Raw genomic sequence first — 124020 nt, 5'->3', positions numbered from 1 at the left:
CAAACCAGATCTAAAGTTGACCAAAACTGATTTGTAACCCTTTTGGTATTCATGTTGGAAAGTGAGAGGTCCCTGGTCAAAAAAAAAAAAAAAAAAAAAAAAAAAAACGTTGGGAACCTGTGCCCTAGACCATCTAGGGGCAATCCCTTAAAGCTGAGTCTGATTGCCTTTCAAGGGTACAGGCAGTCCCCAAGTTACACACAAGATACATTCTGGAGGGTTGTTCTTAAGTTGAATTTGTATGCAAGTTGGAAGAGAGACATTTCTAAGTCAAAAGTATGTATGTGCGCATGTGTGTATATGTATGTATATGTATATAAGCTATGGATCACATAGGGAAGGGTGCACACCCCTGCATGACTTCCTTTGCTGCCTGTGTCTCTGTTCAGAAGATACCACCAGGACTGTGGTGCAGCTGGCTGGGAGTCAGCTGCATTAAGATCACTACTGACCGAGAGGTCATGAGTTCGAAGCCAGCCCGGGTCGGAGTGAGCTTCTGACCAATTTGTGTAGCTTGCTGTCGACTTTTGCAGCCCGAGACAGTTGCATCTGTCAAGTAGGAAATTTAGGTACTGCGTATGCGGGGAGGCTAATTTAACCAATTTACGAAGCCATAAACATCCCCATGCAAAAAATGAGGAAGTACTTCATCAGTGTCACAAATGGACGGTGAAGCGACAGCTCCCCTGGTGGCCAGAATACCCTCATGAAAAAGCTGGAATGTTAAGTAGCCTCTGTGTGTCTGTCTATACATGTTGTGTGTCTATGGCATTGAATGTTTGCCATGCATATGTACATTGTAATCCGCCCTGAGTCCCCTGCGGGGTGAGAAGGGCAGAATATAAATACTGTAAATAAATAAATAAATTTCTGTCCCTTTGATAACTGGATTATGTTGTTGGTGATACAACTTCAATGGACACTGCCCCCGCCCCAATAATAACCTTTCCAGGAGTGGATTCTCCTTCTTTCCTTCCAAGGGGGACCGACTTCTCTCACATCCTGTTGTCTCACAGCCCCATTGTTCTTAACTAGGAGTCATTTGTAAATCGCATGTTTGTACACTCGGGGGCTGCCTGTAGAGTCTTGGCAATGGGTCTGCAAATGACCATAGAAGCCTATTTTGAAACCACGTGGCCTTTCTTTCGCAAGGACATACTTTTCTAGGTGGGAGGCGGTCCCAACAAGGGTTTACTTGATGTGCCTTCTCCCTCTTGGCATGTTTCTCCCTCTATTCGCCCTCCATGTGTGGCTCTTCAAAATCTGCAACACTGTTGGAAAAGTGAATGTTCCCTCTCACCTCAACTGGAGGGGGAAGAAAAGCCATCTGTTGAAAACAGCTGCCTTTTAAAAAAATGAACAGAAATGTTTGTGCTGGTGTACAACAACTTATATCCCCATACCAAAAAAGGGAAATGAGAAAGACTGCTCAAACTTCCGTACAGTGGCCCTTATTTCTCATGCCAGTAAGGTAATGCTCAAGATCCTGCAAGGAAGACTCCAGCAATACATGGAGCGAGAGTTGCCAGATGTTCAAGCTGGGTTTAGAAAAGGAAGAGGAACGAGAGACCAGATTGCCAATATCCGCTGGATAATGGAGAAAGGCAGGGAGTTTCAGAAAAACATCTATTTCTGCTTCATTGACTATTCTAAAGCCTTTGACTGTGTGGATCATATCATAATAAATTGTGGCAAGTTCTTGGTGGGATGGGCATACCAAGCCACCTTGTCTCTCTCCTGAGGAATCTGTACAAGGTACAACAAGTGGCAACAGTAAGAACTGACCACGGAACAACAGACTGGTTCAAGATTGGGAAAGGCGTACGGCAAGGCTGCATACTCTCACCCAACCTCTTTAACTTGTATGCAGAACACATCATGCGATGTGCGGGGCTTGAGGAATGCAAAGCTGGGGTGAAAATTGCTGGAAGAAACATTAACAACCTCAGATATGCAGATGACACCACTCTGATGGCCGAAAGCGAGGAGGAGCTGAGGAGCCTTCTAATCAAGGTGAAAGAAGAAAGCGCAAAAGCTGGGTTGCAGCTAAACATAAAAAAAACCAAGATTATGGCAACAAGAATGATTGACAACTGGAAAATAGAGGGAGAAAATGTGGAGGCCGTGACAGACTTTGTATTTCTAGGCGCAAAGATTACTGCAGATGTAGACTGTGGCCAGGAAATCAGAAGACGCTTACTTCTTGGGAGGAGAGCAATGTCCAGTCTCGATAAAATAGTAAAGAGGAGAGACATCAGACTGGCAACAAAGATCCGCCTAGTCAAAGCCATGGTATTCCTTGTAGTAACCTACGGATGTGAGAGCTGGACCTTAGGGAAGGCTGAGCGAAGGAAGATCGATGCTTTTGAACTGTGGTGTTGGAGGAAAGTTCTGAGAGTGCCTTGGACTGCGAGAAGATCCAACCAGTCCATCCTCCAGGAAATAAAGCCTGGCTGCTCATTGGAGGGAAGGATACTAGAGACAAAGTTGAAGTACTTTGGCCACATCATGAGGAGACAGTAAAGCCTAGAGAAGACAATTATGCTGGGGAAAGTGGAAGGCAAAAGAAAGAGGGGCCAACCAAGGGCAAGATGGATGGATGGCATCCTTGAAGTGACTGGACTGACCTTGAAGGAGCTGGGGGTGGTGACGGCCGACAGGGAGCTCTGGCGTGGGCTGGTCCATGAGGTCACGAAGAGTCGGAGACGACTGAACGAATGAACAACAACACAACAAGGGGCAGAAAAGGGAAGCCTGCAGCCTTTGTCTCTACTCAAGACATAGACTGTGTTTTGAGTCATGAGTAAATAAGAGCACATAATATTGGAATTGTATTGCCTATGCTTGCGATGCTTACCAATTCTGTCAATTTGAATATAGTAGCTTCTATATTCTCTCCTTTTCATAAGAGCACCCCCATCTTCTGTGTTGATTTAATGTTGTGGCAACAAAAAACACATGCAAGAGGAAATCCTGTTTGCACAGTTTTTGCAAGATATTTTATTCTCTCAGTATAAAAATGACCAAACAACCTCATGAAAAATATAAAATACTAACAACAACTCAAAATTGAATTTTTAACAAAGGCAAAACTATTACGTCTCTTCCAAGCCCTAAAGGATTCTGGACTGTTAGCCTTTTTTAATCGTCTGCATACATGGCCACATTTCAAGAAGGGTTTAAGTAAAACACAGTAGGTTGAGATTTAATTCTTCATAGAGAAATAGTAATGTCGCAGTACAAATACATAGAAATGGGTCAGAGCCATTCTGTAGTAACCCTCTCAGCCATCTTCTGTTTCTCTTCACTGGATTTCTCCCATATATAGTCTTTTGTCACTAGAGGCAGAAAGGACTGGTGGGAATAAAACAAGGGTTATTTGTTAAAAAAATATTAACGGATTTGTTTTAGTCACATTATCTTTTTGAACATGTTTTCAAAAATAACCTCACAAGTATGTCTCTTGCTATGATTTCAACCAAGGCTCCATGTTTTTTGCCATAGTAATAGTAATACCAACTATTTTAATATGAAAAATATTTGTCCAAAAATTGAGTGAACTCCCACCTGACTCCTGGGGCTAAGGGGTATTACCCTGCCATGTTTGGGTCCCTCTGGGCCTTTTTATGAAATGTTATACTATTTTATTTATTTATTTGAAACAGTTATATTCCGCCATTCTCACCCCGACTCAGGGGACTCAAGGCGGAGCACAACATATATATGGCAAACATTCAGTGTTTGCTGTATATATGCATAAAACCATAAATACACACAAATGCATAAAACCATAAATATACACAAACATTAAAATCGCTTATGTCCACTTTAAAATCAGTTGCTTAAAAACCATCTCAGGTTACCATTCTATTATTGCCCTCATTGCACTGCCCCAAAGGCTTGGACCCACAGCTAGGTCTCACCATTTTTCTGAAGGACATTTTTCTATGGAACTCCCAGAAGGGAGTTCCGTAGTCAGGGGGCAATCACTGAGAAGGCCCTCTCTTTCCCTCATCCCTGCCAATTGCGCCTGTGACGGTGGCAGGACCGAGAGCAGGGCCTCCCCAGAAGATCTTAGTCTTCGTGGTGGTTCGTAAAGGGAGATCTGTTTGGACATTTTCTCAAAAAATAGGACGTGACCAGAAATCACTACTAGTTTGGGGGGAAAGGCTTCCTCATTTTCAACACTTCAGACACAAAACACTTACTAATGGGTTCATCTGGATGGAAAGTTATTTCATTTATTGAACCAGCGTGGCCGGGAAGCTTGTACAAGATTCTTCTCGATGTAGTATCCCACACATAAACAAACCTGCAGAGTGAAAACATATATATACACATGGGATCAGGCCTTCGGACAGTAGATGTTTGTAGAGTTTAAAGGACATGGACTAGAATGACAATACGACTGGCGAGACTGTTTTTATTATTTATTGTTTTAATGATTGCTTATGTACTGTCTAATTATGATTTATGTTTAATTGTGGTTTTATTATTGTGGTTGTTATGGTTTGGCATCACGTCAGTGTCCAATGTATGGCATTGAAGTTTTGTCAGTTATGTGTAAACCGCTTTGAGTCCCCCTAGGGGTGAGAAAAGCGGTATAGAAATACTGTAAATAAATAAATAAATAAAGGCATCCCAAAAGAATGAGGATACAACATAAGCATATCCATGATTTAGAACATTCTGAGAGTGCAGGAGGTACGGTTTAGTACAGGCATGGGCAAACTTAGGCTCTCCTTTCAGGTGTTTTGTACTTCAACTCCCAACATTCCTCACAGCCTTTTCTCCCTCAGCCACTTAAGCAGAAAGGAAGGGGAAAAGGAAAAGGCCCGAGGCTGTCAGGAATGGTGGGAGTTGAAGTGCAAAACAGCTGGAGGGAGGGAGGGCCTAAGTTTGCCCACGCCTGGTTTAGTATCAAACAATTCAAATGAAACAGGCACATCTATAACCACTTTATGTATGGTGGCCAATCTTGTAAGATGAATTCTACCTTAAGAGGTTGGTATTTCAGATTTGAACTATGCTTTAGTATCTTATGGTCTTTATCCAGGGCCAATGTTTAACTTCCTTAGAGTTCTGATAAATTGCTTTCGACAATACTTCCCAGGCAGTCTTTGGCTACATCACAAGTGTTGCTTCCAACAGACATTTAACTTTAATAGTTTTAGAAGGCTCTGTAATTTCTGTCGTTCTATCTTTTCTCATTCTGGCAAGGGCCAACATAGTTCTCTGCCCTGCAGCTTGCATTTCACACAGCAGCAGGCAAGAGCAGGTGTTCAAGGGACCCACTTTGAAAATTAATGAAAGTTTGTCAGAAATATTGAAAATTAACAATGTATTTTTTCATTACAAAAATATTGGTCAAGCACTAAAAGGGTTAAAATTGGTGTAATGACTAAGTAAAACCAGTACGGTGATATAAGCAGGTGTGCCCCTGTGTGTGATCACCCCTGTGTGAAAAGAAGCTGAAAACTGTGTTGGGCCTACATGGAGGTGCTGTGTAAGTCCTTTGAGGAGTTTCTGTGTTTCTCTCCTGTGTAAGGTAAAGGCTCTGGATGAATGAAGCTGAAGATGCCTACCTGCATGCAAGAGAAGCCCAGCGTAGGAGCAAAGAAGATAAGAGCAAGGAAGCAAAGAAGGAAGTGCAATGAACTTTGTATCACAAGAAACTATTTTGTAAGTGCTGCAACTATGTTATTTTTGCTACAAGGAAAAAGCCTCCAAAGGAAGCAAGAAATGGGTTTGTGTATTCTTGTTTGTTTGATCATTCTGTGGCTGCTGGGTCATACCGCCGCAAGTAAACTACTCTATTATATATTAATGGGGAGGATCTCTTGTAAATAGGCCCACTTGCCCAACAATAAAAGCACTAAATACATTTTTCTTCTTGTAGCAGCTGAGTAACAAGGCTATTATATCAGCATTTGCTTTAAAACCAGAGAAAGCAATGACAGCCAAAGTTTAGCGCAAATCCTTCTCAAGTTCAAATGTCCTTATTTTTCCTTTAGATTACCGCATATAAGACAACTGGGTGTATAAGACGACCCCCAACTTTTCCAGTTAAAATATGGAGTTTGGGATATACTCGCCGTATAAGACTACCCCTCTTCCAACGCACACCAAATAAAAAAATTAAAAGCATTAAATTTGATTTAAATATGGTAATTTTCCTATTACTGCACCTCCGTTTCTGCCTCTCAGATCTCGCACATGCGCAGCTGCACCACTTCACTGGAGACTTCAGGAGCGAGATCTGAGCGGCAGAGGAGGAGGTACTGTAATAAGATACAAGGGCGGGCCAGACAGGTAAAAGAGGTGTGTTTTTCTGGTCCCAGAGCCACTCTATCTTTTTTCCATACCCCGGGCACCTCGGACGCCTGCAGCTTGCTCCGCCCTTTACTTACACCTTCCCAGTGAGGCGCCCCTTCACCTCACCATTGGGACCACATTAAGTCCACGAAACCTGATGAATGGATTTTCTTCTATCATACTTGTACACCGTTGCCCTTACTGCTTTCACATAGTCACTGCATATGGCAGGGACGCAGCCACTGCCATTTTTGAGCTCCCCCCACAATATGCAGCAACCACAGATTCTCCAATCTGGATTGGAAGTTTCAGTACCTGCTCTATAAGACGACCCCCGGCGTATAAGACTACTCCCATGCATAAGACGACTCCCGCATATAAGACGACCCCTGACTTTTGAGAAGATTTTCTTGGGTTAAAAAGTAGTGTTATATGCCAGAATATACGGTAATCCAACCTTTCTCTACTTTTTCAATCAAGACAGCTAAATATAGTTTGAAGCATTATTTGAAATAAAGTATTATTGAAAAGAGAAATTAAGATTCAAGATAGATGGAAAACTTATACTAATATGCTAGTGGTAGAAAATTTGCAATGTAGAATGAAAATGATGGAAGAATTCACAAAAGAATTGTCACTGTATAGGCCAGCACTTCTTAAACTTTTTTCCACTCATGCTCCCTGTAAAGTTGTATAAAATTGCATTGAAAATTGAAGTGGGATATGAACTCATTGCCTCCATATATTAGAGCAATGTCGGAGTTGCGAACTTTTGTAAAAACGCTCAAGACTTGGCTGTTTGGTTGTGCATTTAAGTAAAGTGATCAGATCTAATTTGCCAAAAAGTCACTGTTGGATGTTTTTATGTTGAATGTTTTTATATTTTGAAATGCTATTTTAAACTGTAAGTCGCTCGGAGAATCTTGGTGGAGAGCGACTAATTAAGAAATAAAGTGAAATGAAGTGAACAAATGAAAGGGTGTATGATTCACTCAAAATACAGGCCATAACATTTTAGCGAGTACAGAACAATTAAACACCTAAACATTGTAAAAATACCACAAATACACATATCAAAATGTATTTCTATAAAAAGATACATATTACAATGTATTTCTATAAAACAGATATTAAAATATACAAATCAGAGATTAAACGTCACTGTTATTTTCCTCAGGGAAGGTGGGGCCCTTTACCAACATCACAACCACATTTCAGGGCAAATACGAAGTTTAGTTAGCCATGTTCAAGTGTTGTGATGCAATTTCCTTCCAATTCACAGGGAGAGCTTCCATGGCAGCTCTCCACTTTTGGAAGTCACTTTCTAGAAGTGAGGATTGGTGCAACCAGCTCAATCATGCTTATCTCTGCTTCTCACATAGATTGAATAAATGTTGAAACTACTGAACATTGCTTGTATGTGTTTTAAAATTACAGAAGGATTTAAGGTGAAGGTAACATACTGAAAAGAAATGGGTTACCTGTCTGCAGATCCAGCAGCTATTTTACTCCCATCTGGTGACCAAGAACAGCGCAGAAGATTCTAATGAGCAAGAAAAGAACATGCCACAATGCCAAATACATCTTCATCTCCCCATTTCTATTTGGAAAAAAACTCACCCCACTTCAGATAATTAAAATAGGGGAGAAAAACACTTAATCTGCTGTTATGTATTTATTTGTTTGTTTGTTTACAGAATTTATATCCCCGTCCTTCTCCCCCCGAGGGGGACTTACAAAAGACAACAATTTGATGCCATGTCAACACCTAATATAAAATAAACATATACGCTAAAACATAAATTTAAAACCATATAGGGATTTAAACACATTGTTAAAACTACGCAATCCAAGATTATAGTCATGTTTGATTTCCATAAATAATAGTTATCTGATGTGAAGTAGATTGCGAATGATAATGTACAGAGCTGTGATCATGGAAAGAGGGGGGTGTTATGGAGGGAGCTTTGTTTGCAATTGCACCTGGACCTATTAATCTTAGTCACAATCCTTGTTAAAAAGTTTGAGGTAATTTGGAATTTTGAAAGCCCCCCACTTAAGAATTACCGTATATACTCGAGTATAAGCTGACCCGAATATAAATCGAGGCACCTAATTTTACCACAAAAAACTGGGAAAATGTATTGACTCGAGTATAAGCCGAGGGTGGAAATGCAGCATTTACGGGTCAATTTCAAAATAAAAATAGATACCAATAAAATTATATTAATTTAGGCATCAGTAGGTTAAATGTTTTTGAATATTTACATAAAACTGTAATTCAAGATAAAACTGTCCAACTCTGATTAAACCATTATTCTAACCTTCTTCAATGTAAATATGCTTACATGTCCTCCAATAATAATAAATAGAGTAAAATAATAATAATAGAGTAAAATAATAAACGTAATAACAATACAGTAAAAAAATAAATGTAACAATAACAATAATAGAGTAAAATAACAAATGTAATAATAATAACAACAATAAAATAATAAATCTAATAATAATAATAATAATAATAACAACAACAAATTAAAATAATAAATAATATTGACTCGAGTATAAGCCAGAGGAGACTTTTTCAACCTAAAAAAGGACTGAAAAACTAGGCTTATACTCGAGTATATACAGTAGCTGCCAGCCATAAACTATTCACATTTCAAATAGTAACTCACCTTCTCAAAATTGTGCACATTCCCTTGGAGTATTTTCACACATCTCTCTTTAGGCGCAAAAGGTCGAACGTCCCATATGCGAACTAGAACAAAGTCCACAGGAGCCGTTAAGAGATACACATTTACTGTATGAATATCGTGAGCAGTTGTGCGGCTAAAAATGGCTGGAAATACTTAAAAGAACTCAAAGAGTTGAGAGTTCCAGAACTTGGAAAGCTACCCAAGGACTTTCATTTCATATATGCCATAGCACAATATGGGCAACTGCAAAGAAAAAAACCAACAACTTGACTAGCTGTTTTTGCATGATAGGAGAAGAATTAAAGGAGGATGTTGTCTTTGTAACAACACTGTACTTTTTGAAATGTGTTTTCAAGAACTGAATAATGAAGACCAATCATTTGGCATTGCATTTATTACAGTCATGTTATCAATAAATATTGCACAACTGGATGTATAGACACACAGGTGTATTTGATAATGTTTATGATCAGCTTCGGCTGAAATACCAGCTGCACCCCCTTCCCAAGATGATATTGCACACTTGGAACCTCAAAGTTTTAATTTCTGCCGTATGCTGTACATTGGGCTACCTTTGCACCAAGTTGGGAAATTCCAATTAGTGCAAAATATGGCAACCAGATTGGTTACTGCTACACCATATTTCCACTGATTATCAATCAGATTTTGGGCAAAATACGAAATGTTCTCTCTCCCCGTCTGTTTGAAGGCCTGTCCCCACTACTCCGTCTCCTATGAGCTTCTCCCATACAAATATTTCTTTTTCACTTCTATCTCATCCTGAATTTTATCATTTTATCTCACACATGTGGCCCGCCCTTTGGGACTGCTTTTGCATTGTATTATTTTGTATTGTTTTATTGTATTCTTGTGTTTTTATTTATTTAATTGTGATGCTTGTTCTGTTGCTCTGGTTTTATTTTGTTGTAATATGCTGTTGGGCTTGGCCTCATGTAAGCCGCCCCAAGTCCCCTTTGGGGAGATGGTGGTGGGGTATAAATAAAGATGATGATGATGATGATGATTAGCTGTTCCAGATTTCCTTCAGGATTGCCTTCTCTGTGCAATCTGCTCCATAAAGTCAGGTCCTCTGAGGGACATTTACTTCAATCAACCAGGATTAGTCTGGAAACTGTCCCCAAGAGAGCCTTTTTGTTGACTGCCTACAGACTATGGAATGACATGCAATAAGAGATTCAACAGCTAAACATGCTGTCTGGATTTTACAAAGCATTAAACCTATGTTTTCCAGCAATTCATTTTAAACTATGAATTTTTAATTCACATTTTTGCATATATGGATGATTTAAGGCAGGCGCGGGCAAACTTGGGCCCTTCGATGTGTTCGGACTCCAACTCCCACCATCCCTAACAGCTTCAGGCTATTTGCTTTCCCCCCTCAGCCGCTTAAGTGGAAAAGTAAAGGGAAAAAAGAAAAGGAAGGGGACTCAGGCTGTTAGGAATTGTGGGAGCTGAAGTCCAAAACACCCAGAGGGATGAAGTTTGCCCATGCCTGATTTAAGGTATAACAGTTTGTTTTTTAAGCTAATGTTTATGTGCTTCTAAGAACTTCCTGACTGTGAGAGCCGTTCAGCAGTGGAACTCTCTGCCCCGGAGTGTGGAGAAGGCTCCTTCTTTGGAAGCTTTTAAGCAGAGGCTGGATGGCCATCTGTCAGGGGTGCTTTGAATGCAATACTCCTACTTCTTGGCAGGGGGTTGGACTGGATGGCCCATGAGGTCTCTTCCACCTCTATGATTCTATGCTTTTAGTCTATGTGCTTTAACTGGTTTGATGTGATGAGCAGACTCTCAGTTAACCAGAACTCTCAAGCAACTGGTAAAACATCAAATATATTTTACATAATAACTGAAATACACGTGCAGTATAGTAAAACCGTGTTACATTACGTTTGTCTGTAATTACTATATTTCAATATTAGTATCAAATGAATACAGAGTTGATGCTATGGTACACAAAAGGGTACAGTATTAGACCTATTTTAATAATAACTTACAAGCAGTCAGAACCTACATTTATCCAGCATCTACCAATCCCCATGGGTCCTGGTTAACTGAAAGTCTACTCTCTGTGTGTGTCACAATGTCCACCCCATGTGCATACACACAAACATATATTATTTATGGAAAAGCTTTTGGGTCCACAGTTCTGGGGGATTCTGAGAGAAGTGGTCCTCTTAATGTCAAGCAAAGTCCAATTGTAATGCAGCCTGAGTCTCTTTTGGGAGAGGGGGCAGGATATAAATAAACCTTTATTATTATTACTATTACATATTGTATTCTAATCAACCCTAGGTACAACATAGATTAGATGTGGGTGAGCTATTGCTTCTTTTGGGAAAAAAATCAAAGGCAGAATAAATCTAGGAATAAGAAGTCACCTGTATTGTCCATTGCATTGGAAAGCAAGTAAGACCCTTCTGAGCTGAGGCTGAGACCTGTGACAGAATCTGTATGTCCTCTCATTGTATACATCAACTTGTTTTGACGAAGGTCCCATACCTTAAAACATATGTGAATCTGGTGAGATACACTTTTATAGAAATCAATAACGTAGAAAGCAAGTAATTGTGGCAGTAATAGAAATATTGAATCTCCCATAAGAAAACTAGACCAGCACACCTCAAAGTTCTGATGTGAGAGGACTGGCAATGTGCCAGAGACTGGAATCAAAGTTATGCATTTTCACTATACTGTTTCTTTCTTTGCTGAAAAATTCCCACAGACCATTATTGATGAATGAATGGTTTATTGTACCGGCCATAGGCCATGACATCGCATAATACGCCACCTTTAAAAGTACAATAAGCACTTTCCAATATAAACATTAACACTTATTCCATAGACTGGCTCTTTAAAATTATAGTAGCAGTGACATGATAACAATAACAAATGTCTGAATTGTATCATCCCAAACTATCTCCTTTTCCATTTCTAGCCTCTGCTGTGGACTTTACTAAGTTAGCTTGGATTTTTTGGGCTGCGATAGGAGGTTATCAGCAAATTATTACTTCACTTAAACCTTATTTGATCCATGCAGAACCTACTAAAGCCTACAAGCCTGGTAAGGGAAGCTGATTTGATGCAGAATGTAGGAACTTAAACAAGGTCATATCCCTGTCTATTTTTGGTCGTGTCAGGAGCGACTTGAGAAACTGCAAGTCGCTTCTGGTGTGAGAGAATTGGCCGTCTGCAAGGACGTTGCCCAGGGGACGCCTGGATGAATTGATGTTTTTATCATCCTTGTGGGGGGCTTCTCTCATGTCCCCGCATGAGGAGCTGGAGCTGATAGAGGGCGCTCATCCGCCTCTCCCTGGATTCGAACCTGTGACCTGTCAGTCTTCAGTCCTGCCGGCACAGGGGTTTAACCCACTGCGCCACCGGGGGCTCCATCCCTGTCTACATATTTGTATATATATATTATATATTATAAATTTGTTCAGTCTCATTTTTGTTAGCATCCCTGTCTATCAGAGAAGCTAACAAAAATGAGACTGAACAAATTTATAAAAGCTTGAGTGAAACACATTCACAATATAAGGCCCTCTTAAAAAGGAAGAAACGTGAATATAACAGGCAAAATTGGATAAAGCTGGCTCTGGCAGTTAGGCAAAGGGATGACGTTAAATTCTGGAATGTGGTGCATTCAAGGCTAAGATCACTGCAACCTCATTTGGACTCCCAAATCTTAGCTCTTACATGACAGACCATTACTGAATATCATTGGCTTAGATTACTTCTTTATTCATATATGTATATGAATATGTGTGTGTGTGTGTGTGTATATATATATATATATACACACACACACATACATAAGGTTTGTAATACTGCTAGAATCCTGTTTCTGCTTCATACTAATGTTCATTACCTTAGAGTGGTGTATTTTTTTTGTGCAAAGAGGCAGAAGGACAGACTGGGAGAGTTGCCATGAGCAGAAGAAAAATCTGCCCACTTTCAGCAGGCCAGTAAGCTCTCCCTCTTGACAGAAGCACTAGCCAACTTCTGGAAGTTAAGAGATTGCAATGTTTTTCCCCAAAAGACCTTGGTGGGTTGCACTCTTCCATGTGTCCCTGCTCCACCCACCAAACAAACAGAACTTAAATATCAGCTTTAAAGCATACAAACTATGTGTGACGACTGAAAAAACAAGTCAGCTTACCTTGATGTCATTGTCTATGCCTCCAGATATTATTTGATCACTTGTATCATTGAAAGTCACTGCTAAAACTTGATAGGTGTTTTGAAATGTTTGAATAGCAGCCTTTTTTCTGATGTCCCACAACTGAAAAGGGTCAAAAAAGAGAAGTCGTTTTATGTTGCAGTTTAAAATCCTGCAAATATAACTCCAAAGCACCAACCAGGAGAGCCATAGCAAAATACTTTCAAGAGGCTCCTGCCCAGTGGGGTGCCACAGGGTCGTATACCAGACCTGGTGCTATTCAACATCTTTTGTCCATGACTTGGGCAATGAAATAGAAAACATGCTTATCAAATTTGTCAAAGACACCAAATTGAGAATAGCCCAAAGGACAGGACCAGAATCCAAAATGACCTTGTCTGATTAGCGAGCTGGACCAAAACTAACACAACGATTTTCGATAGGGAGAAATATATTGGACCATAAGCTGAACATGAGTTCATACCGTGTACACTGTTGGGTGCCAGAACTCAAGAAGGAAATTGACAAGCTGAAAGTTGTCTAGAGAAGGGCAACGGAAATGATCAAAGGTTTGAAAGGTAAACCCGATGAGAAATGGCTGAGGGAGCTGTATGTTTTGCTTGGAGAAAAGACGGAAGAAAGGGGATGTGATAATAATAATAATAATAATAATAATAATAATAATAATCTTTATTTGTACCCCGCTACCATCTCCCCAAGGGACTCAGTGCGGCTTACATGAGGCCAAGCCCACAATACATCAATAAACAAAACATCAAATAAAACAATACAATACAATACAAATCATATAAATCACATAAACAAAAATAAGCAATAAACAACCAACAGTGACATACAAGCATTTAAAAACCAATGGCCGGGCCAAATGTAATAGATTAAAATAAAAATAATGCTGACGTGACATAAACATTTTCAGAGAGAAGTGAGGGAATGCAGTCAGTCCTAACTCAATGGTAAAGTGCATTTTGAGGGCATATTGCTGAGAGTTTTCCTTATTCTGGGAAGGCACACTGGAACAACCACGTTTTCAGGCTCCTCCTAAAGACTGCCAGAGTTGGGGCATGTCTGATATCCCTGGGAAGTGAGTTCCAGAGTCGGGGGGCCACCACCAAGAAGGCCCTCTCCCTCGTCCCCACCAATCGTGCCTGCGAAGGAGGTGGGAGCGTGAACAGGGCCTCTCTAGATGATCGAAGAGATCGTGTGGGTTCGTACACAGAAATGCGGTCACGCAGATAGGTGGGTCCCAAACCATTCAGGGCTTTGTAGGTCAGAACCTACACCATGAATTGGGACCGGAAAATGAACAGCAGCCAGTGGAGCTCCTTAAACAGGAGGGCTGACCGCTCTCTGTAAGAAGCACCAGTTAGTAACTTGGCAGCCCGTTGGACCAACTGAAATTTCCGGGCCGTTTTCAAGGGCAGCCCCACGTAGAGCGCATTACAGTATTCCAATCTGGAGGTGACTAAGGCATGGACCACCTTGGCCAGATCCGACTTCACGAGGTACGGTCACAGCTGTCGCACGAGTCTTAGTTGTGCAAAAGCCCTCCTGGCCACTGCCGACGCCCGAGCTTCAAGCGTAAGTGATGAGTCCAGGAGGACACCCAGACTGCGGATCTGTGACTTCAGGGGGAGTGCAACCCCGTCCAGCACAGGTTGCCACCCTAATCCCCGATCCGGCTTACGATCGACCAGGAGGACCTCTGTCTTGTCGGGATTGATCTTCAGCTTGTTCCTCCTCATCCAGACAGCCACAGCAGCCAGACACTCGTCCAGCACCCGAGGAGCTTCCTTGGAATTAGGTGGAAAAGAGTAGTAGAGTTGCGTGTCATCTTCATAGAGGTGGCACCCAACTTCAAAACTCCAGATGACCTCTTCCAGAGGTTTCATGTAGATATTGAAAAGCATGGGAGAATGGAACCTTGCGGGACCCCACAGGTCAAAAGGCCAGGGGTCCGAGGAGGTGTCTCCCAGCTTCACCATCTGGGAACGACCCTCCAGGAAGGACCGGAGCCACGAAAGGGCTGTGCCTCCAAGGCCCATCCCGGAGAGTCCTCCCAGTAGAATACCATGATCAATGGTATCGAAAGCCGCTGAGATAGCCAAGAGAACCAGCAGAGTCACACTCCCCCTGTCCAGCTCCCTGCGGAGGTCATCCACCAAGGCGACCAAAGCCGTCTCAGTACCGTGACCAGGCCTGAAGCCAAACTGTGACTGGTCCAGATAGTTGATGTCATCAAGGAAACCCTGGAGCTGAGACGCAACCACCCGCTCCAGCACCTTACCCAAAAACGGGAGGTTGGAGATTGGTCTGTAGTTACTCACGACCGTGGAGTCAAGGGAGGCTTTTTTCAGGAGTGGTCTAACCACAGCCTGTTTTAGTCCAGATGGAAAAATCCCTTGCTCCAACGATGCATTAATGATCAACACAAACCAATCAATCAATCCACCTCTGGCCGATTTAATTAGCCAAGAAGGACAAGGGTCCAGAGCCGACATCGTCGCCCTCACAGCCCCAAGGATCCTCTCCATGTCCTCAGGATGAGCAAGCTGGAAGGAATCCCACAAAACCGGACAAGCAGATGCCTCAGTCACCTCCTCTGGCACTGTGTTTAAGCTGGTGTCTAACTCGAGGCGTATCTGAGTGACTTTATCTGCAAAATGGTGCGCAAATTCGCAGCACCGAGTTGTCGGGTCGTCAGGGGCCTCCTCCACCTCGGGGTGGGGGGTGGGTGAAAGAGCTCCCCCATTACCTGGAACAGCTCCGAAGATCTATTAGATGCAGACGCTATGCGGCCAGTCAAGAAGGTCTCCCTGGCTACCCGTATAGCCATGGTATAGACTCTAAGTGAGGCTCTAGCCCGTGTTCGGTCAGAGACACCCCAAGATTTTCTCCAGATGCACCCTAGTCTCCTTCTCATGCGCTTCATCACAGTCAACTCCCCAGTGAACCAAGGAGATGGTGTGTCTCTGCACTACGAGAGGGGACGTTCAGGAGCGATCGTATCTATCACCCTGGCCATCTCGCTGTTATAGCAATCGACCAGAGCATCAACAGGATCACCAGGCTCCATGACAGGAAGAGCCCCAAGATTCCTCAGGAATCCATCTGGATCCATCAGTCTCCTGGGGAGGACCATCTTAATTGGTCCTCCACCCCTGTGGAGGCTAGAGGTCACAGCAAGCCTAAGACTGATCAGATGGTGGTCAGACCATGACAGTGGGATAATATTTTGCTCTTCCACTCTGACTGTTCCACTGTCCGCAATAAAAACCAGGTCGAGGGTATATGCAGCCTGATGGGTGGGTCCAGATATAATTTGTGATAGCCCCATGGTCATCATGGCGACCATGAAATCCTGAGCCACTCCTGTTAAAGTGGTCTCTGCATGAATGTTAAAGTCTCCCAGCACAATCAGATGCTGGGAGACCAAAGCCGAATTAGAGACCACATCTGCTAGCTCAGGCAGGGAAACTGCTGAGTCACGGAGTGGGCAGTACACCAGCAGAATCCCCAAGCTATCACGTTTCCCACCTTCAGATGAACACACTCAAACCCAGAAGATTGCGGTACAGCGCATCTGACCACGGCGATGGACTACTACGACCCCTCCTCCCCGCTCCCCAGACCTAGCCTGCTAATGCACCCCGAAACCAGGTGGGCATAGCTGGGTGAGATTTACCCCACCTAGCTCATCCAACCAGGTCTCAGTGATGCAGTGATGTGATGACCACATTTAAATATTTGAAAGCATGAACACTGAATAGTAGGGGGCAAGCTTACTTTCTGGCACTCTAGAGCAAGAGATTCAAATTTCAGGGTGGTAGGAGCTGTTTAGCAGCCGAGTCTATTTCTCAGGAGTGCATTAGATGCTGGATCCCCACATACTGAATGTGGATGTGAGAGAAAGAGAAGAAATGTTTGAAAACTTCCACAGAAGCTTGAATTCTGTCCACATGCAATATGGATGCCTGGGAGGAGGAAGCTGCACAACTTTTGAACAGCCAGACAGCTTCATGGGTCTTTTCTGTGGAATCCCTCTCCATTTAGTTAAGAAACTAAAAGGATTTTTATGATGCTTTTCAAACCACACTGTTAAGGAATTCTGTAGCATTACAGGGTTATATTAAGGAAAAAGTCACTATTTGATTGACAGTCATTTTGCAAGAGATTCTTTTAAACAAGGGCAAACAACCTCCAAGGAACCCCAACCCAAAATATATTAATATAGTGGGATGCTGTGTGGTTTTTGGGCCGCATGGCTGTGGTCTAGCAGCATTTTCCTGACCAAGCTCTTGCCTTTCACCATTCAGGGAATGAGATGGTTCCTTTTCTGATGAGAATTAAGGTACAGTTATCACATTGACCTGTAGACAAGATGACCCAGTTTTCTAGGTTTATTATCGACTAAGATTTTTAGTTTTCTACATGAATATACAGGGTGTACAAATATTTAGACACACAAACTCTTTCCACACAAACCTAAGACATTTACAGTGTCAATTCCACCCTGGTCATGCCCCCTGGAGAGAAGAAAAGGAGGGAATTTGCTTCCCAGCTGTGCTGAGGGGACGATATTCCAAAAAAGGTTTCTTAAGTGAGAAGGTAAACGTCTTCAAAGTCCAATGATGGACAAGTAAAGCACCTGGTCCTACGCTGATACAAACACTAACCTTTACTGTTCCATCATCACTTCCTGTACAAACCAACTGAGGTCCACGTCTTGCTGGGTAACAGGAGTTCACAAATGATGTGTGTCCTTTGAGTCTTTTCACTCTCTCTCCCGTTTCACTATCCCATACGGCTACTGTTTTATCCGTGGAAGCAGAGAATAGCATGCTAGGACAAAATAAAATGTTTAGAAGTTAGAATTTCACAAGTATTAAAGGTATTCTGGGAAAAAACACTGGACAATTAGTATGTCATTACAGTAGAACACTAAGAATGACAGGCATTGACTATCAAAATATTGATCAAGGCTAAAGTGATGGAGTAGAAGAAGAGTGCTAGAGTGAAGCTTTAAGTGTTTCACAAACTCTGCTCCTCCTTAAAGGCACCTTCTAGAAATCCCGGCCAGCTTACCAGCTGTTAGGAATTGTGGGAGCTGAAATCCAAAACATATGGAGGAGCAGAGTTTGAGAAACACTGTTTTAATCCATTGACCTGAAATTATGCCCATCCAGCGCTGTGACTTTTTAGTAAAATAGATGGCACATAGAGTATGGAACCTAAAAAGCATTGGAAGCTTTTAGAATACTGATGCTTTGAGTCTCTTGCAGGAGAGATAAAGTGGGGTATAAATAATAATAATAATAATAATAATAATAATAATAATAATAATAATAAGCTATCCACACACACCATAGCCAAGGGCCAACAGCTAGGCTTTGGGATAAATAGCAGGAGTGGAAATCAAGCGGCTCATCAAATGTTGTAGGACAATAAGTCCATGTTGCTCAAAACAACACAACCAATGTGGGAGAATGGAGGGAGATGTAGTTTAAGTAGATATAAAAGGCCATGTGAGCTTTACCCCAATCTAAATGCTTCTGTTTGGTTGCCTTAATTTCCCAAATGCAGGGACAGAAAGTGTTATTCAAGGCCATCTTTAGAAACACCACTTGATATAAACCCCTCTACAAATCCCTAACTAATGTATGAATAATTCTTAGGGATAACTGCTGCTTTCCTATCATAACAAGTCTGTACAGTCCAATTCCTACTAAGGTTGTTGTACTGTTACCAAGACTAACTCCCCACGAACAGTGAAAAAGTAACACACAGAGTTATGATACACAGTCACACTTCCAGTCTTGTTCCAAATGTATTTCACTATTACAATAAAATTTCAAAATGTGTATTTTGACACATTTATAAAAAAGGTAAGACACCAAGACAGAAAAGTGACAATAACAAAAATGTCCACTCTATATTCTCAGCAACCATAATACAGCTACCATTGTTAGACAAAGAATATTTTTAAGAATACTGACCTGCCATCAGTGTTGTAATGTATTTCCATAACTGCTCCACTATGTCCTTTCAGAGTGGCATAATTATCACAATCGCCATATACATTCCATAGCACTGGAATCAAATGAAATTATAAATAAATACCAGGAGCACCATTGCATTTTCATTGATTATACCCTTTCCATACCCAACGAAATGCATTTAACTGACCTGTCTCTACATCTCGTTGTGACAGTGAAAAACCTGTTCATAATCCTGTGGCATGACCCCTCCACCCACTTCCATAATTTATCAGGCAACACCACGTAAGGGAGACAAAATCACAAACAAGAAAACCTTTAGCTCCTTTCAAGTAGGTTCCCTTTATACATTTTTAAAAGCAGAAAAAATATTTGTTTGTTCACTCTAGATGTATTCACAGGACATAGGAAAATCTATAATCTGCATCCCCAAGTCTGTGCTCAACTTGTACATGTGGTTGATTTATATACAAATATATATGTTAAAGTCTTGTCAGCCATTCATCCCACTGTGACTAGATGATAAGCAGACTTGTTTACTTATCATGACAAATATGACATTAACACTGATTTGGGTCCAGACTACATTAGTTCATTTGGAGTGTCACTGAAATCAGTGAGACTTTGCTCAGGGTTAATAGGGTTATTGTTGTGGAAATAAGAGCAGTTCCCTCCTTCATATGAATAATAATAATAGTAATAATAATAACAACAACAACAATATAATGATGCCCAAATCTGAATTCAATTCAGAGCCTTGTACTAGGACGCCAGTCTGTATTAAATTAAGGTAATCAACAAACAGGAAAATTGTTCAGAAAAAGCCACCATTGGGAAGTGTGGGCCTGCTTTTGACTGATGAGATAGGATTGTTGTTGTTGTTGTTGTTGTGTGCTTTCAAGTAATTTCAGACTTAGGTTGACCCTGAGCGAGGGCCGGTTAAATGACCTTGGAGGGCCGTATTCGGCCCCCGGGCCTTAGTTTGAGGACCCATGATCTAGAATTTTGTATTATTATTTAAACAATGGTTGCAAAGTTTAAATGTTTAATTTGATAAAAAGGTTTTAGCAAAGTAAAAAGCATCCCAATCAGTACATGCTTTAAAATGTTATCTGTTTTCAATATACTAAACTATTAAAAGCTACAGCCAACATGTATAATCTTAAGAAACACCATGCCCTTTCACTTTCATCAAGCAGAAAATGCCTCTTTCTGGAAATAACAATTGTTTTGGTAAATGAAAACCTCATTAATATATTTAATTCTTCAAAGACAGGTTTTTAGACATGTGCAAATGTATACAGACTTAACTAAATGGAATAAATTTCTTAATATCAGGAAGAACACTATGTTTTTATGAGTTAATAGTGCAGACTTACAGATCAACCTGTCAAATCCTGCTGATGCCAAAGTTGCTCCGTTAGGATGAAACTTACAACAGTAAACCTCTCCTTCATGCCCTGAAAGCAGCATTATGGGTGCCTGGAGAGAGGAACATCTTGGAGGGCCCTAAAGTAGGAAAGTGTAACACATTCAAGTCTCTATGGCAACAAGAAGATAGACATCTATTAAATTAAAAGAATAGTATAGGCACTTCACTTCTAATATCCGGTAACTTCTTATCTTAGAGGAAAAGTTAAGCATTATAACCAGTCTAAATCTTTTAATTACATGAATTATCTCAACAGGAGACCCAAGATAAGCACTGGCTGCCCTCTTTCTCCACTCTTTGGAAGGACTTTATAGGTCCCGTTGCCTTAATAAAGCTCAGAGCATTCTTGGGGATCCATCTTACCCAGCATATTATTCTACAGAATTATTACCATCTAGCAGACGGTACAGGGTGACAAAGACAAGTTCAAACAGACTGAGAGGTTTTATCCTATAGCTCTGGCTATGTTGAACCCCACAGCTTCGCATTGATATGGCATTGAGGGCTGCGCCATAGCTATTAGAATGTGGAGAGATGGGTGTTTTGTGTTGTGTGTCGGAGAAGACATTTAATTTCATTGTGCAGTAGTACAATAAATAATAATAATAATAATAATAATAATAATAATAAACTTTATTAATATAATATAATAAAACCTCGCCACCATCTCCCTGATGGGGACTCGGGACGGCTTACATGAGGCCAAGCCCAAACAACAAATTACAGCAAAATAAAACAAAAACAATAAACAACATCATAATTACATAAAACATATGAATGCATAACGATATAAAATTACAGTAAACACAATCACAGTGACAATGGGCAGGCTACATGTAATGATTAAAAGAAAAAGAAAAGAAAAACTAATTAAAAACTGATTAAAATAAAGCTATTCTATTCTATTTGATGTATTAGTGTATATACCCAGTGTTGCTCAAGCGTCATTGGGACCACTGTCTGTTTACTTTATCCCTTCTCTGGTTCTGAGAAGGCCTTTCTTACGTTGTGAATCCAGCAAAGACTGAGATCCTATGGCTGGGTAAACCAGGCAGTGGGGATATCCAGCTGCCTACCCTGGATGGCGAGGCGCTATGCCCATCATCATTGGTAAAGAGTCTGGGAGTCCTTTTGGACCCTCTGCTGACGATGGAGGCCCAGGTCTCAGCTGTTAGCAGAACTGCCTTTTTTCATCTGCGGCAGGCTAGACGGCTGGCCCCCTACCTGTCCAGGGGCAACCTAGCTACGGTGATCCAGGCCACGGTCATCTCAAGACTGGACTACTGTAATGCCCTCTACATTGGCCTTCCTCTGTCGGTGATCCGGAAGCTCAAGTTGGTACAAAATGCAGCTGCTCGGCTTCTTGCGGGAATTCCGATGAGATGTCACATAACCCCAATCTTACTGCAGCTGCATTGGTTACCCATTGAGCACCGGATCACTTTCAAAGTGATGGTACTCACCTTTAAGGCCTTGCATGGTCTGGGGCCGATGTACCTGAGGGACCGCCTCACCCCCTTCCAACCCCAGAGATCCCTCCGTTCTGAGGACCAAGATCTATTGGAAATTCCCAGTGTCAAGACCTTGCGTCTAACAGCAACCAGGCGCAGAGCCTTCACAGCAGTGGCACCATCACTCTGGAACACTCTGCCACCTGAAGTCCGTGCCTTGCGGGACTTCCCAGCTTTCCGCAGGGCATGTAAGACATACCTGTTTCGATAGGCTTTTAATGTTTGATATTGCTGTTTTTAATTTGTTTTAAATTGCTTTTAAATTGTGTTAGATTTTAGCCATTCTTGTAAGCCGCTCCGAGCCCCAGGGGAGTGGCGGCATATAAGTTTAAATAATAAATAAATAATCCGTCAATCCAAAAAAGAAAAGACTAAATCAGTAGAGTAAGGTTACCTCAATCATGTCATGCATAGACAGTCCAGTAGCTGGGAAAGAAATAAAAGTTAGAGCCATGGAGGCATTACTTTTTGACCCACCCGGGTATATGCCATCTATGGGCCAACATGGGCCTTCCCTCCAGGTGTTTTGGACTCCAACTCCCACCATTCCTAGCAGTTTCAGGTCCTTTCCTTTTCCCCCTCGGCCGCTTAAGCGGAAAAGGAAAGGGAAAAGGAAGGGGCCTACGGCTGTGAGGAACGGTGGGAGTTGCAGTCCAAAACACTGAATGGAGGCAGAGACGGCCCAAGTTGGCCCAGGCCTGGTAAAAGACACTGCCTGCCGACTTCCTCTGCCGTAGAGTCTAACCCGGGAGGCGAGGCCCGAGGCCTGCGGCCTGCCAGTGCACTCACCGCGGGCAGCAGGGCGCCCGGGGGCCCCGAAGGAGGGCCAGCCCCGGCGGCGTCTTGGCGGGGCTTCTTCGCCGCCGCCACCACCAAGGCCAAGTCCGTAGGCGCCTTCCGTTTCTGCGGGTCCAGCATAGCCGCGGAGAGACAGAACAGGCCTCACACCCTACCCGAAAGAGGACTGCGCTCCCTCCTTTCTCATTGGTCGCCTCATACCCAATCGGCAGCTTCTCGGAATATAGAGCACCCCGATTGGACGGGGCTGAGCCCACCCCTTATGTACGCCGTATGCCGATTGGTTGGGAGGAAGAAAGCGCCTCTGTTGGGGTTTCCGGAAAGGCGGACGTGCTGAGTGGCGGAGGACAGCGTCCACAGGCGTCAAACGGCTCTGAAGTAAGTAATCCCCTGGCAGGGAGGGGGCCTTCTCGTTGTTTTTGACTGTCGTCAAGTCATCTTTGCCTTACGAAGAAGTTGGGTTGGAAGAGAACCCATGGCGAATCCAGTCCAACCCCCTCATGCCTTCATGCAAGAAAATCACCACCAAAGCTCCCCCGACAGATGGCCACCCAGCCTCAGTATTAATTAATTAATCTATATAAATAAAAACCACTGGACGAATTGACACCAAATTTGGACACAAGACACCTAACAACCCAATGTATGTCCTTCACTCAAAAAAATTGATTTTGTCATTTGGGAGTTGTAGTTGCTGGGATTTATAGCTCACCTACAATCAAAGAGCATTGTGAACCCCACCAACGAGGGAATTGAACCAAACTTGGCACACAGTTCTCCCATGACCAACAGAAAATACTAGAAGAGTTTCGTGGGCAGTGTCCTTTGGTTTTGGAGTTGTAGTTCATCTACATCCAGAGATCACTGTGGACTCAAACAATGATGGGTCTGGACCAAACTCTACATGAATACTCAATATGCCCAAGTGTGAACACTGGTAGAGTTTGGGGAAAATAGAATCTTGACATTTGGGAGTTGTAGTTGCTGGGACTTATAGTTCACCTACAATCAATGGGCATTCTGAATCCCATTTTCTGTACCCCCCCCCCCAATCCCATTTCCCAAATTTTGGCAAACCTGATTTTAAAAAGCCCTTGACTGGGGAAATACAGGGAAACCTAAAACATAGTCCATTTGTGTTGTTGAAGGCTTTCGTGGCCTGAATCACTGGGTTGCTTGAGTTTTTAGGGCTGTATGGTCATGTTCCAGTAGCATTATTTCCTGACGTTTCACCTGCATCTGTAGACCTATGAAGACGCCAGCCACAGATGCAGGCGAAACGTCAGGAAGGAATGCAACTGGAACATCTACTTCATCACACTAGTGAATCCACTTTAAATCTGGTTTCTGCCTCCTGCAGAATTATGAGGCTTGTAATTTAGTGAAGCTGTTCAAGGCTCTTCTTTAAGCTACAAACCCCAGAATTCTTCAAGAGGTAGCAACCAGATTTAAAGTGGATTCATTCTCTAGTGTGATGAGCTCGATGGTCATATAGCCCAAAAAACTCATAGGAACCAAGTCAATTTGCCCCCTTGATCTCTAGGGCAGTGTTTATCAAACTGTGCTCCTCCAGGTGTTTCAGACTCCCAGAAATTGCAGCCAGCTGTTATAAATTGTGGGAGCTGAAGTCCAAAACATCTGGAGGAGCAGTTTGAGAAACTCTGCTCTAGGGAACATAGCAAGGCCTATTTAACTTTTTAAATACCCAGATTTGGGACACATGCTGGGAAAATGCAATCCTTGGAAGTTCCCATGCCAAGGTAATTCCTCACCTCTCCAGTTGTTCATTTCTAGTATACTGTTGACCCTCCACATTCACATTCTTTTTTTGTAGGTTTCATTATTGGTGACTTTGTAGGTGTAGCTTAACTAGCTTGATCTCTTTGCCTACTTCTTTCAACCTGGCACTATGAGAAGTGGGATTGAATATCTGGTTGATGCAGTATTATTGTACCAAAGTTAGAAAGAGAGTGACAGGTTCACACTGTTGGCAAGAGAGGAGACTCAGGGAGGAGCGGAGTGAGGAAGTGAATCAGCTGCCAGCTGCTTAAATTGGTTTCTGTGTCCTAGGAAGGAGGAGGGGTTTTGAAAATCTGACTGGGGCATCATGGTGCCAAGGTAGGAACAGGAAATATGGACCAGGGATGTTGGTGGGAAAGGAGTCTGTAACACACATGATTTTGTGGGGAGTGGGAAAGACTTCAAAAATTCAAGTTTTTGCTTTCACTGGAATATTGCAGCCCTAAACCATGTGCATGCGGAAGGTGGGCTTTAGTGTTAGTAATTTGAAAAATACTGCTAAAACATTCTTGTGCTGGACGGGGTTGCACTCCCCTTGAAGTCACAGGTCCGCAGTTTGGGAGTCCTCCTGGATTCATCACTTACACTTGAGGCTCAGGCGTTGGAGGTGTCCGGGTGGGTCTTTGTGCAATTGAGACTTGTGCGCCAGCTGCGACCATACCTCGCAAAGGCTGATCTGCCCGGGGTGGTCCATGCCTTGGTCACCTCTAGACTGGACTACTGTAATGTGCTCTACGTAGGGCTGCCCTAGAAAACTGCTCGGAAATTCCAACTAGTCCAACGGGCAGCGGCCAGGATGTTAACTGGGGCTCCTTACAGAGAGAGGTCAACCCTCCTGTTTAAGGAGCTCCATTGGCTGCCGTTTATTTTCCGAGTCCAATTCAAGGTGCAGGTGCTTACCTACAAAGCCCTAAACGGCTTGGGACCTGCCTACCTGCGTGACCGCATCTCCGTTTACGAACCCACGCGCTCCCTTCGTTCATCTGGAGAGGCCCTGCTCGCGATCCCACCTGCATCGCAGGCGCGGTTGGTGGGGACGAGGGACAGGGCCTTTTCTGTGGTGGCCCCCTGACTTTGGAACACCCTCCCTAAAGACATTAGACAGGCCCCCACACTGGCAGTCTTTAGGAAGAATTTGAAGACCTGGCTGTTCCGATGTGCCTTTCCAGAATAGGAAACTCCAGTAAGCACGTTATTAGAGTCCCAGAAGCACTTTACCAGAACTTTAAGATTCTCTGCACACTGCACTTTGCATCGAGTCCTTCGGGAGATGCTAGTGGGGTACAAATAAAGTTTAATAATAATAATAATAATAATTCAGGATGTTGCCTAAATTGTGTAGATAATACCAGTTGCAGTATATTTCATGTCTGTTTTTGTCTCATTCTAAGGAATAACATAAAGCATACAGAAGAAAGGGTAACCAGAAGATTTATGTGATCTCCCAGTAAGCTGCACTAGTTAAGACAATGGAAGTATTTCCAGAACTGTATGACATATTCCAGGGAGAGGTAAGTGTTGTAACTTTGACGTTTTAGAGTGAAACAAGAAGAAACATTATGGAAAACATTGTAACAACTTTAAGAACTGTTGTTGTGTTCTGTAATTTCTAGCATTACAACAGTGAAGTTCTGTAATATATGCTTAGATGTACAGAATGTACCGAATTACTCACTGATTCAGTATCCATGATACCTTTTTCTGGATGTGTTTCTGGGCCTTTCCCAATCCTCCAGTGCAATTCTGCAAAATGCTTTTGGTCCAGGTCAAGTCAAAACAATAGGGTCACTGTTATCTACAGGTTCAGGTATTCACTGCGGGTCTTGCAACATAGCACCCACATTATACTGTGATTGTTTCTGATTAAAATTGCCAGGAAGTGTGTACAAAAATGCAGCATGACAATACAATCCTATGCATATCTGTTCAGAAGTAGGGTCCACTGCATTCATTTGTATGTGCACCCAAGCAATCATGTATAGACAGAGGTCCTCCTGGTCAGTCGCAAGGCCAAACAGGGTATAGGGTCGCAACCTGTGCTGGATGGGGTTACACTCCCCTTGAAGGCACAGGTTCGCAGCTTGGGAATTCTCCTGGATTCATCACTGAGCCTGGAATCCTAGGTTGCAGCGGTGGCCAGGGAGCTTTCACACAATTAAAACTTATGCGCCAGCTGTGCCCATACCTTGGGAAGTCAGATTTGGCCACAGTGGTCCATGCTCTCATTACATCCAGGATAGACTACTGCAACGCACTCTACGTGGGGTTGTATTTGAAGACTGCTTAGAAGCTTCAAATAGTCCAACGAAAGGCAGCCACGTTAATAACTGGGGCGGCATAGTGGGAGCATACAACTCGCATGTTATGCCAGCTCCACTGGCTGCCAGTTTGCTACCGGGCACAATTCAAAGTACTGGCTTTGGTCTATAAAGCCGTAAACGGCCCCGGCCCAAATTACCTGTCCGAACGCATCTCCCTCTATGAACTATCGCGGAGATTAAGATCCTCCGAGGAGGCCCTGCTTTCCATCCCGCCATTGTCACAGGCACGATTGGTGGGGACGAGAGAGAGGGCCTTCTCGGTGATTGCTCCCCGGCTATGGAACTCCCTTCCTGGTGAGATCAGGTCGGCCACCTCCCTCCTATCCTTTAGAAGGATGGTAAAAACTTGGCTGCGGGACCAAGCTTTCGGGACAGGGCAATAAAGTGGCAATAGGAAAGATGACCAGGCCAATTAGACTTGACGCGGATGACAAGGATGGTCTTAAATGGTGTATTTTAATATCTTGATAAATGTTTTTTAATACTTATGTATGTGTATGTGAATTTGTGTCCTGGCATTGAATGTTTGCCGTGTATATGCTGTGCTCCACCCTGAGTCCCCTTCGGGGTGAGAAGAGCGGAATATAAATGTTTTAAATAAATAAATAAATAAATAAATAAATAAATAAATTTGCAGTCTGAGGAAATAGCAAATGGTTCTGGAGATGGTGAAGGGCTACAATTGTACAGGGTGAGGCAGCATAACTTCCTTTTTTAAAATGTGCACCATTCAGTCGGTTGAAGACGTAGCAAAGTGCTAGTGGTCTTGTTCGAGAGGTAGGAGTATAAAGTTTTGTCCTGACACAGTTCAGTTGCCATCATGCGTTGGAACAGCGAGGAGCGTGCTTTTGCCACTGAGGCCTACTTTTCGAGCGGATTTGGAGTGGCCGGCCCGCTCTCTAGATTTGGCCCCTTGTGATTTTTTTCTATGGGTTTTTTTGAAATCCCGTGTTTATGTGAACCGTCCAAGGACCCTACAAGATTTGAAGACCAACATCCAGGAAGAAATTGCCAACATAACGCCTGCTATGCTGGCAAGAGTCATGACAAATGCCAGAAATCGGTTTACTCAGTGTATGGAGGATGGGGGACATCACCTACCTAATTTGATCTTCAAAACTACGTAAAACAAAACTATAGGTATGCACCTACATTATATAAAAAAATTCTAATTCATACAATGTGTTTTATTAAGTTTTGAAAAAAGGAAGTTATGCTGCCTCACCCTGTACATAGATGGTTTTGTGTTCAGTCCGTGATGTATTCACATTTAAAAAGCAGTAGCCTATGATGGCAAAGACCCTGGAATTTTGCTAGTCTAAGCAGATCACATTGGAGCTGGTTGTGAGTTTTCTTTATTATTATATGGAAATAATGCTGCAAGTGTCACTTTCTTTTATCACTAAATTATATTGTTGTTTTTGCAGGTTGCTTCTGTAACAGATTATGGAGCATTCATCAAAATTCCAGGAACAAGTAAACAAGGTTTGAGACTGAGTTAGATTAATTATATTGTGGTTCATAGTGCATTTTTGTCAGCATGGTAAATAAATAGAAAAACTAAATGAAATCAAAAGTGATTACAGCCCCCCCCCCCCCCCCCCGCATTTGTGGGTTTGACATTCACAGTTTTGATTATTCCTGGGTTTGTTGACCCCCTTCCTGAGATCCAAGATTGCTGTATGCACTGTCACAGGGCAGACCTTGGACTCTGGGACGGAAAAACACCAGAAATCCCAACAGCTGCTACCAACCACTTGGGCTGCTGGGCGAACGTGTGCCTAGAGGCCTCGGGCTTTGGGTGGGTAGTGATCCCCTTTGCCAGTCATCTCTGGACTGGCAACTTAATGGGCTTCTGTATGTGGATGATGGGCCATCACTGACCTCTGTGCTCCCTGGGTCTTCAGGGGAGGCGCAGCAACAGCACTCTCACTTGGCATTTGTTTCCAAAAGTTCATGCAATGGCAGGCTTCTGGAGGTGGTTGTCAGGCCATTGCTGTCATTCTGCCTTCCCCAGGTCTTTGGAGAGAGGCAGAGCAACAGCGATCTCCCTTATCAATCTCCTCTGCTGATGCATAGGCTTCAGAAGGAGGTTGGCGATTCCCATTGATGCTGCTTTGCTGTCCCCACTGTTTTGGAATGCCAGGACCACAGCATTGCTCTCCTGAAGGCTGGCACATCTGATTGGGACTTTGGGAGGAGGAAACAGCAGTGACACCACCCACCATCATCCATGGTCCTCAAAGCAGCCAACTTCAGGAGGCCTTCTTCCTCTCAAGGAATGGGTCATCTGCAGGGACTTTTACACAGCGGCCCAGGATTTGGAAATGCAATGGGACTTGTGGTCTTTCACCCACCCCTTTCCCTCAAGATATGGGGCTGCTGGGTGGATGTGCAAGGTGTGGCCCCAGGCTTTGGGAGGAGAGAGGTTGGTTGTGATTGCTTCTCCCTCTTCTTTTTCTTGAGGCTCGGGCTGCCTTGTGAATATGTGGAGACCTGCCTGCTGGCTCCACAATGAAGCCTGGCTGTACTCCTAGAGATATTGGTACTTCTTCCACTTTCACAGGGTTTCTGTGCCCCTCACCCCCACAAATGTGAAGGGCCAACTGTTGTTTCTTTTTAGAGCACAAACTCATAGTAGTATTTCACTTTAGTGTGTGTACCATTTGTACTTTAAATCTTTCCAAGAGGAACAATCTTTTCTGTTGTATCTCTTTTTAGGCCTTGTACACAAAAGTCATATGTCACATTGCCGAGTGGATATTCCCTCAGAGCTGGTGGATGTTGGTGAAAAAGTGTGGGTGAAACTGATTGGAAAAGAGGTAAACTGCTGCTCCATTTTTGAGTGTCTGTTAGCTAGGAAGGGTTTCACAATTAAACCAAAGTACAAGAATGATTTCAAAGTAAAGTTAAATTATCTGTGGATTTTCTGGACTGAAGAGCATCAGATTGAAACTTTAAAGTTTGTTATAGTTATTTTTTTGTATGTATATGTGCCTTCAAGTTGCCTGTAAGGTTACAGTGACCGCATACATGTCACATGTTTTCCCCGTTCATTTTTAATTGTTTCAGTGTTTAATTCTGTTTTGATGTGTGTAGGCTTTTTCTTCGTTCTTCCATTGCTGTTTCCATATATTTTCTAATGGTGCAAATAATACCCTTGGTTGTAATTGGAGTATGTCAGTTGCAAAGAAAATAGTCTAGATCTCTCTATGGTTTATATGGTGAAATTCTACAGCGTAAGGTCTAAAAGTCCTCAGTAAGACATTAGAAACTAAAATAGGTGGCTTAGTCAGATTTGAAGGAGAACATCAGAAATTCACAAATCTGTTTTGGCCTTTTCCTACCAACACGTAGAATAATAGAATCCTAGTGTTGGAAGAGACCTCGTGGGCCATCCAATCCAACCCCCTTCTGCCAAGAAGCAGGAAAATAGCCTTCGACCCCCCCCCCTACAGATGGCCACCCAGCCTCTGCTTAGAAACCTCCAAAGAAGGAGCCTCCACCACACTCCGAGGTAGAGAGAGAGTTCCACTGCTTTTTTTTTTTGTCGTGTCAGGAGCAACTTGAGAAACTGCAAGTTGCTTCTGGTATGAGAGAATTGGCCGTCTGCAAGGACGTTGCCCAGGGGATGCCCGGATGATTTGATGTTTTTATCATCCTTGTGGGAGGCTTCTCTCATGTCCCCGCATGAGGAGCTGGAGTTGATAGATGGAGCTCATCCACCTCTCCCCGGATTTGAACCTGCGACCTATCCGTCTTCAGTCCTGCCGGTACAGGGGTTTAACCCACTGCACCACTGGGAGCTCCACCACACTCCGAGGCAGAGAGAGAGTTCCACTGCTGAACAGCTCTCTCTCATGTCTCCAGGGTAGCAAAGAAACAAGCTTGTTCCCTCCTCCCTATGACTTCCCCTCACATCCTGATCCCTGGCCCTCACCATGTCTCCTCTCAGCTTTCTCTTCTGCAGGGTAAACATGCCCAGCTATTTCAGCCACTGTCTTCTCATAGGGCTTGTTCTCCAGACCCTTGATCCTTAGAGTCGCCCTCCTTTGGACACAGTATTTCAGCTTAGAGTCAACATCTCCCTTCAACTGCGGTGCCCACTGTGATTCCAGGTGTGGTCTGACCAAGGCGGACTAGAGGGGGAACATGACTTCCCTGGATCTAGTCACTAGACTCTTATTTATGCAGGCCAAAATCCCATGTATTCCATGGGCAAACACTGGCTAAGAGTCTGTAACGATACTAAATGGATATCCTCCAGAGTATCATAGACAAATGATGTTGTATTTTAATTTATTGTAATAGTGAAAAAAGAAATGAAAGAATTATTGCTATCCAGGATGTTATTTCCCTTTCTCTCTACAACATCTTGACCTGAGCATCATGGTCCTGCTGTTGGGTTTGAAAACTGCAGAAATCCAAAAGTATATTTTCTTCTTTTTCAGAAGACAGACAACAAGCTGAAATTTTCTCTTTCCATGAAGGTTGTTAATCAAGGAACTGGGAAGGACCTCGACCCCAACAATGTTGCCCTTGAGTAAGTGAAATATGTCCAATTCAAGAAAACAGAATGGATGAACTTCTACATACCATTTGTTCTCCCTCTGCCCTCTTTTTCTAAATTCTTCCTGCTGTATGTTGCTGCTATCATTGTGGGTTGTCAGGATCTGAAGATTTTGATACTTTTATGTTTATGTCGAATGATTTGAGAAATATGGTTTAAATTATTTATTATTTATTTTATTTATTATAGTTACAGGGCATAGAGTTACAGCCTGTGTTGGATGGGGTTACACTCCCCCTGAAGACGCAGATTTGCAGCTTGGGTGTGATCACTTAGCCTGGAACCCCAGGTTTCTGCTGTGACCAGGGGAGCATTTGCACAGTTAAAACTTGTGCGCCAGCTGCGCCCATACCTTGGGAAGTCTGACTTGGCCACGGTAGTCCACGCTCTAGTTACATCCCTTATAGACTAATGCAATGCGCTCTACGTGGGGTTGCCTTCGAAGACTGTCTGGAAGCTTCAACTGGTCCAATGGATGGCAGCCAGGTTGCTAACAGAAGCGGCTCTCGGAGCATACAACCCCACTGCTGTGCCAGCTCCACTGGCTGCCGGTTTGCTACCAGGCACAATTCAGAGAGCTGGCTTTGGACTATAAACCCCTAAACGGTTCTGGCCCAACTTACCTGTCTGAACGCATCTCCCCTTATGAACCATCGACGACTCTACGATCGTCTGGGGAGGCCCTGCTCTCGGCCCCGCCTTCGTCACAAGCATGTCTGGCGGGGACAAGAGACAGGGCCTTCTCGGTGGTGGCCTCTCGGCTATGGAACATCCTCCTCAGGGATATCAGAACAGCTTCTTCCCTTTTAACATTTTGAAAAAACTTAAGACATGGCTTTCGAGCAAGCTTTTGCAAGTACAGAGTAGCAGATATAAGATAATAAAACAAACATTATGGGACTAGACAATGTTTTAGTACAGATTTCCTAATGAAGTATGTTTAATTGCTGTTATTATGATTTTATGTATGTTAATGTTTTTAAATTGTACTTGCTTGTGGCATTGAATTTTGCCTTGTAAACCGCCTCGAGTTGCCTGAGGGCTGAGAGGGGCAGTATATAAATACAGTAAATAAATAATGGCTATGAAAAGCATGTAGCAGAGCTAAGACAACCCAAAACAATGTTCATAGTCCTCTTTCTTCAGCTCAGGAAGAATTAGATGGAACTATAAGAAACATTGCAATATACAATGCAACATAGAAATTATGTCGATAGAAGCCTTAGGAGGCCACTTTTAGTATCTGAATCTTTGAATGACCCTTCTGTCAATGGAACCAGAGTGTCCTCCCCACGGTTCTCCTGTGAGAATGAATACTCTTGTTATTTGTACACAGTCAAGATGCCCGAAGGAAGCAGTCATTCAAGGACTATACGAGCCAGAAAATTACTCTAGAAGCTGTCCTAAACACAGTTTGCAAGAAGTGTGGTTGCCCAGGTATGTTCAGGTCAACTTACTCTCGAACACATGCTTCACCATAGTTATGCTGTGTGGTTTTTGAAAGTAATGTCGGAACTTCTGGCTTGTATCCATAAAAAAGTCATTGGATTGTTTGCCTTGTGTTTGAAGTGCATTGACTAAGTGTTGCAAGTAGACTGGATAACTCTGCGTCTAACCAATATCACAATATTGTTTGGAGAATAAACAGCTTTAAAGGATGAGCGATATAACAAAATATGTGACATTGGGTTTGAAATGCAGGTTAACTATCCCTTCTCCAGAAATCAGATATTTCAAATACTCCAAAATTGTAGTCCGTTCTAAAATTGTCCACATGAGTGGTGGAGATAGTGACACCTTTGCTTTCTGATGGTTCAGTGAACACTATGTTATAATGTTACTTACAGACTATGTGTATGAAGTATTTACGAAACATAAATGAGTGAATAGTAACGACAGGGATAAGTGTAATGAAGCCTGTTTTGTAAATGAAACTGGCACTTTACTGTTTACATTTAATGCGATAATTAATTTCATTGAGTATCTTGTGATAGGAGCCCCCGGTGGCGCAGTGGGTTAAAGCACTGAGCTGCTGAGCTTGTTGATCGAAAGGTCGCAGGTTCGATTCCGGGGAGCGGCTTGAGCTTCCGCTGTCAGCCCTAGCTTCTGCCAACCTAGCAGTTCGAAAACATGCAAATGTGAGTAGATCAATAGGAACCGCTCCGGCAGGAAGGTAACGGCGCTCCATGCAGTCATGCCGGCCACATGACCTTGGAGGTGTCTACGGACAACGTTGGCTCTTCGGCTTAGAAATGGAGATGAGCACGACACCCCAGAGTCAGACATGACTGGACTTAATCTCAGGGGACTACCTTTACCTTTACCTTATCTTGTGATATGTTGTTCAGAAACATGCAAAATATCAGACTTAAGCTGAATCACTGAAGATTTCAGACCTAACATAGCATGCTGAGATGCAACTCTAGGCTCAGTTGGAATATTGAGTATGTAAAAAGCAGAACATAAGCCTATCTCAGGCCCCGCCTATCTCCGTGATCGCATCTCCTTCTAGCTCTAAGATCTTCTGGGAGGCCCTCCTCTCGGTCCCATTACCGTCTCAAGCGTGGTTGGTGGGGACGAGAGAGAGGGCCTTCTCAGTGGTGGCCCCCCGTCTCTAGAACGCCCTTCCAAAGGAAATAAGACAGGCCCCATCCCTCCCCTCCTTTCATAAGAGCTTGAAGACCTGGTGGTTTCAACAAGCCTTTGAAAATGACCAGTTCTAACTCAGCCCCACACATTGTCTAATATGGCCTTATTCTTCCTACCAGTTAACCAGATTCTTTCCTCTAATCAGCCCCGGAATGAACAGCCACAGACCCGGACCTAATATTATTGTTGCCTGCCATAGCATTGCGCTTAATTCCCGGGCCCCTAGAATTTTTGGGCTTGCACAAATCTTGGCCCGGCCTTTAAAAATTTTAATTGCCTTGAACAGGCAGGATTACTTTTAATATATGTGTGTTATGGCGACAATTTTTATGTTTATATTTTGTTTGTTAATCTTATGGTTATGTTGTTTTTACTCTGTATGTTTTGTGATATTACTTGGGAACTCCTCTAAGTCCCCTTGGGGAGATAGAGCGATATATAAATAAAGTATTATTATTATTATTATTATTATTAGTAGTAGTAGTAGTAGTAGTAGTAGTAGTATTGGTAGCTTCTGATCTGGCTATTAAAATGTTCTATCCTCACATCCACTGTGATGCTAAGGAAGATGCTGAGCCTCAGGCATTCACTATGGTACTAGAACTACAGGCAGTCCCCAAGTTTCAAACAAGATAGGTTTTGTAGGTTTATTCTTAAGTTGAATCTGTTTGTAAGATGGAATAGGGACATTTTAGAGAGAGAGAGAGAGAGAGAGAGCAAGTGTGCTAGCTTTGAATAGCCCAAGGAAGGGTTAACATCCCTGTGGCATTTGTTTTGCAGTCTGTGCTCCTGATCAGAAGATCTCACCTCACGTTCTGTCCTGTGTTCATTGGATTTTGAATAAGTTGGCTTGTTTTGGAAACAAAGATTGGAGGCCCTTTCCCCGCTTGATAACAACTCTTCCAGGAGAGGATTTCCCTTCCAAGGGGAAATTTCTCTCATTTCCTGTTGTCTCACACCTGTTCTTAACTATGAGTCATTTGTAAGTTTGATGTTTATATCTCAGGGGCTGCCTGTACTGAAAACTGATACCTGCAGTCTAGTCTTGATGGATAGTGCTATACAGAAGCCTATGCTGCAGTGCTGGGGGCAAATGAGTATCTGGAAGTTTTTTTTTGACTGCCGGAGCTCATGATATCAGGTTGATTCTTGCAGGTAGAAAGAATGAAGATCCTGTTGGGATATTTTAAAGCCTGTGTGGCTGGGCTCTTTAGAATACATTGGTGAACTGCAACTTTCAGCACAACGAATATTAAAGAATTGAAATATTTATCCTGGGGATGTGTGAAATATTGTCTTACTTTAAAATATGCATCTCACATTTAAGGTCATTTCGCAAAAGATTGCTTCATGCAGCCCGGAGGAACCAAATACACTCTTATACCAGAGGAAGAAGAAGCCCTTCCAGAAAACAAAAATGAGGCTCATATATCTGAGAATTCCGTAAAGAAGAAGAAGAAGAAGGTAAAATAAACCTATCTATATATATAAAAATGTTCTGTGCGTAATGAGTACCTTAAAAACAAAAGAACCAATGAACGAAATCACACCAAATTTGGCAACAAAATGTCTCACAACTCAAGGAGTGACCATCACTCAAAAAAAAATGATTTTGTCATTTGGGAGTTGTAGTTGCTGGGATTTATAGTTCACCTACAATCAAAGATCATTTTGAACTCCATCAATGATGGAATTGAACCAAACTTGGCACACAGAACTTCCATGACCAACAGAAAATACTGGAAGGGTTTGGTGGGCATTGACCTTTAGTTTGGGAGTTGTAGTTCACCTACATCCAGAGAACACTGTGGACTTAAATGGATCTGGAGCAAACTTGGCACAAGCACTCGATACGCCCAAATATGAACATAGATGGAGTTTATGGAAAATAGACCTTGACATTTGGGAGTTGTAGTCACTGGGATTCACAGTTCACCTACAATCAAAAAGCTTTCTGAACCCCATGAACAACAGAATCGGGACAAACTTCCCACACAGAACCCCCATGACCAACAGAAAACACTTAAGGCCATCCAATCCAACTCCCTTCATCAGGGCAAGAAAACGTAGTCAAAGTCCTCCTGACAAAGAGCCATCCAGCCATAGATATAGATAGATATGATTCACACACACCGAGATATAGTATCATAGATTTGAAAGGGACCCCTAAAGAAGGAGAATTCTATATTGCATGTTCCAGTGTAGGCAAACCATACAATCTCCACATCAACACTGACAAAGAAACAGCAAGAAATACTGTTTATCCACAAGCAGAAAGACATTACATACATCAGAAACCAACACTTTCTCATTACTTTATTTTCCAGATCACCAGACTGGACCATAGCAACGCGTGGCAGGGGATGGCTAGTTTATTATATGCTTACAGTTGTTTGCTACAGTGTGTTTGGGCCATATTGAATTGTATGGGTTTTACTGTGAATTCTGTTGACCAACAGAAAACACTTAAGGCCATCCAATCCAACTCCCTTCATCAGGGCAAGAAAACGTAGTCAAAGTCCTCCTGACAAAGAGCCATCCAGTCATAGAGATAGATAGATAGATAGATAGATAGATAGATAGATAGATAGATATGATTCACACACACACAGATATAGTATCATAGATTTGAAAGGGACCCTTAAAGAAGGACAATGGTATGTTCCATGTTCCAGGGTGGGCAAACAAGACACTCTCCACATCAACACTGACAAAGAAACAGCAAGAAATACTGTTTACCCACAAGCATAAAGAAATTACATATATTAGAAACCAACACTTTCTCATTACTTTATTTTCCAGATCAACAGACTGGGCCACAGCAACGCGTGGCAGGGGACAGCTAGTACTTATTGAAAAGATGCACGAGACCTGAGAGTTGACAGTGCTAGACATTTGGATAGTTAACCGTTCTGATGGGAAATAAGCTTAATAATATGAATGAGCTGGGTTCTAATTATTCTACCTGCGTGCATTTTTATAACTGATCTATGCTATAAGATAGTTGCAGATATCTATAGCTTTCTGGACCTCCAGAATTCCTCTCTAGGTCAAAGCAGGAGAGATCATTTACCATTTTTGGACACACTTGCTTGGGTCTTTTGGTGAACCCAGAAACTTGTTCATTATTTTTCCAGTTTCATTTCCAGGCAGCACTCAGCCTGCATTTCAAGCTCATGACTCAGGAATCAGTACAAATCAAGGCTAATCTTGGTTTAATCTGTAGATTTGCCTCTCTTTGCTTTATATACTGTATATACTAATTTATATACTAGGTTACAGTTGTATTTTTATAGTTTTCTAGCTTGGGTACCTGGTGTTGCCCGAGTTATTTGAAAATTTCAGCTATTTAATTGTACAAAATGCATACTGTGGTGGGCAAACTACAACTCACATCATGCCAGGTTCACCCCGAGAAACTCCATCAGTCCTTAAAGTTTGTTACGTTGGGCAAGTTTGCTCTAGAGATGCATCATCGGTGGGGTTCAATGTGCTCTCTGGCTGCAGGGTAAACTGCAACTCCCACTATGGTGAGTCAGTCATAGAATCATGGAGTTGGAAGAGACCTCATGGGCCATCCAGTCCAACCCCCTGCCAAGAAGCAGGAAAATTGTATTCAAAGCACACCTGACAGATGGCCATCCAGCCTCTGTTTAAAAGCTTCCAAAGAAGGAACCTCCACCACACTCTGGGGCAGAGAGTTCCACTGCTGAACAGCTCTCACAGTCAGGAAGTTCTTCCTAATGTTCAGATGGAATCTCCTTTATTGTACTTTGAAGCCATTGTTCCGCGTCCTAGTCTCTAGGGCAGCAGAAAACAAGCTTGCTCCCTCCTCCCTATGACTTCCTCTCATATTTATAAAAATGTCTCCTCTCAGCCCTCTCTTCTTCATGCTAAACATGCCCAGCTCTTTAACCTGGGCATTAAAGTCCCCTCAACCCCCTCCAGTAGGTTGAATTAGTCATGGGAGTTCTTTGTGCCAAGTTTGATCCAGGTCCATCATCGGTGGAGGTCACCGTGTCTCTGCTTGTGGGTTAACTACAATTCCCAGAAAAGGAAGTCAGTTCTCCCCTTATCCCTCCAGTAATCAAATGTCAGGATATCGGGGATGTGTGCCGTTTGGTCCAGATCCATCGGTGTTTGAGTTCACAGTGCTGTCTGGATGTAGGTGAACTACAACTCTCCCAAATCAAGGTGAATTTTCCCCAAAGACTTTCAGTATTTTCTTTCTGGGGCCTCTGTACGCCAAGTTTGGCCCAATTCCATCTTTGGTGGCACAATCAAAACACTCCTGAAAGATGGCCATCCATTTCTTCCTTATAGCAACCCTGGGCTATAATATCTACAATAATAATATCTATATATCTAGCATAATAATATCTTTAAGTCAATAATAATAATAATAATAATAATAATAATAATAATAATGATAATGATAATGATAATGATAATAATAAGTATATGATATCTATATCTCTGTAACAATAATATCTACATGTCTATAATAATATCTATATGTCTATAATAATAATGTCTATATGCCTATAATAATATTTATAGGTCTATAAAAATCTCTATATGCCTATAATAATAATATCTGTCTGCTAATAATATCTATACATCTATAATAATAATATCCATATGTCTATAATATCTATGTCTATAATAATAATATCTATATACGTATAATAATATGTATACATCTGTAATAATAACAACTATATAATATCTAAAATAATATCTGTATGCCTATAATAATATCTATAGGTCTGTAATTATATCCATACATCTGTTCCCCTTTTTGCTTGAAAGGTATTTAGCCCTGTGGTTCTATTTTTTATCACTTTTATACTAATTTATGCAATAATTTAGATACAAAATAAATAAATAACATCTATAATAATAATACCTACATGACTTTAATAATATCTATATGTCTATAATAATAGTAACAATAATAATAATACCTATATAATATCTTTGAACTGGGTTATATGGCAGTGTGGACTCAGGTAACCCAGAGCCCTTCCACACATCCATATAACCCTTTGGCCTCGAGGAGACTGAAATGGGGCCTACATAAGGTTGACACTTTGCCACTTCAGTTGTGTATTGATAGCTTAGAAACCAGCTCTTCCTCTTTTCTTTCTTTCCCATTTCTCCACAATGGGTCATAGCAGTGCGTGGCCAGGTACAGCTAGTATTTACATAAAACAGTAATTTAAGATAAGGCTGTCCAACTCTGATTAAACCATTATTCTAATGTTTCAATGTAAATGTGCTTATTTATCCTTCCAATAATAATAGGGTAAAATAATAAATTTAATAATAATAATAATAGAGTAAAATAATAGAAATATAATAATAATAATAGAATAAAACAATGAATATGATAATAGAGTAAAACAATGTAAATATAACAACAACAACAACTAAAATGAATGTGAAATTTCTGCTTCATGGCAGAAAGGGTTGGGACTGGATGGCCCACAAGATCTCTTCCAACTCTAAGATACTAAGATTCTATGAAAATAATAAATAACCTTGACTCAAATATAAGTCGAGGGGGCTTTTTGAGCCTCAAAAAAGGGCTTGGAAATATATGGCACTTTCCATCATTTTGTTGCTGAGGGTGTAGATAAAAGCTGATGCTGTAAAATACAATACAGCTTGGGAGTGATCCTGGACTCATCGCTGAGCCTGGAACCCCAGGTCTCAGCGGTGGCCGGGAGAGCTTTTGCGCAATTAAAACTTGTGCACCAGTTGCGCCCGTACCTCAGGAAATCTGATCTGGCCACGGTGGTCCACGCTCTTGTTACATCCCGAATAGACTACTGCAACGCACTCTACGTGGGGTTGCCCTTGAAGACTGTTCGGAAGACTGAAGGCGAACGGCAGCCAGATTGCTCACCGGAGCGACATACAGGGAGCATACCACCCCCCTGCTGTGCCAGCTCCACTGGCTGCCGGTTCAGTTCCGAGCACAATTCAAGGTGCTGGTTTTGACCTACAAAACCCTGTACGGTTCCGGTCCAGAGTATCTGTCCGAACGTATCTCCCTCTATCTCCCACCCCGGAGTCTGAGATCATCTGGGGAGGCTCTGCTCACGACCCCACCACTGTCACAAGTGAGGCTGGTGGGGACGAGGAGCAGGGCTTTCTCAGTGGTGGCCCCTCACCTGTGGAACTCACTCCCCAGGGAAATCAGGGCATCATCATCCCTCCTCGCCTTTAGGAGGAGGGTGAAGACGTGGTTATGGGACCAGGCCTTTGGGCACTCTGGCAATTAAATTAGACAATCAGGCGAGCAAGACTAACAGGACTGATGAAATGGAACGAAAAATTAGATCTATGAGTTAGCGAACGCTGACCATGTAAGAGGTGAAATTGGGTTTGTATTGGTTTTATTGATTTTATTGATTTTATGGTTATAATGCATGAACTGTGGCTAACTGTGAATTGATGTAATTTTGTGTATGATTGTTTTATGATGTAGGCATTAAATTGTGCCTTGCCTTTGTAAGCTGCCCTGAGTCCCCTTCGGGGTGAAAAGGGCGGGGTAAAAGAACCCCAAATAAATAAATAAATAAATAAATGTAATAAATGAGTGTTAGAGAAACATTTCCTGATACTTTCTTTAACAGGGAAAAAAGAAACACAAGAGCAAAGTCCCTTCTGAACTGGAAGTTTCTGACAGTGATGATTTAGAGGGTGGCAGCCAGTCAGCCAGGAAGAAAAGGAAAGTGGCTGTAAAAGCCCTTAAGAAGAAGAAAAAGAAGCACCATAAGAAGAAGCACAAGGATTGAGAAGCACCGAACGGACAACAGGTCCTCCTAACATAGCATGTATTTCTTGTCCCCATTGGGCTCCCATCATCAGCTGGAAAGAAGAATCGCTGAAGCAGAGAGAACTGCATTTGCAGTCTTTCTGACCATGCTGTCCTTTTCCTCTTGGGTACAAGTATTCCTCAGGTCAAGGATGGGTCCTGGGCCTCACTGTTGTGACCCCTGAATCTACAACTCTTTCAGCATGATCCCCTCCCCCCCATTGTTCTCAAACACATCTGCAGCAAAAAGCAACTTCACCAAACCTGTAAAAACATTTCCAAATACCTTCTTCAAGCCCCAAAGATCTTCAGGCATATTTCAGCCAAACAGCTGTATTCCAACCATGATGATAATGGGAATACATGGCATCTTTTCCATTTACCATTTTGGCAGAGATACTGCCAGTGAGCAGTATGTTATTATTTGGGCTCTGTTGAAGGCAAGGGCTCATGTGCATTTCGTTGGGTGTCAGAGGATCAGAAAAGTGACCTCTTCAGTTGCCAATCCTTGCTTTCCATTACAGCTGTTTATAAATTTGCTTTTATTCCTGAACTGTAACCTGTACAGTAGGTCCGGTATGCAATAATAAATGCAAAACTTTTGATGGAAAAATATTAAAGTGGTATGTGGCTTCCTACCATTTTCACTCTGCCATGAAAATAGATGCTATAACTGTGCTGAGATAACTTGAGATGGGTTCTGAATGCATACTGTAGGGCGTAAATCTTGCTCCAGGGTTGAATCACTGGTTTTGACATTTTCCTAATGATCTGGGTTATTAAAATTGGACACATTGACTGCAGTTGTGTTTAACAGTGGCCAAGGAGGTCTCTCCCCCAGATTACTTCTAACTGGCATTTTTTGTTGCCTTAGAGCGGAGGAACCATCACCCTCATGGTCCTCTGGGTAGATCTTTGCCTTCCCACCACCAAATTGCCATGGAGTGAGAGTTGTTTATGGGGGATCAAAAGAAACTGAATACCTCTGTTTCCAATGGGCAGAAGACAGAATGATGTTTGTATGTCATCAACAGAATTTGGCCCATGGAAAATTGTCATTCAGTGTTTGTAATGGAAAGGCAGGCTCCACCCAGTGATTTGTTCCCAGGGAATTCCATTCTGCTCACTGATGCCAATAATGTAACCCTTCAGGCTGCTTCAGGTAAGAAGTCAACATTTAAATACAGAATCACAATAGTTGACCATCACAGATCTCACCAAAACAAATACAGTTCTAGGGCAGTACGTTGTAATGATATAGCCATCAGTCAAGCCACTCTAGAGTGGTATTCTACTAATGGAGTGGTGCCACTGAGACAGTAATAGTAGTAGTAGTAGTAATAGTAATAATTTTATAATAAATTTTATTTCTTACCTGCCTCTCCTCATGGCATAATCAAAACACAAAGTAATGTAAAAATGCTATGTCTAACGGCATTGAATGTTTGCTGCGTATTTGTTCTATGATCTCCCCTGAGTCCCCTTCAGCCGAATAGAAGTGCTGTAAATAAAGAAATAAATAATTGCGAGGGGAAATTAATTCTGAGTGTTCCCATTCCTGGAGTGCACAGCTACATGAGATCCCTTGTTCTCTTGGAAGTTGGCAGGGATGAACCTAACTGCAATAGCAGCTAGAGCAGTATTGGCAGAAAACGGGTAAGTTTGAACAAACATTTGGAGGCCATCTCTGGCAATGTAGATGGTCCTGTTTCTCTGCTATCTGTCTGTAACCTAGCCAGCCTGGATTGAGTAGTTAGGGTTCTCTTACACCTTGACCCGCAAGAGCTAGCTGTAAAGAAATGGTAAACCCTTTGAAAATCACTCGATCCTTTCTGACTTGAAGGCTGTAGTTAGTCCAGGTCCAGCAGATGTAACCTTAGCTCTTGTTTGTTGTTAATGGCTGTTTGGTACCTTGTGCTGCCCGAGAATGTGAACAGGATCCTTGGAAAGGTGAAAGCCATAATATCCACTAGATGCTTACCCATCTTGGCTTATCAGAAAGGGTGGGTAAAAGGAGTGATCAGTGCCTCCTTTCAGTAAAGAAACCATTTGTAAGAGCCTGTCAAGAATGGTCTCCCTGAATCACATGGCACTGGATAATTGTTGGTCAGTCTCCAATATTCTAGTTTAGGACAAGTCATTGGAGTGTATGGTGACCTGCCAGCTCCAGGTGTTCCTGAATGAAACATAGATCCATTCCAGTGTGGCATCAGGTCTGCTTTTGACCTTAACTGAGGCCTCATTAGATTTTAATTGACCTCTTTTTCTTTTGATGCCATCAGCCATAGTTTCTTCTGAGGATACCTCACGACAGAACACTACTTTACAGTGGTTCCATTTGTTGTTGTTGTTGTTGCAGGAAAAAATGCCCAGAAGGTAGCACTAAGGGATGTCTATTTCCCACATAGTATCTGAAGAATCAGAAGGTCAACCTTGAATGTTTTTTGGAAGATCTGTGTGCAAGATTTTGTTTCTTTCTGGCCATGTGCATGTGGTCTAAAGGGGTGAGGGTTATTACTTGGGGGCACAGTTGACACCCACTAGTTCTGTATAAGAGCTGCCTCTGTCTTTGATACTCGGTCTCTAAGGGCCAGTCATGCCAGTAAGAAGAGATCAACAAAAGCTCCACAAACAGGCAAAGCCATCAGGCATTCTTTTATGGGAGTTTTGAGTGGAGGCCCAGAATTTAGTTTCAGATCACTGAACATGAATGGCATTGTAGTCATCTCCATTAGCTGCGGTTTATCTATGTTTTGGCAGAGGATATGGTTAACTACCCTAGATTAGGAACATATCGGAAGAGAACACAATTTCCTAAAGATGTGAAGTAGACATTTGGATAAGTTTGATACACAGAAGTATCTATTTATTTCGCATATTTGTATCCCATCCTTCTCACCTCTGGAAGGGGACTCAGAGTGGCGTCGCAATAGGTATTCATTCAATGCCAACAACAGTAATAAATGGTGCAAGCAATTAAAACAATTCAAAGTAGAAGGGTTTGGGATTATTCTGTAATTTTGGAGCTACAGAATCAATTTGAAACTCTCCCCCTTATCAGTGATGGCCAATGAACAGCATTAAGAGAAATGTCTCAGTCCTCAGGGAACAGGTGACCTTGGAAGATTCAGCACATGGAATAACCTCTGACAGTTGTCATAGAAGACATGTGCTGGTAGGAGACTCCTTGCTGAGTGGAACACAAGCAGTGGTTTGTGGACCTGATAGAGCAGTGGTTCTCAACTTGTGGGTCCCCAGATGTTTTGGCCTTCAACTCCCAGAAATTCTAACAGCAGGTAAACTGGCTGGGGTTTACTGGGAGTTGTACGCCAAAACACCTGGGAACCCACAGGTTGAGAACCACTGTGATAGAGGTTGCTATTCTCCTGGGGCAAAATACCATCAATACCTGTGATGTCACAAAGAGGCTGACAAAACCCATGAAGCCCACTGACCATCACTTCTTCCTTTTGGTCCACTTTTTTCATGTCAGGAGTGACTTGAGAACTTCAAGTTGCTTCTGGTGTGAGAGAACTGGCCGTCTGCAAGGACGTTGCCCAGGGGACGCCCGGATGTTTTGATGTTTTACCATCCTTGTGGGAGGCTTCACTCATGTCCCCACATGTTCCACATGGAATCCAATGACACGTCAAGGCATAACTTTCAAGAAATCACAAGGCATTACAAGACTCTGGGTTGGAAGCTGAAGGATCCATGTGCACAGGTTGTCATGTGTTTCCCTTCCCAGGTGTAAGCACTTAGAAAAGAATGCAATGCTAACTAAAAATCAACATGGGTTTCTCAAAAAGAAGTCATGCCAGATTGACCTTATCTTTTTTGATAGAGTTCCAAGTTTGGTAGATGAAAGGAACGCTGTGAATGTAGCATATCTCAATTTCAGTAAGGTCTTTGACAAGGTCCCCCATGACATTCTCCAATTCCATGATTCTATGATTATTCAAAATATGATGCTGATTTCATGCACAATAGAATGTAACGTTTGCAACACGGATTATGCTATAGAACTGCGGTCCTTATTTACCAAAGTTTATTGATTAGTCCACTGACCGTATCAACATTAAAAACAAAAACAGAAACGTACACAAATAGACAATAATCACTATCCTAAGAGATACGCAGTTCTCAGCTGCATTGCTTTATGAAGGAAAAGGGCTGTTTGGTGTGTTATCTTAGCATTCTGGCCAGCCATTAAGAATGTAGTTTTAATGTGGGGATCCCAGTGAGTCTTCTGTGTAATGAATGGTCCGAGGTATTGATTTCTCTCTTTGTTGTAGAGAAAACAGTACACGTGTAATATCCTCTACCTCTATCGCACCACAGATACAGAAACATTCATTATATACAACTTGGTTAAACCTTCCATGTTTAACCATTGTATCTGTCTGTTCAAATCTGGTTCTTGTGAATACCCTCCTTAGATGTTTAGGCATTTCTGTCTTTAGGTATTTGGCTGTTTGAAAAGTATGTTTGAAGCGACTTAACCATTTCAGTGAGCCGGCTTTACTAAGGGTGGCAATGTCTTTCTGAGCCTCTATATCCTGTATTCGTTGTGCCACTATTTTTGGATCTAGTTCTTTTAGGAGATTTGGGTATAGAATTGGAAGTCTACAACTCCTGATGTATTTTGTCAGTTGCACTAACCAAGAGGACTGATGTTGGTTTTTGGTCTGCTCTAACAGGTACAATTTTGGTAGCCTATCATTTGCCATGGCATTTAGTTTTATCCAATATTTATATGCCCTAATTTTGGATCAACCATCGACTGTATATACTCCTATTTCTGCTCTCACTGCTGCAGCTGAGGTCCTGTGCTTGAGATTGCTCTAATAATGATCCCTGGTTTAGGCCCCAGACTTCCGCTCCATACAGGAGCATGGGGGTAACCTTGGCCTTATATACTTTAAGAAGCGGGTCTAAGGAACCTGGTTGGCTATGGTTTGTTAATTTTAGCAGTTGGTTTGCCCGTACTCTCGCTCTGGCTGAGCTCCTTTGATGATGTGGGAGCCAAGAACCGGTCTCGGAGAACACAACACCTAGGTATGTAAAAGTGCAAACGTGCTCTATTGGTTCACCATCCAGAAGCTATCTATGTCTATTGGGTCGTTTGCCAAATACCATTATTTTTTACTTTGATTTGTTGATAATTAGGGAGTTCTTATGACAATAGGAATTAAATCTTCTCAGCAACCTATGTAGCCCAACTTGCGAATATGACAGTAATATGTCATCAGCATATAACAGGATGCTAATAGGGGTTTTAAACACCTGGGGCATATGTACCTCTGGGTCCTTCAACTGTTCAGGTAGGTCATTTACATATATATTTACCCTTATTTACCAGTTGCAATCCCAATAAAACATCAATGACAAGCACTTTCAGACACCACCAGGTAACAACTGCTTCACTTTATTACATTCCAAATTGTTTTCACACTTGTCAATAGTTTAAAAGTAGAAAATAAATCTCGGTTACAAGGATAAGAAGCAGCTGAAAAGACCTTGGCAATAGATGGATTCATAAAGGTATAACCAATATACAAAACCACTTGGGGGGGGGGGATCATACCAGTAATTTGGCAATGAGTTTATCATTGGATGACCAGTGTTAGAAATCTATACAGCTTTTTGATAGGTACGAGTGCAGATCACATTGCCCATTGTCAGCGTCTGAAAGGCAAGCAGATATATATGTGTGTAGATAGATAGATAGATAGATAGTAGGTATATACATTTTAAAAACCTTTACCTACAAGAACATTCATCTAAATGCACCTACATACATTTACCAATGGAAGAAAAATCTCATTAAGAAAAAGGTGCATTTCTGGATAAGACCATGCCTGCATTCTGGTTGATGTCTGAGTTATGCTGCTTATGTCACCAATAGCATACCCTCTGTCTAGAAAAGGGAAGTATCAGCAGATGAAAAACATTGAGATTTGAAAAAAAAATCCCAAAAACATATTTGGAGAAAATGGCCAACAGAAAGTAAATCTGCAGGGACATACTGGGAAGTCCGTGTGGGATTTGCAAAGACTATGGTTCCGAGGTACAGGCAGTCCCTGAGTTACAAACATCTGACTTAAAAACACTACTAGTTAAGAATGGGGCTGAGACAACAGGAAGTGAGAGAAATCTCCCCCTCAGAAGAGAAATCCACTCCTGGAAGAGTTATTATCCTGGGGAAAAGGGGTCTCCACTGAAGCTTTCTCTCCAATCTAGCTTGTTGTTTCCACATTAAGTCAGATTTTCCAAAATCCCATTCTTACTGGGACAGAGAGTGAGGGAAAATCTTCTGAACAGAGGCACAGGCAGCAAAGCAAACTCCACAGGGATGCTAACCCTTCTCTATGCAACCTAAATCATTCATTCTCTCTCTCTCTCTCTCGCACACATACACACACATACACGGCTGCAGTTACACTTAAAAATGTACTGTTCTGACTTACAAAACAAATTCAACTGAAGAACAAACCTACAAGAACCCATCTTGTTCATAACTTGGGGTCTGCCTGTGGTTGTTAATGGTGTTCTGGTCTCTGTCCTGTGTGATTAATGAGTATTTCATAGAAATGCTTTGATATGTATCTCTTATGGAGCTGCATTTTAATATGTATGGTTTGTAGAATTCTTATAGTATTTGTGTAGAGGCAGGTAAGAAACACTATTTATTATTATTATTATTATTATTATTATTATTATTATTATTAAAGTGGCAACACTGTCAGGATTGACTGAGATCCTGTATCAGGAGACATATTGTCAAGTTCCATCCAAGCAGAACTATGTCAGTAGCCCACCCCTCCTGCAGGATTCACCTTCATCCTGTGATTTGCCCCATGGCCATTTATTAACAAGGGGAAAATGGTGGGAGGCATCCAAGAAATTCCTGGCTATGTACCTATAACCAGATGCACAATGACAGCTCCATCCTTTGGGACCTCCAAAGGACTCCAAAGGACTCCCAACAGTCAATGATCAGTTCAAGTCCTCCAAAGGACTCCAAATGGCCCAGAAGGATGTGCATCTGATTATGGACACATGGCTAAATGCTCATCCAAATGTACCTTGTGTTCCATGAATGATTGCCTTGCAATGGGTGAAGGCACAAGGCAGGCCCATAGGCAGGATTTCATTGGGGGGGGGGCTAATTTTTTTTCAGGGGGGGTTTCGGGGGGGGGGCTGAGTTTCGGGGGGGGGGGGGGGGCTGAGTCTGAGTGAAAGAGGGTCTAGCCTAGCAAACCTTTTGTATCATTACCCCAATACCCCCATGCATATGGGATATATTCAGTATGGTGATCAGATCATGATATGAATAAACATAACAGTTTAAATAATGCACCAGTAAGGCCTTTTCGTGAACCACCATGAGAATTTCGGGGGGGGGGGGGTGAAGCCCCTCAAGCCCCCTCCCCTCCCCCGGCTACATGCCTGGCACAAGGTAATCTTGCATGAGGCAGACAGTGAAGCTCCCCCTTCCTTTTCAGTTATGACTCTGGATGGCACTAACAGGCTGCCAGCTGGTTGCCTCACTAAAGTTAAAACACTGAAGTTAAGAAAATTGGAGGGTGATGAGGCATGGAAATTCCCTTCAGTTCTAGGATGCAAAAAAACAAAACAAAAAACAAACAAAAACAAAAAAACCCCAAAACAACAAGGCCATGTGTGTTTACAATGTAAGGGCATGCCAAATTCTTTTTCATGGATCTTGGGGGTTCAGAGTAAAAACTTAACTCAGTCTCATAGGCCTAAAGCAGGCCCGTAGCCAGGATTTTGATTCGGGGGGTGCTGAGTTTGATTCGGGGGGGGGGGGGTGCTGAGTTTGATTCAAGAGGGGGTGCTGAGGATCTACCTTAACAAACCTTTTGTATCGTTACCCCAATAGGTAAAGGTAAAGGTAGTCCCCTGACATTAAGTCCAGTCATGTCTGACTCTGGGGTGTGGTGCTCATCTCCATTTCTAAGCCGAAGAGCCAGCGTTGTCCGTAGACACCTCCAAGGTCATGTGGCCGGCATGACTGCATGGAGCGCCGTTACCTTCCCGCCGGAGCGGTACCTATTGATCTACTCCCATTTGCATGTTTTCGAACTGCTAGGTTGGCAGAAGCTAGGGCTGACAGCGGAAGCTCACGCCGCTCCCCTGAATCGAACCTGCGACCTTTCGATCAACAAGCTCAGCAGTTCAGTGCTTTAACCCACTTGCACCACCAGGGGCTCTATCGTTACCCCAATACCTCCATGCATATGGGATATATTGAGCATGGTGATCAGATCATGATATGAATAAACATAACAGTTTAAATAATGTACCAGTAAGGCCTTCTTGCAGACCACCCTGAGAATTTCGGGGGGGGGGGGGGGCTGAAGCCCTTAACCCCCCCCCCCCCAATCTACATGCCTGGCCTAAAGTTTGCGGAGCTTGGAAAGGAAGGGACACCTCCCAAGCCATTTCAATGACCATTGAATGTATTCAGCAATCCTAATAACAGCAAAATCTATTTTTAAAAGAATACAGTCTCTCCAGATATGGTGTGGTTTGACTACGATGGCTAGATTAAATATCTTTTAGAGCAAGCCTGGGCCAACTTGGGCCTTCCAGGTATTTTGGACTTCAACTCCCACAATTCCTAACAGCTGGGGGGTTGAAGTCCAAAACACCTGGAGGGTCCAAGTTGGCCCAGGCCTGTTTTAGAGTGACCTATTTCTTCCTCAGCTTTGTTTGTCTTTCAATTTGCCTATATGTTATACTAGTAACCAGAAATGTACTTTGGCCATCTTACCAAAATTAGTTTTCCATCCTTCAGTTCTCGAACTAGTGAGGTTTCCTTTCCTTCCCATTTCTGCACATGAACAAGTCTTCCACCATCTAGTGTCACAAGGGACTGGAGAAAGAGGAAAAAAAAACCAAGCTCATTCAATTGCACTGGAAATTGGAGAGACATTAAAAACATTAAAATAGCAAAATACAATCATATAATTACAGTGGTCAGTTGTCATCAAAAATCATTATTCGTCGTCATCCATCCATATCACAGGATCATGGCTCATTCGTTGAATGCCAATCCCCAAAACCAAGTTTTCACCTGTTTCCTGAATGTTAAGATAGAAGGGGCAGTTCTGATCTCCAGTGGAAGGGAGTTCCAGAGTCGAGGGGCCACCACCGAGTAGGCCCTGTCTCTCGTCCCCACCAGCCGCGCCTGTGAGGCCGGTGGGATCGAGAGCAGGGCCCCTACAGACGATCTTATCAATCTTGATGGTTCATAGGGGAGGATACGTTCGGACAGGTAAATTGGGCCGGAGTCATTTAGGGCTTTATAGGTTAAGACCAGCACTTTCAATTGTGCTCGGAAGCTGACTGGCAGCCAGTGGAGCTGGCGCAACAGAGGAGTAGTATGCTCCCTGTACCCCACTCCCATTAGTAGTCTGGCTGCCACACGTTGGACTAATTAAAACTTCCGGGCAGTCTTCAGAGGCAACCCCACGTTGGGGTAAAAGTAAGGGAAAATAGAAAATGTAATGCATAAGTAAAGTGACAAAATAGCTAGAAGAAATACTTATGGTTGAGGCCCAAAAGAGAAGAAAAAGCTGAGACAATTGAAAAAGAAAGAAGGTCAATGAGAAAGAAAGACAAATGGGATCAAAATAAGGGAAAAAAACACAATTATTTTTATTTTTTCTAAGCAAAAGACATTTTGAATGGTACTGCTTTAAAAATAGAAATATGTCTAACAAGACCACCCCTCCGTCCTCATTCTTGGATGTACATTAGACTTATGGATAGACCTAGCTTACTAACAAAACTCCATCATCAACTTCTTCTACCTTCCTTGGCCTTCCCCCTCCCACTCACTGTTATGGGGTAAAAGTGTAAAAATGAAATAAAAAATGTATGACTAAAAAGAAAAAAAGCCAAGGCACATCATGCTAATGTATTGCTAACAGGTGGCAGCAACAGAGTAGAGCCTTGGCAAGGAGTGCTGCTAGCCACAGATGACGACATTTCGAAAGTCATGGCATTTTGCCCTATCCTCAGCCAGGCTCCGCTGCTACTGCAGTTCTGAGAACAGCCATCTGCCTCCCTCCACAAAGCTGATAAAGAAAGGCATGAAAAATAAGCTGCCATTCAGTCCTAACAAGAACTTAACACCTAGCCCTGCTGTCTCCCCCTGATGGCTTTTGCATCAATAAGACACGAGTAGTTGTTGAATAAGTGGAACGACCTGCCAGAAGACCTCCAACAGTTATGCCCCTGAATATGGAATTTAAAAACCAGTCTCTTCCACCAGGCCTTTCCAGTCACAGGAAAACATGAATTTTAAACTCATGTCCTGTGTGATTAATGTGTATTTTACAGAATATTAAGTGGACACTGCACCAAGCATGTGGTTTTGCCTTCAGCAGTGCTGGTTTATTTGTCTCTTCCTTCATCTGTTAATATTAGTATATCTACTGTACTTAAATTTTGGTTTTACCACATTGCTACTATTTAATTGTTTTTAATTAGAGTTAACAACATGCAGTGTAAAAGGAATACAAAATAATGAACATTTTACAAACACTTAACCCCACCACCTAGGCTTGAACAAGTATCATTTCCTCTGCCATAAATTTAACACTCTACTTTGTAACAAGATTTTTTTTTGTTAGTGGGGGAAAAGGGGGCCTTCTGTCAGCAGAGTTTGGACTGGTCGTCGCATAGCCCTCTCATGCAAGAGGTCTCTAACCCCCCCCCCCCAACCCTTAAAAAAAAACTTACCTGGCTGCTATTAGCGTAGTGCCAGAGCTCTCCTGGTGCATAGGAATGATGTGTGTTAGAGGAAGTATGCGGGTGGGGGGGGGGGGGGGGGAGGAAAATAGTTCCTGCCCCCGTTTGTCCTGGTATGTCATTCCTCACCACTAAGAGAGCTTTAGCACCATGCTAATGGTGGCCAGGTAAGTTCTTTTATTTTTTTAAAAGGGTTTTTAAAGGGTTTTGGGGAAGGGTTTAGGGTGTCTGGGTGTTCTCCCGGAAGGTTCCAGGAGTGCATCTGGACATCCAGCAGCAAAAGCATGGGCTTTTGGGCCGGTGTGGGGACAGAAGTCTGCCCTGACCTAGGTTTTTTTTTACCCGGTTCGGCGTGGACTTCTTCCCTGTCTGGAACCGCCATACCTCCAGCATGAGATTGATTGCCATCTTCCAATTCCTTGCAATTATAAGTCTCGCCACTGTGAGTAAAATAATCACCAGTTCTTTTTCCCCCCTTTCCAACAAGCTGAATATGAGCCAAGAGTGTGATGCAGCAGCTGGAAAAGCCAATGGGATTTTGGGCTGCACCAAAAGGAGTCTAGTGTCGATCGAGGGAAGTCCTGGTGCCTCTCTATTCGGCTTTGGTTAGACCTCACCTGGTATACTGTATCCAGTTCTGGGCACCACATTTCAAAAGAGAGATTAACTCTAAGCTGGAAGACATCTAGAGGAAGAGGATCAAAGGCCATGAATCCCTCTGAGGAGCATCTTATAGAGCTGGATCTGTTTAGTCTGCAGAAGAGAAGGCTGAGAGGATAAATGAGAGCCATGGATAATATGTGAAATGATATAGAATCATAGAATCAAAGAGTTGGAAGAGACCTCATGGGCCATCCAGTCCAACCCGCTGCCAAGAAGCAGGAATACTGCATTCAAATCACCCCTGACAGATGGCCATCCAGCCTCTGTTTAAAAGCTTCCAAAGAAGGAGCCTCCACCACACTCCGGGGCAGAGAGTTCCACTGCTGAACGGCTCTCACAGTCAGGAAGTTCTTCCTCGTGTTCAGATGGAATCTCCTCCCTTGTAGTTTGAAGCCATTGTTCCGCATTCTAGTCTCCAGGGCAGCAGAAAACAAGCTTCCTCTCACATATTTATACATGGCTATCATATCCCCTCTCAGCCTTCTCTTCTTCAGGCTAAACATGCCCAGCTCCTTAAGCCGCTCCTCATAGGGCTTGTTCTCCAGACCCTTGATCATTTTAGTCGCTCTCCTCTGGACACATTCCAGCTTGTCAATATATCTCTTGAATTGTGGTGCCCAGAATTGGACACAATATTCCAGATGTGGTCTAACCAAAGCAGAATAGAGGGGTAGCATTACTTCCCTGGACCTAGACACTATGCTCCTATTGATGCAGGCCAAAATCCCATTAGCTTTTTTTGCCGCCACATCACATTGTTGGCTCATGTTTAACTTGTTGTCCACGAGGACTCCTAGATCTTTTTCACACATACTGCTCTCAAGCCAGGCATTGTCTCCCATTCTGTATCTTTGCATTTCGTTTTTCCTGCCAAAGTGGAGTATCTTGCATTTGTCATTATTGAACTTCATTTTGTTAGTTTTGGCCCATCTCTCTAATCTGTCAAGATCGTTTTGAATCCTGCTCCTGTCCTCTGGAGTATTGGCTATCCCTCCCAATTTGGTGTCGTCTGCAAACTTAATGATCCTGCCTTCTAACCCTTCATCTAAGTCATTAATAAAGATGTTGAACAGAACCAGGCCCAGGACGGAACCCTGCGGCACTCCGCTCGTCACTTTTTTCCAGGATGAAGAGGAAGCATTGGGGAGAATCACCCTCTGGGTTCGTCCATTTAACCAATTCCAGATCCACCTCACCGTAGTTTTGCCTAGCCCACATTGGACTAGTTTCCTTGCCAGAAGGTCATGGGGGACCTTGTCGAAGGCAGAGGGGGAGGCTTGTGTTCTGCTGCCCTGGAAACTAGGACTTAGTGATGCCATGGCTTCAAATGACAGGGAAGAAGATTCCATTGAACATTAGAACTTCCTGACCGTAAGAAGAGCTGTTCAGCAGTGGAACTCTCTGCTTCGGAGTGTGGTGGAAGGTCCTTCTTTGGATATTTCTAAACAGAGGCAAGTTGGCCATCTCACAGGGGTGCTTTGATTGTGCTTTTCTTGCAGGGCAGGAGGGGGTTAGGCTAGATGGCCCATGTGGTCTCTTCCAACTTTATGATTCTATGATTCTATCCAAGTTCCAGCTCAGCACTCTTAGCTCTTGTACCTAGCTGGCCTTTTCCTGTCCTGAGATGCTCCTCCTTCCAATCTCTAGCCCTCATTCAGGCTAGGCATGTGCTACTCTCACTGTTTGTCCTCTGGATGTCTGCCAGCCCAGCTGATTGACTTTGGAGGTCAAGTGTGCAGCTTGTCAGAATTTTTGCACACACTTACTTTAGATAGGGAGCCAATGAGATATTTCCATGGCCCTCGTGAGGCCTATGACACAACTGTTCCACCACTTAATCACTGGGATTTTATCCAAGGTAAATTACACATAAGCAGTTTTCTTTCTTTCATTTGGGGAAGAAGAGAGCTTTGCAATTTAACCATTGAAAGCTGCAAGTCTGACTTTTCACATTTTTTTCCTTAATCGTTTCTTTTTAGATTAACATGCCAAAACTACATTAAAAAAAAAAAAACCCAAGTTACCTCTTTTAATCCCATCCTTCCAATTAAATAGATTTTGTCTTTATTATTTTAAAGCCTTCTGGCATCATCACACATTTCCCATGCAAGATGAAATAACAAGTTGTGAAGTAGTGACATTATGACAAAGCATAATAATCATTACAGGCTACAATCTGGAAGCATTTAAAAAGGAGGAGGAGAAGGAAAGAAAGTGGTAGAATAGCTTTAAAAGTTTAGAACAGGCCTGGGCCAACTTTGGACCTCCAGGTGTTTTGGACTCCATCTCCCACATTCCTAACAGCCCACCAGCTGTTAGGAATAGTGGGAGTTGGAGTCCAAAACACCTGGAGGGAGGGCCAAACCTGGCCCAGGCCTGGAATATATGATATACAATGCTATAGAATATCTACAGTGGCATAAAGACCAGCAAGGAGCATTGGTTTTCTTGGAGTCAGAGAAGGCATTTGATAATATTTATTGTAGTTTTAAAAATAGGGTGTTAGGAATGGTGGGAGTTGGAGTCCAGAACACCTGGAGGCAGGGACAGAGTTGGCCTAGGCCTGGAATAGATGGTATAGAATGCTATAGAATATATGCAGTGGCATAAAGAACACAAGGAGTGTTGATGTTCTTCGATGCAGAGAAAACATTTGATAACATTCATTGGAGTTTTATAGACAGATGGTTAGGAATGATGGGAGTTGGAGTCCAAAACACCTGGTTGTTGTTCATTCATTCATTCGTCTCCGACTCTTCGTGACCTCATGGACCAGCCCACGCCAGAGCTCCCTGTCGGCCGTCACCACCCCCAGCTCCTTCAAGGTCAGTCCAGTCACTTCAAGGATGCCATCCATCTTGCCCTTGGTCGGCCCCTCTTCCTTTTGCCTTCCACTTTCCTCAGCATAATTGTCTTCTCTAGGCTTTCCTGTCTCCTCATGATGTGCCCGAAGTACTTCAACTTTGTCTCTAGTATCCTTCCCTCCAGTGAGCAGTCGGGCTTTATTTCCTGGAGGATGGACTGGTTGGATCTTCTCGCAGTCCAAGGCACTCTCAGAACTTTCCTCCAGCACCACAGTTCAAAAGCATCGATCTTCCTTCGCTCAGCCTTCCCTAAGGTCCAGCTCTCACATCCGTAGGTGACTACAGGGAATACCATGGCTTTGACTAGGCGGATCTTTGTTGCCAGTCTGGAGTGAGGGCCAAAGTTGGCCCAGGCCTGGTCTATAACATTCAAAACCATGGTAATGGAAACTGCTTGTTTAAGATCTGATAACAAGAGAGGGAACTTTCACGAGCAGGAATTCAGTGCTCCAGATGAGAATTTGGTAGCTTCTGATCAACTAGCATTGGAGCCAAAGCTGATCTCTTTCTTACCTTGACGTGCCTGTCGTCTGCTGTTGTTTCGTCAAATTCCTCTCCCAGTTTGAAACTGATCTCGGTGCTCTTGAAGGTGCTCTGCGTTTTCACAGTGATCTTGTCCCCGTCGACCTCAATAATGGTCGTAGGCTTTGTCATGTTTGCGATCTGCCTTGTGGCAAAGCCCACACCTGCCAGAGACAAAATACAAATATTACTGTCATCACAGGTGTCCTAAAAACAGTCGTGATGAATGATTTATTTTAACTAAATAAAAATAAAATTTGTGAGAGTTGGAGTCCAAAACACTTGGAGGGCTCAAGTTTGCCTATGGTGGCATTATCCCCAGTCTGCATGACGGATCACCAAAAGTAATGGGCGTTGTCATTCAACAACATCCAGGGACATCATCAATAATTAATGGATACAAATTACCTTGGTGGGAGCTTTGGTTTGTTGATTTATTTCCTACATTTTTCTCTCCATAATTATAGGCAAAAAGACTTAATTTGAGAGGAAAGAACAGGAAAAATGTCCGAGCTTGCCTTGCTTAAGAAAACACAATTAAATCCACGGCATCGCTATAGGTTGGCAGGCAACTGGGGGCACATACATGCACCAATAACATGGATGTACACAGGTTGCGGGGCCTCAAATGGGTATATTCGACCTGCTGAATCCAAAATTGACACCTACCCCCCCCCCCCCGGCCATTGGCTTTAGTTTTTGAGATGCAGAACATACAGCATCTACCAGATTGCCCGCTTATTGAAAACCATGACAAGCAGATGCAAGAAACTAGAGCAGATTCAGTCTATTCAATGCAAGGTTGCCAAACTCATTTACATCAAGGTCTGTGTCTCCTTTATGGATGCCTTCAGAGGGTGATCGAATCCATGGAGAAATCTGGGGATATAGAGGGCTACCTATATATATATAGCAACCAGTGTTCTTTAGTTTTTACCCAGTTTGGATCCCTGGATGTTTTTGAATGACAACATCCATTACTTTTAGTGATCCATCATGCAGACTGGGGATAATGCAGCCATGGGCAAACTTGGGCCCTCGAGGTGGTTTGGACTCCAACTCCTACCGGCTGTTAGGAACTGTAGGAGTTGACATCCAAAACACCTTGAGGGCCCAAGTTTGCCTATGTGTGGGATAATAGGAGTTGCAGTCTAGCCTTTGGAAGTAGGTGGCATCAAAGGACCTGACCCAATGGCGTGGTCTGAATCAGTGTCCCAAAGATCCCCAGAAAGAGGCTTCTTAACAAAAGCCCTTTTCACACAGCTGTATCAAATCTGCATTGAATTGGGTTACATGGCAGCGTGGACTCAGACAACCCAGTTCAAAGCAGATATTGTGGATCATCTGCCTTGATATCTTGGGATATATGGCTGTGTGGAAGAGCCCAAAGACACCAAGAAAACACCCTTTTGTTGCTATTGGGTTAGGCTGTGAGACAGAACTGCTCCAAGGTTCAGGTCCAGAACACCTGAACCTGCCTCGACACTGCGATCATCTTTGGGGGAAGCCCTCCTCCCGGTCCCACCTACGGGACCAAGAGGAGAAGCATTCTCTCCTGACGTTTTGCCCACATTTATGGCAGGCATCCTCATAAGTGGAGAGGTTTATTGGAAACCGGGCAAGTGGAGTTTATATCTATCCCTGTTGAATGATGTCCAGGGTGGGAGGAAGAACGCTTGTCTGTTGAAGGCAGGTGTGAAGGTTGCAACTCATCTGTGCTCTGTAGCTTATGGAGAGGTTGATGAGTAATGCCAACCCCCTCTTTCCTGACCAACTGAAGTCCTTGTGAAGGGTTCACCTCATTCATGGCACCACCTTGACATTTATATTTTATCTTTCTAGATTCTATATTGAAACAGTACTTATTGCTATTGCACTTTATGAGGCCTGATTGTTTACCCTCCCTTTAGAGTCTATTTTATACATGCTTTTAATCACAATCTCTTTGTTATTTTTATTGTACTGTGTTTTTTATTATTTATATGGCACTAGCTCTACCTACCATGCGTTGCTGTGGCCAACCTTCCCTCCCTCTTTCTCTTCATACTTTCTCTCCTTCCCTTTTTTTCTTTCCTTCTCTCCTTCCTTCCTTCTCTTCCTCTTCCCTTCCTCCCCCCCTTCTTTCCATTCCTCTTTCCCCCCTTTCTTCCTTCTCTAACTATTCTTGGACTGCAACTCCCAGCAGTCCTCCTGATTGATCTGTCTACCTATCTATCTTTATCTAATCCATCTGGAGGATTGCTGGGAGTTGCAGTCCAGGAATAGGAAATTGGAAATATGCAGGGATTGGGGTGCTCTCAAAGAAATCCAAGAAGAAGAAAGCTTGCACCTTCGAAGCAGTGCATTTGGATAATCCTACTCTCCTAGAGGCCTGGTCTAGGGGATGCTGGGAACTGTAGTCCAAAAGAGTGTGTGTGGATATGCTATTGTGTGTTTTGTTTGCTGGGGGATGGGGGAGTCATTTTTGCGCATGCACTGTAATGTCTTTTTTACTTTTTTTGGGCTTTTTAAATCCCTTCTGCTGTGTTTTTCAGTGTTTTTATGAGTTATAGACACTCCTTGGCTTGATAGGTGTATTGTGTCCAAATTTGGTGTCAATTCGTCCAGTGGTTTTTGAGTTATGTTAATCCCACAAACGAACATTACATTTTTATTTATGTAGATTGAATATTTGCCTTTGTATTTGGAAGCTGCCCTGAGTCCCTTCAGGGAGAGAGGGTGGGTTTGAGATATATTATTATTATTATTATTAATAATAATAATAATAATTGTCCAGCTTGACTAGAATTGAATATCCTTGCAGCTTCAAACCCTGGCTGCTTCCTGCCTGGGGAATCCTTTGTTGGGAGGTGCAACATTCACACTTGCCTCCAACAGATAAGGGTTCTTTCTCCTACCCTGGACATTATTCCCCAGATTATATACTAGCCGTACCCTGCCACGCGTTGCTGTGGCCCAATCTGGTGATCTGGAAAATAAAGTAATGAGAAAGTGTTGGTTTCTAATATATGTGATTTCTTTATGCTTGTGGGTAAACAGTATTTCTTGTTGTTTGTTTGTCAGTGTTGATGTAGGGAGTGTCTGGTTTGCCTACTCTGGAACATGCAACATATCATTGTCCTTTAGTGGTCCCTTTCAAATCTATGGTACTATATCTGTGTGTGTGAATCATATCTATGTATATATATTTATGACTGGATGGCTCTTTGTCAGGAGGGCTCTGATTACATTTTCTTGCCCTGGTGAAGAGAGTTGCACTGGATGGCCTTAAGTATTTTTTGTTGGTCACGGGGGTTCTGTGTGGGAAATTTGCCCCAATTCTGTCGTTTGTGGGATTCAGAATGCTCTTTGATTGTAGGTGAACTATAAATCTCAGTAACTACAAATCCCAAATGTCAAGGTGTATTTCCCTCAAACTCCATCTGTGCCAAGTTTGGTCCAGATCCATCATTGTTTGAGTCCACAGTGCTCTCTGGATGTAGGTGAACTACAACTCCCAAACTCAAGGTCAATGCCGAGGAAACCCTTCTAGTGTTTTCTGTTGGTCATGGGAGTCTTGTATGCCACGTTTGGTTCAATGCCATAATTGGTGGAGTTCAGAATGCTCTTTGATTGTAGGTGAACTACAAATCCCAGCAACTACAACTCCCAAATGACAAAATCATTTTTTTTTGAGTGAAGGGCATACATTGGGTTGTTAGGTGTATGCTGTCCAAATTTGGTGCCAATTCGTCCAGTGGTTTTTGAGTTCTGTTAATCCCACAAACGAACATTACATTTTTATTTATATAGAAGATAGATAGTCCAACAGTTCCAACAGACCTCTATACAGATACCCTCACTGATTGACTGTGCAGCTGCAAGGCCATTCAATACTAATCAAGTTGGCCCACTGCAACATTCACACTTGCCTCAAGCAGACTAGAGTTCTTCCTCCCACCATGGACATCATTCCACAGGGATATAGATAAATCCCACTTGCCTAGTTTCCAGACGTTCCCTCAACCTCTAAGGATGCCTGCCATAGCTGCGGGTGAAACGTCAGGAGACAGGCATGTAGCCGGGGGGGGGGGGGGGGGGCTTGAGGGGCTTCAGCCCCCCCCCCCGAAATTATTATTATTATTAACTTTATTTGTACCCCACTAGCATCTCCTGAAAGACTCGGTGGCTTACAAAGGCCAAGGCCTCAAAAACATAGCATAACAAACACACAACTTAAAGCAAATCAAAAACAATCAAAGCAATAAGTTCTTGTGGGTTTTTTTGGGCTATATGGCCATGTTCTAGAGGCATTTCTCCTGACGTTTCGCCTGCATCTATGGCAAGCATCCTCAGAGGTGATGCTTGCCATAGATGCAGTCGAAACGTCAGGAGAAATGCCTCTAGAACATGGCCCTATAGCCCGAAAAAACCCACAAGAACTTAGTGATTCCAGCCATGAAAGCCTTCGACAATCAAAGCAATATCAAAACAACAAAAACAATAAACAATACACCAAAAACACAATAAAACTGGGGCCAGGCTAAATGTAATGGGTACAGGTCAAAAGTGCTGATGTGACAAGTGGTATGTCGGATTTTAGGGTAAGTGCAGTGTGCAAGCAATCTTAAACTCTAATAAAGTGCTTCTGGGACATGTTGTTGGAATTTTCCTATTCTAGAAAGGAATATCGGAACAGCCAGGTCTTCAAGTTCTTCCTAAATACTGCCAACGTAGGGGCCTGTCTAATATCTTTGGGCAGGGTGTTCCAGAGTCGGGGGGCCACCACAGAAAAGTCCCTGTCTCGCGTCCCCACGAGACGCGCCTGCAACGCAGGTGGAATCGCAAGCAGGGCCTCTCCGGATGAGCGAAGAGAGTGCGTGGGTTCATAAACGGAGATGCGGTCACACAGGTAGGATGGTCCCGAACCGTTTAGGGCTTTGTAGGTAAGCACCTGCACCTTGAATTGGGCTCGGAAAATAAACAGCAGCCAGTGGAGCTCCTTGAACAGGAGGGATGACCTCTCTCTGTAAGGAGCACCAGTTAACATCCTGGCTGCCACCCGTTGGACCAGTTGAAATTTCCGAGCCGTTTTCAAGGGCAGCCCCATGTAGAGCGCATTACAGAAGTCCAATCTAGAGGTGACCAAGGCATGGACCACCCTGGCCAGATCAGCCTTTGCGAGGTACGGTCGCAGTTGGCGCACAAGTCTCAATTGTGCGAAAGCCCTCCCAGACACCGCCGATGCCTGAGCCTCAAGCATAAGCGATGAATCCAAGAGGACTCCCAAACTGCGGACCTGTGGCTTCAAGGGGAGTGTAACCCTGTTCAACACATGGTGGTTCGCAAAAAGGCCTTACTGGTGCATTATTTAAACGGTTATGTTTGTCGTGTCAGGACAACCAGTCAAATTATATTACATTTCTAATAGAACAAAGCAAACAGAATTTGTAAGTTTGGTAGCTGATTAAATGTCCTTTGACCAGTATCTGGCCACTTGGAGTGCTTCTGGTGTTGCTGCAAGGAGGTCCTCCATGGTGCATGTGGCAGGGCTCAGGTTGCATTGCAGCAGGTGGTCTGTGGTTTGCTCCTCTCCACACTCGCATGTCATGGATTCCACTTTGTGGCCCCATTTCTGAAGGTTGGCTCTGCATCTCGTGGTGCCAGAGCGCAGTCTGTTCAGCGCCTTCCAAGTCACCCAGTCTTCTGTGTGCCCAGGGGGGAGTCTCTCATTTGGGGGGAGTCTCTCATTTGGGTTTGAGCCTGCCACTTTTGGACTCTCGCTTGCTGAGGTGTTCCAGCGAGTACCTCTGTAGATCTTAGAAAACTATTTCTTGATTTAAGTCGTTGATGTGCTGGCTGATACCCAAACAGGGGATGAGCTGGAGATGTCTCTGCCTTGGTCCTTTCACTATTGGCTGCTACTTCCCGGCGGATGTCAGGTGGTGCAATACTGGCTAAGCAGTGTAATTTCTCCAGTGGTGTAGGGCGCAGACACCCCGTGATAATGCGGCATGTCTCATTAAGAGCCACATCCACTGTTTTAGTGTGGTGAGATGTGTTCCACACTGGGCATGCATACTCAGCAGCAGAGTAGCACAGCGCAACGGCAGATGTCTTCACTGTATCTGGTTGTGATCCCCAGGTTGTGCCAGTCAGCTTTCGTATGATATTGTTTCTGGCACCCACTTTTTGCTCGATGTTCAGGCAGTGCTTCTTGTAAGTAAGAGCACAGTCCAGAGTGACTCCCAGGTATCTGGGTGGGCTGCAATGCTCCAGTGGGATTCCTTCCCAGGTGATCTTCAAAACTCAGGATGCTTCTCTGTTCTTGAGATGAAAGGCACATGTCTGTGTTTTAGATGGGTTGGGGATCAGCTGGTTTTCCCTGTAATAGGCAGTAAGAGCACCTAGAGCTTCGGAGAGCTTCTTTTCTACCATCTCAAAGCTCCCTGCTTGAGCGGTGATGGCACGATCATCAGCATAGATGAAGCTCTCTGTTCCTTCTGGCAGTGGCTGGTCATTTGTGTAGATGTTGAGCATGGATGGAGCAAGCACGTTCCCCTGAGGCAGGCCGTTCTTCTGTTTCCGTCATCTGCTCCTCTGGCCCTGGAACTCAACAAAAAAGCTCCTGTTTTGTAGCAGGTTTCCTATGAGGCGGGTGAGGTGGTAGTCTTTTGTGATATTATACGTTTTTCTCAGGAGGAGGTGGTGGTTCACAGTATCATAAGCTGCAATGCTCCAGGGGGATTCCTTCCCAGGTGATCTTCAGAGCTCGGGAAGCTTCTCTGTTCTTGAGGTGAAAGGCACATGTCTGTGTTTTAGATGGGTTGGGGTATGCATGGGGGTATTGCGGTAACGATACAAAAGGTTTGCTAGGGTAGACTCTCTTTCACTCAGACTCCCCCCTCTTTCACCCCCCTCCCCGAATTGAAATCCTGGCTACGAGCCTGTCAGGAGAGAATGTTTCTGGAACATGGCTAGGCAGCAGGGGCGGCTCGTCCATTACGCGAAGTAAGCGGTCGCAGAACACTTTTTTTGCCAGGGGCACAGAGGCGCCTCTGTAAATGCCCCTTGACCGCCAATTGAGGATCGCCCCCTCAGCTCACAACAGCCCTAGCAGTCCAGGTGGGAGCCTCGGCTTTCTTGCCTCATTGCCGGGCAATCCTCTTCCCAAAGGGGCCGGGCCCTTGAGCCTCGCCTAGCCCCTCTCCTTCCTGCTCCACCTGGCCACCAGGTGCGCGAGCAGAGCCGGCGCTCAATCGTTCTCCACGTTTGATCCCTTCCCCATGACCGGCTCCCTTTCCCGATCTCCTGGTGCTCCACCCGCCTCCTCTCCTCTCCCCAATCCGTGGGTGGGTCAAGGGGTGGAGACCCCAGCGTGCACATCAAAAGTCACCTCTTCTCCTGACTTTCTCTTCAGAGAGAGAGAGAGAGAGAGAAAGAGAGCCCCTCCGGCTGGAGGTATCTCCCACCTCCGCTCCCTCCTTTGTTTTTGCGCCTACCTTCAGGAAAGGTGGGCATCTCCACCTCTCTCTCTCTCTCTTGGTCCCAATGGCTGAGGAGAAAGTCAGGAGAAGAGGTGACTTTTGGTGCACACGCCGGGGGTCTTCAGGTACGCCTTTGGACCCAGGCAAGGGAGCAAGTGCGGCAAGTGTAGTTACTGGGATGTATAGTTCACCTACAATCAAAGAGCATTCTGAACTCCACCAATGATGGAATTGACCCAAATATGGCACACAGAACTCCCACGACAAATAGAATAGAACAGTGACAAATGCAAGATACTCCACTTTGGCAGAAAAAATGAAATGCAAAGATACAGAATGGGTGACGCCTGGCTCAAGAGCAGTACGTGTGAAAAAGATCTTGGAGTCCTCGTGGACAACAAGTTAAACATGAGCCAACAATGTGACGTGGTGGCAAAAAAAGCCAATGGGATTTTGGCCTGCATCAATAGGAGCATAGTGTCTAGATCTAAGGAAGTAATGCTACCCCTCTATTCTGCTTTGGTTAGACCACATCTGGAATATTGTGTCCAATTCTGGGCGCCACAATTCAAGAGAGATATTGACAAGCTGGAATGTGTCCAGAGGAGGGCGACTAAAATGATCAAGGGTCTGGAGAACAAGCCCTATGAGGAGCGGCTTAGGGAACTGGGCATGTTTAGCCTGAAGAAGAGAAGGCTGAGAGGAGATATGATAGCCATGTATAAATATGTGAGAGGAAGCCACAGCGAGGAGGGAGCAAGCTTGTTTTCTGCTTCCTTGGAGACTAGGATGCAATGGAACAATGGCTTCAAACTACAAGAGAGGAGATTCCATCTGAACATGAGGAAGAACTTCCTGACTGTGAAGAGCCGTTCAGCAGTGGAACTCTCTGCCCCGGAGTGTGGTGGAGGCTCCTTCTTTGGAAGCTTTTAAGCAGAGGCTGGATGGCCATTTGTCAGGGGTGATTTGAATGCAATATTCCTGCTTCTTGGCAGAATGGGGTTGGACTGGATGGCCCATGAGGTCTCTTCCAACTCTTTGATTCTATGATTCTATGAATATATAAATCAATGATTGGTTGGGGGGGGGGGCACCAAAATACTGTTTGCTTACCGTTGAAAATTACCTAAGGCCGCCTCTGCTAGGCAGGCTGGAAAATTCCTAGCAAACCAGTGATTCGGGCCATGAAAGCCTTCCTTGGACAGCACAGAGAGAGCCTTGTTCCTCCCTCCCTCTGCACGACCCGTCCTGCGCATCCCAGGGGCCCATCCCGCCCGCCTGCCTGCCCTCCTGCCCTTACCGATGGCTTTCATGTAATCGTCGAAGCCATTGCTGTCCAGCAGGTTCCAGGAGCCCGCGAAGGCTTCGGCCATGGCCGTGCCGGAGCCTCCCTCTCTCCTCCGCCAGCGATGGAGACGGCAATGCGTCTGCCTGGCTGCCTCTCTGGCTGGGGGTTCTGCCCAGGCGCGGTCAGCCGCTTTAAATAGATCGGGCGGATCACATGAGAGAGAGAGAGAGAGAGAGAGAGAGAGAGAGAGAGAGACAGCAAGAGAGTGAGTGAAGGACAAAGACTGTGAGGGAGGGGGAGTGAGAAAAAGTGTGTGTGTGTGTGTGTGTGTGTGTGAGAGAGAGAGAGTGAAGAGCCCTTGTCTGAATCTCTGTAGCAGTGGTTCTCAACCTTCCTAATGCCTAACGACAGTTCCTCATGTCACGGTGACCCCCAACCATAACATTTTTGTTGCTACTTCATAACTGTAATTTTGCTACTGTTATGAATCTATCATAGAATCAAAGAGTTGGAAGAGACCTCATGGGCCATCCAGTCCAACCCCCTGCCAAGAAGCAGGAATATTGCATTCAAATCACCCCTGACAGATCTCCGGTTGCTTCTGGGAACCTGGGAAGGAATCCCACTGGAGCATTGCAGCGCACCCAAATACCTGGGAGTCACTTTGGACCGTGCTCTGACCTACAAGAAGCACTGCCTGAACATCAAACAAAAAGTGGGTGCTAGAAACAACATCATACGAAAGCTGACTGGCACAACCTGGGGATCACAACCAGACACAGTGAAGACATCTGCCCTTGCGCTATGCTACTCTGCTGCTGAGTATGCATGCCCAGTGTGGAACACATCTCATCACACTAAAACAGTGGATGTGGCTCTTAATGAGACATGCCGCATTATCACGGGGTGTCTGCGACCCACACCACTGGAGAAATTACACTGCTTAGCCGGTATTGCACCACCTGACATCCGCCGGGAAGTAGCAGCCAATAGTGAAAGGACCAAGGCAGAGACATCTCCAGCTCATCCCCTGTTTGGGTATCAGCCAGCACGTCAACGACTTAAATCAAGACATAGTTTTCTTAGAACTACAGAGACACTCGCTGGAACACCCCAGCAAGCGAGAGTCCAAAAGTGGCAGGCCCAAACCCAGCACCTCAATTCATGGGTGATACCAGATGAGAGACTCCCAGCCTGGGCACTCAGAAGACTGGGCGGCTTGGAAGGCGCTGAACAGACTGCGCTCTGGCACCACGAGATGCAGAGCCAATCTTAAGAAATGGGGCTACAGGGTGGAATCCTCGGCATGCGAGTGCGGAGAAGAACAAACCACTGACCACCTGCTGCAATGCACCCTGAGCCCTGCCACATGCACGATGGAGGACCTTCTTGCGGCAACCCCAGAGGCACTCCAAGTGGCCAGATACTGGTCAAAGGACATTTAACCAAATACCAAATTTACAAAATCTGTGTGGTTTTTTTTCTTTCTTTTTTTTTCTTTTTCTTTTTAATCTCTGTGTTTGTTTTGCTCTGTTGGAATTGTAATACAATGGTTGCTGATGACACGATAAAAAAAAAAAAAACCCTGACAGATGGCCATCCAGCCTCTGCTTAAAAGCTTCCAAAGAAGGAGCCTCCACCACACTCCGGGGCAGAGAGTTCCACTGCTGAACGGCTCTCACAGTCAGGAAGTTCTTCCTAATGTTCAGATGGAATCTCCTCTCTTGTAGTTTGAAGCCATTGTTCCGCGTCCTAGTCTCCAAGGAAGCAGAAAACAAGCTTGCTCCCTCCTCCCTGTGGCTTCCTCTCACATATTTATACATGGCTATCATATCTCCTCTCAGCCTTCTCTTCTTCAGGCTAAACATGCCCAGTTCCCTAAGCCGCTCCTCATAGGGCTTGTTCTCCAGACCCTTGATCATTTTAGTCGCCCTCCTCTGGACACATTCCATCTATCAATCTACCTATCTACCTATCTACCTATCTACCTATCTACCTACCTATCTATCTATCTATCTATCTATCTCTCTCTCTCTCTCTCTCTCTATCTAAATGCTCTGTGCGTAATGAGTGCCTTAAAAACAAAAGAACCAATGAACGAAATCACACCAAATTTGTCAACAAAACGTCTCACAACACAAGGAGTGACCGTCACTCAAAAAATTAGGGGACAGCTAGTCATTATGTAAATATCTGAAATGCAGGATGTATTTTCATTCACTGGACCAAATTTGGCACAAATACCTGACACACCCAAATTTGGATGCTGGTAGGGTTGGGGGAAGGGGATTGATTTTGTCATGTGAGAGTTGTAGTTGCTGGGATTTATAGTTTACCTACAATCAAAGAGCATTCTGAACTCCACCAATGATGGAATTGGGCCAAACTTAGCACACAGGGCTCCCATGACCAATAGAAAAAACTGGAAGGGTTTGGTGGACATTGACCTTGAGTTTGGGAATTATAGTTCACCCACATCCAGAGAGCACTGTGGACTCAAACAATGATGGATCTGGACCAAACTTGGCATTAAAACTCAATATGCCCAAATATGAACACAGATGGAGTTTGGGGGACATAGACCTTGACATATGGGAATTGTAGTTTGTTGTTGTTGTTCATTCGTTCAGTCCTCTCCGACTCTTCGTGACCTCATGGACCAGCCCATGCCAGAGCTCCCTGTCGGCCATCACCACCCCCAGCTCCTTCAAGGTCAGTCCAGTCACTTCAAGGATGCCATCCATCCATCTTGCCCTTGGTCGGCCCCTCTTCCTTTTGCCTTCCACTTTCCCCAGCATCATTGTCTTCTCTAGGCTTTGCTGTCTCCTCATGATGTGGCCAAAGTACTTCAACTTTGTCTCTAGTATCCTTCCCTCCAATGAGCAGTCGGGCTTTATTTCCTGGAGGATGGACTGGTTGGATCTTCTCGCAGTCCAAGGCACTCTCAGAACTTTCTTCCAACACCACAGCTCAAAAGCATCGATCTTCATTCGCTCAGCCTTCCCTAAGGTCCAGCTCTCACATCCGTAGGTGACTACAGGGAATACCATGGCTTTGACTAGGCAGATCTTGGTTGCCAGTCTGATGTCTCTACTCTTCACTATTTTATCGAGACTGGACATTGCTCTCCTCCCAAGAAGTAAGCGTCCTCTGATTTCCTGGCCACAGTCTGCATCTGCAGTAATCTTTGCACCTAGAAATACAAAGTCTGTCACGGCCTCCGCATCTTCTCCCTCTATTTTCCAGTTGTCAATCATTCCTGTTGCCATAATCTTGTTTTTTTTTTATGTTTAGCTGCAACCCGGCTTTTGCGCTTTCTTCTTTCACCTTGATTAGAAGGCTCCTCAGCTCCTCCTCGCTTTCAGCCATCAGAGTGGTGTCATCTGCATATCTGAGGTTGTTAATGTTTCTTCCAGCAATTTTCACCCCAGCTTTGCATTCATCAAGGCCCGCACATCGCATGATGTGTTCTGCATACAAGTTGAAAAGGTTGGGTGAGAGGATGCAGCCTTGCCGTACGCCTTTCCCAATCTTGAACCAGTCTGTTGTTCCGTGGTCAGTTCTGACTGTTGCTACTTGGTCCTTGTACAGATTCCTCAGGAGAGAAACAAGGTGGCTTGGGATGCCCATCCCACCAAGAACTTGCCACAATTTATTATGATCCACACAGTCAAAGGCTTTAGAGTACTCAATGAAGCAGAAATAGATGTTTTTCTGAAACTCCCTGCCTATCCAGCAAAGGATCACTGCCTTGTTGTGGCACTGGAGCTTGAGCACCTCAATGATGTCATGAGCGAAACCGTGAAGGGTCACCCAAGACGGGATGGTCGTGGCAGAGAGGTCAGACCAAGCGTGATCTCTGGGGAAGGCAATGGCAAACCACCCCAGTATCCTTGCCAAGAAAACTAAATGGACCAGTACAACCAGAGATATGTCGGTATGCCATTGGAAGATGGGACTCCCAGGTCGGAAGATGGCCAAAATGCTACTGGGGAGGAGCAGAGGATAAGTTCAACTAGCCCCAGATGTGATGACGCAGCTAGCTCAAAGCCGAAAGGAAGGCTAGCGGCCGACGGTACTGGAGGTGAACGACGAATCCGATGCTCTAAAGATCAACACACCATAGGAACCTGGAATGTAAGATCTATGAGCCAGGGCAAATTGGATGTTGTTATTGGCGAGATGTCAAGACTAAAGATAGACATTCTGGGGGTCAGTGAACTGAAATGGACTGGAATGGGCCACTTCACATCAGATGACCACCAGATCTACTACTGCGGACGAGAGGAACATCGAGGAAATGGAGTAGCCTTCATAATTAATAAGAAATTCGGTAAAGCAGTGCTTGGATACAACCCAAAAAATGACAGAATGATCTCAATTCGAGTGCAAGGAAAGCCTTTCAACATCACAGTGATCCAAATATACGCCCCAACCACAGCTGCTGAAGAAGCAGAAGTAGATCAGTTCTATGAGGATCTGCAGGACCTACTGGATAATACACCAAAAAGAGACATTATTTTCATTACAGGAGACTGGAATGCCAAGGTGGGAAGTCAAATGACAACTGGGATCACAGGCAAGCATGGTCTGGGAGAACAAAATGAAGCGGGACGCAGGCTGATAGAATTCTGCCAGGAAAACTCGCTGTGTATAACGAATACTCTCTTCCAACAACCTAAAAGACGGCTTTATACATGGACCTCACCAGACGGTCAACACCGAAATCAGATTGACTACGTCCTTTGCAGCCAAAGGTGACGGACATCCATCCAGTCGGTGAAAACAAGACCTGGGGCTGACTGTAGCTCAGATCACGAACTTCTTATTGCTCATTTTAGAATAAAACTAAAGAGATCAGGGAAAATACACAGACCAGTTAGATATGATCTCACTAACATTCCTAGCGAATATGCAGTGGAGGTGAAGAACAGATTTAAGGGACTAGATTTAGTAAACAGAGTCCCAGAAGAACTATGGACAGAAGTCCGCGACATTGTTCAGGAGGCGGCAACATAGTACGTCCCAAAGAAAAAGAAAACCAAGAAGGCAAAATGGTTGTCTGCTGAGACACTGGAAGTAGCCCAAGAAAGGAGGAAAGCAAAAGGAAACAGTGATAATAAGGGGAGATATGTCCAGTTAAATGCGCAATTCCAGAGGTTAGCCAGAAGAGACAAGGAACTATTTTTAAATAAGCAATGCATGGAAGTGGAAGAAGACAACAGAATAGGAAGGACACGAGACCTCTTCCAGAAAATTAGAAACATTGGAGGTAAATTTCAGGCAAAAATTGGTATGATAAGAATTTTAGTTACTGGGATTTATAGTTCACACACAATCAAGGAGCGTTCTGAACCCCACCAATGACAGAATTGGGACAAACTCCCCATACAGAACCCTCATGACCAATAGAAAATACTGTGCTTTCTGGTGGTCTTTGGTGACCCTTCTGACCCCTCCCCCAGTGTCCCCCAGGGGTCTTGACTTCCCAGGTGGAGGAATGCTGCCTTAAGGCCATCCAGTCCAACTCCCTTCAGCAGGGCAAGAAAACATAAGGAAAGCCCTCCTGACAAAGGGCCATCCAGCCATTCACAGACACACATATATGTATATGACAGATGCAGTATCAAAGATTTGAAAGGGACCACTAAAGAAGGACAATGATATGTGGCATGTTCCAGGGTGGGCAAACCAGACACTCTCCTCATCAACACTGACAAAGAAACAGCAAGAAATACTGCTTACCCACAAGCAGAAAGACATTATATATATTAGAAGCCAACACTTTCTCATTACTTTATTTTCCAGATCACCAGACTGGGCCACAGCAACGTGTGGCAGGGGACGGCTAGTCTATCTATATAGATGCTCTGTGCGTAATTAGTACCTTAAAAACAAAAGAACCAATGAACAAAATCACACCAAATTTGGCAACAAAACGTCTCACAACACAAGGAGTGATCATCAGTCAAAAAATTATGCTTTTGTCATTTTATTTATTTATTTATTTATTTATTTATTTATTTATTTATTTGCTGCATTTGTTAACCGCTGCTCTCAGCCCTAGGGCGACTCGCGGCGGTGTACAACATATAAAAACATGTTTCACAATAACTACAACAACAAGAAACAACATATCACTAATACACTATCAACTAATTACACTAAAAAATCCGCTTCGTCTTATCATAGAATCATAACCCATCTCGTAGTCTATATTCCGTTCCAGTTGTCATTTCCAGTTACTGTAGCATTTAGTTAAATGCCTTCTCGAATAGCCATTGACCAAGAACAAGTACATTAAAATCCCTTGGAGGTGGCGTGAATTCTTTACTGGGACACACATTGCCAGAGTCCCAGTTGGCAACAGCAAAATGGCAGAAACCACTGCCAACCAGCCTGGCAGAGGAAAGAACTTGTTCTGAAAGAAGAATCGGTAGCTCTGGTAGGTGAAGATCACAAATGCACCACCAAACAAAAGACCTATAGCAGCTCCACAAAGAAGAAAGCCAAGGAGAGCCAAAGCAACTTTAGCTAAGACTCTGCTCCAGGATTCGGTTGCACACAACAGCAAAGGACTGTGGTCAGGGTTAAAGTGTGCCCCAGCCATCTTAGAAGCGATCTTCTGCTGGGATTTATAGTTTACCTACAATGAAAGAGCATTCTGAACTCCACCAATGATGGAATTGGGCCAAACTTAGCACACAGGGCTCCCATGACCAACAGAAAAAACTGGAAGGGTTTGGTGGACATTGACCTTGAGTTTGGGAATTATAGTTCACCCAAATCCAGAGAGCACTGTGGACTCAAACAATGATGGATCTGGACCACACTTGGCACAAATATTCCATATGCCCAAATATGAACACAGATGGAGTTTGGGGAAAATAGACAACATTTGAGATTTGTAGTTACTGGGATTTATAGTTCACCTACAATCAAAGAGAATTCTGAATCCCACAAACGACAGAATTGGGGCAAACCTCCCACACAGAACCCCCATACTTAAGGCCATCCAGTCCAACTCCCTTCACCAGGACAAGAAAACGTAATCAAAGCCCTCCTGACAATGAGCCATCCAGTCATAGATATAGATAGATATATATGATTCACACACACATATATGTATATGACAGATATAGTATCATAGATTTGAAAGGGACCCCTAAAGAAGGACAATTATATGTTGCATGTTCCAGATTAGGCAAACCAGACAATCTCAACATCAACACTGACAAAGAAACAACAGGCAATATTCTTTACCCAGCAAGCATAAAAAATTACATATATTAGAAACCAACACTTTCTCAGTACTTTATTTCCCAGATCACCAGACTGGGCCACAGCAACGCGTGGCAGAGGACAGCTAGTCTATATATATATATATGCTCTGTGCGTAATTAGTACCTTAAAAACAAAAGAACCAATGAACGAAATCACACCAAATTTGGCAACAAAACGTCTCACAGCACAAGGAGTCACCATCACTCAAAAAATTATGATTTTGTCATTTGGGAGTTGTAGTTGCTGGAATTTATAGTTCACCTACAATCAAAGAGCATTCTGAACTCCACCAATGATGGAATTGGGCCAAACTTAGCACACAGGGCTCCCATGACCAACAGAAAAAACTGGAAGGGTTTGGTGGACATTGACCTTGAGTTTGGGAATTATAGTTCACCCACATCCAGAGAGCACTGTGGACCCGAACAATGATGGATCTGGACCAAACTCGGCACAAATATTCCATATGCCCAAATATGAACACAGATGGAGTTTAATGGAAATAGACCTTGACATTTGGGATTTGTACTTACTGGGATTTATAGTTCACCTACAATCAAAGAGCATTCTGAACTCCACCAATGATGGAATTGAACCAAACATGGCATACAGGACTTCCATGACCAACAGAACACACTGGAAGTGTTTGGTGGGCATTGACCTTGAGTTTGGGAGTTGTAGTTCACCTACATCCAGAGAGCACTGTGGACTCAAACAATGATGGATCTGGACCAAACTTGGCACGAGTACTCAATACGCCCAAATATGAACACAGATGGAGTTTGGGGGAAATAGACCTTGACATTTGGGAGTTGTAGTCACTGGGATTCATCATTCACCTACAATCAAAGAGCATTCTGAACCCATGAACGACAGAATCGGGGCAAACTTCCCACACAGAACCCCCATGACCAACAGAAAATACTTAAGGCCATCCAGTCCAACTCCCTTCATCAGGGCAAGAAAACGTAATCAAAGCCCCCCTAACAAAGAGCCATCCAGCCATAGATATAGAGATATAGATAGATAGATAGATAGATAGATAGTTAGATAGATAGACAGACAGACAGACAGACACAGATATAGTATCATAGATTTGAAAGAACCCTTAAAGAAGGACAATGATATGTTGCATATTCCAGAGTGAGCAAACCAGACACTCTCCACATCAACACTGACAAAGAAACAGTAAGAAATACTGTTTACCCACAAGCAGGCATGTAGCCTAACAGGTGCGGCTGGTGGGGATGAGAGACAGGGCCTTCTTGGTGGTGGCCCCTCAACTCTGGAACTCCCTTCCACTGGAGATCAGAACTGCCCCTTCTATCTTAACATTCAGGAAACAGGTGAAAACTTGGCTTTGGGGATTGGCATTCGACGAATGAGCCATGATCCTGTGATACGGATGGATGACGACGAATAATGATTTTTGATGATTGACCACTGTAATTATATGATTGTATTTTGCTATTTTAATGTTTTAGTGTGATTTAGAATATGATGTTTTAATGACTGTCTGTAATATTGATGTTGGAAACCGGCCTGAGCCCCTCGAACGGAGGTGAGAAGACTGCTAAATAAATAAATAAAGAAATAAATAGATGCTTTTGAACTGTGGTGTTGGAGGAAAGTTCTGAGAGTGCCTTGGACTGCGAGAACATCCAAACAATCCATACTTCAGGAAATAAAACCTGACTGTTCACTGGAGGGAAGGATAGTAGAGGCAAAGATGAAGTACTAATGAAAAGACAGGAAAGCTTAGAGAAGATAATTATGCTGGGGGAAAAGGAAGGAAAAAGGAAGAGGGGCCAACCAAGGGCAAGATGGATGGATGGCATCCATCTTGCCCTCAAATGATCAAGGGTCTGGAGAACAAGCCCTATGAGGAGCAGCTTAGGGAACTGGGCATGTTTAGCCTGAAGAAGAGAAGGCTGAGAGGAGATATGATAGCCATGTATAAATATGTGACAGGAAGCCACAGGGAGGAGGGAGCAAGCTTGTTTTCTGCTTCCTTGGCGACTAGGACACGGAACAATGGCTTCAAACTACAAGAGAGGAGATTCCATCTGAACATGAGGAAGAACTTCCTGACTGTGAGAGCCGTTCAGCAGTGGAACTCTCTGCCCCAGAGTGTGGTGGAGGCTCCTTCTTTGGAAGCTTTTAAGCAGAGGCTGGATGGCCATTTGTCAGGGGTGATTTGAATGCAATATTCCTGCTTCTTGGCAGGGGGTTGGACTGGATGGCCCATGAGGTCTCTTCCAACTCTTTGATTCTATGATTCTATGATTCTATGATCATGAGGAGACAGCAAAGCCTAGAGAAGACAATGATGCTGGGGAAAGTGGAAGGAAAAAGGAAGAGGGGCCGACCAAGGGCAAGATGAATGGATGGCATCCTTGAAGTGACTGGACTGACCTTGAAGGAGCTGGGGGTGGTGACGGCCGACAGGGAGCTCTGGCGTGGGCTGGTCCATGAGGTGATGAAGAGTCGGAAACAACTGAACGAATTAACAACAACATCATCATGTCTCCTCTCAGCCTTCTCTTCTTCAGGCTAAACATGCCCAGCTCTTTAAGCCGCTCCTTTGTCAAGTTTTTCATGTATTCCTGTTCCTCTGGATGAGTTTTGTGTGCCAAGTCTTCAATTGCAGTTTGTCTCTGCCTTGGTGTTTGGATTCCTGTTAGAATCAAAGAGTTGGAAGAGACCTCATGAGCCATCCAGTCCAACCCCCTGCCAAGAAGCAGGAATATTGAATTCAAAGCACCCTGACAGCTGGCCATCCAGCCTCTGTTTAAAAGCCTCCAAAGAAGGAGCCTCCACCACTGTTTCCAAGTTTTAAGTGTCTATTTATGGACAATATTTTATATTGGTTATGATAGTTTTTTTATTCTTTTGCTGAAGCTACATTTATACTTCAATAAACTGCTTTGCTTTTATACTGGACTCTGGAGTGTGAGATTGGTTCAGAGGTGCCTTTCCAGCCCTGGTGTGCAACATTTCCGACCAAATGTTCAACAGTTAATCATTGTCACAGTTCTTATCAGCAACTTTTAATTACAGTTCTGCAGTTCGGCTTCAACCATTGGATGGCATTTCCAGTCTGTATAGGTGCCTACCATACACCTTTCATTCAATTTCGTTCGAACCATACATCATATTTTATGACACAATTCTGTCATTTCAGCTAGACCAGGCCTGGGCCAACTTTGGCCCTCTTCCAGGTGTTTTGGACTGCAACTCCCACAATTCCTAAGAGCCAGTAGGCTTTTAGGAATTTGTGGAAGTCCAAAACACTTAGAGGGAAGGCTGAAGTTCAGCTGGGCTGGAGCAATCTGTAGCAAACCATGCAGTCAAAGTTGAGCTGGAAAAGCAGGGGGCTCTATTCCACCTGAGCCTAAGTAGCCTACTACAACAAGCAAGGTAAACAGAAACTCTCTTGAGGTCCCCTTGTCTGAAGAGTAAAACAGAGAGGAAAGTTGACAAACCTGCTTCAGCCCCTTCCCTGCTCAGCATGTTAAAAAAGCACAGGTTGGTTGCACTGCTCTTTTTTCAGTAATGTAGAGTACTCAGGAACATCATACTTTGTTAACTGAGTTATGCTTGTAAATGGAATTAACAAATACATCCATAGATCCCAATCATGTTTCTTCTTCTTCCTCCTCTTCCTCTTCTTATTTATTTACTACATGCATATACCGCTTTTCTACCCCTAAGGCAGTGGTTCTCAACCTGTAGGTCCCCAAGTGTTTTGGCCTACAATTCCCAGAAATCCCAGTCAGCTTACCAACTGGTAGGATTTCTGGGAGTTAGAGGCCAAAACATCTGGGAACCCACAGGTTGAGAACCACTAGCAGTGCAACTGAAGTCGAGGAGGAATTTAAAAGGGTCTTGCCCTGAAGGAGAGACCCTGCGGACCCACCAAAGAGGGCTCGCTACAATGATGAGCAAAGAGAAGCCGCAATTTAAAAGATTTCCCTAAGTTCCCAAAAGAATCTCACCAAAGTTCCCACCAACTTGATTTTATTGCGATCAAGCTGGAAAGGATGCAAAGCTGCAATAATTCACCAAGCAGAGCATACAGTGTACACAAATAAAGGCCTTTTTATACATAAAACAGAACTGTCTGGTTTGAATTTCCCACTCCCCTCCCCTCTGCCGGCTCGACGATGATTGGCTGGCGCTCTACAGCTGGGAGGAGGCTTGGTCGCCTCCTGAGTGCCTGGGCCAATCGCTGAGCTTCTGCCGCCTCGGCTTCCCGACCAATCAGGAGAGGGGGATGTGGGACGAGGAGGAAACAATGCATTCATGAATGGATTATGGAGATATGAAATGTCCAAGCGGCCAGCGAGTCCCGGGGGTCTGCAAGCCGGCCCTCCTATTGTCCTTGATTAGTGGCAATAAACGTTGATGTCTGGCAAGCCTGCCAGATCCGGATTTTCTTGGTGCTGAGATATGGGAACAATGAGGAAATCTGGCTGAAGTTTCGGTGGAGGAAGATTTAAATGAGTAACAGATCAGGACAAAGTGCAGCTTTCCGAAGTCCCTTTGTCCAGAGGAGATATGATCATTAGTGCCAAGCGACTGCCTCCACTGGGGGGGGGGGGGCAACTCCAAGCCCCAGGGGTCACCCATTGTTATTGTCCATGCAAAAAAGTGTCTTTTGATAAGGTTCTTTTCAACTGAGGATTTCCTCCTTTCCAGGGTCACAGAGGGTGGCTTCTTATATTTTTATACATTTTTATAAAGGGAATAGGGCAGAAGGGTCAGGCAAAGGTCAGGTACACAGAGAGAAATATAGAAATCATGGTGCAGAAAATATACCCACTTATCCCTCCCACCAGAGTCGCATAGAAGTTCAAGATAGTACATAAGTGTAAAGGGAGGTAGTTTCTCAGTAATAAATATGTTACCTTCTGCTATATATGAAACATAGGGCATAAAACCTTGATGTACATACTATCTAACATGGGAAGGGTCCTTGTTGTTGTTGTTGTTAGTGTCTTGGCAAATTGACCAAGGCTTAACCCTTATGATCCAGTCTGGTGTCCTTGTCCTTAGCAAAACTATAAGTTACTATCTTTTATAGGGGGGGGGGGGGGGTCATGTTCGACTTCACAACCAACCTGTGTTTTTTTAACATGCTAGGCAGGGAAGGGGCTGAAGCAGGTTTGTCAACTTTTCTCTCTGTTTTACTCTTCAGACAAGGGGACCTCAAGAGAGTTTCTGTTTACCTTGCTTGTTGTAGTAGGCTACTTAGGCTCAGGTGGAATAGAGCCCCCTGCTTTTCCAGCTCAACTTTGACTGCATGGTTTGCTACAGACAGATTGCTCCAGCCCAGCTGAACTTCAGCCTTCCCTCTAGGTATTTTGGACTTCCACAAATTCCTAACAGCCTACTGGAACTCAAATCAGTTTCCAACATTTTAAATGCAAAATTCAATGCTGCACATACATGTGAAACCAAAAGATAATAGCAAGACAATAACATATAACATTCTTCTTCCTCTTCTTCCTCTTCCTCTTCTTATTCTCCCCCTTCACTTCTTCTTCTTCTTCCTCCTCTTTTTTTTCTTCCTCCTCCTTCCCCCCTTCTTCCTCTTCTCCTTCTTGAAGTCATAACTTTTTCTTTGGTGGCTTCAGACAGGGCTATATACGTATGATTCATATGATTTTTCCTCCACTGGAGTGTATAGCTACATCATGCTGGTGAAGTAGGAAATGCTAGCATAAATCCCATGGAAAGCCCTGACTGGAGTTGGCTTAGACTTATGTATTCACTCACCATGCAATAATGGTGTTACAAAATGTTACACCATTATGTTACAAAATTTGGAACATAACACACGAAATGTTACAAAATTTGAAAGAAAAATCTGTTCCTGGTTTGAAAGTATTATTTCCTATTTAATTATGTGCAGCCCTTACTCTGAAACTAGTTGTTCTACTCCAGAAACTTGGTTTTTGTGGCACAAACTATATTGAATACCTCACATGCATACCAGGCAAGATTCTGGAAAAGATTGTTAAGGAAGTGGTCTGCAAACACTTAGAAAGAATGAGGTCATCGCTAATAGTCAACATGGATATATATATACTCATCTATATATATATATATATATATATATATATATATATAGTCATGCCAAACTCATCTGATAACTTTTTTTGATAAAGTTACAAGCTGGGTAGATGCGGGGAATGCCGTGGATGTAGCATATCTGAACTTCAGTAAGGCCTTCGACAAGATCCCTCACGACCTTCTGGCAAACAAACTAGTCAGGTGTGGGCTAGGCAAAACTACGGTTAGATGGATCTGTTATTGCTTAAATGGACGAACTCAGAGGGTGATTCTCCCCAGTGCTTCCTCTTCATCCTGGAAAGAAGTGACCAGTGGAGTGCCGCAGGGTTCCGTCCTGGGCCCGGTCCTGTTAAGCATCTTTATTAATGACTTAGATGAAGGGCTAGAAGGCATGATCATCAAGTTTGCAGATGACACCAAATTGGGAGGGATAGCCAATACTCCAGAGGACAGGAGCAGAATTCAAAACGATCTTGACAGATTAGAGAGATGGGCCAAAACTAACAAAATGAAGTTCATCAGTGACAAATGCAAGATACTCCACTTAGTCAGAAAAAATGAAATGCAAAGATACAGAATGGGTGACGCCTGGCTCGAGAGCAGTACGTGTGAAAAAGATCTTGGAGTCTTTGTGGACAATAAGTTAAACATGAGCCAACAATGTGATGTGGCGGCAAAAAAAAGCCAATGGGATTTTGGCCTGCTTCAATAGGAGTATAGTGTCTAGATCCAGGGAAGTCATGCTACCACTCAATTCTGCCTTGGTTAGACCACACCTGGAATATTGTGTCCAATTCTGGGCCCCACAATTGAAGAGAGACATTGACAAGCTGGAATGTGTCGAGAGGAGGGCGACTAAAATGATCAAGGGCCTGAAGAACAAGCCCTATGAGAAGCAGCTGAAAGAGCCGGCCATGTTTAGCCTGCGGAAGAGAAGACTGAGAAACGACATGATAGTCATAAGGGAAAGTCATTGGAGGAGGGAAGCAAGCTTGTTTTCTGCTTCCCTGGAGACTAGGACGCAGAGCAATGGCTTCAAACTAAGGAAAGGCGATTCCACCTGAACATGAGGAAGAACTTTCTGACTGTGAGAGCTGTTCAGCAATGGAACTCTCTTCCCCGAAGTGTGGTGGAGGCTCCTTCTATGGAAGCTTTTAAACAGAGGCTGGATGGCCATATGTTGGGGATGCTTTGAACGTGATTGTCCTGCTTCTTGGCAGAATGGGGTTAGACTGGATGGCCCATGAGGTCTCTTCTAACTCTATGATTCTATGAATCAGCTGAGACTCACTGAAAAATTTGAACAAAATGTGCTGTGGCGGGATGTCCCTCCCTCCCGCAGAAACAAAGTTTTCGCAGGTTAATAAACTTTCCCCATGTTTTTTATAATAGAAACAATTAGGAATGACTTTTTAAAACCAGAAACAAACATTGCGTTACATAGTGTAATTGATCCAATGGGTTTACTCTATTTGGCACCAAAGTAGGGATCAAATTGCTATGTGTTCAAAGGGAAACAACTAGCTTTGACAGAATTGAATTTTACTGGATTCAACTAGGTTTCTTCTCAGATATATAGAGGCTGATGCATGGGAAGTCTGACTTGGCCACGGTGGCCCACTCTTTGGTTACATCCCGCTTAGATTACTGCAACGCTCTCTATGTGGGGTTGCCTCTGAAGACTGCCCGGAAGCTGCAGCAAGTCCAACGCGCGGCAGCCAGATTACCAACGGGTGCTGGGTACAGGGAGCACACCACTCCGCTGTTACACCAGCTCCACTGGCTGCCAATTAGCTTCCGAGCACAATTCAAAGTGCTGGTGTTAACCTATAAAGCCCTAAACGACTCTGGCCCTGTTTACCTCTCCTAACGTATTCTCCCCTACGAACCATCAAGATTATTAAGATCGTCTGGAGAGGCCCTGCTCTCGGTCCCACCGGCCTCGCAAGCGCGCCTGGTGGGGACGAGGGACAGGGCCTTCTCGGTGGTGGCCCAGCGACTCTGGAACTCTCTCCCACCGGAGGTCAGAACCGCCCCGTCTATCCTGACATTTAGGAAACGGGTGAAAACGTGGTTGTGGAGACAGGCTTTCGATGAATGAGACAACACCCTAGGATTCTGGATGGAAGATGATGTATATTTGATTTTAATACGACGACTGACCACCGTAGTTTTATATATATTGTTATTTTAAATGTGTTACTGTAATTGTGAACTATGATATTTTACTGATTGTATGTGTTTTTATGGTTGGAAACCGGGCTGAGTCCCTCAATGAGGTTGAGAAGGTCGGTATAGAAAACTTTGAAATAAATAAATAAATAAATGGATGTCATGGCTGAAAACATGTGGTTAGAGTTCTAAATACTATACTACCTTATTGGGGTGTATGTGTGTGTATGAGTGGATTACCTTTTGCATGTCATTGCCTTTGTCTCGCATTCCTTCTACACCTTTTGAGTAAATAGAGAGAGATCAACAGAGGCTAATACTTCATCAATAGGAGCATAGTATCTAGATATAGGGAAGTCATGCCACCCCTCTATTCTGCTTTGGTTAGACCACATCTGGAATATTGTGTCCAATTCTGGGCACCACAATTCAAGAGAGATATTGACAAGCTGGAATGTGTCCAGAGGAGGGCGACTAAAATGATCAAGGGCCTGGAGAACAAGCCCTATGAGGAGCGGCTTAAGGAACTGGGCATGTTTAGCCTGAAGAAGAGAAGGCTGAGAGGAGATATGATAGCCATGTATAAATATGTGAGAGGAAGCCACAGGGAGGAGGGAGCAAGCTTGTTTTCTGCTTCCTTGGAGACTAGGACACGGAACAATGGCTTCAAACTACAAGAGAGGAGATTCCATCTGAACATTAGGAAGAACTTCCTGACTGTGAGAGCCGTTCAGCAGTGGAACTCTCTGCCCCGGAGTGTGGTGGAGGCTCCTTCTTTGGAAGCTTTTAAACAGAGGCTGGATGGCCATCTGTCGGGGGTGATTTGAACGCAATATTTCTGCTTCTTGGCAGGGGGTTGGACTGGATGGCCCATGAGGTCTCTTCCAACTCTTTGATTCTATGATTCTATGATTCTATGAACAGTCTTTATATCCTGACGCATGCTTATTTCCACTATTATACTACCCTCCTTTCCACGGCAAAGTAAGCGTCTGCATGAATTCACAGAAATACCCTAAAGTCACCAGATCCCAACTGATTTGGGAAGCTTTTGTTAGTACTTGGATGAGAGGCCGCCAACAAATACTATGTGATGTAGGCTACATTTCAGAGGAAGTAACTGGCAAAATCACCTCTTTCTTGCCTAAGAAAACCTTATGAAATCCCTTTGAAGATGCATGCACAAAACACCTACCACCCTCTTCATTCTTTCATTGCAGTTTTCATATTTCTTCTAATGGTGGAAATGATACATTTGATCACAACGGGGGTATATTTGTTAAAAGAGGAAATACTTGAAGTCTAGACTCTCTATGTCTTATGAGATGAAATTCTACAGACAGAGCTCTAAAAGTCCCAAATACGACACTTGAAATCACATTAGGTAACGCAATCAGATTGAGGTGTACTGGCAGTCCCCGAATTACAAACATCCAACTTAAAAATGACTAGTAGGGGTGAAACAAAAGGAAGTGAGAGAAATCTCTCCTCGGAAGGAAACTCCACTCCAGGGAGAGTTATTATCATGGGAAAAGGGTGCTCCAGTGAAGCTTTATCACCAATCCTGGTTTCAACAACAAGCCTACTTTTTCAAAATCCAATTTTCATAGGGACAGAAAATGAGGTGGAATAATAATAATAATAATAATAATAATAATAATAATAATAATCATACCTTATTTATACCCCGCTCCATCTTCCCCCAAGGGGACTCGGTGCGGCTTACATGAGGTCACGCCCATCGATACATTACACAACAATATATTACGAGAACATAATAAAAACAAAAAATAAAATACATAAATGCAAAACAATATAATAGCACCACAACAATATAAAATCAGACATTAAACACAAAATATTTCATTGGGCAGGGCCAAATTCAGGATAAAATTATAAAAGTTTAAAACTGGGAGATAGGACAATGTCAAACATAGGAATGAGGAAAGATGAGGAAAGATTTAACTGCACGAACCATAAATAAAGTGCTACTGAGGTCATTTAGTGCAAGGTTTTTTGGTCAGGGAGTACCTTACGTTCAATCACTGAAGGCACATTGGAATAACCAAGTTTTCAGATTCTTCCTGAAGACTGCCAGCGTAGGGGCTTGCCTAATGTCTTTGGGAAGTGAGTTCCAGAGTTGAGGGGCCACCACAGAGAAGGCTCTCTCTCTTGTCCCTGCAAGTCGCACTTGTGATGCAGGCGGGAGCAAGAGAAGAGCCTCTCCAGAAGACCGAAGAGATCATGTGGGTTTGTAAATGGAAATGCGGTCTCGAAGGTAGGCGGGTCCCAAACCATTCAGGGCTTTGTAGGTCAAAGCCTGCACCTTGAATTGGGCCCGGAAAATAAACGGCAACCAGTGGAGCTCTTTAAACAGGAGGGTTGACCGCTCTCTGTAATTCGCACCAGTTAGTCATCTGGCTGCCACCCGTTGGACCAATTGGAATTTCCGGGCTGTCTTCAATGGCAGCCCCACGTAGAGGGCATTGCAATAGTCCAATCTAGAGGTAACTAAGGCATGGACCACAGTGGCCAAATCCGACTTCACGAGGTATGGTCGCAGCTGGCGCACGAGCTTTAATTGTGAGAACGCCCTCCCAGCCACTGCCGACGCCTGTGCTTCAAGCGTCAGCACTGAAACCAGGAGGACATCCAAGCTGCAGACCTGTGATTTCAGGGGGAGTGCAACCCCGTCAAGCACAGGTTGCCACCCAATACCCCGATCCGGCCTACGATTGACCAGGAGAACCTCTGTCTTGTCAGGATTGATCCTCAGCTTGTTCATCCTCATCCAGACCATCACAGCGGTCAGGCACTTGTCCAATACCCGAGGGGCTTCCTTGGAATTAGGTGGAAAGGAGTAGTAGAGTTGGGCATCATCCGCATAGAGATGGCACCAAATTCCAAAACTCCAGATGACCTCTTCCAGTGGTTTCATGTAGATATTAAAAAGCATGGGGAACAAAATGGAACCTTGTGGGACCCCACAGGTCAAAGGCCAGGGGTCCGAGCAGGTGTCCCCCAGCTTCACCATCAGGGAACGACCCTCAAGGAAGGACCGGAGCCACGACAGAGCCGTGCCCCCGAGACCCATCCCAGAAAGCTGACCCAGAAGGATACCATGGTTGATGGTATCGAAAGCCGCTGAGATGTCCAAGAGAACCAACAGGGTCACACTCCCCCTGTCCAGTACTGCGGAGGTCATCCACCAAAGCGACCAAAGCCGTCTCAGTGCTGTGACCAGGCCTAAACCCAGACTGTGACAGATCTAGAAAATCGGTGTCTTCTAGGAATCCCTGGAGTTGCGAGGCAACCACCCAATCCAGAACCTTGCCCAAAAAGGGGAGGTTAGTGATTGGCCTGTAGTTATTCAAAACCATAGGGTCAAGGGAGGTCTTCTTCAGGACTGGTCTGACCACTGCCTGCTTCAGACCAGATGGAAATTTCCCCTGGGCCAATGATGCATTTATAATCGGCACAAGCCAATCTGATAACCCACTTCCGGCCGCTTTGATTAGCCAGGAAGGGCAAAGATCCAGAGCCAACGTGGTTGCCCTCACAGCCCCAAGAACCATCTGAGTCCGCCCCTCCAGGAAGGACTGGAGCCATTGCAAGACAGTCCCGTTCATTCAAGATATCCCAGAAGGATACTGTGGTCTACAGTATCAAAGGCCACTGAGACAGGGACACACTCCCTCTGTCAAGTTCTCTATGCAGATCATCCACTAAGGCAACCAAGGCTGTTTCAGTTCCATGTCCCGGCCTAAAGCCAGACAGTGACAGGTCTAAAATATCAATTTATTCCAAGAATACCTGAGATTTATTTATTTATCTTATCAGAGAGAACCAATGTATTTTTAAGTGTATTGTAATGTATTTTTTTTAAAAAAAACCCACCAAGTTTAAAAACTTGGGACTATATTGATTTATATATATTATTTAATATTATATATTGACAGGACATTCAATATACCTAGAGTTGCAAGGCCACCACACACTCCAAGACTTTGCTCAAATAGGGGAGATTGGAGACTGGCCAAAAGTTATTCAATTGGGTGGGGCCAAGTGATGTTTTTTTCAACAGTAATTTGATGACGGCCTCCTTTAGACCCGTTGGAATCTTGCCTTTCTGTAAGGAGGCATTCATCACCACCTTCACCCACTTGGCCAAAGCCCCTCTAGCTTCCTTTACCAGCCATGATGGGCAGGGGTCCAGGATACTTGTGGTCACCCTAGCTTCCCTAAGGATCTTGTCCACATCTTCGAGCTGCACCAATTGAAATGAATCCATCAAAACCAGACAAGCAGGTGCTTGTGTTACATCTTCAGAGTCTGCCGTTAACATGGCATCCAGGTTAGAACGGATCAGACCAACTTTGTCCGTAAAGAACTGAGCAAATGCTGAGCAAATGATATGCCCTCCATATCATTCTCCTCTCACTTGATGATTTATTTGATACTTGTAAAGATTTATTAGGGCTAGAAGGCATGATCATCAAGTTTGCAGACGACACCAAATTGGGAGGGATAGCCAATAGTCCAGAGGACAGGAGCAGAATTCAAAACGATCTTGACAGATTAGATAGATGGGCCAAAACTAACAAAATGAAGTTCAACAGTGACAAATGCAAGATACTCCACTTTGGCAGAAAAAATGAAATGCAAAGATACAGAATGGGGGATGCCTGGCTCGAGAGCAGTACGTGTGAAAAAGATCTTGGAGTCCTCGTGGACAACAAGTTAAACATGAGCCAACAATGTGATGTGGCGGCAAAAAAAGCCAATGGGATTTTGGCCTGCATCAATAGGAGCATAGTGTCTAGATCTAAGGAAGTAATGCTACCCCTCTATTCTGCTTTGGTTAGACCACATCTGGAATATTGTGTCCAATTCTGGGCACCACAATTCAAGAGAGATATTGACAAGCTGGAATGTGTCCAGAGGAGGGCGACTAAAATGATCAAGGGTCTGGAGAACAAGCCCTATGAGGAGCGGCTTAGGGAACTGGGCATGTTTAGCCTGAAGAAGAGAAGGCTGAGAGGAGATATGATAGCCATGTATAAATATGTGAGAGGAAGTCACAGGGAGGAGGGAGCAAGCTTGTTTTCTGCTTCCTTGGAGACTAGGACGCGGAACAATGGCTTCAAACTACAAGAGAGGAGATTCCATCTGAACATTAGGAAGAACTTCCTGACTGTGAGAGCCGTTCAGCAGTGGAACTCTCTGCCCCGGAGTGTGGTGGAGGCTCCTTCTTTGGAAGCTTTTAAGCAGAGGCTGGATGGCCATCTGTCAGGGGTGATTTGAATGCAATATTCCTGCTTCTTGGCAGGGGGTTGGACTGGATGGCCCATGAGGTCTCTTCCAACTCTTTGATTCTATGATTCTATGAATGGTCAGGAATGTAACAGTCAAATGTTACAAATGCCCTCCATATCATTCTCCTCTCACTTGATGATTTATTTGATACTTGTAAAGATTTATTAATTTACTAACATTAATCTAAACATTCTTACCCTACACCGGCTGTTAGGAATTGTGGGAGTTGAAGTCCAAAACACCTGGAGAGATGAAGTTTGCCAGATCTGATGTAGATGCACCCTAGGTTTGTGTGTAAATTTGCTGCTGCTGTTATTCAAGCAATTTGGGAGCCAGAATTCCTTGCTGATCTACTACAGATCATTCAAAGTATATCAGCAGAACCAGGTCTGTTTTCTCTTTCAGCCACCTGATTTGTCCTCTCTAGTTTCTGCAATGCCTCTGGGATGCTGCCAGTGTTCAGCTCTTGGAGCATGTCATTCTCAATAAGGTCATTTTGCACCCTTGACCGGCTTGATCCCTTGAGGGTGGCGTTCCCGGCCCTGGCCCTGGGCCCATGGGTGGATGGAGCCAGGTGGCCTCGGGCCATATCTCCTGATGCCCAGGAAAGGCAAACTCTCTCTTCCAGAGCTTTCCAAACATTTCATATTGGTGACACAGTTAGACATTCGAGTTTTTGAAATGCTCAACACCAAGGTTAAGGTAGATGTATGTGTAAAGAAAGAACGGGTCCACCTGCAGGTGTGTTGTATAGGTTACTAGAGACAAGTACTTTCTCTTGCTGCAACCAAAAGGGCATAATGACAGAGGTTTGAGGGTACCATTTGGAGCTCTTTACAAACTACTGTCCAGGGTGTCCAGCTCTGTTATTTTTCTCCTGCAGATTGTTGATACAATGCTCTTTGGAAAGGATCACTTCTTTTGTAAGTAAGTCTCAGAATTAAGCTATATTTTATTTGCTACTACATCTGGATAAAGCGGTTTATTTTATTCTCTATTGAAACTCTGTTGCAAAGAGTAAAGTGATTATCCTTTTACACAAACCTACTGAAACCCTGGTGTCATTTTATCTTCAAGACCACTGTAGCTGGCCTTTAAGTTTGGTGCTATTGAGGAACAGGTTGTTTTCTGACACTAAACACAACACACAGCACGGGCATTCAGTCTCACTAGCAAGCCTATATTGTCATATAGGCTCCACCTACACTGCCGGAGTAAATCCAGATCATCTGCTTTGAACTGGATTATATGAGTCTACACTCTCTATCATGAACTCAAGGGAGAAGCTCCATGAATATATCCCTACCACTCCCTCTGGAAAAAGATTCATAAAAAGAAATATTCCCAAAAAGAATCCTGGAAAGTTCATGTTGGTGAAATGTGTTCCTTGTTTTAAATATTATAGAATCATAGAATCAAAGAGTTGGAAGAGAGCTCATGGGCCATCCAGTCCAACCCCCTGCCAAGAAGCAGGAATATTGCATTCAAATCATCCAGCCTCTGTTTAAAAGCTTCCAAAGAAGGAGCCTCCACCACACTCCGGGGCAGAGAGTTCCACTGCTGAACGGCTCTCACAGTCAGGAAGTTCTTCCTAATGTTCAGATGGAATCCCCTTTCTTGTAGTTTGAAGCCATTGTTGCATGTTCTAGTCTCCAGGGAAGCAGAAAACAAGCTTGCTCCCTCCTCCCTGTGGCTTCCACTCACATATTTATACATGGCTATCATGTCTCCTCTCAGCCTTCTCTTCTTCAGGCTAAACATGCCCAACTCCTTAAGCCGCACCTCATAGGGCTTGTTCTCCAGACCCTTGATCATTTTAGTCGCCCTTCTCTGGACACATTCCAACTTGTCAATATCTCTCTTGAATTGTGGAGCCAAGAATTGGACACAATATTCCAGGTGTGGTCTAACCAAAGTGGAATAGAGGGGTAGCATTACTTCCCTAGATCTAGACACTATGCTCCTATTGATGCAGGCCAAAATCCCATTGGCTTTTTTTGCCGCTACATCACATTGTTGGTTCATGTTTAACTTGTTGTCCACGAGGACTCCAAGATCTTTTTCACACATACTGCTCTCGAGCCAGGCATTGTCCCCCATTCTGTATCTTTGCATTTTGTTTTTTCTGCCTAAGTGGAGTATCTTGCATTTGTCACTGTTGAACTTCATTTTCATCATCATCATCATCATCATCATCATCATCATCATCATATTTAATTACTTATTAATCGCCCTCCATCTGAGAATGCTCTAGGCGATTTACAGCTGAATTGTAAAAGATAAAATACATACATACAGAAATTAAAAATGAACAGAGATTGAATGCTCTAGTAAAAAGCCAGGTCTTAAGTGCTAGAGTAAAAGGCCCTAAGTCACGCATGGCTCTCATATAGGGTGGCAAGGAATTCCATAAGGCAGGGGCAGAAATAGAAAAAGCCCTGCGTCTGGTGCTTTCCAAGTGCGCTTCTCTAGGACCCGGTATATAGAGTAAGTCACGTTGGGCTGGTCGTTGCAACCTCCGATGATGGGAGAAGGAGAGGCGGTCCCTAAGGTACGATGGACCCTGGCCGTAAAGAATTTTAAAGGTAAGAAACTAACATCTTATACAGGCCACGGTACTCAGTTGGAAGCCAATGTAAATGTTGCAGCACTGGTGTTATATGGCATTTCATGGGCGTTCTTGTGAGTAACCTGGCTGCCACATTCTGAACAATACGGAGCTTTCAGGTCATAGAAATCGGAAGGCCAACATACAGGGCATTGCAATAGTCCAGCCTAGACTTGACCATGGCATGGATGACAGTTGCCAGAGCCTCGTCAGATAGGTAGGGTGCCAGTTACCTTGCTTGTTGTAGATGGAAAAAGGCCTGTTTGCTGGCAGCAGCGACCTGAGCTTCCGTTGTCAGCTGCGAATCCAGGACGACACCTAAGGTCTTAACAGTGGTCGATGGAGATAGGGCGGCACCATCAAAGGTGGGTAACGTATGAGTCAGACCCGCCGGGCAGCCATGCCAGAGAATCTCAGTCTTTGCCGGGTTCACCTTCAGTCTGCTAGCATGTAGCCAGTTCGACAGAGCTTCCAGACATAGGGTGAAATTGTCTGGAATTGACGTTGCTCCAGGCTCCAGGCGCAGAAGGAGTTGGGTATCATCCGCGTATTGGTAACAGTCCAGGTCGAAACTCCGAGCCAAACTAGCAAGGGGTCTAACATAGATGTTGAAGAGAAGAGGAGAGAGAATTGCACCTAGGGGGACCCCACATAGTAAGGGGGATCTATCGGAGACTTGATCCATGTACTCCATGCGTTTATTCTGGTTCCGGAGAAATGAGTTGAACCAATTAAGGGCCTGACCGCGAACTCCGGACATGGCAAGACAGTGAATCATTAGATTGTAGTCGACGGTGTCAAATGCTGTGGTAAGGTCGAGAAGTACCATTAGCGTGGATCCACCGTTGTCAGACTAGCGACGGAATTCATCCGTAATGGCAACCAGGACTGTCTCCGTCCCATGGCCCCGGCGAAAACCTGACTGGAAAGGGTCCAGGCCAGCTGTGTCATCCAGGAATTGTTGCAATTGTCCCAGTACAGCCCGCTCTATCACCTTACCTAAGAATGGCAGATTAGAAACAGGATGGTAATTGGCAAGGGTCATAGGATCCAAGCTAGGTTTATTTAACAAGGGACGAACCCTTGCCTCTTTTAGATTGTCCGGAAAAACCCCCTATTCAAGAGAGCCATTGATTATACTGCACAACGGATTGAGTAGACCTTCCAAGCAGCTCTTGATCAGCCAAGAGGGGCACGGATCAAGAGAACAGGTGGTTGGTTTTGCAGTAGCCAGAATTCTGGCAACATCTTCCATGTCAAGTGGGGTAAATTGATAGAAGATAGGCCCGCTAAGCAGCCACAAGGTCTCCACGTCACTCAAAGTGTCGACTGTGGGGGGGAGTTCCTGCCGAAGCACCGTAATTTGTTAGTGAAAAGTTTCTGGAATGCCAAAGCTGTAATAGGCATAGTTGTTGGGTTCTGGATTAAAGAAGCCGGACTAGTCAAGGCACGAACGATTTTGAATAACTGTGCTGAGCGCGATCTAGCAGAGGCTATTAAGAAAGAATTATATGATTTTTTGGCATCCTTGATGGCTGACTCATAGGACTTGCGAAAAGCCTTAAAAGTAGACATTGACACTTCGTCAGGTTTCCGTTGCCACCGATGTTCCAGTCGCTTTTGTGCTTGCTTCATCATCTGTAGCTCGTTAGTGTACCAAGGGGAACGATTCCGACGAGGGGGGAAGTGGCGTCTGGAGCAAACTCATCCAAGGCAGCCAACAGATTGGTGTTCCAGTTGTTGACTTGCTCATTGAGAGTGACGCACACCGTTCCAAGGCCCTTAAGGGCATTCAAGAACCTGGCAGGTTCCATGAGTCTTCTAGAGCGGGCAAGGATTGGTTTGACAGCTTGGGAAGGAGGGGATGGAGTCTCAATCCGGGCCTTCAGGGCAGTGTGGTTGGACCAGGGGACATCCATTACCGCTGATAAAGATGTCTGCACTCAATATAGAAAATCAGGTCTAAAGTATGACCGGTTCGATGAGTGGTTGTTAGTTTTGGCCCATCTCTCTAATCTGTCAAGATCATTTTGAATCCTGCTCCTGTCCTCTGGAGTATTGGCTATCCCTCCCAATTTGGTGTCCTCTGCAAACTTGATGATCATGCCTTCTAGCCCTTCATCTAAGTCATTAATAAAGATGTTGAACAGGACTGGGCCCAGGACAGAACCCTGCGGCACTCCGCTCGTCACTTCTTTCCAAGATGAAGAGTAAGCATTGGTGAGCACCCTCTGGGTTTGTCCATTTAACCAAGTATTGTTCTTTTATGCATTTTGCATTACAAGCAAGAGACGTCCAGTGTGCACAGGAATTCATTCATTTTTTTCAAAGTATAATCTGAAGGACCGTATGTACTGACCCCTGGCTTCAAATGTTTGAAAATCCTAATCGAAACGTTTAGAGATGACGGACTTGATATTTTGCTGACAAGCTGGAGTCCAAAAGATCAGAGTATCATTGTATTTGAGAATGAATTTTGGTTTGTAAATCCAAATCCAGTTAAATTATGACTTCTGCGAGTTCTGGACACAGTTACCTTTTAACAGTCCTGCTCACCGGAACAAAGCGATTGCACAACGCAGCTGCATAAGGAGCAGTGTGAGTGGCCTCAACGAGGTAATGGGGCAGAAGCAGGAGCAAAGGGCCTTTGGGCAGCAGCAGCCTCTTCCTAACCAAGAAACTTCACTGCTCAGCACATTTGACACACAAGGTCTGTGGGTGAGCATGATGGGGAATCTGCCCAGTACCAGGCCTTGCCAATATTACTTTTTAAACTATAACTTCTAGAATCTCCCAGCCTGGAATATTGCATTCAAATCACCCCTGATAGATGGCCATCCAGCCTCTGTTTAAAAGCTTCCAAAGAAGGAGCTTCCTCCACACTCCGGGGCAGAGAGTTCCACTGCTGAACAGCTCTCACAGTCAGGAAGTTCTTCCTCATGTTCAGATGGAATCTCCCCTCTTGTAGTTTGAAGCCATTGTTCCGCGTCCTAGTCTCCAGGGAAGCAGAAAACAAGCTTGCTCCCTCCTCCCTGTGGCTTCCTCTCGCATATTTATACATGGCTATCATATATTTTCTCAGCCTTCTCTTCTTCAGGCTAAACATGCCCAGCTCCTTAAGCCGCTCCTCATAGGGCTTGTTCTCCAGTCCCTTTATCATTTTAGTTGCTCTCCTCTGGACACATTCCAGCTTGTCAATATCTCTCTTGAATTGTGGTGCCCAGAATTGGACACAATATTCCAGGTGTGGTCTAACCAAAGCAGAATAGAGGGGTAGCATTACTTCCCTAGATCTAGACACTATGCTCCTATTGATGCAGGCCAAAATCCCATTGGCTGTTTTTGCCGCCACATCACATTGTTGGCTCATGTTTAACTTGTTGTCCACGAGGACTCCAAGATCTTTTTCACACGTACTGCTCTCAAGCCAGGTATTCCCCATTCTGTATCTTTGCATTTCGTTTTTCCTGCCAAAGTGGAGTATTTGTCACTTGCATTTGTCACTGTTGAACTTCATTTTGTTAGCTTTGGCCCATCTCTCTAATCTGTCAAGATCGTTTTGAATCCTGCTCCTGTCCTCTGGAGTATTGGCTATCCCTCCCAATTTGGTGTCATCTGCAAACTTAATGATCCTGCCTTCTAACCCTTCATTTAAGTCATTAATAAAAATGTTGAACAGGACCGGGCCCAGGACGGAACCCTGCAGCACTCCGCTCGTAACTTCTTTCCAGGATGAAGAGGAAGCATTGGGGAGCACCCTCTGGGTTCGTCCATTTAACCAATTACAGATCCACCTCACCGTAGTTTTGCCTAGCCCACATTGGACTAGTTTCCTTGCCAGAAGGTCATGGGGGACCTTGTCAAAGGCCTTACTGAAATCCAGGTACGCCACATCCACGGCATTCCCCACATCTACCCAGCTTGTAACTCTATCGAAAGAAGAGATCAGATTAGTCTGGCATGACTTGTTTTTGATAAATCCATGTTAGCTACCACGAACAAAAATAATATTAGCGAGGACCGCATTTGTTTCTAAGTGTTTGCAGACCACTTCCTTAACAATATTTTCCAGAATCTTGCCTGGAATCGACGTGAGGCTGACCAGACAGTAGTTGTTTGGGTCATCCTTTTTTCCCTTCTTGAAGATTGGGACCACATTGGCCCTCCTCCAATTTGCTGGAACTTCTCCTGTTCTCCAAGAACTCTCAAAGATGGTTGCCAATGGTTCCGTGATGACTTCCGCTAGTTCCTTCAATACTCTTGGGTGTAGTTGATCTGGCCCTGGGGACTTGAACTCATTTAGAGTGGCCCGGTATTCCTGGATGACTTGTTTCCCAATTTGGGGTTGGATGCCCTCTAATCCCTCATCCACTCCATCTTGCTGAGGTTGAAGATGACTTTCTTTTTGTGAGAAGACCTTGGCCTGCACTTAAAACACAATCGGCAGGCCAAGGTCTTTAGACACTGCACTCAGTGTGGCGATCACCACTGGGACCACCTTTACTGGCTTGTGCGAGAATTCTTGTTCTCTGATGTCCCGGAGACTAGTACACAATGGAACAATGGCTTCAAATGACAGGAAAGGAAGGGAATTCCATCTGAACCTTAGGAAGAACTTCCTGACAGGGAGAGCTGTTCAGCAGTGGAACTCTCTCTCTGCCCCAGAGTGTGATGGAGTCTCCTTCTTTGGAAGCTTTTAAGCAGAGGCTGGGTGACCACCGGTTGGGGGTGCCTTGAATGAAATTTTTCTGCTTCTTGGCAGAATGGGGTTGGACTGGATGGCCTCCCAGGTCTCTTCCAACTCTAGGATTCTATGATTCTATGTAATGCTATCTTAGCCTGCATTAATGGAAGCATAGTTTCCAAATCAAGAGAAGTCATAGCCCCCTTATTTAAGGACCTGCCATTTTCAGAGTTGGCAGATATAAATAATAGGCCTGGGTAACAACGGAAAAATTTGTTTCTAAAATCGATTCGTTTTTTGGGGTTTTTTGCGTTTCGATATTTAAAAGAATTCCGAAATTTTCCTTAAAAAAAGTTCGATATTTACGAAATTTCGTAAATGGTAAAAAAATTACAAAACAATAACGAAACAATAACGAATCAATTCGTTAATGGCGGCCGCGATCGCGCAATACGCTAAAAAAACTTCTGAAGCTTCCCTCTCCTTCTGTTGTTGACTGTTGGTGTGATATTATAATTTTTTTCACTAATTAAACAAAAAACAACTATAAAACTTGCCCCAGACATGCAGAAATAATAACGAAACGACCTCAAACCAATAACGAAACGAATACATAACGAAATATGAAGCATTTACGAAACGAATTGAAAAATTTGTTTCGTTTTTAAGTTGCTCCAGAATGATTCGTTATCGCTTCGTTAACAAAAAAAATAACGAATTTTTAACGAATTACGAATTAACGAAACGAAACCGCCCAGCCCTAATAAATAAGATAGTACAGGTATGCTTTTTGGTGTGCGCGCGTATGCCTGTTGTTCCTTCTTTTTGTGGACTGGAAATCTTTCTGAATCTTCCTGCTACAATTTTAAAACTTTATCAGATGCAATCAATATCTTTTAATGGTTATCTCACAAAAATGCTCACACCATGGAAGAACAATACAAGTTGCTCTCTCAAATAGCACCAAAGGGAGCTCTCACAAAAGATAATGTGGCAGAATTCATCATATCATCATATCATTTGACCGTCCCAGTATAAGGACTAGAAACCTTCCTCCTGTTGCGCTGAGATTTTAATTCTAGGCTGAATGTATCTCTGTGCTACCATGAACAAAAATAATCTGTGAAATGTAAAAAGAATATCCATACTTTGTCCTTGTCTTCATGAACAGCAAATGATGAAGACACAGCAAGCATAGTTAGTCACAATGACCACACTGAGTTTCCTTTCGTGGAGATCAGGATCATTTTATTCCACAAGTCACAACACTTTTCCGAAAAAGTATGCAGAATAATTTCAGGAAAAAAGTTTCCTTGTGTGTCATGGATTAACAGGGTGACAGACAAACAGAATAGTCAATTGCACACATGCAACCTCGTTTTTTAAAGTTTTAGAGCAAAAAAAAGACAACTAGATCTGTTGGTGGAATGAGCCAACTCCCAAATAAGGGAGTCTTTTGCACAAGCTGCATCTACACAGCCATATAATGCAGCGTGGGTATCAATGTAGCCTGGTACATCCACACAACACACACAGGCTAATGCAATTTAACCAGGGTAAGCCACTTAATGCAGCTAGAGCAGGCATGGACCATCTTCGGCCCTCCCTCCAGGTGCTTTGGACGCCAACTCCCACAATTCCTAACAGCCTATCACCAGTTAGGAATTGTGGAATTTGGAGTCCAAAACACCTGGAGGGAGGGCTGAAGTTGGCCCATGCCTCAGCTAGACCCCAGCTTAAAAAAGCACACACACACCAGGGAAGGTCGGACTCCTGTTGCAGGATTTGCACTTTCCTTTGTGTTGTTGCAGTGGGGATAGTTATCCTGAATCTCAATGCAGGATCCACGATTGTGTCCCCACAGTCATCCCACATTCCCTGGGCCCATGATACCCCTGTATGGCCTCAATGCAGCTCAGAGTTGGCATTTTTCATGCCAGTTCCGAGCCACATCATGTGCCTGTGTGGAAGGGCCTTCAAACATCACAGTGAAGGGCTCTTTTAACATAACATAAGCAGCATTCCATAGATCCTTCACTATTCCTTGTGATCACCTTAGTGACTGTGCACCATTTAGGGAAGAGCCACAACACAGTAACAGAATACATGCCTTGCATGTAACGATCCCATATTCAGTTCGCAGCACCTCAGGTAAGGCTGAAAAAGAGCTGTGTTGATATACTAGGAAACTTCTACCACTAACCAAAGAAGACAGTACCGAGCTACATGGACTATGAGTCTGACACACCATAAGGCAGCTTTATGTATTCTGGAGTCCATCAACACGGCTCATAGCAGAGGTGGGAGAACAATGAGACCTTCCAAGCCAATCCTCCCCTTTCTTTTTTCACTCCCTCTCTCGTCTCCTACTCAAGAAGAAACTGTTTCTTGGGACCCTCATCTTTGTCTTCATAAAACACATGGCTACATTTTTCTTAGTCACTTTGTCACACCGAGGGCTGTAAGATTGATCTTGTCAGGTATTCTCCGAAAATGACAAGCGAACTTCTTCTGATTAGAAAGTCTTCTGTTTTCCAGCTGGCTTTCCATGTTTGCAGGGAAAGGGTTAGGAAGTATCTTTAAGCTCTGGACTTTGAGATGCTTGCAGGGGCACCTCTGTCGCCGGCGACTGCATTTCTTGGGATCTGTCTATAGGGATGAGAGAGAGAGAGAGAGATTGTTGAAAGACAGCATCATCAACTAATATTTATTTATTTCTCAGTTCTTGTGGGTTTTTTCGGGCTATATGGCCATGTTCTAGAGGCATTTCTCCTGACGTTTCGCCTGCATCTATGGCAAGCATCCTCAGAGGACCTGAGGACCTCACCTCTGAGGAAGCTTGCCATAGATGCAGGCGAAACGTCAGGAGAAATGCCTCTAGAACATGGCCATATAGCCCGAAAAAACCCACAAGAACTGAGTGATTCCGGCCATGAAAGCCTTCGACAATGCATTTATTTATTTATTTATTCATTTATTTCAAAGTTCACATTCTCACCTCATTGAGGGACTCAGCCCGGTTTCCAACCATAAAAACACATACAATCAGTAAAATATCATAGTTCACAATTACAGTAACACATTTAAAATAACAATATATTTAAAACTACGGTGGTCAGTCGCCATATTAAAATCAAATATACATCATCTTCCATCCAAAACCCTAGGGTGTTGTCTCATTCATCGAAAGCCTGTCTCCACAACCACGTCTTCACCCATTTCCTAAATGTCAGGATAGACAGGGCGGTTCTGACCTCCGGGGGGAGAGAGTTCCAGAGTCGCGGGGCCATCACCGAGAAGGCCCTGTCCCCAGGCGCGCCTGTGTGGCCGGTGGGACCGAGAGCAGGGCCTCTCCAGACGATCTTAATAATCTTGATGGTTCATAAGGGAGAATACGTTCGGAGAGGTAAACAGGGCCGGAGTCGTTTAGGGCTTTATAGGTTAACACCAGCACTTTGAATTGTGCTCGGAAGCTAATTGGCAGCCAGTGGAGCTGGTGCAACAGCGGAGTGGTGTGCTCCCTGTACCCAGCACCCGTTAGTAATCTGGCTGCCGAGCGTTGGACTTGCTGCAGCTTCCAGGCAGTCTTCAGAGGCACCCCCACGTAGAGAGCGTTGCAGTAATCTAAGCGGGATGTAACCAAAGCGTGGACTACAATGGCCAAGTCAGACTTCCCAAGGTACAGGCGCAGCTGGCGCACAAGTGATGAGTCCAGGAGAACTCCCAGACTGCGAACCTGCACCTTTAGGGGGAGTGTGACCGCATCCAGCACAGGCTGAAACCCCGTACCCTGTTCGGCCTTACGACTGACCAGGAGTACCTCTGTCTTGTCTGGATTTAGTTTCAATCTGTTGTCCCTCATCCAGTCCGTTACAGCGGCCAAGCACCGGTTCAGGACCTGAACAGCCTCCTTAGTAGCAGGTGGGAAGGAGTGATAGAGTTGGACATCATCTGCGTACAGATGACACCGCACCCCAAAACTCCGGATGATCTCTCCCAACGGCTTCATGTATAATAGGGACCAAACACTTTCTGTAGCCTCAAATCACAACAGGCTTGAGGGAGAGCACATCAAACCATTCTCTAGTAGATCTTTTCCCAGGAAAATGATACATGTTATCTGGGAAGATAGAGTGGAACACATGTTTTGCATGAAAACCTATTGCTCCTATCAGCCCTACAAAAGTGCAAGGAATTACACTCGATAACATGATTTTTATTCCTGTGTTAGAAATGTCATTTCTAATTGGTTCTATCATAAAAAACATGGCATTTTTAATTAAACTACAAAAACTTTGTTTCTGCAAGAGGGACAATCCGCAGCACATATTGCTCAAGGGGACGGGCGCTAACTGCCAGCTGCAGTAAATCTTGTCATTTTAAAGGTTGACAGTTCAAGCCCAGGTTGGGGTGAGCTCCTGGCTGTCATCCCAGCTTCTGCCCACCTAGCAGATCAAAAACAGCAATGTGAGTAGATCAGTGATTCTCAGTCTGTGGGTCCCCAGATGTTTTGGCCTACAACTCCTAGAAATCTCAGCTAGTTTACCAGCTGTTAGGATTTCTGGAAGGCCAAAATATCTGGGGACTCATGGGTTGAGAACCACTGGAGTAGATTAATAGGTATCGCTTTTAAAAAAAGGAGGGAAGTCATAAAGGTGTCAATAAAAAAGGACATACTGATGATTCAATGATTTGATGGGGCTATGGACAACAAAAATGTTCCTCAGCATGGAAGATGGAGCAACAGCGCCCCTTTGAGGTCAGCCCCCGGATGTTGGAGATGGAAAAAAAGCCCATACCTCTATTTATATATTGTTTATCCTTTCAATTATATAATGACATTGAATGTTTGTCTATATGTGCTCTGAGTTTCCTGTGGGGCGAGAAGAGTGGGATAGAAAGGATGCAAATAAAATAAACAACCTTTTTTCAATGAATATCTCATCGAATCCCAACCAGTCCTACCTAGTTTGTAGCAGCCACCAAAACTATAAAGTTTCTGGAGCAGAACAACTACTTTCAAAGTCAGCACTTCACAATTGAACAGGAAATCACACTTGCAAACCAGGAACAGAAACATTTTCCAATTTTGTTACATAGTGTTACAGGATTTCTATGATTCTGTTCTGTAGGTCAATAACTAACAACATCTGGAGTACCACAATTATCCACCTTTACATAGATAATACTGAACGTCTGGGTACAAACTGTCTCTACAACATATGATTCTATGATTCTATATCATAGAATCAAAGAGTTGGAAGAGACCTCATGGGCCATCCAGTCCAACCCCCTACCAAGAAGCAGGAATATTGCATTCAAAGCACCCCTGACAGATGGCCATTCAGCCTCTGTTTAAAAGCTTCCAAAGAAGGAGCCTCCACCACACTCCTGGGCAGAGAGTTCCACTGCTGAACAGCTCTCACAGTCAGGAAGATCTTCCTCATGTTCAGATGGAATCTCCTTTCGTGTAGTTTGAAGCCATTGTTCCTCGTCCTAGTCTCCAGGGAAGCAGAAAACAAGCTTGCTCACTCCTCCCTGTGACTTCCTCTCACATATTTATACATGGCTATCGTATCTCCTCTCAGCCTTCTCTTCTTCAGGCTAAACATGCCCAGTTCTTGAAGCTGCTCCTCGTAGGGCTTGTTCTCCAGAGCCTTGATCATTTTAGTCGCCCTCCTCTGGACACATTCCAGCTTGTCAATATCTCTCTTCAATTGTGGTGCCCAGAATTGGACACAATATTCCAGGTGTGGTCTAACTAATACATGTGCAAAGCCCAAAAAGATTTTGATTTTATCAGGTGACATCAGCCTGGATTTCTGTTTGTCTGGTCTGCACTGTTGCCACAATTGTGGTGGCTAGGGGATTGAGATCCCAAGAACATCAATTTGGCCGAAAGAGAGGTCAATGGTGTGCAGGTACAGCTGTATCAGGAGCTCCAATTTTGTTTGCTTTGTATTGTATGCTTGTTGCAGTCCTAAGTTTCAGGGACTCTGCAGATAGGTGGCTTCTTTTGGCTGCAATCATAGGGCAAGCCACCTGTCAATTATAGTTAGGTTCCCTGGTCCCGCCCCCTTTTTGAGTTTTAGAGGGAATAGGAGCCATTTTGAGTTCAGTCCACACAGAGAAGCTTTCCATGCAGGACATAATACCAAGAGCTCCTGTAGAAAGCTTCGTCTTCTACGGCTTGGCCGGGGAGAAAGGTCCCATAGCTTGGCCGAGGATTATACAGCCTTACAGCTCCTTTGCTGAGGGACTTCAGCCAGCCATCACTGAAACCTGAACTCCTTTTTCCTCTGGAAGTCTACAAAGCTCTGCTTGGTAAGGGTCACTCGCGGAAGCCAGAAGCAGTTGGTACCGGGTGCAGGGGCTCCACGGCAACAGAGGCGAAGACAGACTGCTCAGATTAGAAGTTAAGGATTTCCCCATTAGTTAGTATACAGTTATGAAGATTGTGCCTGTTCCCCGTGGACAAGATTGAGAGAAAGCCAATAGACTGTTAAGAAAGCCTTAAAGTACCTGTTTGTTTTCAGTAATAAAGAACTTTGTTGAACCTTTAAGCAATCTAAAGACTCTGTTTTAAGGAAATCCAAGGGCCTTTAATCTGAGGTAGCCCCGGCGTCCCGTTGGGCACACAGAATTTATGTCCTGTCTACAGTCTTATGCACAGGCCCAGCGTGCGACAGCACAAATGGAAAATGAGAAATGCCATCGGGCAGAATGGAGGCTGGACAGTGCCACACAGAGAACGTGTGTTCAGATGGCCAAAGATATACAAGGCCGATGGAGTTCACCTCTCAGAGGAGAGGAATGTTTTGTTTGTGGACAAACTGAAAAAGAGAATGGAGAATATGTTGGTCAGCCTAGTGGGAAATGTTGGCCTTTTCCTAGCGGGAAAAGAAGCAGGCCAACACCTGCCCCTTTTCATGGCATGATAAAGGTTAAATAGTCATTGTAGGCACAGTGGCACCCCCACCTAAGAGGGTGAAGGATGGACTCCCACCCAGAAATGAATGAATGAATAGACACAGAAATCCAAAGTGTTAAAGCAGAGGCTAGGTAACATTAAGAAGACCTCCAGTTAGTGAGAGTGCCCACTCCAAGCCATTGGTTCCACTACCAAATTTATCCCAAAGACTAACCGAAATAATGTAACAACATTTGAATCTTGCTCTGTCCTGCAAATTAGTCTTTGCCCTCTTCCTTGTGACAGTCCTTCAGGTATAAGTTTCATAAAATGAGAGTTACCCTTGGGGCTGGATTGGGGGTTCTCACTCTTAAAAATCCCCGCGGGTTGGCCTTCCAACTATGATTGGTTGACAGGTGCAGCCAAAGAATTTTGGTTGGCCTTCGGGATCCTTGGTGCATGCATGTCCTTGGAGGTGGTCAGAGGGAGTGACACCTGGCCCATGGACAAGGCTCCCTAGGTGGCTATTAACCCATGAGTTACTTTGTGTGTGTTTACAGATTTTCCTTTTACAGGTTATTGCAAGTTCTTTCAATAAATAGGTCAGAAAATGGCCCTTTAGAGCCATTTTCTTGTGTCTGGTCTCTTTATTTCATGGTGGGGGTTCAAAAGCCTGCTCCCTCCTCCCTATGACTTCCCCTCAGATATTTATCATCATGTCTCCTCTCAGCCTTCTCTTCTGAGAGTGAAACATGCCCAGCTCTTTTCAGTCTCTCCTCATAGGGCTTGTTCTCCAGACCCTCGATCCTCTGAGTCGCCCTCCTCCAGCTTGCCAAGCCCCATCCAAATAAACTGAAGGAAGTTAAAGAGTTACATTGATTGAGACCACCAATTGGAACAGGAACTTAAGAGAATACAATTGTCCTCTACCTGAGTTTAGAGACATTTCTGCCAATTTCAGCGGCAGGTCAGTCGGCCCAACTCCAGCAGGCGATCCAAGGATGTCGGGCAAGGCATTCCTTCGGCCAGTGCGCCCGGAAGATGCAAAATCCAACACTGGCTCGACCTCTGTCATTTTCTGAAATGGCAGCTTGAGAAAGGGTTTCTCCAAAGGTTACTGCAAGTGAAAAGGAGGAAAAGTGTAAGAGTACCGATTCTCTGGCCCTGTTTATCAAAGATATGCAAATACAAAAGGCACATCATGGCATTTTCTTTCTCAGGACATCAGCTTTTGTTAACAAGACATCCCTCTGTGGGTTTATATATGTTCTGGTGCTGTAGTACTTTTAGTATTATAGTATAGGCTTTTAAAGAAGGAGCTTTTTAAGATTGCCAGGGGCTGCTGTGATTTCATATTATTTTAATGATGTTTAATACTGTTTTAAGACTTGAATATTTGTATGTTTTAAGTTGTATTGCAATCACAATGCTTGGGTCTCCATGTGGAGAGAAAAGGCGGGATATAAATAAACTTAATAATAAACATAAACATAAACATTGTGGTCTCTTCCACAATGATATGATAATCCTGTGCTGTCGCACATTGGGCCTGTGCATATGACTGTAGACAGGACATAAATTCTGTGTGCCCAACAGGACGCCGGGGCTGCCTCAGATTAAAGGCCCTTGGACCTCCCCAAAACAAAGTTCTGTAGAGGCTTAAAGTATTATTATTATTATTATTAACTTTATTTGTACCCCGCTAGCATCTCCCGAAGGACTCGATGCGGCTTACAAAGGCCAAGGCCACAAAACACAACATAAACAACATAACACCAAAAGCAAAATTAAAAACAGTTAAAGCAATATTAACGACATGCAATGAACAACATATCAAAACACAATAAAACTGGGCCGGGCCAGAGTAGTGGGTACAAGATTAAAAGTGCTGATGTGGCAGGAGGTATACGAGGATTATAGGGCAAGTGCAGTGTGCGGTGTGCAATCATCTTAATTCTACTAAAGTGCTTCGAGGACTTGTTATTGGAGATTTCCTATTCTGGAAAGGCACATCGGAACAGCCAGGTCTTCAAGTTCTTTCTAAAGACTGCCAATGTAGGGGCCTGTCTAAGATCTTTTGGGAGGGTGTTCCAGAGTCAGGGGGCCACCACAGAGAAGGCCCTGTCTCGTGTCCCCACCAGTCGCGCTTGTGACGCAGGTGGAATCACGAGCAGGGCCTCACCAGATGATCGGAGTGAGCGTGTGGGTTCATAAATGGAGATGCGGTCACTCAGGTAGGCAGGTCCCAAACCGTTTAGGGCTTTGTAGGTAAGCACCTGCACCTTGAATTGGGCTCGGAAAATAAATGGCAGCCAGTGGAGCTCCTTGAACAGGAGGGTTGACCTCTCTTTGTAAGGAGCCCCAGTTAGCATCCTGGCTGCTGCCCGTTGGACCAGTTGGAATTTCCGAGCCGTTTTCAAGGGCCGCCCCACGTAGAGCGCATTACAGTAATCCAATCTAGAGGTGACTAAGGCAACAATGTTCTTTATTAATGAAAACAAACAGGTACTTTAAAGCTTTCTTAACAGTCTATTGGCTCTCTCTCAATCTTGTCCACAGGGAACAGGCACTATCTTCATAAACTGTATTTTAGCTAATAGGGAAATCCTTGACTTCTAATCTGGGCAGTCTGTCTTTGCCTCTTTTGGCGTGGAGCCCCTGCACCCGGTACCAACTGCTTCTGGCTTCCGCGAGTGACCCTTTTTTGTAGACTTCCAGGGAAAAAGGAGTTCAGGTTTCAGTGATGGCTGACTGAAGTCCCTCAGCGAAGGAGCTGTAAGGCTGTATATCTTCCGGCCAAGCTGTGGGGCTGTATCTCCCCGGCCAAGCCGTAGAAGACGAAGCTTTCTACAGGAGCTCTTGGTTTTATGTCCTGTGTGAAAGGCTTCTCTGTGTGGACTGAACCCAAAAAGGGTCCTATTCCCTCCAAAACCCAAAAAGGGGGCGGGACCAGGGAACCTAACTATAATGGACAGGTGGCTTGCCCTATGATTGCAGCCAAAAGAAGCCACCTATCTGGAGTCCCTGAAACTTAGGACTACAACAAACATTCAATGCAAAGCAAACAAAATTGGAGCTCCTGGTACAGCTGTACTTGGACAACCATGTTTCAAGATTTCAAAGGGTGTCCCATTGAGGAGAAGGAGGGGGGAAACTGACTTTCTGCTACTCTTGAGTCCAGGGCCCAAGGAAGCAATGGTTTCACATGGCAGGGAAAGGGATTTGGCTGAAAAGATTAAGAAGAACTTCCTGAGAATAATAATAATAATAATAATAATAATAATAATAATAATAATCTTTATTTATACCCCGCAACCATCTCCCCGATGGGGACTCAGAGCGGCTTACATGAGGCCAAGCCCAAACAACAATTACAATAAAGAAAACCAACACACAACTGAAACGCGAACAATAGACAATAACATCATAATTACATAAAACATATGGATACATAACAGTATAAAAATTACAATAGACACAGGCACAATGACAATGGGTGGGCTACATGTAATAATTAAAAGACAAACTGAATTACAACTAATTAAAAACTCAGGAGATAAAAGAGAGAAGCAAATAATTTGCAGAGGAGGACTCATTTTGGCGGGGGTTGTGGAGTCAAACTTTCCTACGAAGGGGGGGGGGGACATCTACTCCAATGACAGAACTTTACAGCTAAACAGTTGTGTGAAAATGTGTATCTACTCATCAAAGGCGCAACGGAAGAGCCAGGTTTTAAGGTTCTTTTTAAAAACTTCTAGAGAAGGGGCTTTCCTAATTTCTCCAGGCGGTGAGTTCCAGAGTCAGGGAGCCACAGTGGAAAAAGCTCTCTCCCTTGTACTTACCAGGCAAGCTTGTGACACTGGCAGTGGCAAGAGCAGGGTCTCCCCAGAGGATCGGAGGGCCCAATGTGTAAGAGCTGTTGGAGAGTGGCCTAGGCTGCCTCAGAGTGTGGTGGAGTCTCCTTCTCTAGAGGCTTTTCCACAGAGGCTGTCTATTGGGAGTGCTTTGGTTGTGCCTTCTTGAATGGCAGGGGGTTGGACTGGATGGCCCTTGGGGGCAGGGTCGTAGCCAGAAAAAAATTCGGGAGGGGTTGAAATTTTCGGGGGGGGGGGGGGTTGAAAATTTCACGGGGGGGGGGGGTTGAAACCTGCCTCCTAGCTCACGCTGAAGCAAAGAGCACAGCAGGAGGCAGAGCAGCCTTCAATAGCCTGCAGCACCGCCCCTGTCAACCACCTCCACCAAGTCTAGCCTCCTTAATGAGAGCATTCAACATCCCCCCCCCCCCCAACTTGGTTGCTTCACTACTGTTCTGTCGCGTGCTGGGCCTGTAAATAATTGTCTTTAGAACAGGATGTGCAACCTTTGCCCAGCGGGAAGCCAGGGGGCCTAAAGAGAAGTTCTCAGAGGTTTCCACCACAAACAGTCTTTAGATGGCAACAAAGTCTTTTATTAATGAACAATCAAACAGAAACTTCTCTTGTCTTCAGTAAAGTTAAGCAAATGATTCCAAGCTTTTAGGCAACTGGTGCATTCCTAATCTTGCCCACGAAGGACAGGCAACTGTCTTCAATAACTTCTTCTTTAAAGGAAAATCCCCTTTTTAACTTCTCCCAGGCTGACTGTAATCTAACCCTTACTGATGTGGGCTCCGCTACCGGGTCGAACTGCGTCTCGAACGCCGAGTGGACCTACCAGCAAGGCAGTAGATGTTCTCCAGCTGGAGTTCTTTGGTCTTTAGGGCTGTTTTCCTGGAAATTCTTTGGAGACTCTTAAGACCTTTCTCCCCTGGAAGGTCTTAAGGGTTGAAGCTTTTGTACAGGGGAAGCTTGCACATCCTATACATAAGCTTACCTTGCTGAGACTAAAAATGGCTCCCTTCCCTTCCCAATTGCTCTGAGCAAGGGGCGGGACCAACACTTAACAATGATGGACAAGTGACTTGCCCTATGACTGCAACCAAAAAAGCCACCTATCTGCAGATTCCCTGAAACCTAGGACTGCAAGCAAACATTTAATACAAAGCAAATAAAGTTGGAGCTCCTGGTACAGCTGTACCAGAACAACTACATCAGCTAATGCTGTAAGTAATGACAGTGTGAATAAATTGCTAATATTTGCTTGAGATAGTGCTTGCAGTTCTGGAGGGACTCTTGATTTTTTGCATCTCATAGACTTAGCATGGGGATTCGGTTAACCAGTTAAAATTCATGAGTAAACCAGGTTTTTTAAAAAAATCTGAAACATTTCGGGGGGGGGGGGTTGAACCCCTAACCCCCCCCCCTCGCTACGGGCCTGCTTGGGGGTCTCTTACAGTTCTAGGATTCTTGGATTTTGTATCAGGAGTAGGTAATATGGGTTCTATTGGATACACTTTTTCTTTCCAATCCACCATCTCATCCTGACCAAGACCAACCCTTTTGGGATCCAAAGGTTTCCTCTCTTTTCTTTCTGCCTCCAAAAGAGAAGAGGAAGGGAAGGAAAGGGCAGCGAGGGGTTTTGGGGAGAATCCTCTTCCCAACCCACTCTGGCCCACTATGCAGCTCCCAAGTTAGAAAGTTTGCCCATGCCTATATTAAAACCATCACACGTGTCCTTTTGTCATCAGAGAGCAGAGCCACTACTTCCAGCCTCTGGACTGTAATTCACAGATATTTTGAGAGGTTTTGTTCATGTCCTATCAATAAGATGTTTGATCAATGTGGACACAGGACGAAGCCTGTGCTATTTTATAGCCTTCATTACTGAAGCATCCAACCATGTGATTTTACCATTCCAGAATGCATGCACCTGGCCCCCCTTCTACACTGCCATATAAAATCCAGATTATCTGCTTTGAACTGAATTATAAGGCAGTGTAGAAGGGGCCTTGAAGATTACATTTAAAAATAATACTAATACTATTATTTGAGAACACAGAAATGCTGGATCACTCCAACAACCACCATGTCAGACTACACAGAGAAGACATTGAAATCCACAAGCATGTGGACAATTTCAACAGAAAGGAGGAAACCATGAAAATGAACAAAATCTGGCTACCAGTATTAAAAAACTCAAAAATTACAACAGCAAAACAGCAGAGAGGAAACAACCAAGCACAGCTTAACACCTCTCAACAAAAGATTCTCCCAGGCTCAGCCAGGCCTTCAAATGCTAATGAAGGTGGTCAGTTGAAACATCCACACCTAGCTCCAGCAGAGAAGTGTCCTTTGTCCCACCCCAGTCATTCCACAGATATATAAACCCATTGTCCTAGTTCCAACAGACCTCACTACTTCTGAGGATGCTTGCCATAGATGCAGGCGAAACGTCAGGAGAAAATGCCTCTAGAACATGACCATATAGCCTGAAAAAACCCACAAGAACCTAATACCAATCTCCTTGCATAGGAAAAATCATGTCAGGGGGGAAAAAGTTAGAAAAGTTAAAAAGCATATAGACTCTAAAGTGGAGCAATGATTAATTAAGACAATGGTGTGTATAGTGGGCTCTCTCAGTTAAATGACGATAAGAAGCAGGAGGAAAGGAAGGGTTTCTTCTCAGGGCACATACTGTAGGTAAGAGCTTGGAAAATTTTGTTTAAAAATGGACCCCAAAAACTGAGTCAACTTACCCACAGGTTATCATTAAGTAAGTAATGTACCTCAACTCTTATCAATAAAGGAGTCCTTGTGGACAACAAGTTAAACATGAGCCAACAATGTGATGTGGCGGCAAAAAAAGCCAATGGGATTTTGGCCTGCATCAATAGGAGCATAGTGTCTAGATCTAAGGAAGTAATGCTACCCCTCTATTCCGCTTTGGTTAGACCACATCTGGAATATTGTGTGAGTCGCCGCACAGGCTGAGATATTAGCGGTATACAAGCATACCAAATAAATAAATAAATTCTGGGCACCACAATTCAAGAGAGATATTGACAAGCTGGAACGTGTCCAGAGGAGAGCGACTAAAATGATAAAAGGTCTGGAGAACAAGCCCTATGAGGAGCGGCTTAAGGAGCTGGGCATGTTTAGCCTGAAGAAGAGAAGGCTGAGAGGGGATATGATAGCCATGTATAAATATGTGAGAGGAAGCCACAGGGAGGAGGGAGCAAGCTTATTTTCTGCTTCCCTGGAGACTAGGACGCAGAACAATGGCTTCAAACTACAAGAGAGGAGATTCCATCTGAACATTAGGAAGAAATTCCTGACTGTGAGAGCCGTTCAGCAGTGGAACTCTCTGCCCCGGAGTGTGGTGGAGGCTCCCTCTTTGGAAGCTTTTAAGCAGAGGCTGGATGGCCATCTGTCGGGGGTTATTTGAATGCAATGTTCCTGCTTCTTGGCAGGGGGTTGGACTGGATGGCCCATGAGGTCTCTTCCAACTCTTAGATTCTATGATTCTATGATTCTATGAATTGTCTCCTTCATTTGGAAAATGCTAGCACTGTCCCAGGATTAGATAATAGATATCATGACTAGAGGTGATGGGAGGAGTGATACAGTAAATCTGGAAGGCTGAGTTTGTGCTTTGTCAGAATAATGGGGTTTGCATTTCAATACAAGACTTATGGATATATGTGACTTTAAAATGCCTCTTAACTTTTCCCCAAGCTCAGAGCCACAAGGGCTGTTGAGCTACAATTCCCATTGTTCCCAGTCTGCATTGTGGACAATTCAAAATGATGGGAGTTGTCATTCAATAACATTGTGGGACCCACATTGGTTAAAAAGTAAAGAGCATTTACCACTATGTTAAAAACCTATAGTTGACCTTCTGTATCACAGATTCTCCATCCATGGATTCAAGCTTTTGAAGATTCCTTGGATTTTTTTTTTTGACAGGCAAAGATGTTGACAGGAGAGGAAAAGCCTACACATTGTCTCATATTTCTGTTGTCAGTTAAGATGGTCTAGACTAGAGATAGGGTTCTAAGATGGCCTGGATCAGGGCACCTCAAACTTTTTAAGCTGAGGGCCAGTTCACGGTCCGGGTTGGGAGCCGGACTATAGTTTGGAAAAAACACGAATAATTCAAATGACTTATTTGTAGTGCCAAAAATAAAGTAAAATAAATGAAAGGACAGTCCAATATTTAAAATGAAGAACAATTGTAACCAATATAAACATTCTAGTAGGGCCCTGCTTTTGGCTGATGAGAGAATCAAGTGAATTAGAATCATAGAATCATAGAATCAAAGAGTTGGAAGAGACCTCATGGGCCATCCAGTCCAACCCCCTGCCAAGAAGCAGGAATATTGCATTCAAAGCACCCCTGACAGATGGCCATCCAGCCTCTGCTTAAAAGCTTCCAAAGAAGGAGCCTCCACCACACTCCAGGGCAGAGCGTTCCACTGCTGAATGGTTCTCACAGTCAGGAAGTTCTTCCTCATGTTCAGATGGAATCTCCTCTCTTGTAGTTTGAAGCCATTGTTCCGCGTCCTAGTCTCCAAGGAAGCAGAAAACAAGCTTGCTCCCTCCTCCCTGTGGCTTCCTCTCACATATTTATACATGGCTATCATATCTTCTCTCAGCCTTCTCTTCTTCAGGCTAAACATGCCCAGTTCCCTAAGCCGCTCCTCATAGGGCTTGTTCTCCAGACCCTTGATCATTTTAGTCGCCCTCCTCTGGACACATTCCAGCTTGTCAACATCTCTCTTGAACTGTGGTGCCCAGAATTGGACACAATATTCCAGATGTGGTCTAACCAAAGCGGAATAGAGGGGTAGCATTACTTCCTTAGATCCAGACACTATGCTCCTATTGATGCACGCCAAAATCCCATTGGCTTTTTTTGCCGCCACATCACATTGTTGGCTCATGTTTAACTTGTTGTCCACGAGGACTCCAAGATCTTTTTCACACGTACTGCTCTCGAGCCAGGCATTGTCCCCCATTCTGTATCTTTGCATTTCATTTTTTCTGCCAAAGTGGAGTATCTTGCATTTGTCACTGTTGAACTTCATTTTGTTAGTTTTGGCCCATCTCTCTAATCTGTCAAGATCGTTTTGAATTCTGCTCCTGTCCTCTGGACTATTGGCTATCCCTCCCAATTTGGTGTCGTCTGCAAACTTGATGATCATGACTTCTAGCCCTTCATCTAAGTCATTACTAAAGATGTTGAACAGGACCGGGCCCAGGACGGAACTCTGCGGCACTCCACTTGTCACTTCTTTCCAAGATGAAGAGGAAGCATTAGTGAGCACTCTCTGTGTCCGTCCACTTAACCAATTACAGAGCCACCTCACCGTAGTTTTGCCTAGCCCACATTGGACTAGTTTCCTTGCCAGAAGGTCATGGGGGACCTTGTCGAAGGCCTTACTGAAATCCAGGTACGCTACATCCACGGCATTCCCCGCATCTACCCAGCTTGTAGCTCTATCGAAGAAAGAGATCAGATTAGTCTGGCATGACTTGTTTTTGATAAATCCATGTTGACTATTAGCGATGACTGCATTTGTTTCTAAGTGTTTGCAGACCGCTTCCTTAGAGTTGTTGTTGTTGTTGTTGTGTACCTTCAAGTCATTTCAGAATTAGAGTGACCCTAAGTCTAAAGTTTAGGGTGGGGGATGAGGAAATATCCTTGGAGGGCCACATCTGGCCTGCAGGTGTTGGTTTGGGACCCCCCCAGGTCTGGTTGGTTATGGCCCACGTGGCTACTCCTGAACATGTTTCCTACATCTTATTGAGATGCCAAATAATGCCATGAAGGATGGGGAGAGGAAAAAGGAATTACAATGAGAATATATGATTGGTTGATGCAGCTGCCCATTTATATACATTCTGGGGAAAATGACATGGAATTGGCATCAAAATGCTGCTGCTGGTCCACCTTGGCATGAACCAATATCCCTGTTATATAATAATATATATTTTTTATTAATAGGCCGCCCTATCTTCCCAGGGGGACTCTTGGCTTGGACCCACCTTTTTAACCAGGTCCAGGCCCTCATTACAGATATTTGCCCCCTTTTCCAAGCTCACTGTTACCCAGGCACCCAGAATAATGTTTTCCCTTGTACCAATATGTACAGGAAACATCAGTGATGGTCTACCCGACAACAGAAGTTCAAACTTGCCCAGATGATATTACCATCTACAACGAGGAGTCCTTAAAACTATGGAACTGCAGGGAACATGCTCTATTATAGGCTTTAATCACTCAAAGGTCATCTCAGTCCTTGTAATGGAAGCATTTTTTAATACACACATGTGGTCTGGCCACAAAGAAGGAAAAAGCAAGCCATCAAAATTCTTATTTTGGGGAAAGTTTAATTTCTTTGCATGGCACCCCTATGCTTACTAACATTCTCCTTCCTATCTCTACTACTTTCATCTTTTGCTTTTCAATACCCAAGGATCAAGTGCTGGCTATCTGTATGGATACTAAACACACAGTGTTTTGTGTGCGCGCGCGTGTATGAGTAAACTGATTGAAGGACCCAGAAGATCAGAATCCCAAAGAGACACCTGTAACATTTCTCTCCAACTCCTCCTCCTGTCTCCCTGCCATGTTTCTTCTTCCCTTCTTCATGCATAAAAAACCCAAGCATAGAAAGGGCAGGAAGAGCAAGCAACCTGGTTCACTTACCAAATGGAGAGGTTGGTTTCCAAAGAGGTGGCGTCAGGTGTGGGAGGCTTGGGAAACCAGGGAATCTGCTTCAGGAAAGGCGCCTGTTTTCTTCACTGTGCCCAGGCAGCCTCCATGGTCCCCTAAAGCATCTCCATCTCCATCTCTCTCTCTCTCTCTCTCCTTGGCTGAACCTATTTCATGATGCTCTGGGTATCAGCAGACTGGAAGTTGCCTGCCTGCCTGAGGTGCCTGCCGAATCTACCAATCGCTTGGAAGGGGGAAACATGCACACAGAGCATCTTTCTCTCTGGCTGGCCAGCCCTAGCATAGAGCAGTCCCCCCCAAATGCTTGGTTTGCAAGAGCAGGTTTCTGTCTGGCACACGAACTGACTATATCCCCTCTCTGCTCCATATTTTTCCTCCAGTTCCTCCCTCCTGCCCTTCCTCCCAGAGGACACAACACTTGGTACCTGCCATTCTACACATGCCTGTTCTGAGCTGCTGGGGTTGTGGATTATCTTTCCCGACCTACCCTGCTTTTTAAATGCAAGTCAGTAGCCTCCCTTTATTCTGCAATGTGTGGTGTTCTTCTTTCCTTTCCTTCCTTCTCTCTCTCTCTCCTCTTTTCTTTCCTGTTGTGCTGATCCATCGCTGAGCAACAGGTTATTTTTGTGGGCTCCTCTCCCTTGTTTTTCATATATTTGCAGAGAACATTGAGACTGATGACAGCATGGCATCAAAATTAAATTTTCCAGGATATTTTTAAATGGAGGGCTTCCAGTGCTATTATGAAAATATCCTGTGCCCATAGTCTGTGTGCTGCTCATGTGTGAAAACAACCATTAACCTCTTCAAAAATATTAACTCAAAAGGCATTCCCATTTAAGGGGGAAGCATCTTTTAAAGTCCTTGTTATCCATTGTTTATAAGTGGGTGTTAGAAACAATATCATACGAAAGCTGACTGGCACAACGTGGGGATCACAACCGGACACAGTGAAGACATCTGCTCTTGGACTATGCTACTTTGCTGCCAAGTACGCATGCCCAGTGTGGAACACATCTCACCACACTAAAACAGTGGATGTGGCTCTTAATGAGACATGCCGCATTATCACGGGGTGTCTGCACCCTACACCACTGGAGAAATTACACTGTTTAGCCAGTATCGCACCACCTGACATCCGCCGGGAAGTAGCAGCCAATAGTGAGAGAACCAAGGCAGTGACATCTCCAGCTCATCCCCTGTTTGGGTATCAGCCAGCACGTCAACGACTTAAATCAAGAAATAGTTTTCTGAGATCTACAGAGACAATCGCTGGAACACTCCAGCAAGCCAGAGTCCAAAGGTGGCAGGCTAAAACCCAGAACCTCAACCAATGACTGATACCAAATGAGAGACTCCCCCCTGGGCACACAGAAAACTGGGCGAGTTGGAAGGCACTGAACAGACTGCGCTCTGGCACCACGAGATGCAGAGCCAACCTTAAGAAATGGGGCTACAAAGCGGAATCCACGACGTGCGAGTGTGGAGAAGAGCAAACTACAGACCACCTGCTGCAATGCAACCTGAGCCCTACATGCACAATGGAGGACCTTCTTATAGTAACACCAGAGGCACTCCAAGTGGCCAGCTACTGGTCAAAGGACATTTAATCAACTACCAAGCTTGCAAACTTTGTGTTTTGTTTGTCTGTTAAAAAAAATACAGTACAACTATTTGGTCTGCTCCTGACACGATAAATAAATAAATCCATTGTTTATTAAAAGCCTGCAAGCAGCCCCCTCTTCTGTAAACAAAGGACGGCCAGCTCGCAAACTCTGGAGAAGGATGCCTGAAACTGTCCCAACTCTGCCTTCCAAAGTGGGTTTGGCTGAGGATGCTGTTCAAAGTGCTGTCTCTTTTGTCTGTGAAAAACAACATGCGTGCTTTCCTTCAGGACTGATTTTAATTATTGCGCGCGCACACACACACACACACACACACATATGCAAATGGAACCATTTGCAGAGTAGAACTCATTTGAAAAACAGATGCTGTCCTCCAAGATGAACTGAACCACCTCAACTGGGCTCTACAGGCCAATGGATACTCCACCTCAGACATCAGAAGAGCTGCAAGACCAAGAACAAGCCACAAGAGTAAAGATGAAGATCCACCCAGAGGAAAAGTGTTCCTGCCATACATCAAGGGAACCACTGATCGCATAGGGAAGCTGATGAGGAAACACAACATACAAACAATCTACAAACCCACCAGGAAAATCCAACAAATGCTACGTTCAGCAAAGGACAAGAGGGATCCTCTCACCTCTGCAGGAGTCTACCGTATACCATGCAGCTGTGGACAAGAAGTCTACATAGGGACCACCAAACGCAGCATTGCCCAAACACGCATCAAGGAACATGAAAGGCACTGCAGACTACTTCAACCAGAGAAGTCAGCCATAGCAGAGCACCTGATGAACCAACCTGGACACAGCATTTTATTTGAGAACACAAAAATGCTGGACCACTCTCACAACCACCATGTCAGACTACACAGAGAAGCCATTGAAATCCACAAACATGTGGACAATTTCAACAGAAAGGAAGAAACCATGAAAATGAACAAAATCTGGCTACCAGTATTAAAAAATTCTAAAATTAAAACAGCAGAGAGAAAAACAGGCAGGGACATCTAATCACCTTTCAAGAAGAGTTTGCTCCAGGCACTGTCAGCCCATTATATGCTAATCAAGGTGGTCAGTTGAAAAGATTCACACCTAGCCCAACTTACAAAAGCCTTTTGTCTCACCCTGGTCATTCCACAGATATATAAACCCCTTTATCCCAGCTCCAGCAGACCTCTGAGGATGCTTGCCATAGATGCAGGTGAAACGTCAGGAGAAATGCCTCTAGAACATGGCCATATAGCCCGAAAAAAACCCACAAGAACTGAGATGCTGTCTTGTTCAAGACTCTTTTAGTCATATGTTCACATCTAATCAAATAGTAGATTCGGACGCACCTGATTAATGGATTGGGTGCCATTTGACTGCCCCTCTCCCCAAGACCGTTTCAGTTCTCAGTTAATTACAGGGATGATGGATTTTCAGCCTTCTCTCCCTATTATAATGAAACACATTGTAAATCTGTTGATGTAAGAAGTCCCTAAGGCCCTCTTCATCCAAGGTTTGTCACCCTAAGCAACGTGGCTCATGAACAAGTTGCATAGCTTTTCTGCATGAAACGCGACCCCTTCATTCAAAACCGCACCACCTGCCTTCTGCCTTTTGGATTCTTAGTTGCTCCGGTCAGGCTTCACTTGTTTCCAGAACCTGGGAAGGATTCCCACATTTATTCGAGTCTAATGCTCACCTTTTCTTTGCTAAATTACATTGCCAAAATTGAGGTGTGCTTTAGAATTACACACATCAACCACCTGTGTGATTTGGGCCCAGTTCACTAATGTGTTAAGGTTCTTTTGAATTCTGATTCCTGATTTTCCCTCCCATTTCCTGCAGGGCTTCCAGTTTGGACTCTTCATCTTCTACTACTTTCAGAAAGACTTCCCATCTTCTTTTCAAAGAAACTTGCCACCGCATCACTACTAATACTGATGCTTTTTATTTTGTGCCTTCAAGGCATTTTGAGTTACAGTGACCCTATCATTTTTGTGTGTGTGCAGAATTGTGTTCAGAGATGGTTTGTCCTCACCTTTCTTTGAGGCCGAGCGACTATAATTTGGTCAAGGTGACCCAGTGGTTTTCCAAGGCTGAGGGGAATACAAAACCTAGTCTTCAGAGTCAAAGAGAGCCCAACACTCAAACCACTATGTCACTCTGTTTCTCGCCAATAAAACAGCAAACTGAAATGCTGAAATTCTCTTGTTAGTCAGGATTTGTTGCCATACTTGCATAGCTTTAGCTTCTTCCCCAGCTTTATTTCCTCTTGAACTTTAATAATGAAATTATGGGAAATAAATTGGCAAGAACAAACGGTAGATCCACATTTGCATTAAGCCTACGATTACATTTTATGAAAAGTTTTTGGAGGTGCCAGCTGTAGCTGTCAAACGTCATTTTGGACAAGTGGAAAAAATTATCAATTTTCAGGAAAGATATTACAAAAATAAGACTATATGTTAAGATAAATATATATGTGTGTGTGTGTGTGTGTGTGGAGTGATTAAGAAACAGAACTTGAAGTCCAATTAATTAGCAAAATGTTCCAGCTTTCATCCTTCTCAGTTGCTTAAAATACATATTTTATTTTAAGTAACCAAGTTGGAAATCAAAATGTTTTGCGTATTGATCTCGGAATGGTCTTCCTAAACATTCCAATAAATCTTGGGGCATCTCTGTCTTTGTTTTTACATCTATCTATATGGCTGTTCTACATGGTTTAAAGGTAAAGGTAAAGGTTTCCTCTGACATTAAGTCTAGTCGTGTGTGACTCTGGGGGGTTGGTGCTCATCTCCATTTCTAAGTTGAAGAGCTGGCGTTGTCCGTAGACACCACCAAGGTCATGTGACCATGGGCATTACTGCATGGAACGGTGTTGCCTTCCCACCAGAGCGGTACCTATTGATCTACTCACATGTGCATGTTTTCGAACTGCTAGGTTGGCAGAAGCTGGGCCTAACAGCAGGAGCTCACCCCGCACCCCAGATTCAAACCGTCAACCTTTTGGTCAGCAACTTCAGCAGCTCAGTGGTTTAACATGCTGTACCACCAGGAGAACAGTCATGATAATAGAGTTTGAATCTGGCTGAAGGGTAGGGTGGTCCTCCAAACTCCACCCCACTCCCAATGCATTCTGCATTACACATCAAGCCAGAAACAGCATTAAAAAACCTGAACAGAAACCTGGAATAAGCAAAACTGCCCCAGCCTTGAACCATTTCCTGGAGTGTTTGTGCCCAATGAAACTGGTTCATTTTAATTCACTTCTGAATGGGATGCTGCTGCTTTTGAAGCCGATAGAAACTTTAGGAGGGTCTACCCCAGGAGGAGAGACCCTGAGACCCCACCAAAGAGGGATTGCTACTTTGGCAAGCAAAGAGAAGCCTGATTTTCAGCAATTTTATTTCCCTAAAAATCCAGAAGAAATCTCACCAAAGTCGAAGAAGCGCCACCGAGGTGTTTTTATTAGTGATTCAGCTGAAAAGGATGCAATGCAGCAATCATTCGCCAAGCAGAGCATGTGGTTACAGAAATCAGAGGCATTTTTATAGGAAATACAGGCTTGGAAGTTTCAAAATTCCTGCTCCCCACCCTCCTCCCGGCTTGACAGTGATTGGCTGACGTGATAACAGCTGGGAGGAGGCATGGCCGCCCTCCCCACGCCAGAACCAATCACAGAGCTCCTCCGCTGCGCTAGAGCCTATCAGGAAGCTTCTACTGCCTCGGCGCTCTAGCGAATCAGGAGGAAGGGAGGCGGGATGAAAAGCAACAATGCTTTCGTGAGTGGATTATAGAATTTCAATGTCCTGGGGTTCCTTGAGTCCGCGGATTGGCCTTCTAAAGAAACTAATTCTATTGTCCTTTGATGGGTCTGCGATAAGTAATGATTACTTAATCCGAGTTTTCCTGTCGCAATCAGATATGACACAATAAAGAGGCTGGAGTGGATGACCGTTGTGGAGAGTTTTTAATTTAAAAAATGGTGTCGGGGGAAAGAGACTTTTCGAGGGTCATCTTGCTCCCATTGTTATGTGATTAAAAGTTTGCCAAGCGAAACCTCAATTTGATGGCCCGACTCCGATGTCAAAAAGGGATTTTCTGTTCTATTTTCCATGCAACAAGTTTCAAGATAAAAGTTCTTTGTGATTGCTGATTGCCTTTTAAAAGTCAGGGCAACTTCCTTGTTGATTTCCCCCAAGGAGAGGGGAAGGGGTAGAGGGTTCAGGGCTAGGTCAGAAATATGAGGAAAATACATGGGGAAATATAGAAATCACAAGAAATTCATATCAGACACCCCCTCCCTATCCCACCCACCAGAGAAATTTATTAAAATAATAAATTCAGAAAAACATGAGTCCATAGTTTGTTCAAGGGAAATTCATAGGTGGAAACAAGTCCTTTTGAGTCCAAAACACTTGGCAGAAAGTCCAAAGCCACAAAAAGGAGCCTGGTGATTTCCACTGAGCCAAAGGATGGTGTCCTGCAGCGCCGAGATCGAGCTGGTCCTTGGTCCTTGGGAAACTACAACTCCCTCCAAGGACTGAGGCCCCAAGGCCAGGCTGTTCCCCGAAAGCCTCGTAGGGTAGCCGCACCGAGTCTCTAGGGCAGGGGCTTGGCAAGGGCGAAGAAGTGGCGAGGGCAGCGGCAGCGCGGCAGCAGTGAAGCTTGGCTTTTGACAATCAGCTGTTTCCTTAAAATTATATTCTTAAAACTCAAAAGGTTATTCCCCGAGCGTAGAAGCCTGAAATACAAAAAGCGAGATAGCAGATAGTGTTAGAATTTAGCCAGGAAAAATATGCCATCAAAATCTGCCATCTCGCGGATACAGGGCCCCCGAGGGGTTTCCGTATCCGCGGTTACGGAATCTGCGGTTCCGTATCCGTATCTGCAGATTCGGCCTCCCCGGAACGCCAGGGAGGCATTCTGGGCAGGCCTGCAGTCTCCCGCGGCCTGGAAAAGGTTAGTTTCATGAATTTTGATAGTTTCAGGCAAGAAAGAGATGCAAAGTATCACGCTGAAGAGTTTAAAAGTTACAGTTTGATTAATCTTTATTTGGGGATTGGTTACATGGTTGGGGCTAGTAAAGGAGTGAAAGGAGAGAGCACACGACTGTGGAGAGTCCCTGGTTGAGGTTGCTACTGGGGCACATTTCATCAGTTTGGCCCAACTTGGCGTCCAGGAACTGTGGAACTCCCTGCTGCTAGTCAGACCAGCTTGAAGGCAGGGGTCTGGGATGCCCTCGTCAACACTTTGAGTCCACCCCACCCCTTCTTGCTGGGAGTGAGAAAAGAGGTATAGAAATGCAGTAAATAAATAAATAAAATACGTTATGATCTGTGTATGACTGCCTTCTCCCTCTTTCTCTCTTCAACTTATCTCAAATAAGAATTCTGCTCCCCAATGAAATGTTCATTCGGCACCCAAATTTTTGTTCATTGCACAATAGTGAAAATTGTTCACACTCAGAACTGTTTTATTTGCAGTGCTCATATTTCTTTGCTAACATCATCTGCCCCATGTTTTTTTTTTTTTTTTGGATTCCTAAACTGTGTTTCCAAATGTGAAGCTTTAAGTTACTTCAACACTTCAGATTTGGAAATTAAAGGATAATTACAGGGTCACGTGATTTTAATGTTTTTATTAGGTGTTTTTAATTTTTAGACTTCATGTTTAAATGTCCTCTTATCTTATGGTGAATGTGTCCTACTGTATTTTATGCTTAGACATATGCTGCTTGATTTATGATTTGGTTCATGTATGTAAGGCATTGAATTCTACCATTATATTTTGTAAACCGCTTTGAGTCCTCCCTCCCCCGGGGTGAGAAAAGCACTGTAAATAAATACATAATAAATCATCTCTTGGGGAGGGTGATTCTTATTTTGGACAAACACTACCCTTTAGGAGGCTCCCTGGATGAAACAATGGTCTACTTTAACTAATAGCAACATGTATGAATTTACTTCCACCAAAATGAAGTAATGACTTAGATGAAGGGCTAGAAGGCATGATCATCAAGTTTGCAGACGACACCAAATTGGGAGGGATAGCCAATACTCCAGAGGACAGGAGCAGGATTCAAAACGATCTTGACAGATTAGAGAGATGATTGGCCAAAACTAACAAAATGAAGTTCAACAGTGACAAATGCAAGATACTCCACTTAGGCAGAAAAACGAAATGCAAAGATACAGAATGGAGGATGCCTGGCTCAAGAGCAGTATGTGCGAAAACGACCTCGGAGTCCTCGTGGACAACAAGTTAAACATGAGCCAACAATGTGATGTGGCGGCAAAAAAAGCCAATGGGATTTTGGCCTGCATCAATAGGAGCATAGTGTCTAGATCTAAGGAAGTAATGATACCCCTCTATTCCGCTTTGGTTAGACCACATCTGGAATATTGTGTCCAATTCTGGGCACCACAATTCAAGAGAGATATTGACAAGCTGGAATGTGTCCAGAGGAGGGCGACTAAAATGATCAAGGGTCTGGAGAACCAGCCCTTTGAGGAGCGGCTTAAGGAACTGGGCATGTTTAGCCTGAAGAAGAGAAGGCTGAGAGGAGATATGATAACCATGTATAAATATGTGAGAGGAAGCCAGAGGGAGGAGAGAGCAAGCTTGTTTTCTGCTTCCCTGGAGACTAGGACGTGAAACAATGGCTTCAAACTACAAGAAAGGAGATTCCATCTGAACATTAGGAAGAACTTCCTGACTGTGAGAGCCGTTCAGGAGTGGAACTCTCTGCCCCGGAGTGTGGTGGAGGCTCCTTCTTTGGAAGCTTTTAAGCAGAGGCTGGATGGCCATTTGTCAGGGGTGATTTGAATGCAATATTCCTCCTTCTTGGCAGGGGGTTGGACTGGATGGCCCATGAGGTCCCTTCCAACTCTTTGATTCTATGATTCTATAATCCAGTGGTTCTCAACCTGGGGTCCCCAGATGTTTTTGGCCTACAATTCCCAGAAATCCTAACAGCTGGTAAACTGGCTGGGATTTCTGGGAGTTGTAGGCCAAAAACATCTGGGGACCCAAGGTTGAGAAGCACTGCTATAATCCATCCGACCTACATTTGGTGTCCAGTGCTATGTGAGGCATGAGACACCAATAACTGAGGGTGGATCTACACCAGGCATGGGCAAACTTTGGCCCTGCAGGTGTGTTGGACTTCAACTCTGACCATTTCTAACAGCCTACCAGCTGAAGTCCAAAACACCCGGAGGATTCAAGTTTGCTCATGCCTGGTGTATGTGCAGTAATAAAAGTGACTAGACTTGTTTCACAGAGCTGGTTTTGCAATGATCGGAGTACAAGGAAGAGGAAGGCTTCACAATGCAATGCTGCAATTATCGGTGTCCTTATCCTCTCTTGTAGAAAAGGCGGAGGGACAGTTTGTAAGTAAGTCCAGTACATGCTGTGATGAAAGCCTGCTTTCGCCTTGCCTGCCGATGTACCACCCCTACCCCACAGCATTATACTCAGTCCAAAGGATTTACTGAAAGCTCTTGGTTATGTTTCATTCCTGATTGCCATTACACTGACATCCTTCTCAGATGCTCTGTTGGCTCCAGGCAACTCACTAACCCCTTTTGCAGGAATCTAAATATAGTCCTGGCAGCTAAGCAGAATTTGCTCAGCAGTCTGTGATTTGGGAACCATGTGGATCAGCCATGGAGCAATCTCCTTTCAGTGAGCACAGTAGCAAGCGATGGGGTTGCTAGGGAGGAAACAAAGCCGACACTTTTAGAATAGACTGGGATTCACTTGGCCGTTTTCCTCCTTTTCTACCCTTCTGTTCAGAATCCTCCTCATGTTCTTGTCTTTCATCCCCTGGTACAGCCAGACCAACTGAAGTTCAGTTTGGTACATAATCCACCTTATGCGGTTTACAACCAGGTCAATATACAAAGTGCACAACAATAATATTAGCATTTTAAAAACAGTAACTAAGCAACTAAATCACATAGCAATACATCAATATAACAATATAACAACAATACATCCATATAACTAATCCGTCACGTCTCATCAATAAAGTCATAATCTGATCTCCTCGGCAGTTATTCCAAGTTCCAAGTTCCAATCTCAATCAATTGATTGCACTGCTTAATTAAACGCCTGTTCGAAGAGCCAGGTCTTTACTCTTCTCCTGAACGCCAACAAGGAGGGGGCCGATCTGATGTCTGCGGGAAGGGCGTTCCACAGCCGAGGGGCCACCACTGAGAAGGCCCTGTCTCTCGTCCCCGCCAGTCGTGCCTGCGAGGCTGGCGGGATCGAGAGCAGGGCCTCCCCGGACGATCTTAATGTCCTAACTGGTTCATAGGGGGTGATGCGTTCGGACAGATAGGTCGGGCCAGAACCGTTTAGGGCTTTAAAGGCTAAAGCCAGCACTTTGAATTGTGCCCGGTAGCAAACTGGCAGCCAGTGGAGCTGGCGCAACAGAGGAGTGGTGTGCTCCCTGAGTGCCACTCCCATTAGCAACCTGGCTGCCGCACGCTGGACCATCTGAAGCCTCCGAGCAGTCTTCAAAGGCAACCCCACGTAGAGAGCGTTGCAGTAATCTATACGGGATGTAACCAGTGCGTGGACTACCGTGGCCAAGTCAGACTTCCCAAGGTACGGGCGCAGCTGGCGCACAAGTTTTAATTGTGCAAATGCTCCCCTGGTCACTGCCGCAACCTGGGGTTCCAGGCTCAGCGATGAATCCAGGATCACACCCAAGCTGTGAACCTGCGTCTTCAGGGGGAGTGTAACCCCGTCCAACACCGGCTGTAACCCTATACCCTGCTCGGCCTTACGACTGACCAGGAGTACCTCTGTCTTGCCTGGATTCAGTTTCAATTTGTTCGCCCTCATCCAGACCGTTACAGCGGCCAAGCACCGGTTCAGGACCTCGACAGCCTCCTTAGTAGCTGGTGGAAAGGAGTGACAGAGTTGGACATCATCTGCGTACAGATGACACCGTACCCCGAAACTCCGGATGATCTCACCAGAGACTCTCAGAGGTGGAAGAGATTTTGTGGGCCTTGTGGGATTTTATATGGCAGTGTAGCAGGGGGCCCATATGCATGCATTCTGGAATAGTAAAATCGGATGCTTCAAAAATGACGGTTATAAAATAGCATCTTGGCTTCATCCTGTGTCCAGGCCTGTAGCGAGGGGGGGGGGGGGGTTAGGGGTTCAACCCCCCCCCCCCGAAATGTTTCAGATTTTTTTAAAAAACCCAGTTTACTCATAATTTTAACTGGTTAACCAAATCCCCATGCGAAGTCTATGAGATGCAAACAATTAAGAGTCCCTCCAGAACTGCAAGCACTATCTCAAGCAAATATTTATTTATTTATTTATTATTCGAACTTATATGCCGCCACTCCCCTGGGGTTTGGAGCAGCTTGCAAGAACAGGCTAAAATCGAACACAATTTAAAAACAATTTAAAACAATTTAAAAATAACAATATCAGAGATCAAAGTCCCATTGAAACAGATATGTCTTACGTGCCCTGTGGAAAGCTGATAAGTCAGTCCTGCAAGGCACGGACTTCAGGTGGCAGAGTATTCCAGAGTGATGGTGCCACTGCTGTAAAGGCTCTGCGTCTGGTTGCTGTTAGACGCACGGTCTCTGGGGTTGGTAGGGGGTAAGGCGGTCCCTCAGGTACATCGGCCCCAGACCATGCAAGGCCTTAAATATTGACAATTTATTCTCTGGAATACTCTGCCACCTGAAGTCCGTGTCTTGCGGGACTCATCAGCTTTCCACAGGGCATGTAAGACATATCTGTTTCAATGGGACTTTGATATCTGATATTGCTGTTTTTAAATTGTTTTAAATTGTTTTTAAATTGTGTTCGATTTTAACCTGTTCTTGTAAGCCGCTCCGAGCCCCAGGGGAGTGGCAGCATATAAGTTCGAATAATAAATAAATAAATAAATAAATATTTGCTTGAGATAGTGCTTGCAGTTCTGGAGGGACTCTTAATTGTTTGCATCTCATAGACTTAGCAGCATGGGGATTTGGTTAACCAGTTAAAATTCATGAGTATATCAGGTTTTTTAAAAAATCTGAAACATTTCGGGGGGGGGGGGTTGAACCCCTAAAAAAAAACTCCCTCGCTACAGGCCTGAAGTTGGGTGTGTGTGTGTTGAATGCTCTCATTAAGGAGTCCAGACTTGGTGGAGGTGGTTGACAGGGGCGGAGCTGCAGGCTATGGAAGGTTGCTCTGCCCCCTGCTGTGCTCTTTGCTTCAGCGTGAACTAGGAGGCAGGTTTCAACCCCCCCGTGAAATTTTCAACCCCCCCCCCCCCAAAATTTCAACCCCTCCCGAAATTTTTTTCTGACTACGGCCCTGCCTGTGTCCACATTGATCGAACATCTTATTGATGGGACATGAACAAAAGCTTTCCATAGAAGGAGCAGAGGCTGGAAGTAATGGCTCTGCTCTCTAATGACAAAAGGACACATATGATGGTTGTAATGTCATAAGGGATTTCATAGAATCATAGAGTTGGAAGAGACCTCATGGGCCATCCAGTCCAACCCCCTTTTGCTGAGAAGCAGGAATCGCATTCAAAGCACCCCCGACAGATTGCTATCCAGTCTCTGTTTCAAAACCTCCAAAGAAGAAGCCTCCACCACACTCCGGAGCAGAGAGTTCCACTGCTGAACAGCTCTCCTCACAGTTAAGAAGTTCTTCCTCATGTTCAGGTAGTTTAAACCATTGCACGAGGGCAGCAGAAAAACAAGTTTGCTCCCTCCTCCCTAGGACTTCCCCAGTTTCACCTCTTGATCATAGACCCATGGCCTTCATGCTGTCTCCTGTCAGCCTTCTCTTCTGCAGGCTAAACATGCCCAGCTCTTGAAGCTACAAGAAAGGAGATTCCATCTGAACATGAGGAAGGACTTCCTAACTGTGAGAGCTGTTCAGCAGTGTAACTCTATGCCCCAGAGCAGGCCCGTAGACAGGATTTCATTTCGGGGGGGGGGGGGGGGGCTGAATTTTTTCAGGGGGGGTTCGAGGGGGGCTGAGTTTCGGGGGGGGGGGGCTGAGTCTGAGTGAAAGAAGGTCTAGCCTAGCAAACCTTTTGTATCATGACCCCAATACCCTCATGCAGGGGTAGGGAACCTTTGGCCCTCCAGGTGTGGTGGACTTCAACTCCCACAATTCCTTGAGGCTCGGCATTCGCCCCAAAGGCTTACACGAGCCTCAAGGAATTGTGGGAGTTGAAGTCCACCACACCTGGAGGGCCGAAGGTTCCCTACCCCTGCCATGCATATGGGATATATTGAGTATGGTTATCAGATCATGATATGAATAAACATAACAGTTTAAATAATGCACCAGTAAGGCCTTTTCGCGAACCACCTTGAGAATTTGGGGGGGGGGGGCTGAAGCACCCTGAGCCCCGCCCCCCCCCCCTCCCGGCTACATGCCTGCCCCAGTGTGTGGTGAAGGCAGAGGCGGCCCTAGGTAATTTTCAAAGGTAAGCAAATAGTTCCCCCCCCCCCCCCCCCAAATCACTGATATATATTTTCTATTTGTCATGGGAGTTCTGTGTGCCATATCTGGTACAATTCCATCATTGGTGGAGTTCAGAATGCTCTTTGATTGTAGGTGAACTATACATCCCAGTAACTACAACTCGCATATGTCAAGGTCTATTCTCCCCCAAGAGTGCCTCAAGAGCGCCCCTGGGCAAAATCAACTATACTGCAAATGCTTACTTTGCGTAATGAGTTGAGCCGCCCCTGGGTGAAGGCTCCTTCTTTGGAAGCTTTTAAACAGAGGATGGATGGCCATCTGTCAGGGGAGCAGCCAGGCTTTGAAACTGCAAGACTAATACTAATCAAGCTGGTCAACTGCAACATTCACAGTTGCCTCCAACAGAAAAGAGTTATTGCTCCCACTCTGGACATTATTCCACAGATATATAAACCCCACTTACCTCGTTTCCAACAGACCTCACAACCTCTAGGAATGCCTGCCATAGACGTGGATGTGACATCAGGAGAGAATGCTTCTGGAAGATGGCCAAACAGCCTGGAAAACTCACAG

The 124020-nt window shown here is 44.2% G+C and overlaps 3 protein-coding genes and 1 long non-coding RNA gene across 5 annotated transcripts; 1 reads left to right on the top strand and 3 right to left on the bottom strand.

The window, feature by feature from the left end:
- Positions 1–2971: 2971 nt before the first annotated feature.
- SNRNP40 (small nuclear ribonucleoprotein U5 subunit 40) lies at positions 2972–23147 on the bottom strand. Its single transcript, XM_060784690.2, has 10 exons — positions 22941–23147; positions 20588–20717; positions 19209–19302; positions 17889–18054; positions 13195–13317; positions 11414–11534; positions 8994–9076; positions 7797–7858; positions 4209–4312; positions 2972–3354 (listed from the first exon to the last, which is right to left on the bottom strand). Exons 1-10 carry the CDS (start codon positions 23067–23069, stop codon positions 3305–3307), a joined length of 1062 nt encoding a protein of 353 aa, XP_060640673.2. The 5' UTR covers positions 23070–23147; the 3' UTR covers positions 2972–3304.
- A 75-nt stretch (positions 23148–23222) lies between these two features.
- On the top strand, positions 23223–41735 carry ZCCHC17 (zinc finger CCHC-type containing 17). Of its 2 annotated transcripts, XM_060784692.2 has the most exons (9): positions 23232–23327; positions 25020–25067; positions 26141–26260; positions 28498–28555; positions 29792–29892; positions 31522–31613; positions 32977–33077; positions 35617–35753; positions 40934–41735. In XM_060784692.2, the coding sequence occupies exons 3-9, from the start codon at positions 26219–26221 to the stop codon at positions 41093–41095; spliced, it is 693 nt and encodes a 230-aa protein (XP_060640675.2). In that variant the 5' UTR covers positions 23232–23327; positions 25020–25067; positions 26141–26218; the 3' UTR covers positions 41096–41735. The 2 variants fall into 2 exon arrangements, with proteins under 2 accessions (XP_060640674.2, XP_060640675.2); XM_060784691.2 differs by lacking the exon at positions 25020–25067 and having other exon boundaries at positions 23223–23327.
- Positions 41736–46510: 4775 nt separating this feature from the next.
- On the bottom strand, positions 46511–64933 carry FABP3 (fatty acid binding protein 3). The gene is made up of 4 exons (XM_060784694.2): positions 64716–64933; positions 55941–56113; positions 49916–50017; positions 46511–46803 (listed from the first exon to the last, which is right to left on the bottom strand). Exons 1-4 carry the CDS (start codon positions 64786–64788, stop codon positions 46750–46752), a joined length of 402 nt encoding a protein of 133 aa, XP_060640677.1. The 5' UTR covers positions 64789–64933; the 3' UTR covers positions 46511–46749.
- Positions 64934–94065: 29132 nt separating this feature from the next.
- Positions 94066–110896, bottom strand: LOC132780854 (uncharacterized). Its single transcript, XR_010910536.1, has 3 exons — positions 110325–110896; positions 100686–100872; positions 94066–95494 (listed from the first exon to the last, which is right to left on the bottom strand). It is a non-coding gene; the product is annotated as an uncharacterized lncRNA (long non-coding RNA).
- Positions 110897–124020: the final 13124 nt, after the last annotated feature.

The sequence above is a fragment of the Anolis sagrei genome, chromosome X, assembly GCF_037176765.1.
Source record: "Anolis sagrei isolate rAnoSag1 chromosome X, rAnoSag1.mat, whole genome shotgun sequence".
Taxonomy (NCBI): domain Eukaryota; kingdom Metazoa; phylum Chordata; class Lepidosauria; order Squamata; family Dactyloidae; genus Anolis; species Anolis sagrei.
The sequence above is the reverse complement of the archived record's forward strand: the minus strand, read 5'-3'. Positions and strand labels throughout refer to the sequence as shown.

Coding starts and splice junctions, on each gene's coding strand:
- SNRNP40 (XM_060784690.2), bottom strand. CDS start 23,069: ATGCTGGACCCGCAGAAACGGAAGGCGCCTACGGACTTGGCCTTGGTG. Junction 20,718..22,940: donor CGGGCGCCCTGCTGCCCGCG/GTGAGTGCACTG, acceptor TTCCTACTTTAG/GGCCCTCCAAGATGTTCCTC. Junction 18,055..19,208: donor CATTACAACACTGATGGCAG/GTCAGTATTCTT, acceptor ATTTTGTCCTAG/CATGCTATTCTCTGCTTCCA.
- FABP3 (XM_060784694.2), bottom strand. CDS start 64,788: ATGGCCGAAGCCTTCGCGGGCTCCTGGAACCTGCTGGACAGCAATGGC. Junction 56,114..64,715: donor CGATTACATGAAAGCCATCG/GTAAGGGCAGGA, acceptor TGTCTCTGGCAG/GTGTGGGCTTTGCCACAAGG. Junction 50,018..55,940: donor CAGACGACAGGCACGTCAAG/GTAAGAAAGAGA, acceptor CTCTTTCTCCAG/TCCCTTGTGACACTAGATGG.
- ZCCHC17 (XM_060784691.2), top strand. CDS start 26,219: ATGGAAGTATTTCCAGAACTGTATGACATATTCCAGGGAGAG. Junction 29,893..31,521: donor TGAAACTGATTGGAAAAGAG/GTAAACTGCTGC, acceptor CTTCTTTTTCAG/AAGACAGACAACAAGCTGAA. Junction 33,078..35,616: donor CAAGAAGTGTGGTTGCCCAG/GTATGTTCAGGT, acceptor CTCACATTTAAG/GTCATTTCGCAAAAGATTGC.